Below are 121497 nucleotides of genomic sequence, written 5' to 3' on the forward strand. Positions count from 1 at the left end.
TGGTACAATCTCAGTTCACTGCAACCTCCACCTCCCGGGTTCAAGTGATTCTCCCACCTCAGCCTCCTCAGTAGCTGGGATTACAGGAAGCCACCATCATGTCTGGCTAAGTTTTGTATTTTTGTAGAGACAGGGTTTCACCATATTAGCCAGGCTGGTCTTGAACTCCTGACCTCAGATGACCCACCCACCTCAGCTTCCCAAAGTGCTGGGATTACAGGCGTGAGCCAACATGCCCAACCTATGCATGTTCATTTTATATTTATGTAAGAGTCATGATTTTAACATTTTATTTATTATTTAATTTTTTTGAGACAGGATCTTACTCTGTCACCCAGGCTGGAGTGCAGTGTATGATCTTGACTTACTGCAACCTCTGCATTCCAGGCTTAAGCTATGCTGTCAGGTCAGCCTCCCAAGTAGCTAGGCCAACAGGTGCACACCACCACACCCAGCTAACTTTTAAAATAGTTTGTGTAGAAGTGGGGTCTCTCTGTGTTACCTATGCTGGTCTTGAACTCCGGGGCTCAAACAATCCATCCACCTTGGCCTCCCAAAATGCTGGGATATCAAATGTAAGCCCCTGTGCCTGACAATTTCATCATTTTTAAAGCAATTATTCTTTAACAGCCAGGAAAGGAGAGAGGACATTAGACTAAGTGCATTGGGCATCTCTTGTACATCACTTCAACGGTTCCTTGGCCACCTACCTCTCACCCCAGTTACTGCTGCCATTTCCTACAGGTGCAGTGAGACAGGTCCTGGCCTCAGGCCCACACTGCAAAGCATTCCCTTCCTGGCCTTTGGTTTCTCTGGTATAGTGACCCTGAATTCATTCATACTCAACTTGCAATTGTGGGGAGTTAATACCAGTGGGGCCACACTTGGTCAACAAGGAATGAGAGACAATAGATACATTTTTTCCACTTTCCTCAGCTTACCACCCTCCACCCCTACCCCCGGCCACCATCCACCCAGCTCTGAGGTGCATTTCATAAAGGTCCATTTTCAGCTCTGGCAGGATGACCTCCTTCACTGTGATGACCTGTCCTTCACTGGGGTCAACTTCATAAAGCATACCTCCTGTGGCTCTGCGTCCTTTTGTTTTTTTCTAGCTCACCTGCTCTCTTCTTCCTAGGATCATAATCCTAAGCAAAATACCTGCATGCAAGCCTCTGTTCAGGCCCTACTTTTAGGGAACTCAGGCGAAGGGACCTGTACTTGAATTGTTTGTTGGAACAAAGATTCATAGTGTTTCCTGGAGGCAAACTGACCCTGAGCAGGACAGCCAAGAGTGAACTCTGTTGGAAAACACTGTCCAGGAAGAATGTTTGCTGGGACGATGGGGTCCCCACAGAAAGAGATTGCATATGGTGTACAAATAGAGGGTAGGGATTGAGGTGGAGTAAAAAAGATGAGCTTGAAATTGCACCCCTCACCCTGGGGAAATGGTGTTGTGGGGAGATCGCTGAAGAGGAGTTGGAAACATTTACAATGAACCCCACAGAAGAGCCAGAGTTTGAATGACTGCTTTGCAAGAGCTATTAGTCACATAAAAAAGAACTATAAAAAGCATCAGCCAAGAAAAAAAAGTGTTTGCTCCTTTGCTACTCATTCCACTTACTGCTCTTGACCACGGAGGAGCTACAGCCAACACAATGAGTAGCTGAGGACAGGCAGAGAAGAGACCCTGCCTCCTCTACTGTTCACTCACGGCCTGAGAAACTGTGGCTTCAGATTAGGGGTGGAGGATGGGAGAAGTTCTTAATTGCTAAAGAGATTGAAGTTTTGATTTGGACTGGACTGGACTTTTCAATACCTGGAAATGAAATTTTTTCAATTCCTAAAAATGACCAAAAACCCGTAGAATCTTCCTCAGGTATTGTCAAGGAACAGGGAATGAGAAGCTGATGGTATTTAAGGTGGTCTTTCTTGAGCTTGTCCCATCTGAGAAACGAGTTACAGCTGTTCTTTAACTTCTCTGGTTTTATTTTTCTTGTCTTTCAGTTGGGGATACCAAACCTATCTTACAGTTTATTTGTCAGAATTTAGATGCTTGGTGTGGTGTATGTTGCCTGACTGATTTACTAAAAGAGAGAATGAAGGCACGTACTTGCCCAGGCTGTGGCTGTTTTTAACTTCATGTTTAGACTCCATTGGGCAGATAGTTTTACTCTTCGAGTGATCTCAGCTCAAATGATCATCATCAAATGTTGCCACCTTCCAACTCCTAGAGACTCTCTTGCTTTAAATACTGTCTTATTCATGAGTGTCCCTTTCTCAGGTAACTCAATGGATAGGAGATTTTGATTGTGGCTTGGATGACATTGTTTCTGTTTCTGTATTATTCCATCAGGGTAGCCCAACACTTTCCCCATCATTTTCTCCTGATGCTTCTCTGTGTAATTTCCCCATTGTTACTTAAGAACATTAAGGCATATTTCTTTCTGCCAAGCTTAGCAACAGTATTAGTGAGGAGCAAGGGGCTGCAATGCACATTTTTTATTCTCAAATGCTTTACCCTGAAGAATTGACTGCTGGGAGCATATACATAAATTTCTGCTTAAAATCATAACATGTTAATTGTCACTCAATCAAAATGAAGATGTCATTTTTAGGATGAATTTAAGGAATTGCCAGAACTTAATTTTTCTGAGTGAAACAGGAGATGTGTCCCTCTTTGCTCCACTGTGCTTCTGACTTAGGCTTTGTTCTCATGATTTTACCTTGCTGAGAGATGGGTACAACAAAGGATTTTGTCTGGGGACTGTGGCCAAGTATGATTTGAGAACATTTCCCAAAAACTCAACCATCAACAGGGGAGTCTCTCCTCACCATCACCTCTGCCATTGTCTCTTCCACCTGAATTTACTTTGTAAATTTTTTTTTCCAGAAGAGAGAATAGTCGCATTTGGGGAAAAATAAGAAAAAAAATTCCTTCTGTGATATTGGTGATTATACCGATTGCCCATGAAGCACTTACAGAGGAACTATGCACATCCTGTCTTAATTCCTGGAATGTGCAGAGTCTCACTGACACCAGCAATAGCACATCTCCCACCAGGCTTGATCCAAATATGTGCCTGTCTCCTCTGAGGCAGAGAGGAAGTCTAGGAAACGACATGTCTATTTGGGTGACTGGCGACTGTGAGGAAGCATATATAGCAGCAAGTCTCCAACAGGGTTGGCCTTTAGCAAAATATCCAAGTCGCAAACATTTGGCACAGGTACATTGTGGTTATTATTTTAGCTTGCTTTTTTCTAAACCCAATCTCAACCTCAGTTCCAAGTGTTTCAAACTGCTCATGGTGCCTTGCTGTCTTCTCGGTCCTACTACCTTAAAGAGGATGGTGGCTGGCCAAGCAATTGTATATACTTGGTTGGAAGTTACTGATAATGTATTCTAATGTTGTTGTTTATATAAGCAATTAACTTAAACAGGTAATTATTTTTCATATACCCCCTTCTTTTTCTTTACATTATTTTAAATTATAGAAAATACATGCTTATTGTAAAATGGTACATTGTTGTAGAAGGGGATACAATAGAAATTAAACATCCTCTTTTATCTTCCCTTTTACTCATCAATCACACACTCTTTCCCGGAAGTAACTGATTTTAAGAATTGGTGTCAGTGGTCCGGTCCATACTTCCTTTTCAGCTATTGTTTTTGACCTTTTTTTTTTTTTTTTTAAACTTAATTGAATGTTTATTAGCATGCCCACTGGAAAATAGGTGAACACATCTGGAATGATATCTCTTGAATGCAGATATTTATGTGAATATTAGTGCAAATTTGGTGGACGATAAAGAGCTATGCTAGGCCGGGCATGGTGCCTCATGCCTGTAATCCCAGCACTTTGAGAGGCCAAGGCAGGCGGATCACAAGGTCAGGAGTTCAAGACCAGCCTGGACAACATGGTGAAACCCTGTCTCTCCTAAAAATACAAAAAATTAGCTGGATGTGGTAGCAGATGCCTGTAATGCCAGCTACTTGGGAGCCTGAGGCTGGAGAATTGCTTGAACCCAAGAGGCAGAGGTTGCAGTGAGCTGAGATCGCACCATTGCAGTCCAGCCTGAGTGACAGTGCGAGACGCCATCTTAAAAAAAAAAAAAAAAGGAACTATGCTGTACCTGAATTTCAGCTTCTTTTGAGAGCTTTCCCTTAATTAGGACAGACCAATGTTTCCCAGTTACCATGGCTAACTCAAAGGTAGCTATCACAGATTGGTTTCACCAATTATATCATTGAGTATCAGATTTTAAGAAAGATTATTTTAAAGAGTTTCCTCGTATTCTACAGTAAGAGAAAGATCCAGTTGGGAAAATAAGAATGAGATAAAAATCTGCACTGATACCAAAATGAAAGTCTGTGTGCTGTAGGAAGCATTCAAATAATTTTTAAATGAACTGGTTCCTTTGACTTATTTTAAGATCTATATGTAGGGGGAAATAAATGCATGACAGGAATAGAATAGATGGAAAAAAATTAAACAAGATTCTGCCCCATTAGTTATGACTGACAAGGAAAAGATAATAGCCAAAACGCAAATGGAGTTTGTTAGCAGAGAGAGATAATAATAACAGGACTTTTGTAAATATATCAGGGAAGAAATAGATAAAAGGTTTTAAAAAGTTCTATAATTAGGAGACATGGGCATAACATGAACGACTCGAAAATGCTGGAGCTTCTAGGGTTTAAATTCTGTAACTATGAAAAGAAATAATGAAGGAGAGTTTAGAGCACTAATGAATAATGAAGAAAATTGCAAACTTGGCTACTAAAAATGCAGGTAAGTGACAGTCTGCACTTGGAACTTAGATATATCAGCACATCTGGTTGATATGCCACCCCTTGGGTAATATAAGAATTAGCTAATGTGTTTACCAAACTACTTGTGATGCATAATTTTTATAAGATAATTGTGCTGATTTAACATGAACTAAATATCTAAATGCATTGAACTCTGGAGCTGCCAATTTTCAAAGAAAGAAAGGAGGGAAATTCGAGTAACACATATTTCAGGGCACCAGCTCTATGGTTTTATTCTTTAAATCGACCCCTCCCCACTTTAGCTCAGAAGGTCAATAGTTGAAAAGGGTTATGCATAATTCCTATCTGATGTGAATTTAAGCAAAGAAAATGTAGGCACATTCTTCACCTCATTTCCTTCTCACTCTTTTTTGTTTCTTTTTGAGAAGGAGTCTTGCTCTGTGGCCTGGCTGGAGTGCAGTGTGTGATCTTGGCTCACTGCAACATTTGCCTCCCAGGTTCAAGTGATTCTCCTGCCTCAACCTCCTGAGTAGCTAGGATTACATGTGCTTGCCATCACACCCAGCTAATTTTTTGTATTTTAGTAGAGATGGGGTTTCACCATGCTGGCCAGGATGGTCTTGATCTCCTGACCTTGTTATCGGCCTACCTTGGCCTCCCAAAGTGCTGGGATTACAGGCGTGAACCACCATGCCCGGCCCCTTCTCACTCTTATTTGCAAAAAAAGGAAAAAAATAAAACTGTGTTAGTTTATCAACAGGGAAATAATATGGAAGATTGCCTAGTCTCCAAAGCATGTCTCCACAGAGGGATCTATTGAGATATGGGAGAAAAACAATAGTACTTCTCTTTAGCTCTTACTCTTCTATTAATATATTATCCAAAATGAGAAATAAACTAAATTTATTGAAATTGAATTTATTGGTTGGCTTGGATATGTTTATTTCAGTGTTCCACAAAAGAGGGAATGTTGATGGACAGTTGATAATTTGCTTGCTTTCAGCACCTTGCAACCTTTTATAGCCAATCTGTGAAGTGGTTCTATTTTTTAAAAGTAAGTAATTAATTTTTAGAAATGGGGGGTCTCACTCAGTTGCCCAGGCTAGGCAGCAGTGGTGCAATCATAGCTCCCTGCAGTCTCAAACTCCTGCGCTCAAGTGATCCTCTTGCTTCAGCGTGTGCCACCATGGTTGGCTAATTTTTTTCTTTTTTTAATTTTGTAGAGATGGGGTCTTGCCATCTTGTCCAGGCTGGTCTTGAACTCCTAGGCTCAAGCCATCCTTCCACTTTGGACTTCCAAAATGCTGGGATTGTAGGTATGAGCCACTTCTCTTGGACTTATGTGGTTTTATAGAAAATGTTATCTTGTGTCCACCTCAACCTTTAGATGGCAAGTGGACTAAAAGATTCTTGCAAAGATACCAAAGATAAAATATATTGATATGATGTAAGCAACAAGCAAGCTTCAGGAAAAAAAAAAAAAAAAAGACAGAGCTGACATTTATACCACTCCCTACAATATGAGTTCATAATTAGTCACCTCAGAAGTAAAAGCAATGACAATCTAATTATCTAATTCTTGGACATAAAGCTCGAAAATTATCAAGAAGACCTTCTGACGTGAATTTATACCCATAACAAAATTATTAGCTACTGATAGTATGAAGTAATTGTGATTTGCAGAATGTTTATAAGTAGTTTCATTTAACTTTGCTATAGTTTGCTGTGTTTCAGTCCTCCAAATCTCATGTTGAAATTTGATCCCCAGTGTTGTAGGTGGGGCCTAATGTGATGTGTTTGGGTCAAAAGGGTGGATCTTTCACTAATGGCTTGGTGCTGTCCTTGAGGTTGATGAGTAAGTTCTTGCTCTATTAATTCCCCAGAGAGCTGGTTGTTAAAAAGAGCCCCACACCTCCCCCTTCTCTCGCTTCCTCTTTCTTGCTGTGTGATCTCTGCACAGGCCTGCTCCTGTTTGCTTTCTGTCATGAAGGGAAGCAGCCTGAAACCCTCATGAGAAGCAGATGCAGGTGCCATGCTTCTTGTACCGCCTGCAGAATGGTGAGCCAAATAAATCTCTCTTCTTTATGAATTACACAGCTTCAGGTATTTATAGCAACACACAAGTGAACTAACGCACGCTTTATTTCATCTTTTAAATTTTCTAAATTTGCTACATATATAAGATGTATAAATAAGTATATTTCTGGAATGCTTGCTAAACATTTATTGATGGCATACTGGATTAAAAATGCTTGAAGATCACTGTATGTGAGAATGCATTTTAAAAAGAGATGCTGTAGTGATTCCTCAAGGAGTGCTTTATAAAGTGTACCTGTGTTTATTACTTTATATGTCATATGTAGGTGTAAATTTCATGTACACCGTTTGCAATCACTAAATTCCTGTGCCTTTCAATGAATTCTTCTACAAGTTGGTCATGGGATTTTCTCTCTTCTTCCATGGTGTGGAAATATATGAAGACAAACCAAAAGCAGAGACTGTTTATTCAGAGGTTGTTATAGCAAGGGAGTCAGCTACCATTGCTTGCATTTTAGCAAAGACTCAAAGGCAATCAGAAGGGTAGGAAAGCTCCATAGAGGAAAAAAGGGAAGGTTTCAGGTATGTTCTGACTGAAGGTTGTTGGCATGGGGAAGCTGTAGGCAGGCTACTAGAAGTGGGACATCCTATGTGATTGGTTAGGGGTGTATATTTGGCTTTGTCTAGTTGGTCTTAAGTTAGAAATGGGTGCAAAAATAAGGGAAGCTGTCACGTTAACCAAGTCCTCGCCATTTTGTACTGATTGTTATAGAAGTTATTATTAAGCTTCTTGGATTGTTACTAGAGATAGGAGTCTGACTTTCTACAAGTGTGATTTATATTAGGCTGGCTTCTTGGGCTGCTTATCATAGATAAAGAGTTGATTTCCTGGGCAGGTTGCTTCAGGCTGTTAGTCAGCATTCTACTTTTACATGTGGTCTAGCCATTGTCCATTTGTATATTTATCTCTCAGTGATTGTTTAGTTTTAGGATGCTCCCTCTACGACTCTGCTTAAAAATGCCTTCCTAGATTTTGCATTAATACTTTCTGTTTTGACAGTTTTCTAAAAATTATACAAAATGATTTAAAATAATTTCCACCTCCTGAATGTTGCACAATGAAGACATAGTGCTGAAATCACTGCTCTGGATACTGCTGGGTGCATGTTAATTCTTTCTGTTCTCTGGGGAAGTAGATCTACAGCATCTAAAAAGCTCCGTTCCAGAGGGTCTCTGGGGTCTTTCTAATGTTGGGCCTAAGTAGAACAAGTATGCTAAAAGAAATGCAGTATATTACACTCATAGGTGCCCACCTTCAACTATAAAGGCGTTTATTCCAAGAGGCAAAATTCTTCTCATTTTCTTAGGAAAAGTGTGTAAAATTGAGATAAAAATTATATTACTTTTTAAGAAAAGAGAACATTTTAAAAATACTGATTTTAAAATCTATTGAAATCACCATGAGCATTGGTTCTTAAACAAGTATTTTTAAAATGTTATCAAATATATTAAAAGTTTTACCAATACTTGTCATGAAAGGGAATTTAGAGCAAACAGAACAGTGAAAAGAAAATAAAAAGAGTTATGAAACCCAAAGGAATTCTGTGTTATTTGAAAGTATTTCCTTCTAGTCTTTTTTGTCCTAGGTAAAGAATTAAAAAATAATATGTAAATAGAGCCTTTTTTTTTTTTTCAAAAATTTTTTTTGTCTTCTTGCTCACTTCAACATATAGAGCATTCCATTCTTACAAAAAAGTTCTACAAAGCATTCCCCGTAATTCTGCCCCATTCATCTTATCCTCCTTATCTGGCATGAAAAAATAAGAGGAGAAGGTAGCAGTTCACTTGCTGGCTTAAGTGAGAAATTAAGAGGAGAAGGTAGCAGTTCACTAGCTAGAAAGCCACATTGAATTGTGTCATTGTGTTTCTATTCTCCAAACTGTAGACTCAGGAGGAATTAAGGGGGCATGACATGATTAACCACTTTTCTATATAAGCCAACAAAGATACATGCATATTCTATTAAGACTTCCCTGTTCTAGCCCCTCTCTTACTGTTTCCATAGCGGCATGGACCCTGAGACTGACATGTCTGACACTACACAAAAGGAAAGAGGGAATTGTACATTGATTCAAAAAGGGTGTGAAAATATCTGAATTATATGGGAAGACATAATATGCTTATAAGTAAGCTGAGTGCAGTGGCTCATGCCTGTCATCCCAGCACTTTGGGAGGCCAAGGCAGGCGGATCACTTGATGTCAGAAGTTTGAGACTAGACTGGCTAACACGGTGAAATCATGTCTCTACTGAAAATATAAAAATTAGCCGGGCATGTTGGTGCTCGCCTGTAGTTCCAGCTACTCAGGAGGCTGAGGCAGGAAAATTGCTTTAACCTGGGAGGTGGATGTTGCAGTGAGCCAAGATCACGCCGCTGCACTCCAGCATGGGCAACAGAATGAAACCCTGTCTCATAAAAAACAAACTAACAAACAACAATATGCTTATAAGTAAACATTTTGCTATTTAATTATAACATGATGTTGTTCAACATAGCATGAATTTTGTTTTTGTTGGTATTTTCAGTGCATGTGTTCCCTCACCTCTTTTGTCCCTGAGGGTTATTTTTCGCTATTCTGGGATATGGAGGAGTGGTAAAAAGACATTTAGAAATGTTGAGTTTACTGTAGTTGCTGTGAGTTTGTCCTGACTTCTCAACACTTGGGGGTCCACAGCTTTTCACAGATGGTTATCCTTAACCATCTCTAAGGAGATGGTCAATATCTATCAACAACCGTGGAGAAAGGGAACGATTCTTCTCCACAGACCAGATAATTCCTCACCAGCATCTGTCTGAAAGAAGGGGTTTAAGTAGTGATTGTTAACGCCCCTTGGAGATAGGGTGGGGCAGCATGAGGGTGGGTTGGTGGATCAAGTATTATACTCTAATCTGGTTACCTGGTATAACACAGGAGACCTCACTACCAAAGCATTAAGTGAGGAGACAGGATTCTAAACATTGTAGAAGTAAATTTCATGGAAATTTTGATTTTTTTCAAAAGAAACTTCCAAGTTATTTGTGTCACCCAGAGTCAATAAACATCTGGCCTCTGGTCTTGGCCATCAGTCTTAACACCAAAAAGCAAAAGTGTCAAGGCAGCAAGTGAAAAAGCATTCCACTGTTCTCTGTACTACTTTTATTCTCTGACATTTGTCCTTTCTCTCCTTCATTTTCCAAAACCCATAGCTATCTCCTTTATAGGAACCCTCTCCCAACCTCAATTCTCTTTCCTCCCTATCTCTTGCATTTCACAGAATAGGCTACTCCTCAATACAGAAGTAACGATATTTAGAGAACTCTTTTGCATTTTGCCAATTTTACACTCTGTCTGCTCAATGAATGCCAAAGCTTCTCCACCTCCTGATTTCTGCTGCCTCGCAGAGGTCTTGGGGGGTGAGAGAATGAAAAGAGGGTCAAACTTTTGACTCTGAACTGTAGTTAGAATTTATCTAATTTTTGTTACTTTCCTTATGGTCTGTTTGATAATTTTTCTCTTTCTCAATATTTTTACCTTATGCAATGGGAACTAATAATCTTGACTTTGATCATATAATGAGAGAGCATTCTGCATTCTTCTTGCTTACTCTAGGAATGTATAGAACAAAGCTTTCCTACAATGACAGCATAGGAAGGGCACCTGCACAAATCATTTCTCAGTTTATTAATCCATAGGAGTTTCTGGAATGCTGCTCTAGTCTGGTAATTCTGAAAAGAGTTCCCATGAATATTCAGGAAGATTATCCTACTAGTATAATGCTAATCATAAGTATTTTCAATGTTAGAATATTATTAACATCTTTTGTTTCAGATTATATACCATTCCATCCATGTTAAATAATTTTCTAAACATTTCATATCATAGCTAACATTTAGGCTTTGGTCAATTAAATTATTATATGTAAGACTGCTCTGAACATCTTGGCATGTAGTTTTTCTGAATTTTAGATTAAAATACCATCACAGAACAAAAAAAGTTTTCTAATAAACAGAGGCTCTGCAAACACATGGTTCTTTTATCTTTTTCTTATTATCGATATTTAAAAATCTATATAATGCATTTTCAGTATTGTGTTATTAAAAATAATCCAATTAATATATGTTTCATTATAATACCAAAGGTCAATGAATACGTATCCCCTCCATCTTGTCTTTCTATTTGTGTATTGTGTTAGTATTAAATAGAACATGTTAGTGAAACTTACTTTCTTATTTATCAAATTAAAAATATGCTCTTCTAATTGAAAATTAGTCAGTTAATGTGGCAGTTTAGTAGTGAAATGTTAATTTGAAGAAATAAACTGAATTATCTGATTATTTTCTTGAATATATTTTCTGAACTGCTTACAAACTGGAAGATATTATATTAAATTCTTCTCCAAAGGATTACGCCAATGGGTAATTTCAAAATCGGAACCAATTTATGTAAAAATTGAAATAAATTAAGATTCTCTTTTGAATCATCTATAAAATAACAGGGAATTATTACTTCAAAATTTTTATATCCATTAACGCTTCTAGTAAAAGTGCTTAATCTCTGCATATTTCTTTATAAAACTTAGTTTAATTTTTGAGAAACCTGGCCAATAAATATAGAGGGTAGAAAAATAAATCACATTTAGGTTTTAATGTGAGATCTAATCAAACACGTAATGATCATCTGTGTTGAGCAGAATAAAAAGAAATATGAGGTAAACTCACTGCATTCAAAGGATAATCAAAATGAAAGAGGCAAAACATGGACTTATAAGATGTTAATTAATTAATTTAAAACACAATTTAATTGAGTGTCACAAGTAATACTATATAAACACCAAAATTGTAATCAAACTTTTGTGATAAAGTATAATTTGATAAACAGCCTGTTTTGTAAGGGAGCTAGGGAGTGTGTCAGGGAGAACTCCTGAGAGACAAGGGATTTTTATTCTATCAAAACCTCCCTCATCAGTGGCTATGTGGAGAATCTATGGAAAGTATGTTAGAACAAAGCTTTGCTACATGGACAAACTATGAAGCATGTCCCACCCAATCACCGTTGGTTTATCAAGCCATAGGATGGCAATTGTGTAAGGGGGTTTCAAAACTATTTAGGAAGGTTATCCTGCAAATATAACACTGACCATAGTATTTCATGATCTGCAGTTTCTCCAAATCAGTTTGGAGCACATGAGTTCTGGTGAGTGAGTAATAACAATGTAACAATAACAAAGACTATCTTTGGGGAAATATAGAAATCTAAGAGAGGTTATTGCAATTTAAGCAGAAGTACCATGAAATTTATATGACAAAGATGAACAAGCATACGGGGCAAACTTCATTTTCACTGAGTGTAATGGGTTGAATGGGTCAGATGCCAAGACAGATATACTAAGAAACATTGGGGAAAGTGTCTGGAATGATAATAAGGATAGGGAACAGATATATGTGGAGAAAGCCTTCAGACCATAATAAGGGTTTGACACCTATGAAAGGAGAAAGGGAGGAAAAGAACATCACTTTGAAAGAGCCTCAGGCTGCAGGACACATGGCGTTGGAGAAAATCTCAACCAGGCATAAAGCCAAATCGAGGCAGAGGCTGACTGCCAACTCCAACCATAAAGAATGAAGACATTTTAAACAAGATAAAAAATAAATTACACATGAAAGTGTGATTGAATTTGCAGTAGCAAAGATTACAAAGGGAAAGAAAATATTACATTTTAAAGACAGGTGATTGGGATTTCCATTTCTGGCAATATATGGCAGACTAGGTGGCATAAAAATAACAAAGACAAGAAACTCTTGGGCTATAAAACAGCTGAAATTGTTTGATAAAATATAACAAAGGCATTTCTAAATGAAGATCTGACCATTGAAGAAAGTCAAAGGAGTCCTAGGGACCAAAGATTAAGAGAAGCCTGAGGAACTGAGTTGAATGTGGGAGTTAATTTTGTCTGCCTTGGGATGGAGGTAGAGTGTTCATTCTGAAAGCTGTGGGCATACATTTTAATGACCACCAGAATGACACGAGGAGCTGAATCTCTGGTCTATGATAGGAGTGGAATTAGAAGAGAAATGAACTTTATCTTAACTCTCCACATATAGGAGCCTAACAAGAATTACCCAAATGACAATGGTGTAGGGGAAGCCACCTAAGCAAATATAAAGAAATGAATACCAAACTATAAAGCTACCTACCAGACCAAAGGAGGGGAGAGTAAAATCTTGTCTTTTTGACTTGTGTTCTTGGTGCGGGAAGAAGTGTGATTTCATAATTATGGCTCTACATGCACATGGGTTTGTTACACTACTTTGATAATTTTGTAATCTGCAAGTCAAGAATTTATGGTCAACATCAGTCTGTGTCTGATACTATCTCTTAGTGGTGTGATAGAGGCAAACACAAAAGATTTGTAGGGGAGTGTAGGATTGAGGAAGCCTGAATGGAAAGGAAGAGGATAAGATATACAACAGAAACATTAACCCCGAGTAAGCCGGTATAGCTATATTTAATTCAGGCCAAGAACGTCTTTAGGGATAAAAGGATTGCTAGGCCTGGTGCAATGGCTCATGTCTATAATTCCAACACTTTGGGAAGCTGAGGCAAGAGGATTGCTTGAAGCCAGGAGTTGGAGATCAGCCTGGGCAACACAAAGAGACACCATCTCTAATAATAATAATAATAATAAATTAGCTGGGTGCTGTGGCATGTACCTGAGGTCCTAGCTGCTTAGGAGGCAGAGGTGGGAAGACCACTTGAGCTCAGGAATTCAAGGTTACAGTGAGCTATGATCTCTTTGCTGTCCTCTAGCTTGGTTAACACGTCAAGATCCCATCTCAAAGAAAACAATTTCAGGAGGTAATATGTGCTATGAAAAATAATGAAATAGTGTGAGGAGAGAAAGAAAAACAATACAGGGGTACTACTTTTCGTAGAGTGGTGAAAGAAAGCTTTTAAAATTACGATTACATTTGTGCTAAGGCCCAAAAGAAGGGGAGGAATAAGCAATGTAAACTTATGAGGGAAGATCTTCACAGCATAGGGATTAGGAAGTGCAAGGCTTTGAGGGAAGAGTGTGCCTAATGTGTTCGTGGGACAGTGAGGAAGCCTGTGTGATAGGAGTGGAGTGTATCATGCAGAAAGTGGCAAGAAATAACATCCCAAAGGTCATAGGTGGTTGGATTACGGAGATCTTGATGGCCATTGCAGCAATTTTGGATTTTGTTTCAGAGTGAGATGGAAAGTTTTTGAGCAAAGGTATGTTTTGTTTTAAAAGACTAAACTTGGGTTGTATTATAGAGTTTGGCTTGTTAGGAGGGCAAGAAAATAAGCAGAAAGACCAGTCTGAGCGCTAATGCAGGAGTCCAGATGAGAGACGATTGTGGCTTGGACCACTGGAGGTGAGGAGAAGGAATCAGTCAAGTTCTGGGTAAATTTCAAAACAGAGTCCATGGGAGTTGGCGTGAGAGAAAAAGAGGAATGCAGATAATAACCTCTTGCATTCTAGCTTGAGAACCAGAAAAACAAGAGTTGTCAGTTACTGAGAAGGGGAACAGCAGAGAAATAGCAGGTGGGTGAGAAACTTAAAAGTTTGACATGAATACCTAATAAAGAAAATAGTATAATTTCAAGGAGCAGGGGATAATTTAACAGTCATAGTGTGGATTGTAATATATTTCCCTTTAATGGATTGATCAAGTCGACAAAATTTCAAGTACAAAAGATTTAAACAGGCTAGTCTTGGTGGCTCACACCTATAATCCCAGCTCTTTGGGAAGCTGAGGCAGGCAGATCATGAAGTCAGGAGTTCGAGACCAGCCTGGCCAACATAGTAAAACCCCATCTCTACTAATAATACCAAGAAAATTAGCTGGGTGGGGTGGCCTGTGCCTGTAGTCCCAGCTACTTGGGAGACTAAGGCATAGGAATCGCTTGAACCTGGGAGGCAGAGGTTGCAGTGAGTCAAGATTGCACACACTGCACTCCAGCCAGGGCAACAGAGTGAGACTTTGTTTCAAAAAAAAAAAAAAAAAAAAAAAAAAAAAGAAAGGAAAAAAAAGATTTAAACAGTGCCATTAAGAAGTTTTATTTAATGGATATATAGACTCCTGCAAGCCAAGGTACCTTTTTAAACATGCATACAAGATTTACAAAAACTGTCCAGGTACTGGACCAGAAAACAAAACTCAACAAATTTCAAAGAGCTGGTATTCTACAGACCACATACTTTAACCACAACAAAATCAAGGAATAAATCAACAACAAAAGAGAACCAAGGGATAATTAAAAGGAAGATAGCAGGCTAGAAAGAAAAGGACTTTAGTGAAATGAAATATCACTGACTGTAGCTATATTTGAACAAGCTCGCTGTCTTTGGTTATATCTGGGGGTAGGAGAGGCTTTCCATCTCGCCTGGTTCGTGATTAGGAGTTTCCTTGAACAAGGCTAATTTTGGCTCTCTTCAGGAATGTCTCAGAGATCCCTGTAACTTGGGCAATTCACTTCAGGGTGATTCATTTCTTGGAATCTGTAAATCTCTTAAGATTTTTTTTTTTTTTTCTTTTTAAACTTGTCCTAAAATCCACATCATTTTACCTTTTTGAAAGTAGCTATGGTTGTTGGACCTGCCAACCTTGTTCGGTTTAGGCTTGAGTGTCTGGATGGTTCTTGGAATGCTAGAACTGTTCTGAATTCAAAGATATGGCAGAAAATAGAGGCCTCTTTGGGTGATTCTGCTCTAGGTGTCAAGAACTTATCCTTCCCTGGTGTGTAACTGGCACACGTAGTTGTGTTAGAAAACTAGCCATGAGCTGGTCCTTACTTACATAGCTCCCTTAAGCTACTGTGATCATTTTAGAAATGTGCACCAACAATGCACAAAGTGAAGCCCTGTAGCTTTCTGTGATGCCTTGTCCTCTTTCTGAACTTACCCAGCTTGGCTCCAGCTCTCCTCTTCTGCTTCTGATCTTCCTGGCTTTGGACTTGCCTCTTCATACCCCATAGGATAGATACTATTGTGTTTCCACATATGACCTCGAAACATCCATTGATTGGCTTCATGTGTTTGATCCCTCTCTAGGTAGTTTCAGTCCAGTTTAGGAATCTGTCTCCAGTATTCCCAGGGCCTGGGCTGAGAAGGTGCAACGTTCAAGCAGACAGCCTGGAATCAGGGCCTATGCAAATTGAAATACTTATTCTACAGTTTTCTGATTAGGGTTATTTTTTTTCGGACTATAAAACTAATAAGTAATTGTAAGAAATTGAAAAATAAAAAGAATATAAAGAAGAAAATAAGCACTCTTCTAAGTCGGTGGGTATCCTTTGTTCAGTGGGTATTCCACTTCTAACACTTAGGGGTATCCTTTGGTGCGTGGTGTTAACAGTTCCCACAGAAGCTTTCTATGCATAAAAATTACTAAATGAATGGATTCTTAAAAGAATTTAATTATATGCTGTGTACAGAGCTTTAGGCTACTTTTTTCTTTAACATAAATGCATATTACCCTAAGTTTATAAAGATCTTCATAAACACAATTTTAAATGCTTGTTTGATAGTTAAGCATATGTATAGCCTTTACACTTAATATTTTATTGATAATTTTAAAATTTGTGTTATTTTTTTTCTAAGAGGCTTATATTTTTCCTGATGAAATAATGACATTTGCTAGTATTACTTATTTTTTATTGTATTTTCTAAAGTATATGTCTTACATATCTAATTATTTTTCTTTCAAAAAAGGAATGATAAACACTTCTTAAAGGAAATATAATTTTACCTTTGTGAAAGGATTCAATTTTTTGAGTTTCCTATAATGAGTAAATTAGCTTTGGATATTTTTAAAGATTCAGGGTCTTATTAACTTAGCAGAGTAACAACTAAATCTCCAAATCCTTTAGGAATAAGACATAATATCTGAGGAAGGCCAGAAAAGCAAAATTTCAGTTTCACTTTCCATTTCTAGGGATAGTGAAAATCACACTTCTAAAAATGTTCCCAATGCTTCTAGACCAACAAATATCTCCTTTTATAAACGATTACAAACTCAAACAGAATAATTTTTTTGTTTCATCTCTTTATCTCCACAATATTCAGCCGAAGCTCCACCATTTGCTGGTTGTGAATTTTTGGACAAATTATTGAATCTCTCCCTAATCCTCACGTATAAAATGGAATAATAATTATACCTTCCTCATTGGATTGTGGTAAGGATAAAATATACTATGCATGGTGGCTAGCCTGGATCATTTAATTTTAGATATTATTAATATTATTGTTATGCTATTGGTGTACATAGCGAAACACGATAGTTAATATTGTGGACTCTGGTGTAAGGGCTGTTGGTTCAAACTTGGCCTGCCACTTACTCATCCTGTGGCCTTGGAAAGGCATAACCTCTTGTGCCTCAGTGTTCTCATTTGCAAAAAGGATACAATAATAATGTTATCTCATGACATTTTTATGAGAATTAATACATATATATGCATATATATATGTATAAATAGATAGTACTGAGAACAATGTCTACTAATTGCTATCTGGGTGATTGTTTGAATGAAATGAAATGCTTGATACATTTTTAAAACAAACAGTGAATGGTGTGATTACAAAACAAACTACATCATGTCACTCCATCTTTTTACATGTGCCGATATTTCTTTTTCTCTGAAGTGTTCGGTAACCAGCAGAACTGCAAAATCTGAGATTGTTAGCCTGAAGGGTCCTCAACTTGACCAATATCCAAGGAATCACTTGTAGTACTGGCAGGGTTTGAGGTTACTGCTTCAGAATCATCAACATCTGAGATGAGTCAGCTGATGCCTCCTCTTAGATTCTTCAGTAGAGCCCAAGAATAGGAGAGAAGTATGAATAGGTGGCCTTCTCTCTGTATGTTTATGGGAGTATTGCCAACCTTTGAAGTACAGAAAGGAAGTTGTGGATTAGAGATATGAATTTGCTTTTAGAGAGTCCATGTCTTGGACTGTCCCTGGGGAAAAAGGAGTTCACATAGAAATCAGAATATAAACAATGCGATTCCATTCTTCCTACCCTAAGACTCTTCATAAAGTATGACACAATAGAAGACTTTCAAGCAAAGAAAAATTATTTTTCACAAGTCAAAGGAGCCTTTGGATTATTTCCCTATGTTTTAGATATCTTAAGAGTTCTTCAGATGAGGTCCAAAGTGCAGCAGAACATAATCATCCTACTTGGAAGGTAGCCATGGAATCAGATGACTGAATAAATACTACCATTTAGCACGATTTATTTCAGGCTTTAGTGGGATGTGGGCAAGGTTGTGAAGAGATTTCTTGCCATATTCTAAGGTTAAACCCAAAGAGAAGGCAGTCCAGTCCAGGGGTCACTGTTCCTCCATTATGAACCTTCATGGATTATTATTTATTTATTTTAATGATAGATTTAGGGAGTAAAAGTGCAGTTTTGTCACATGGATCTATTGCATAGTGGTGAAGTCTGGGCTTTTAGCCAGAATAGTGTACATTGTACCCAATGCTAATATTTCATCCCTTACCCCCACCGTCTCACCATCTCACTCTTCCAAGCCTCCAATGCCTATTATTCCACCCTCTAGGTCCATGTAACCTTCATCGATTACTTTAAAATTGTATTTTGATTGGCAGGAGGCAGAGCCAGTTTTGAGCATCTAAAATTTGAAAATTTGACTGGAAATGTGATAGTCAGTTTGCATGTATATGAATATACTTTTGCTGCTGGGCTTTTCTTCAATGTGTTATTCTGCTGACAAATTAGGGCCATTAAAAATTCCTTGCTGCAGAGGCAGTTGATTATTTAAGGTAAGACTGTGGATACCTCTGTCAGCCTTTGACAGAAGACACAAACCATAATTCAGAACCTGTAATGTAAACCTTGAAACAACTGAGTAACTTAACAGACTTGAATCAAGCATAAACAATGAAGTAGTTTGAAAGGGTTGGTCTCCCCAAAATGTCACGTTCCACGGAAGAATGCTTTCTCTATTTGACCTGTCACTAGAGCTCTCAAAACATGACACTCCTTGAACACAATATACTTTGATGATAAACTAGATTAACTTTCCCAGTACAAGTGAAAGGCCACCTGTTGCCAGAATGGCCATATTCCTCGTTGGCTGTCTTGTAGCTGTCATCACTTCAATGCAATCTGCAGCCGACATGCTGGAATATAATGAATATGTCAGAAGTTGGAGGTCAGCCATCCAAGTACATGAAAACTTGGCTCGCCTACAGTGTCAGCATGGAGGCCTCCCTATCATCTTGTGCAAAGGATTTCTGCACCACTTGATTTGTTTGCACAGGGTTTGTTGCTGTTGGATGGGGCGTATTTCTGAGAGGCTTTTTGACAGCCCATTCAAATATTTTCAGTGTGGAAAAACAGGGCTTCTGGTTTCAAGCTCTTCAAATAATAGGTGTTGTGCAATGCTGTGGAAGCTGATGGTGGTGGGGATCTGTTGTTGGTTTTAGTGTAAAAACACCCATAAAGACTGTTAGAAGTGTTTTGGTTGGAGTGGAGAGGAAGATGGGCTGGAAGATCAGAGCTACTGAAGAGATCTCAGTGGCGCTCAATTCCCACCTTCTCCTGCCCACCCTTCGTTTTCAGTGGTGTTGGGTCATGTGGACCACAAGCTCTAGGCACTGGAAGGTATAAAATAGCACATCATTTGTAGTTAAATGCTACACGTTTATTATAGAGAGGGTGCAATATGCATCTGTTTTCCCAGGCCACAATGCTGAGGAATAATGAGAGGCTTTTCTTCACTCATGGCATGTCTATTCTTTCCCTGTTTCTTCTCACAGTAAAGTCTGCTTTGGCTAACAGCACCAGAAAGAGGCCCTCTGAAGTCTTGGTCAGTGTAATTAAAAGATCATGAGTAATTCCACTGGCTGAAAGTAAGAGAGTTTAAAAGCAGTCTTAGCTGTTGTTAAATGCTTGCCCAGAACATTTAAAAACTAACTAAAATAATTCTGTCCTTGGCCGTAGCAACTAGGGCAGGATTTCTTAGCCTTGGCACTCTTGACATTTGGGATCAGTTAACTCTTTGTTATTGGGGGCAGTCCTATGCATTTTAGGATCTTTGGCACCTCCCCAGTCATGACCATTAAAATATCTCCACATGTCCCAAATTTAATATCCCAAATGTCCCCTGGGGCCCAGTGTGAGGCAAAATTGCCCTCAGTGGAGAACCACTGAGTTATAGGCATACTAAGATCCTGGAAAGATATTACATTAAAATATCATAAAGAAGCAAATTATATGCACAAACTCATCCTCCCAACTTTACCTCCTGTTTTAACATCAAAATATCAACTGAAAAGGAGGAAGATGTTTATTGCACTCTACACCACAATTCACATTCATACATCCTATGCTTATGAGTTTGGGGGCCCAAGGACGCAAGATCGTCTGTTTTGGTAATAGCTACAATATTAGTTCTCATTTATTGAGCAACTGAGCCGTGTGCTAAGTCATCTATGGGTGTTATTTCACTTGCTCCTTACTACAGATGTAGAGGTTAACTATATTATGGCCATACTTGCTTATCAGATGAGTACACTGAAGTCTGGAGCATTTAAACTGCTTTCCCAAGCTAGACCCTTTGTAGGTGGCAGTGGTTTTACCCAGAGCCTGGATGCTGAAGTCCAGCACTGAATCACAGTGGAAGGACGCCTGCTCCTGGGGTCTGAACGGTTACTGGTCCTCAACAGCCGACGTTCAGCAGATTTCTTTCTAGCACCTTCACATAATTTAGGCCTCAATGAGTCACATCCTATAATCGTTTTATGAGAACAAAGTGGCAAATAGCTAATTTAAAATTATCCCTGTCAAAAGAAGATAAGAAAATTACGTGTGGGTTTGATAAAAAACATTTTATATCTCTTCTAAAACACTTGTTAAATTTTAACGAGCCGTGACCTTATAAACTTAGACCTATAATGTATCGGCAAGCTACATGCTCACTAGGAATCCAAATCCCCACTCAATATTCACTTTGCATTAATTAACTCAGTGTTTAATTTTGCTATTTGTTTCCATCATCTTTGACATTTTCTACATGTGGTGACAAGGAGAAATATTTGACTACTGCATTACATTTTTTTTCTCTCTTGTTCTGCTGGTGGAGGTTTAAAAACTAGTGACATGGTCAAGAGTCAAAAAGATTAAGCAAAACAAAACTAAATGAAAACAGAGCTGCCGATTAATACACAGCCTGGAAAATGAACTAACAAATTTGCCTTCATCTGTCCATAGTCCAATGCCAGACTTCCTTTCCTCCGTTAATTATATATTTTTAAAATCCTCCCTTCTGTTTATTTCCATTTATCCTGCTACAGTTCCCCAAATTGAATATAAAAGTAGAAGAGCCTTTTCTCTTAGTTTTTATTTTAATCTGTGCATTAACCCATTTCTTTCTTAGTAGTTAGTAGACACTCAGCGAACGTATACTGTCATTTGTTGAGTGTCTACTCAACAGAGCTCAGTTGGTCAAATCAGAGTAGAAAACACATCAAAACAGAAGAGACAGACAAAACTTAGCTATATGGAAAAAAACTATACTGCCATTAAATGGAAGATAGAATGGTGAATTGTTAATGCCACATTTCACGATTCCTTTTCAACAACTCTTTATCATGGAGAATTTCAAACATATGCAAAAGTAGAATAGTAAATGAACATATGCTTGTCACTCAGCCCCAATAGCCATCAAACCCTGGCCTCGTCTCAGACTGTATTATTTAGCTGAAATGAGTCATCCCATTTTGTAGCAACTTAAAACAAAATGCATCTATTATTTCACAGTTTCTGTGGATTCGCTCTCTGCCTTGGGCTTATTCAGGTCTTCTGGCTGTGGGTCTCTCACAGGCTGCAATATCTCAAGACTCACCTGGAGCCAGGTGCTGTGGCTCACGCCTGTAATCCCAGCTCTTAGGGAGGCCGAGCAGGAGGATAGCTTGAGCCCAGGAGTTCGAGACCTGCCCGGGAAATATAACGAGACCCTGTTTCTAAAAAAAAAAAAAAAAAAAAAAAAAAGACTCCACTGGAAAGGATCCATTTCCCAGGCCTGATTTAGTTCCTCATGAGTTGTTGGCTCTAGGCCTCCCTCTATTCCTTTTCACGTGGGCAGCTCTGTAGAAAGCATCTCACAATATGGAGTTTACTTCATCAGAGAGCCAGCAAGAAAGGGGCAACGGGCAGTGAGCAAGAAGGGAAGATTCAGTCTAATGAAAGAGGTACCCCAATCATCCTTGCCATATCTATTCCTTAGAGAAAAGTCACTAGGTCCAGCCCACACCCACGGGGAGGGGATAACATGCCAGGAGGCAGAAATCCTTGGAGGCCACGTCCGAAGTCTGCCTGCCATGCCTCTCTTCATCTCTACCCTCCAACATTATTTTTTTAAAAATCCCAGATTTCATGTCATTTCTTCTGTAAATATTTCAACATACAGCCCAAAAGATAAGGGCTCCTTCAAAAAATACATAACCAAATATATATAAAATATTCTCAAATATCCAATGTTCAAGTTTTCAGTTGTCTGATGAATATAATAATGCATTGAAATTGATTATGTTCTAAAAATATATGGTAAGTCTCTTTTAATCTATTGTTTCTCTCTTCTCTCTTGCAATTTACTTGTTGAAGAAGCCAGCTTGTTTGACCTGCAATTTCCTGTAGTCTGGGTTTTGCCAATTGGATCCCTGTGGTGTTCATTCATCAAGTCCTTTATATTTCCTTATAAATTGATGATCATTTATTTTTAAGACAGCATTTTTCACAAACTGAAATTAGGACATATCTTATCATTAAAGGCATTGTATTACAATTTCTCAGGTGATAGCTATGATATCGTTGTCATTCCCCAGGCTGTGCATACTTGTCTTGGCTATTTACATTGTTATCGTGCCCATTGAGTTGTGTGCTATTACGAGTGCTGAGTTTAATTCCCACACTTTTTTTTTTTTTTCAAAAAGACTGCACCAAGATTATGTATTGAAAGGAAAAATTGCTGTGTGTGCAGCAACACAGAAACAGAATGGGGGTATAAATTTGATATATTCATGACTGGACATCAATAACTCCTTGATATTGGAGATAGCAAACCAAGTTAGAACATTTGAGAAAGGAATGTGTGTCCTGATATTGTCTGAAAATATCAAGGAAGTACCAATATCAACACTTAGCAACTGGTGTCAGTCCTTTGGAAGAAAATTCCATAGTCAGTAACGGAGTATTCTATCGCAGTATATGCAAGGTATGTATTACCTTTCAATAAAATAGTACGGAAAAACATAGACTATTTAGAAAAACATAGAAAGACTAATTTCAAGGCATATCATTAATGACTTTGTGTATAAAAGTGATTCCTGCTGGATTTTTTTCTTAGAATTTTTTTCAGAATATATATTGGCTTTGGGAAATATTAAGTGAAAATGATAACAAACAGCATTGCATAATCAATATTATCCTAATTAACACTCAGGGAGAAGACTGGAAAGATATATATCAAATTGCTATCAATGATGAAATTCTGGGACACTTATTTTTTAATTTACATTTTGTTTTTGTTTTTCTGGATTCTTTACAATAAACAAGAATACCTTTCAAAACCAGAAGAAAACACCACAAAACTCAATAAATATTATTTTTGTAAAATCACTGTCATAGGTCTGATATTCCGGGTTGTGGGATGGCTTTTGTGAGAGAAGGTCTGAATGTCCTTAAGCTCGCAGACTGGTGGGGGGATGAATGATATTTCCTGACTGTGGAGGCCCTGGACAGTTTTTGTGTCAATGAACCCTGCCTCTTCCTGCTTGTGAAGCAAGCACCCCATCCGCCCCTCACTCTTGCAGCCTTTGATGCTGACTCATGAGGGATTTTCTCCAATCCTTATTGGTTGTTTTCCACATTACCCAGGTATGATGTTCTCATGACGAGCTTGAAAGTCCTTTTGGGTTCTTTCTATGAAGATTTTTTTTTTTTTTTGTAGTATCTTAACTGCATATTAAGCATGTGAAGCAATGCTTAAAATGCTAGCATTTTAGCTAACATTTTCATTGTTTTGGATACATAGGAGTCTGGAAAAATAAGTTTTAAAAATAATTTCAATAAGTATAAAACAAAAAAATCTGATAGGAAGGCGTTTTTATCAGTTTAATTGGTAAGTTTTCTTCCTTAGTGACTATTAAAACCGTTGTGTGTTTTTCAGCAAAGTTATCAGATTTGATGAAATATATTAATAATAACAAAACTAAAAAAAAGCAAATAAATAAATAAATAAATAAACTGAAGAAATTGTCTCCTCTAGAGCTAAGATTAGGAGATATGGGGATTTATCTCTTTCTTCTCTCATCATATGTCTTTTCTTGTTGATAATGCTGCATTTCCTTGACAGCAGACAACGTAAGTTGCTAAATACACCATAAACTGAATAACAGCTTTTCAGAAAAAATAGGTACCTATAATATCGCACAACTTTCTTTTTCCTGACAGATATATATTCTTCAGTTCATAAGTTTGACTTAAGCATAAGGTTTCCTGCGTTTAAAGTCCAAATATTCTCCCGAGTCTATTTGGACACCATCTGTGGGATCTTGGTGACTTCTCCACTTCTCCTCAGAACCTGAGTTTTATAATCTGTTCTTCTTTAGCGTGTTCAGGAACAAAAGACTAATTTCGAGGAATATAACAGTATTTCAGTTTTCATGAACAGTTCCCATGTGGTTAAAATCATCATTACATTTTTTTCCCGTTTAATTGAATCACATATTGATGGACATTAAACAGTTCTTAAAAGTCAGCTGGGAATTTCTGATGGATGGGTGATGGAATCAGAGTGATAGTCATTTAGAATTCAAGAACAGACATCATCAAGCCTTCATAATTTTGAGAAATACATGCCCATCCTAAGAGATTTGGCACTTGTGATTGCATTTAATTATACTACATAGAGCCTGACAATTCTGCAACAATAATCATTTGTTTCTCTGTTAAATTTTAAATATGTTCCTTTCAAAGACATTTTAAATGACAATTGAAATCCAAATTTAAAATAAGGTTCAACAACATGCCATACTAACAAGGCTTATATCTCAGCTTAGGTGAGACTCAGATGAATCTCTAACCTTCTACACACATGCTAAATTTGCACATGTGCAGGCACTGACATCTATGTCACAACTCCGTTCTCTGCCAAGTTTCTTTTGGCACTGGTGATAAATTACATGCGAATTTGAGATATGTTAAAATGTGAAAAGTTCTGCATCTTAGACTTGATGAAATTCAGTAATAAATAACATTTATTGAGTACGTATAATATGCTTGATGCTTTACTTATTTCACTTAGTCTTCATAATTACTATAAGTACTTTATGAAATTTTACTGTTATTGTCCCCATTATGCTGATGAAGAAAACTGAGACTTAGGGAATTTAAACCATTCACTCAAATGAAAGGCAGAATTGAGTCAGTTTGAATTTGAAAGCAATACTATATTTCCTTCCCCAGTTTCATTCCAGGAAAGCCTTACTTTTTAAACCCTTACATTTGCTGTCCAATAGAACTTTCTCTGATGAAAATGTTCTGCATCTGAGCTGTCTGCTATGATATGGCCAGTAACTTACTGCCTGGGACTATTGAGTACTTAAAATGAGGTTAGTGTGATCGAGCAACTAACATTTTAGTTTTTTAATTAATTTTAATTAATTTAATTTTAAATAGGCATATGCGGCTGGTGGCTCCCACACTGAATAAGGCAGCACTAGAATGAAGGTCACTGTATTTTCAGGAAAATACCAAAGAATTAAGGGACACAGAATTCACTTTTTGCTCTTGCAAAATGTCATGCAAAAGCTCTTGCAAAAAGTCATGTCTACACAAGTGGAAATATTCTGAAGCAAGTATTTCTCTGGGACAGTTTTGACTATTTTCAAGGCCTTTTGGAAGCTGGTCAGATCTCTGCTTAAACAAAAAGGAGAAGCTAGAAAAATTATCTTATTGTTGCAATGGGTATTTCCTCATGCTGTAGAGATGTCCCTTATGGGACTCTTTCTAGGTTTACCGTGACAATATTTTTGTTGATATTCTTATTAATATTTTATATTCGTAAAATAATTTATATTTTACCTATCAGTTTCCAATTATCTTATAAAACTTTTCTAGACATCCTGTAAAGTAAGCAGAATTGGTATTAGTGTTCCCATTTTACAGATGAAGAAACTGAGACTCAGGGTGTTCGTATAACTTGCTTGGGGCCACACAGGATAAGGAGTGACTTACCTGGAACTGGTACCTAGATTTTCAGACTTCCAGTCTTCTGTATTTTCCATGACATGGGGTTATTTCTGTACTCTTGGATTCAAGCATATTTTACCAAACAAACTCTGCTGATAGAAACTCAGACCTTGAGTGGAGATGATTTCACGCAAGGCAGTGAGAGAAGGTATCATCCAATGGAGCATTTGTTCCTCCCAAAGGGAGGCTTTACCAACGGTTTGGGTGCCCTTCAATGGGCTTACGTTGAGTGGTGTCAGGTCTTCAGGTTAACTAACTTCAGTCCCAGTGGCTGTGGTGGAAGAGCAGTTGCAGATATGCTAATTCTGCTCCCCTTCACTGTGGCCGTATAAGCAAGTGTTAGGTTTGCACTTTGCAGAGAAAATGAATATGTCATAATCCCAATTCCTCCCTGGGTATTTTGGTGGGCTTCAAGTACCATTCCTTTTGTAATTAAGTGGGAAAGAGAAAACAGATGGTCACCTTGTCAAATCTTGTTTTCAAGTTAAATACACACAGCCTTGTTTCCTAAGTAGGATAATTCCTTTTTAATGGTAATGCTTTAAGACAGGGAAACACCAGTGGCTGTGTGTAGAGTGCAGTAAATCTGCATGTATTGTTTACCTGCTTGAACAGTGCTCTTGGAAAAAAAAAGTCCTTGATTTTTATGAATATGCCAACTGGAATCTTCTGTGTTGCCTGTAACAGTAATTATTTAGCTTCTCTCTTCTTCAGTCTTCTCAGGGTTACACTTTCTCTACACATGCGTAGAGCAATGATACTTACCCGGAGACTAGATAGTGCCATCCAACTGGATGTTAAAGGGACAGTGGGAGAGTTCCTCTGGTGGTCCCACTGTCTTTGCATTTTATTTACTTTTGGATATTGAGACGGATCTGGAGAGGTGAAAGAATTGAATGACTCAATAATTCTTCCAAACCGGAAGCAATCTCTTATCCATTAACTTCCTGGAACAATGAGGACCAACTGATTAGAAAGCTCTTAGCTCCTTCTTAGATCTTTCTTTATGCTATGAGGAAGATAGAGAGAATATCATCATTTTTTTTTTCAAAAAATTATAAAACAATATAGTGAGAATTGATTGAATAATGTCTACTGGGAACTTTATGGCCCTCTATAGAGTACATGTAGATCAACTCCTTTATTAGAATGATGAGATAACAAGTCCCCCTACCCAGCCACTTTTTTTGAAGGGATATGGAAATGAGAAACTGATCTTGTCTTTGTTAATTCCAAAGTCTCTCTTTCATTCCTTTAAGTGCTTCTTTCTTACTTGCTTGTCCTTTTACTGTTATACTCTCTGGAACATCCATACTATCCAGACAGAGAGAAAACTTTGATTCAGCCTCTATACTAGAAAAACACAAGATTTTTGTCACGGCTTTGCTAGCAATCAACAATGATTCCTCGAGTGCCTACTGTGTGTTTAGAAATGTACTGGAGTCCTCCTCCCTCTTTCCCTTAAGCAGAGTACATTGATTTTTAGAACCACTTTTAGTTAAGACTTTAATTTAAAATCCAATGTTATTTTAAAAATGTTTGTCATTCCTCTTGGATTATTGAAGTCTTTTCCTGTCTATGTGTTGGCTTGGGGGAAATTTCCTTTTTCTCTGTTTATTTCATTTTGCTACAAGTAAAGGAGACAATTTAAGCTTGGTATTTTTGTGAAGTCTTTTTAAAAGCGTTTTAACTTTGTGGCTGGTGGTCTGATTCGTTTATAAAGAATTTGTATTTAGTATAAATGCTTTTTATCTAAAAATATATAGCTTGAGAGGCCAGCTAATACCGTATACACACCTTAAAATATGCCTATGTACATGTTTAAGCTCAGTTTGGCTAAAAAAATCCTTTGAACTAGAACATCACATACCGCTCCCCAACTCCTATGCTCAAGTGTTGGTTAATAGCGAGGACAATACAAGATAAAGATCCTCTGAACATATAGGACCTATATAAGTCTAAATTTAAACAAATAACAACTGGACTTCAACCACTGCTGGATAAATATTAGCAGCTCAGAAATGGAGACCTAAACACTGATTCATTGATGTTTAATTAAATTTATTATTAATAAATTTATTGGCCCCAAAACAAAGAGTCTGGGCAGTATGAATTCCATTATGAACGAGGTTACACTGCCAAAACAAATGACTTTTGCACAGAATCTTGTTTTCCTCTATGGTTCTTAAGGAAGGTCTTCTTTGCATTATTCAATGTTTTTGGCTTATTTATTATTCCTGGAGGAAATGCTGCACAAAACCACAAATATTTCAGATGTCATTGTTATCATTGAAATTACTCATTCAGACTGCAAATGAAGCCAGGAATGTTTTTGCCATTTAAAACTGCCAGGAGAGGAGTGAACAAAATGCAGAGTCTTCAAGGTTAAGCAGATGTGGCAAAAGCACATCCATTCAATGTCTGTTTTGCTAATGAAAGTGAAAGTTTAATGCCTGTTACAGATTTCTCCTCTGCCTTTTGTTAAACTGTTAGTTGACTATGAAGCTAAAAAAGGAAATTGTAAGAATATAATTTTCTTTAAGATCTGAACACTCAAGAATCCTTGATTGAGTGAAATATATCTTTTATTTTTAATTAATGCGTTGATCTGTGTGATATAATTTAGAAGTTATATTTTACTGAAAAGTGTTTTTAATAGTGTTAACTTGTTTGTTCATCTGGGACAGTTTAATGTTGCAACTTTTTGTTTTCATATATATGCATATATTTTTTGAGACGGGGTCTCACTCTGTTGCCCAGGCTGCAGTCTAGTGATATGATTACAGGTCACTGCAACCTGGAACTCCTGGGCCCAAGAGATCCTCTCACCTCGTCCTTCCTGGTAGGTGGGACTATAGGCAAGCGCCACCAAACCTAGCTAGGTGTTTTGGTTTTTCCAAAAAATTTTTTTTTTTTTTCTGAGATGGAATTTCACTCTTGTTACCCAGGCTGGAGTGCAATGGTGTGATCTCGGCTCACCACAACCTCTGCCTCCTGGGTTCCAGCAATTCTCCTGCCTCAGCCTCCTGAGTAGCTGGGACTACAGGTGCATGCCACCATGCCCAGCTAATTTTTGTATTTTTAGTAGAGATGGGGTTTCACCATGTTGACCGGGATGGTCTCAATGTCTTGACCTCGTGATCCACCCACCTCGGCCTCCCAAAGTGCTGGGATTATAGGTGTGAGCCACTGCCCCTGGCCTCAAAATATCTTTTGTAGAGATAGGGTCTTCCTATGTTGCTCAGGTGGATCTGCAGCTCCTAGGCTCTAGTGATCCTCCCGCCTCAGCCTCCCAAAGTGCTGGAATTACAGACGTAATACACCACAGCTGGCCAAGTTGAACTTTTATGTAAAAACCCCATGTTCAAGTTCCTCAGAACTTGTTTCTAAGGTCTCTTTAAGGATCCCTTTTTCACCCTTGGTCTAGGTACTTGATCTTGAAGTTCTAAAATGAGATTTTTCTCTTGGCTTGTATCCCAGCTTCCTACTTTTTTTGTGAGGGGCGATTCGAAGATGATTACAGGAATTCATTTTTTTTTTCCTCTTTGCATTTTGAAGTTGAAGAAAACATTATCTATGCATAGTTTAAACTCCTAGATGATTACTCAGGGTAATAATAATAGTACGTGGTATTTACGTAAAAAGATCCTATGAGTTAAGAAAATATTAATTCTTATTTCTTTTTTAATGGTGTTAGATTTAGGCACAGTTAAAAATATCACTGAGGTACCTGTAGATAATGGATGATGGTTGCCAACTGATTTCTGGCGCTGACAACTCAATGTCCCTTTTGTTCTCCCTTCATCTTCAAGCAGTCATCCTGTAGTTACCACTTGCTGTCCCTCCCTGACATGAGCGCTTGTTATTTCACACTCAGTAATGAATACTACAGTTTGTTATTACGTTCAATACCTAACTAAATATGACCGATTAATGCTTATGATCCACCTGAAAGTTAAAACTGGCCATGAAGCCCCAACCGTCATCCCAGGGGTTCCAACTTGAAATCAACATTTGCATACCTTTAGAAAAATGATTATGGAAATTTCTGGAATGTCATCATACTCCCTATTTGAATTCAAATGACAATGTAGTCAATTTGGGAAAGAAAATCATCCTAATGTAATTTCAGTGTAATTTGCTGAAAGAGATTTGACAAGTCACTACTCTCTAAGCGAAGATTCTGAGCACTGGGTCTTTGGAGACAGTGGCTGCATTCGGCACTCTCCTTGCCCCATTGTAAGCACTCTCTAAATATTTGCTGCATTAAAATTTAAAAGGTCACTCACTCTAAAGTCCATGGAAAACTTTGCTAATTTTTCTTGTGTTGTTTTAAAACAGCATGCTGATTAATTTCCACTATGAAAATAAAAAGTTTTCATTCTAAATCTAGCTAAGAATTTAATAATAGTGGGGGAGTAGGAGGATGGACTGAGAAAGAAAGAGAAAAGAAAAAAGGAAGAGAGCCAGAGGAAAAAAAGAGAAGGGAGGAAGGAAAGAAATGAAGACAGTCTGCATCCACATTTGGTTGCTGTCCTGAGATTAAGCCCGACCACAGGAAAACCTAGAGGAAGCAAGCATCATTTAACATTCAACTTGCAACTCATTTTGTGACTCTACCATTATGCCAGCTCATTTGTCTGCAGTTTAAAATGTGTTATAAAGTCAAAACTTAGAAGTAAAATTCTTTCACTTCCTGATACTAGAGTGAGCGTAGTACATCTGCCTGTTTTGGATCATTTCTAAGCATTTCTCAAAGGTTAGTTCCACTTTGCCTGAAAGATCGTGTTTTGAACCATTAAAAACTGTTGCCTCAAAACGTCATCAGATCACAATTTCTTTTTAAAAATTCTCTCTTGGCAGATATTACCATTTAAAAGGTTTAACATTAGTTACCTTGCCCTGTTAATTTTATTTCTAAAATGTCTCTTTAATATATCTGTTTTTATCCATCCCTCTAGGCACTTTAAGTCCTTAACACCTCTCACCAGGCCTGTCACTAGGTCCTAGGTGGCCTTCTGTTCCAATCTTTACTAATGTAATTATTTCTTTAGGCTGTTGCCAGGATTATTTTCCCAGGAAATACGATGCATCCTGATTTTTTTTTTCTTTCAAAGCCGAAGCTTTCAGTGGTTTGCATTTGCTTACATAATAAAGTTTGGACTACCTGGCCAATATTCAAGATCTTTTATCATCAACTTCTCAAATATCTTCTCAGTCTTAGCTTCTCCATTGCTCATTATATTTCTTTACCAATGAGTTACAGACATGCACTGGATACGTTCATATTTCTTTGTCTCTGTTCATGTTAATTCCTCATCCCAAATGTCCTTATTGCGCTTTTACAGTTTTGGAAATCGTAGCTCAACTCAAATATCACTTCCTCCACGAAACCCTGAGTGTATTACTTAGCTGAAGGTAATTGCCCTTTCCGCTGTCCCTCACGTGAAGTAAATTAATACGATGTTAGAGATGGATAAAGTTTTACACTTCAATCAATCTCCATTCAGGGATCATCTTGGTATTGGAGAGGCAATTTAGTTTTCAATGAAAGAAACAAAGGAGGGTAAATAAAAGAATTATTTATTGTCTCATGTAACTGAAAATCCAGTAGTTGAGCCGGCTGAATTCAGTGCCTGGCTAAATGTTCTCAGGAATCTGTCCCTTATCATATTTCCTGGCTCTGATTTTCTCCATTTTGGGTTCAGTCTTAAGCAGACCCTACACTCATACATGATGGGAAGGCGATTCTCAGAAGCTCCAGATTTACACAGTATTTTTAGCTCTTTGAAGGAGAGAAATCCTCGTTCGCAGCATTTATATCAACTCGCCCTAGGACTTGGGTTGTTTGGAGGTGGGGCATGTGTCTGCCTAGGGGGTATCATTGTTTCTGGGAAGCCTGGGTTCTCTGATTGGCCCGTCCAGGTCATAACTTTGTTCCTATGATGAGGGAGGTAGGGTCATGCGATGAACAAGCAGAATCATGCAGAGTGAAAAACAGTTTCCCAAAAGAGTAATTTTTATTCATTGCATTCTTTACTGGGTACTTTCGCTTGCTCTCTGTTACGGCTAACTGTTCATTTTTATCTCATCTTTGAATTCTAAGATTATTGAGAGCAAGAATCGAAACACATTTAATAAATATTTGTTAGTTGAATGAAGGACCTAACAGGCAGGTAACAAATGAAATCATATCCAAAGTCACTATTTTATTTGACTTATGTTCTTCAGAACGTTTAAAAGCCTCATTGACAACACTTGATACTTTCCAGTGATTAAGGGAAATTGGCGTTCACATAAAATGGTGGACAGGATTAATTTTGAGATACAATCAAGTTACCTAAAATATCGGACCCCAAATACTTCTTGCCATGATTTGACTAGCAAACGTCATTATAAGTTAAAGTTTTCCCCTTTAGAAAAATCATTGCTTTTACTAGGAAAAATGTTGACGTAGTTTATTACCATTGCTAAAACAACAACATTCGAAGCTCGCATTAAAAAATTTCTCATAATTTTGCAGTCAGTTTCGTTTACAGTTTTAGAAAATATAGGGTCTCTCCAAGTAGGGTATTAAAATCTTCAAAATGGAAAATTAAAGAGTAGTTCCTTTTTTCTCTTCTTAATAACTTTAGCTCATCTAAGGAAATAACCCTGCTTTGCATTCTTTGCTCAAAATAGTCTACCTGCTTTATTTAAACTAGTTATTTCATTGACATGATGCTACACAAGACCATTGATCACCATGGCCATGACATGGACAGTACCGTATTGTGAACACCTAATTTGTATTGTTTTCTTCAATGAGCTTTTAGTAAAGTAATTTCTAAACTTGTTTTCATCAATTCTGTGTTCTAGCGGTTGTATAGTATAAAGGCAAGCATTCTGGATTTGGAACCAGACTTAACCTAATATGAAATCTGACTCTGCCACTGCTTAGCTCTTGGTGTCACAAGTCACATAACCTCCCTGTACCTCAGTTTACTGTTCTGTGAAATGGTGCTAATAATATCTGGTTCAGAGAACTGTAAATAATAAAGGGGTAATGTGATATTGTGGACAATATAATATAAAGACTATTATCATTATGGCTCCTACTATACTGCTACTAGTACTAATTGCTTTCTAGAAAAAGCAAAGTGGGAAATCACTGGGGAAGGAATAGTTGATCGGTCTTACTAAAGCACTCCTGCTTAAAGTGAAAAATGTTTGTGGTGTAAATGTTGGCATTTGAACAGTGTTCTTATTTCACCACTGATAAATGCCCTGCTTTCAACCTTTTGATGGACAGATGGCTTCGCTGCTTTACTATCCCACCCGACCATGCTCTTCCTCCATAACTGAACTACCCGTATTTTGTGACAAAAGACAAAAGATTCTTCCTCCGTAGTTAGACCATGGGGATCACTAGGCCAGTCCATGCGACTTCTTACCTACTATAAGATAGAAATGACTTACTCCATTTGAGATTAAATTTGATCTTTCTGGGAACTGTAAAGCTACTCTACTCCAGTTTCTTAAATATAAAGGTTGTGAGGTGAAGCAAGGCATAGCATACATGGAGATCTAAATAGCCATTCCAGGGTTCTAATGAGGCCACAAATCACGGAGCTCCATTATGATCAGAGCTGTGGTAGTATTAGACTGGCCAGAGCTTGCTTAACCTTATTGGTGCCACAGTTTTGGAGTAAGCACATTATCTCCCTATAAAGCACATTTCTGTTTAATATGTGCACATGCAGCAGGTATTTATTCTTACACCAGTTCCCCACCCATCGTTATTTGCTGTTTATAGCAATTTTAGAAAATATTTATTTTGCAGTGATTTTGGACTGATGGAAATGTCACAAGATTGGTTTAGAGAACTAAGGACTTTATTTGGATTCACCAATTTTATTTTGAAGGAGCACGTGCTAGAGGTTTTAGTTCATCATTAGTGAGGGAAACAGGCGAATGAACAAAGGTTCATTTATAGATTGGGAATATCAAAATACATTTGCATATGGATGCCAAACTGGCCTCTTTTACAGAAATGGAGGGAAGACAACTGAACCTCAACTCAACAGAATTTATTTACTGTTTTTTGACAAGAATTATTTTGCATTGCTCTACTGATTCAATAATGTTTAACATTTTGCCACATATCCTTTATCATTCCCTCTTGCTCTAATTAAATTTTTCGGAACCCTTTGAAAGTAATTTGTATGCACCATGCCCCCATACCCTTTAGTATCTTTAATTCACTCTGAATTGTCTAAGAAAACACATTCTCTTACATAACAACAATAGGCGATTAAATTCAGGAAACTTAACACTCATACAATACTTTTCTCCAACCTATGGCCCATGTTTTGTCAGTTGTCCTAATGTCCTTGATAGCATGTTTTCCATTTGGTAGAACTGAATTCAGTCCACGGTCACCCATTTCATCTAATTATCTTTAGTCTCCTTTGTATGTTTAGAAAATTTGAATTTTGTCTATACTGGAAATTTAGAGTCAAAGATTGTAGCATTTCTATATTTGTGTGTGCACGTGTGTATGTTGCTTCATTTATGATAATATCCTTAGCTATCATGTCAAAAGCTGACTTTTTTTTAAAGTGCATTTCAACTCCAAAGTAATACTGAGGGGAAAATAGCAAGCATAAATCAGAACATCAAAGTAAGTCCCATCATGCCTACAGTGTACAAATAGCTGTTGATGAGTTTGCCATGCTTACTGAACTGAATAAGTATAAAAGCTTTCCATGTGCATTCCTGTTTTCAGGCCCAATACAGTACGTTAACCTCAGAATATCAAATTGAATCAGAGGTTCTGAGAAGAGCAGCCTGCAAAGCCGTTAGAATGACACTCTTCATTACACTATCTAGATTCAGGTTTCAGACAACCATAACTGGGGCTTTCCCAACCTCTCACCTAAAGTCAAATGTACACAGCCACGCAGATCACTGCCTGCCTTCCTGCAAGGGCTCCCAGACCTCTTAAAGCGGGAAGTCCTCTCAGTCCCGGAAAGCTGAGCCCGGAATTATAAAGAACCTTTTTGTGATGACATTTTTCCTGGCGAGGCTCAAATAAACAGCCCCTGCAAAGGCAGCTTGCCACACAGTGTGTCAGCACATATTATGCAGTCTGGTGCTGAGTGGAGGTGTCAGCTGCCCATTAGACCACACTAAAATAGAATTGCTGGGAGCCTGAAGCATGAAGCATGATATTAGATAAAGTGATGAAATTTCACTCGATTAAAGAGCCGGGTCAAGGACAGTTACCTCGGGAAATTCCTTTTTTCCTCGAATATTCTCGCAACTTTGATGAATTTATCATTTTCTTGCTTATTTTTCATTATCGTCTGGGGCTTTATGAACAATAAAATGTGCCCTCAGCAGGCACTGACATATTGGAGTGATCAGAATCATAGGTTATGTTGATTCAAAGAAAGAAAGGGAAAAAAAGACGAGATTGACATTGCTGCAGGTCAAAAGCCCTTGGAAATGTTGGAGTGATTTGTTTAGACAGTTGTTTGATTTCTCTCTCTCTTTTTCTTTCACTAGCTCTTTTTTTTTCCCTCTCAAGTAGAGGGATAGGAAAAAGAACAGAGAAGGGTAATCTATTTTATTTTAGGCCAGTTGAAGGAGAGGAACAGAAGCATATGGCTTGGCAGAAATTTTTATTTTTATTTATTTGATTTATAAGGACAGGAGAGAAATGCTTCTTGCAAAGGGCTTCTTTTATCAAAAGGACTTGCAGACTGAAAGTAAATGACAACATACCTGCATTGCTTTTTAAACCAGGGTTGGAAAACCACATCTAGCTAGTGTAAAGCCGTCTGGCTGCTCCCCATGGTAGGAAAAAAAAAACACAAACAAATCCACTTTGGTTTATTAGCATTTTGCTCTGACATAATTTCATTTGCAATAACATTTGAGAGGCGAAGAAAGGAAATGTGAATATTCAGAACAGTTTTTGTTTTACCTGTAGAGCTTAATTCTACAATCCTTCCATCCCCCATGTTGCCAGTAAGGGTAGAATTCTTGCCAGCTGGACATGCCAGGAAAACCAAGCAGCACCAAGCCTAGCTAATTGGACCATATTGAATTCTAATTCAGTTGGTTCAGTTGGTCCTTCTTTGGGGCAGAAAATTGCTTTAGGCAAATGTGCTGGTCTGAAAGACTGGGAACACTTTGGAGGTTTAAGTTTTTAGCACCATCAGGGGTTGTTACAAACTCTGAACTCAATGAACGACTGAGTAGCCTTACTTCTATGAATTTCCCATGCAGCATTTTAACTCTGCTGCTTCAATTCCATTCTAGTACGCAGGCTGCTTGAGTTTGTAAGACTCCCATTTCTTCCTTCATAATACAGGGATACTAGCAAAGAATACCTCCTCTAACATACAAGTCTGTAATAAATACGAAATAAGGTCATCTGTTTCCAGATATGCTGCTCCTAAAAGGAAAAGTGTTATCTAAATTCTAAATAGTGCCATGATATTTTTATAACAATCTTATATTTTAATAAGACAAAGAATTTACGTGACCCAGTGAGCTGTAGTTTCTTGGACTGTGAACCAGAGAAGCACTTAAAATTTATATCTTGGCCAGGTGCGGTGCCTCACATCTGTAATCCCAGCATTTTGGGAGGCCAAGAGGGGTAGATCACCTGAGGTCAGAAGTTCGAGACCAGCCTGGCCAACATGGTGAAACCCCATCTCTACTAAAAATCTAAAAATTAGCTGGGTGTGGTGGTGGGTTTCTGTAGTTCCAGCTACTTGGGAGGCTGAGACAAGAGAATTGCTCAAACCTGGGAGGTAGAAGTTGAAGTGAGCTGAGATTGTGCCACTGCACTCCAGCCTGGGTGATGCAGAAAGACTCTGTTCCCTCACCCAAAAAAAAATTATATCTTATTTTTTCAGCAAGTTCCTTAGGTATTACATTAATGTTTATATAAATTAAACTTGTTTTTCACAACAGCACCTGTTCATTAGGTGAGAGTTGATATCTAAGAAGAAATAAGTAACAGCCTGGTGGGACCAGCAAGAAACACAGGAGGAGGAGTGTGATGTTGGTGGTTCAGTTTTCTCATAATTGATAGGACAAAAGTGGGACATCAAATATTTTTTTCTTTTAATTACAGGAAGAAAAAAAGCTGCACAGAGACGTTAGACAACTGTTTTTAGAGCTGATCAACTGTAATCTAAGTTTTCTTTTCTTTCTTCCTCTTGAGTCAAGGGGGTTTTGTTTTTTGTTTTTAAAATATTGAAGTGGTTTGAAAGATGGGAAGGCAGTTGTGCTAAATTTTCTATTATCAGCATGGAAGTGATAACAGCTTTCTTACCCCTTGGGAGAAGAGGTGGCAGTTGGAAGCCCATGAACATGCAGTGCTGTGTCGGCACACTTTTCACCAAAGCAAAAAACAGAGTAAGAGTATCTGCTTGTAATAACATAATGAGTCTATTATGTTTTCTCAGTATGAAGTGAGGGTTAAAGATGCACATGTTATTAGGCAAAAGAGAGGACCAGGAAATTGGCGGAGTTTTTAACCCTCCCTTTCCTGTTTGGTGGACACCAGGACTGCCTTGGCCGCAACCCTTGGCCTTTTCAAGGCTCCAAGGGCCAGCAGCACTGAGTGTGTTTTTCCCTAGTTGCCTGCTTTGGGATCTTGCTTTCTGTGCTAGTGTCATTTTATTTGAGCCTGACGAAATCCTTCACTAAGCTGCAGAAAGGAGAAAGTGCATACCAGGGGTGAGTTGCCAACGTAAGGCTTAGTCAGTAAGGTACAGGAGGAAGCATTTGATACCCATTTCCCTCCTCTTCACCAAACACTTGGGCAGTACTCGGCAAGAACTGTATTCTATTTACGGTCATCTTGCTTATGGTGAAAATTATATGTTTTATCCCAAGCAACAATAAAAAAAATTATTTTGAAACCTCTCACTGGCACTTCAAATGAACATGATAAATAGAAGAATATGCTCATCAAAAAATATTCCCCTTTTTTCTATGATAAACCCAATAAATATTTCATTAGAAGAAGAGTTTGGCTTCTCATGTGAATTGTGAAATCTCTTGGGTTATATTAAGACTGTAAATGTAGTTCAAAGCAGCTCAGAGCCTCGCTTTAGGGGAAGGGTGCTTTTTATTTTTTATCCTTTCCCTAGAGGGTCTGATTAGCCCAGAGCTCATTTGGTGCAATAATGGAACAGGAAATTTTCTACGAGTGACTGCAACAGAGCTTCAGTGGAGAGTATGCTACCTTGGGAGAATCAGGTCATTCTCATATCTGCTGGGGAAATGCTTGCTCCCCAAGAGAAAGGAATTGGAAAAATAAATTCTTCTGACAAGTGGAGAACTTCTGTGCAGAATGTTCCCGAACCTTGCCAGGGGGAGAGATTTTGTCTTCCTGATCTGATTGCCCTAGCATTTTTTCTTCTTCTTTTTTAAAATTTTGTGGTTTTATTTTATTTTAACATAAGAGAACTGAAAGGTCAGAATGCTCTAATGTGCATTCTTCTAATCTGAAGGGTTCGTCATTTCAGTTCTGAACACCGATTTCTGCCACTTTGGTCAGCACGAAGGAAGAGACACGTTTCTTTTTCTCCCTGACACCTTCGATGACATGATACACAAATGATGGAGTATGCAACGATTTAACCAAGCCTGATCTTTCTGCCTGGGGCACTTGTAGCACTTAAAGCCTCCGTGGGTCTTTATTTATTTATTTTTTAGATCACTCAAAGAGAGAAACCATGCTATGTAAAATTTGCCTACAGTTAAATCTTTTACATGGAGATTTTATTTTTTTTCTTATTTCTGACCAACTATCCCCATAAGCTAAAGTGGAAGAGTCCTAGAGGGAAGTTCCACAAATATTTTAATTATCATTTTTTCCATCTTTAATGTCTGGGGTTTTCGTATGACCTCTCCTTTATCTGGACACTGTGCAGAGGAGAAATTTCATGTCCTTCAATTTCCAGGGTGATCCCTTGGTTTTGTCACTTTGACTGATTATTTTCTTTCCTGAGTACTACACAGCATATGCTGTCTGCTGGATTCAGCTACATTCATTCCCCTCTGGTTCACTGTGTTGTAGGTGATGTTATGTACCAGGGATCTTGCTCGAAGCCACTGCTGAATTTCTCAAGAGCACTTGAGCATCTCTTGAATGACATAGGAATTCCTCTGATACCACTGACATGGTGATTCTTTTAGGATAGGGACATGCCATTTTTTTTTCTTCTTTTTCTTTCCTGGTTTATCTAGGCAGGATTTAATATAGAGATGGATGAGTAGACAGAAAGGAAGATGAGGTAGGTTTTATATGTCTGTCTTTTAAATTAATAAAAGCCACAAAAATATTAAGAATTAAGCTACATTTGGAGAGACCTCAAGAGAAATCTGTCCGTCTCCAAGACCCAGTGGCATTTAAATGTCACTGAAGACAAAGCCATCAATTGGTCATGAACTTCATTACAAAGTGTGGAAACAAAGAGGGTGAAAAAATATCTAAAATGTGTTTTTTTTTAGGAAGGCCTTAACCAATTTAGATGTGGTCAAAGAGCATTCTTAGAAGCCCTGTCTGAAAGATGTTAGTTTTGTCTAATGCCAATTATTACCAGAATTCAACTGAGACTGAATTTCAGACTGTGAGTAGTAAAGGTGAGAAGAGGAGTGGAAGCTGGTGGTCGGTGGGGCTGAGAGGTGGGAGCTGCTGGCCACTGGGAAACAGGTGTGGCAATTTTTAATGGGCTGGTCAATGTCATTGACAAGATGGCATTTCATTAAGGCCATGAAAAAGAAGACTGAGCCAGCCTCGTAGGATCTTCAGAATGGAGAAAAATCAGGTCAAAGGCCATGAGGTAAGGGTGTGCCTGGTTGAGTTTGAAGAAAACTGAGGAGATCAAATTTCATGGAATGTTGCTGTAAAGGGGAAAGAGGATAACACGAGGGTAATGAGGGGGTTCTCTTTAAGACACTTGACACTGATGGGCATGACCCAATAGAGGGGAAGAAATTCTTGATGTAGGGAGAGCAATGGGAGGGGAAAAGTTTCAGGAGTCAGGTTTGTGTGAGAGAGGGGAGACGGAATCTAGAATGCAAGTGAAGGGTTGGCTTTAGGGAGGAGCTTAGACAGTTTTTTGAAGGTAGGGGTCATCCACTTAAAATGAGATCAGTCAGCAAGCTGCGTGGCTTTCTTCAGCCATGGCCATCTCTGTTGGTGTACAGAGTAAACCGAGTTGATTTATCCTAGCCTGGGACTTTGTTAATCTTCTTAACAAGACTGTTAAGAATATATGCAAGAGTGTGAGATGATAAACCATCAAATCTAATCTACATAGGGGAGGAAATTAAGGGACCAAAAAAAGCTTAAGTAGTCAATGATTAATACTGCCTAGGGGGGTCAAAGGTTTTGGAGTTGGGGCATTAGTGAGTGAGCTGGAAAGACAGAATGGTTGAAACTGTAATTATGGATGACTTTGCTGGTAATGACAAGGCTAGAGTATGGCCTTGGGAGGGAGTGGCTGAGGCAGGATGGGAAGTGTGAGAGTTGGAAAAGGGCCTCAAAAAACCAAGAGTCTAGGATATTGGAAAGATCATATATATGGATATTGACATTACCAAATACATTGGAGAAGTGGCAGTGAGTTAGGTGCTAAAATCTTCATGGAATTAGGTGAGTGACCTGTGGGTCTGTAGGTAACAGCAATAAGCTAGAACAGTGATTGATAAGGACTAAACATGTGGCATTAAAAGATGAGAACTTTGTGGTGTTGTTTGTTCTTGTGGCAGGAAAAAGGATGTTCAAGCAGCATATGAAAGCAGAACACCTGCCCCTACCTCCAGATCCGGCATTACAAGGACCTTGCAAGATACCACAGCCACCATTTTCAGACTGCTGGGTAAAAGCAAGTGGTTTCCTGAGAGCCTGTCCATTTACAGCAAGAAGTTAAAGAAGGTTCTGAGAAGAAGCTAACAGCTGAGCGTGACTTCCAGAAGACAGTGTAGACTGGTTTCAGGTGAGTGGATGGGAAAAGGGAGACTGTAGGGATAATTGAGAATAAGAATCCAGGAAGATCAGAGTTGATTGGGAGCTCCAGGCTCCTTGTGAGGTTTGATGTACATGAGAGAATGGCAAAATGAGATTTGCCTGGAAGTTCTCAATGTAAGCATTGAGGAGAAGGCTGGGAGTGTTGCAGGGCACTGAGTGTGAAGTCTTGCTGGGAGTGCTCTGAGGCTTCCTCTTTATTCCTGACAGTGGTGAAGTGGGGCCATAGATGGCAGGCTTTATCCTGACTACTTGGAAACCTGGGAGAGGTGTGGAGACCAGGGGAGGTTCATCTTTTTCAGCTGATGTGTGGGTGGCTCTTCAGAGCAGATTTGAAAGTGTGCAATGGAAAATGGTGTTGGAAATGAGTTGAGTAGATGACTCAATGCTACTCTTAATTTTAGTGCCCCAAGCCATGCCCAGCTCAAAAGTCACAGGGTGGTCATAACAGTTCCACTTTTCTACTCCTGTCATCATTAAGACTTAGAAATAAATAAAAGAAGGGGCCTGTCTTCAATATATCAAAAGCAGCTAAATTTGTGTCCATTTATCCTTTCACTGTTGTGAGATCAAGCAGTTGCACCTCAAGTGCATTCACTGGTATAATTTCTAGCAGGAGAGGCCACTTCGTTCCACGTTGGTGCCCCACTCATCCTCCCAGCATGTTCCATACAAAGAGACATCTGGTTTGCAGAGGTGCTCTTAGGAACCAGCATGATTTGGTGGCTTGAACACAGGTCCTGGGTGTGAGGAGTGTGCCAAGGATGCAATCACGCATACTTTTCTGGGGATGCACACCTGGACTGCCAAGAGGGGGCTACCTAAAAACAATTGTCTTGGATGCCAAGTACTTTCAGAACAGCTAGCTCCAGTGGAAACCTCTTCAACTCTGGCAAGAATTCCAAGTTTTGAGGGCTGTGCACACTCAATTTTCACACCGTATGTGAGCCATTGCTTTGTGCGGAAATGCTTGAATGCAGGTAGAATTCTTGTAATGTGCCTTTAGTGGCATGATACTGCATGCAGAGTGACAAGCCTTAATAAACATCCTCTCACAGCTATGCTTGGAACAGCCTGATGCAAAAATTAATACTTCTTAATGAGTCACGACTGATTCTAGAATTTAAAGAAGTATTCAATGTTTTCAAAGAAACAGGTAATGGAGAAAACTCTGGACAGCTACTGGCAATTTTGAATATCTGCAGAGAGCTGGAGGGATGACAGAAAGAGATTTGCTTCTTTAAGGTTTGTGTTAAAAAATGAAACAATACTATATAATTCCAACTATAGGACTTTCTGGAAAAGTCAAAACTATGGAGACAGTAGAAAGATCCATGGTTGCCAGGGGGCTCAGGATTGGGGGTTAGGCTTGCATAGGTCAAGCATAGAGAACTTGTAAAGTAGTGAAAATACTCTGCAGGATAATGTAATTACACAAATGTATAATGAATATGTGTCATTATACATTTGTCTAAGCCCATGAAATATAGAACAGCAAGAGTGAACCCTGTAATATACTATAAACTTTTGAGTGATGTGATGTGTCAATGTAGGTTCATCAGTTACAGCAAATGTACTCCCCTGGTGGAGGATGTTGGTGATGGGGGAGGTTGTATTCACATTATTCGGGCAAGGGATATAGTTGATATCTCTGTTATCTTCCTCTCAATTTTGCTATGAACCTAGAATTGCTCTTTAAAAAAATTCATAGGCTGGGTGCGGTGGCTTACGCCTGTAATCCCAGCACTTTAGGAGGTTGAGGCAGGCGGATCACCTGAGGTCAGGAGTTTGAGACCAGCCTGGCTAACATGGCAAAACCCTGTTTCTACTAAAAAATACAAAAATTAGCTGGAAGTGGTGGCGGGCACCTATAGCCCCAGTTACACGGGAGGCTGAGGCAAGAGAATTGCTTGAACCTGGGAGGTGGAGGTTTCAGTGAACCGAGATTGTGCCACTGCACTCCAGCCTGGGTGACAAAAGTGAGACTCTGTCTCAAAAAAAAAAAAAAAAAAAGTCATAAAAAACATAAAACAACAACCAAAAACCCTTTGAATCTTTAAGATCTCTTTCTCCCCTGCTCTCTCTTCTCTTGCTGTTACTATTAACCACTGTGAACAGTTTCATTAATAGGAACAGCTTTTGGCAACCTGTCCCTAGTAATGAACATTTGGGTGGATTTTATTTTGCGGCCATTACACCAAAACTGTGGTGGACTTCCTTGTGCAGATGTATTTTCGTGCACTAAGGCATGTCTATCTCTGGGTTAACCGCCTAAAAGCATAATTCCTGGTTTAAAGAATGTACGCATGTATTTTTAGTTTGACAAATAAGGCATTTTATTTTAGGTTCACAGTGTTCCAGCAAACCAATAAGTAAACGATGAATTAAGAAATGTAAAACTAGGTAAAGGAAAAGATAAGTGGCAGGGAAAAAATACAGTGGGTTAATAAGCAAATGAAAAGATACACAATCTTACTTGTCACTAAAGAAATGAAAATTAAAACAAGATACCATTTTACTCAAAAAATTGATAAATATTTATGAGTTTGATCCCACATGGCATTGGTGAGAGGGTGGGAGCCCAGCATATGCATGCCTTCCTGATGGTGGTGTGAACCATCTCACTTGTTTTGGAAGGCACTTCCGCAAGAATTTTGCCAGTGTTTTAACTTTCTAATGCCCTGCAACTTGGCCTCGAGCTACACTCTGCTCGCTTGATCAGAGGAAGATTTTCTCTGGGCACCAGTGATAGTTTATTTTTCAGTTTGGAAAGCTGTCTGACTTACCTCATTATGAATCAATGTATCAGTTTAACTCAGAAGGCAAAGGCAATTTTGTTTCATTCATTTAATAGAAGTTTGTTAGGCATCTGCTGTGTGCCTCTGGGAACACAGTAGTAACCAGTGGGCATGGCAGGCAGGGCCTTTGCTCTCAAATAACTTTTATTTTGATGGAGGAGGGCAGGCAGCAAGCAAACACAGAGATACATGATCAATAGCAGGAGAGAGCAAGTACTGTGGTCGAATCAAAATGGGTGAAGTGATGGCAAGTGACTGCCAGATATTTAGATCAGTGGCCAGAGGGTCACTCTATAGATATGACATTCAGGCTGAATGCTGAATGACAAGAGAGATCTGGCCATGCCAAGACCTGGAGAGGTCCTATGAGCAGAGGACACAGCATGGGCAGGGGTCCTGGGGGCAGGAAGCCAGTGTTAGGGACTGAATTTTGTTCTCCCAAAATTCATATATTCAAGCCCTGATCTTCAATGTTACTGTATTTGGAGACAGAGCCTTTAAAGTGGTAATTAAGGCTACTTGAGGTCATAAAGGTGGGACCCTAATCCAATAGAACTGGTGTCCCTAAAGGAAGAGACACAGGGATGTGTGTGCACAGAGGAAAGACCCTGTGAGGAGACTGTGTGAGGAGACTAAACTTGCAGCCACCTTGGCTTAGACATCTGGGGTCCAGAAGTGTGAGGAAATAATTGCCTATTTTTTGAACCACCCAGTCTGTGGAATTTTGTTAATCAGCCTGAGCTGATTAAGGCAACCAGTGTGGCTATAGCCTCATGACCACGAGGTAACAGAGGGCTGGAATGAGCCGGGCTTTGAGGACCGGCATAAAAATGCTGGATGTGGTTTGCAGTGTGATGGGACACTATGGGGGGCAGGGGTTAAGTTTGGAATTCTCACTCTACTTGCTGTGAGGAGAATGGAATGAAATGGGCAAATAGGAAGCAGGAAGGACAATGAGAGGTCTTATCTTATAGAAGTCCAAAAGAGGTCAGTGTGGTGGCTCACATCTGTAATCCCAGCACTTTGGGAGGCCAAGGCGGGCAGATCACCTGAGGTCAGGAGTTTGAGACCAGCCTGGGCAACATGGTAAAACCCCATCTCTATTAAAAATAAAAAAAAATTAGCCAGGAGTTATGGCACATAGCTGTGCCTGTGATTCCAGCTACTCAGGAGGCTGAGGTAGGAGAATCACTTGAACCTGGGAGGTTCAAGTGAGCTGAGAAGGTGCCATTGCACTTCAGCCTGGGAGATGGAGTGAGACTCATCTCAGATTTTAAAAAAAGTCCAAAAGAGAGGGCAGGCGATGGTGGTAGCTAGAGTGGCAAGAAAGAGATAGAGAGGGCGGAGTGATCTGGAATATAATGTGGTGAAAGAGAGGGGAGCCTTGGGAGCCTCTACCCAGTGGTGCACCAGGGGAGGGCAGTGGGTGTGGTCTGTCCTGGTACCCACAATAGGGGGTGCATTGTCTGGAGAGAATTTAAAGACAATGGTAGTACTGACCCAGAGTCCTCTGCTTCATATTATCATCATGCCCTGATACTTCTAGACAACGTTTGGGATAGAACACTCCTCAACATGAGCATGGATACCTCCTGTCATCTCCCAGTACCCACCATCTCACTCCCTTGGCCCAGATGCTGGGGCGGGAGTGTGAGCCCAGTAACTGCACCCACTAGTGCTGTGAGGCAAACTGAGGGTCTCAAATTCTCACCTAGTAGGCTAGCACCTTCCTCTCCATTCCAGAAGGGTGAGTGGATAAAGATGTGAGTGGAAAAAAAAACAGAATCTCTCCTGCCAACATGTCCCTGCACTACCACATGGCATGAGCACCAACAGGTCGCCAGGTGGCCAGGCATCCCCAAATTCTCCTCAGCTTTCAGTTCTCTCTCAAACCTTTGGACTGCTGGACAAGCCTATGGTCAGCCGAGGACACAGCTGTCCCCAGAGAGAAGGGGTCAGCAGTACCAGGGCCACGCTGCTCCTTCTGCTGGGCCACTGTGCCATACTCAACAAGACTCTGAGGATCATCTCCTGGCCCTACAGAGCCGTGCAGTTCAGCTCTTACTTCAGTAGGATACAGAGGGGCTACAAAAGGACATTTCAAAGGCCAAGCCGAATTTTAGGCTGAGTTCATGCCTCAGCCAATATCCAGGCACACTAGCCAAAATAGCATACCCAAGATTAGGAACTGGATCAAAATAATGCAATGTTGATTCCCCAATATCAAGAATAGATAACTTATCTCCCTACTAAAGTCCTAGAAGAAATTAGAGCTAAAAGTGAAATAAAAATCGAACTCCCCTTTCCCTTGTCAACCAAAGAAGCCTAATTCTAAAATACCTTCCTCCTCCATCTCCCATTCTGCTCAGAGTCAGTCTTGCCTGGCTGTTGCAGGCTGCTCTGATTTCTAGGGAAGTGCTACAGCTGCTGAATCCTTCTAAGAGTAGATTCGGCCAACCCCAGAGATCTAATGTGTCCCAGGTCCCCAAAGGGCCAAATAGTCAACCTGACTCATAAGATGATTGATCAGAGCATCAGACCCATATAAGCACCATTTATACATGATCCCCACAGCAAAAGCATTTCACAAATAGAAGCGATGTTCCCCTCTTACTTTAGCCAGCAATAGATCAAAGCAGAGAGTTGGTGTTGTTATGTGGAGGAAGTAGCACAGAAGAAAAAAAAAGTATGAAGGGGAAAAAAATCATCTTGTCTTTGGATTTGCCTGTGTGCCAGTTACTCTATGCCAGCTGTCTGGAGTATACAACATGTTCACTTAAACTCAATTGGAAAAATTTTCCATCATGAGGTTCAACATACTGCCATATGCTCCTACCCAAGCCTTACATAAGGCCAAAGCTTCCTCGCCTGCGCCGCTGCCGAGAACTTTCTCTTTCCGAATCCTGAGAAGTGAAGACCTCTGCCTGCCATGTGCTTCTTTTCCCAAACTTGCAGTAACTGCAGATTTCTTTAGCTCATTCTGGCTGCCATAACCCCCAAAACATGTGATTCAGTGGTCCCTGAGAAATAATGACCCTCAAAGCTTTTCCTTTCCCAATATTTTCCTTAACTCCCCAGGCTTTGAATAAATTCAGCTGCCCAAGAGGCAGCACAAAATCCCTTGTCAACCACCCATGTCCTGATACATTAAATCCAAAGCAGTGGACAAAGGCAAGAAGCTAAGCAAGTAACCTTGTCTCTCACATGCTCAACTCTCCAAATATCTCATCCATTTGAATTCTCTGACATTTGAATATTTCTAGGTTCAATTGAGATGAGTCTTCTTTAACGCTATTAAAGTCCTTGTTCTTTTCAGGGCTGCAGTCCGTGAAAGGCTCCGTGAGATCCTGAACCCCTGGAGAAATTAGACGGTCCAAGAAAACCTAACTGATGCCAGATGAGAAGTCTCTATCTCTGCTCCAGACCAGATCCCTGCTTATTCATTTTGAGATTCCAAATAAACCGTGAGTTTCTTTTAGTGGTAATTCTACCTGTGACCAACTGCATTAGGATCCCTGGCACAGATGCAGATGATTGTCATTTGCTGGGGGCCTATGATTGATAGGTCCAGATTCCTTGGCCTTGTCATTCCAGAGGTGCCGTAATGATCTGCACTGTAAGCAGCAAAAGAATTGGAACAGAGAGAGGAGTGTGGCCTCCATCTCACTCACTGTAACCAATGAAGCTAGAAGAAAGCTCACACTTCTCCTGAGCATGTGAGAGTGAAAAAGTAAGCTGATCATCTAGTTTGGAGGCATGGAGATCCTGCCTTCTGCTAAAACTGGTCAAATGAATGGCTGATCCTTTGACCCAAATAGCTCCATAAACAAGGACCAAAAGCTTGCCTGTAAAAGACAGGTTGTTGGTCCCAGGTACGTGTCAGTGCCAGCCTGTTTGTATTGCTATAAAGGAATACCTGAGGCTGAATAATTTGTAAAGAAAAGAGGTTTATTTGGCTCCTTGTTCTGCAGACTGCACAGAAAGCATGGCACCTGCATCTGTCCCTCGTGAGGGCTTCAGGAAGCTTTTACTCATGGTGGAAGGCAAAGGGGAACGGGTGTGTGCAGAGATTATATGGCAAGAGAGGAAACAAGAGAGGGGAGGAAGGTGCCAGGCTGTTTTAAACAACCAGCTGTCATAAGTACTAATAGAGCGAGAACTCATTCATTACATGAGAACTGCACCAAGCCTTTCATGAGGGATCTGCCCCCACAAGCCAAACACCTCCCATCAGGCCCCCCTCCAATACTGGGACCAAATTTCAATATGAGACTTGGTGGGGCCAAACAAATCATACCCAAACCACAGGATTTTGCCCCTGGTCTTCCAAATCTCATGTTTTCTCACATGGAAAATACAATCGTGCATTCTACTAGTCCTTAAAAATCTTAACTTCTTCTAGCATCAACTCAAAAGTCCAAAGTGTAAGGTTTCATCTGAAACTCAAGGCAAGCTTCTTAAGCTGTGAGCCTGTAAAATAAAAGACAAGTTATTTACTTCCAAGATGTAATGGTGATACAGACATTGGGTAAACATTTCCATTTCAAAAGGGAGAAATCAGTCAAAAGAAAGGGTCAATAGGCCCCACACTAGTCAGCTGGGCAGGCATTAAATCTTCTTCTTCTTTTATTTTTTTGAAGCATAATCTTGCTCTGTTACCAAGACTGGAATGCAGCGGTATGATCATGGCTCACTGCAGCCTCAACCCCCCAAGTTCAAGCAGTCCTCCCACCTCCATCTCCTGAGTATCTGGGACTGCAGGTGTGCATTACTGCACCTGACTAATTGAAAAAGAAAAAGAAATTTGTACAGATGGGGTCTCACTGTCTTGCTCAGGCAGATTTCGAACTCCTAGCCTCAAGCAGTTCTCTGATCTCAGTTTCCCAAAGTGTTGGGATTACAGGTGTGAGCCATTGTGCCCAACCAAGAAATTAATTCTTAAAGCCCCAAAATAATCTTCTTTGACCTCATGTCCCACATCCTGGGCTCACCGGTGTGAGACGTGGGCTCCCAGTGTCTTGGGCATCCACCTCCCCATGGCATTGCTGGGTGAGCCCATGTGGGTGCTCTCATGGGTAGGAGTCTGGTACCTGTGGCATCCAGGCTGAGGGTGCATGCTGCCAGTGGCTCTATCTTTCTGGGGTCTCAAGCATGGCAGCCTTCTCCACAGCTCCACTAGGCAGGATTCTGGAAAGCATTCTCTGTGGGAGCTCCAACTCTATATTTCTGCTTAGCATTGCCTTTGTAGAGGTTATCTGCATGGGCTCCTGTGTCAGGCTTCTACCTGGGCACCCAGGCTTTTCTATGTATCCTCTGAAATCTAGCTAGAAGCTGCCAAGTCTCCATCACTCCTGAATTCTGGGAGCCTACAGATTTAACACCATATGAAAGCTGCCAGAGCTTATGGCTTGTGCCTTCTGGAGCAGCAGCCTGCACAGCACCTGGGGTCCTTTTGAGCTATGGCTGGAGCTGGAGTGAGAGATAGGGAGCAGCATCCTGAAATGGCACAGGGCAGTGACACTCTGGACAAGTTCCCCAGAACTGTCCTGTCCTCCTAGGCCTCTGGGGTTATATTTTATTATTATTATTATTTTTGAGACAGAGTCTCGCTCTGTCACCAGGCTGGAGTGCAGTGGCATGATCTTGGCTCACTGTAACCTCTGCCTCCCGGTTCAAGCGATTCTCCTGCCTCAGTTTACCGAGTAGCTGCGACTACAGGTGTGCGTCATCACGCCCGGCTGATTTTTGTATTTTTAATAGAGATAGGGTTTCACTATGTTGGGCAGGCTGGTCTCAATATCTAGACCTTGTTTGTGATCTGCCTCCCAAATTGCTGGGATTAGTGGCATGAGCCACCACGCCCAGCCTGGTCTCTGGGATTATCATGGAAAGGGTAGCCTCAAAGATTTCTGAAGTGCGTTCAGAACCTTTTCCTTATTGTCTTGACTGTTAGCACCTGATTCCATTTTATTCTTGCTAATCTCTGCAGCAAGTTGTTCCAAATTTTCACACTCTGCATTTTAATTACAAATTCCAACTTTAGGTCATTTATTTGCTCCTATATCTGATCATAAGCTGCTAAAACTAGCTATGGCACTTCTTGAATGATTAGCTGCTTAGACACCAGAATATTGACAAAAGGAAAAGCTTCTGGGTTCATTATTTCTCAGGGACCACTAAGTAACAAGTTTGGGGAGGTTATGTCAGCCAGAATGAGCTAAAGAAATCCACAGACACTGCAAGTTTGGGAGGAGAAGCACATGGCAGGCAGAGGTCTTCACTTCTCAGGATTCAGAAAGAGAAAGGTCTCAGCAATGGCTCAGGTGAGCAAGCTTTGGCCTTATGTAAGGCTCGGGTAGGAGCATATGGCAGTATGTTGAACCTCATGATGGAAAATTTTTCCAACTGAGTTTAAGTGAACCTTGTGGAAGGCTGATTTTAAGATTTCTAAACTTGCCTTCCACAAAGCTCTAGGACATGGTCACAATGTGGCCAAGTTCTTTGCTACAGTGTAACAAGAGTGGCCTTGGCTCCAGTTCCCAGTAAGTTCCTCTTTTCCATCTGAGACCTTGTCAGCTTGGCCTTCACTGTCCATATTTCTACCAACATTTTGGTTACAACCACTTAACCAAATTCTCTAATAAATTTCACTTTCCCTTGTCTTTCTTTTTCCAATCCCTCCAAACTCTTCCAAGTTCTGAAGCTGCTCCACATTTTCAGATATCTTTACAGCAACACCCCCTCCTTGGTACCAATCTTATGTTTTAGTCCATTTGTGTTGCCATAAAGGAATCCTTAGGCTGGGGAACTTATAAAGAAAATAGGTGTATTTAACTTACAGTTCTGCAGACTGTACAAGAAATATATTGCCAGCATCTGCTTCTGGTGAGAGCTTTAGGCTGCTTCCATTCGTGGTGGAAGGTGAAGGAGAGCTGGCATGTGCAGAGCACATGCAGAGGAAAGAGGAAGTGAGAGAAGGGAGGGAGGTACCAAGCTCTTTTTAACAATCAGTTCTCATAAGAACTAATCAAGCAATAACTCGTTCATTTCCATGAGAATGGCACCAAGCTATTCATGATGGATTCTACCCACGTGACCAAAACACCTCCCATCAGCCCCACCTCCAACATTGAGCATCACATTTCAGCAGGGGACTTGGCAGGGATCAAATAAATCATATCTAAGCCACAAGCACAGCAGCATCCCACCCAGGTGTACATGCTTCAGCAGGATGCCAGTTTTGTTTCAGGTTACAAGACAGAGTAGCTCCACTCATTAATAAAACAGCATGAGCCACAGAATACCAGCTCTGGTTCTTTTAATTGGTCACTATAGTCACTACTTCTTCCTTAGAAAAGAGTGGATTGGGGGTACAGTTGGAAGGGGAGAGAGAGAGAGAGAAAGAGAGAGAGAAAGCCTAAGTGTTTATTATAATACTGTCTTCTGCATGCAGAATGTCAGATTGAGAGGCATGAGTAGTGTATCAGCCAGGGTTTCAACAGAGAAACAGAATAAGTAGAATGTGGGGTGTGTGTGTGTGTGTGTGTGTGTGTGTGTGTGTGTGTGTATGTGTGTATGTGTGTAAAATGAGACTTATGTGATTGTGGGGACTGACTGTGCGAATCTAGAATCTGTAGGGTGGATCATTAGGAAGGGCAAACTGAACAACCCAACCAGGGGTGATGCAGCTCACAGGGGGGGGGTTTGCTTTCTCAGGAAAACTTCAGTTTTGCTCTTAAAGCCTTCCAACTACTTGGATGAAGCTCACCCAGATTATCCAGGTTAATCACCCTCATGTAAAGTCAACTAATTATAGACGTTAATCAAATCTACAAAATACTTTACAGCAACACCTAGATTAGTGTTTGATTGAATAACTAGGCTCTATAGTCTAGCCAAGTTGACACATGAAATGGACCATCACGAATAGTGAGAAAAACATACAGCTTTCTCCACTAACTAGGTGAATGTGAGGGGGAGGGTGTATCAGACCTGGAAACAGCATGTGAATAGAAAACTCAGTGTTGCAGGTGGGATGGAAGGTGGCAAAAACAAACAAAACAAAAAGAGAAAAAGAAACTCAGAATGAAGAAGGAAAAGATTTATAATGGTGAGCTGCAAGTTAGGCAGAGGCAAAATCATAAGTTGTCTTGCATTTTAGAGCTAGGAAGTTTAGATTTATCCATATGCTTAAATCTTAGAATTTTAAGATAGAGAGGGATATGAGAAGATATATATTTGTAGAAAGATGAAGGATGTGACTCTAAGAAGGGACTGGAAGAGGCAAAAATAGAGACACGAAGGCAAGCTAAGAGTTGGTGGACAGGATACAGGGAAGAAATGTGTTTCTAGGGGTAAAGCTGACGAGAAGGTATAAATTCATCATCAATTTAGGCTATTTAAGAAGTAGAATTTACAACACATGGTAAGGATTGAAAATGGGGTTGAGAAGTCAGAGAGGAGTCCATGTGTCAGGCAACACACATGGTTTTTGGTCATTCATCTGCTGAAACAGGGAATTGGGAGGGAGATCTGATTTATATGCTCTGTGCTCATCATGTGTGGTATGTATAAGGGTTCTGTGGAGAAAGGAGACTGTGAGCGTTCACATGTGAATAGGCAATAGTAGAGCCCTAGAGAGATGTCTGAGCTGAAAATAGAACTTTGTGGACTTTTAATATAGATTTCATAGTGAGTTATACAATTGGAAGAGATTATTTCAGAAGTCTATGAGCATGAGGGGACTCCAAAAAGAATAGGAAAAGAGGAAGTAAGAGGACAAGAAAAGAAAAGGGCCAATGGGAAAATTCTCAGGGTCACTAACATTTAAAGGATTGGAATAGAAAGAGCATGCTGTGAATGACATAAAAATCAAATAAGATGAAATTGCATGTTCTTTTCAATAACTCCCTACATGATAATATTCTGTGGAGTACTTGCTGTCTCTGGTCATCTTAAATGATTTATCTAATTCCCTCTATGGCCAGACACCATTCTAGAGATACAATGATTAGCAAGTCATGAGTTAGGTGTTCAAGTATCCTAGAGCAGGGTTTCTTAATTTCAGCACTATTTTTTGTTTCATAATTTCAACTTTTATTTTAGATTAAGGGGTACATATGCAGGTTTGTTACATGGATATTTTGCATGATGCTAAAGTTTTGGGTATGAATTGCCTTGTCACTCAGTTGGTGAGCATAATACCCAATAGGTAATTTTTCGTTACTTTTCCCCCCTCCCTTACTTGCCTCTCTAGCAGTCCTCAATGTCTATTTTTTTTTTATAAAATTCTCTTTTTTTCCCAACTTTTATTTTAGACTCAAGGGGTACATGTTCAGGTTTCTTACATGCATAAATTGCACATTGCAGACATTTAGGGTACAGATTATTTTGTCAGCTAGGTCATCAGCATAGTATCTGATAGGTAGTCATTTGATCCTCACCCTTCTCCCACTCTCCACCCTCAGTTAGGCCTCAGCGCCTATTGTTACCTTCTTTGTGTCCATGTGTAATCAATGTTTAGCTCTCACTTATACGTGAGAACATGTAGTATTTGGTTTTCTGTTCCTGCATTAATTTGTTTGGGATTACGGCCTCCAGCTACATTTATGTTGCTGCAAAGCACATGATCTCATTAATTTTTATGGCTGTGTAGTGTTCCATGGTATAAATGTATGGCATTTTCTTTATCCAGTTCACTGTTAATGGGCATCTAGGTTGATTCCATGTTTTACCATTGTGAATAGCCCTGCAATGAACATATGTGTGGATGTGTTCTTTGGAAGAATGACTTATATTCCTTTGGGTATATACCCAGTAAAGGGATTGCCGAATTAGATGGTAGTTCTAAGTTCTTTCAGAAGACTTCAAACTGCTTTCCATAGTGGCTGCACTAATTTACAGCGATGTATACGTGTTCCCTTTTCTCTGCAACCTCAGCAGCATCTGTTATTTTCTGTATTATTTTTTTTTCGTAATAGCCATTCTGACTGGTGTGAGATGGTATCTCATTGTGGTTTGGATTTACATTTCTCCAAAGATTAGTGATGGTGAACATTTTTTTTTCATATGCTTGTGGCTCACATGCATACCTTTTTAAAGAAGTGTTCATGTCCTTTGCCCATTTTCTAATGGAGTTGTTGTTGTTTCTTTTTTTTGCCTGTTGATTTGCTTAAGTTCCTTATAGTTTCCAGATATGAGACGTTTGTCAGATGCATAGTTAGCAAATACTTTCTCCCATTTTGTAGCTGTCTGTTTACTTTACTTTATTTTTGGCTTCTTTTGCTGTGCAAAAGAAGCTCTTTAATTAAGTTCCATTTGTCAATTTTTGTTTTTTGCAATTGCTTTTGGCATCTCCATCATGAAATCTTTGCCAAGGCCCATCTCCAGAATGATATTTCCTAGGTTTTCTTCTAGGATTTTTAAGTGGTAGGTCTTACATTTAAGTCTTTATTCCATCTTAAGTTGATTTTTGTATATGGTAAAAGGAAGGGGTCCAATATGAATCTTCTGCATACAACTAGCCAGTTATCCTAACAGCATTTATTAAATAGGGAGTCATTTCCTCATTGCTTGTTTTTGATTACTTTGTCAAAGATCAGATGGTTGTCGATGTGCATCTTTATTTCTGGGTTCTGTATGCTGTCCGCTGGTCTATGTGTCCGATTTTTTGTACCAGTACTGTGCTATTTTGGTTACTACGGCCTTGTAGTATATTTTGGGTTGGGTTATGTGATGCCTCTTCTTTTTGCTTAGGATTGCTTTGGATATTAAGTCTCTTACCTGGTAGCATATAGAGTTTAGAATAGCTTTTCTAGTTCTGTCAAAAATGACATTGGTAGTTTGATAGAAATAGCATTTAATCTGTAAATTGCTTTAGGCAATAAGGCCATTTTAGCAATATTGATTCTTCCTATCCATGATGATGGCATGTTTTTTCATTTGTTTGTGTCATCTCTGATTTCTTTCAGCAGTGTTTTGTGATTCTCGTTGTAGAGATCTTTCATCTCCTTAGTTGGCTGTATTCCTCGGCATTTTACTATTTTTGTGTCTATTGTGAATGTGGTTGCATTTTTCGTTTGGCTATCAACTTGGATGTAATTAGTGTATAGAATTGATTTTGTATTCTGAAACTTTGCTGAAGTTATTTATTTTGGGAACTTTTGAGCAGAACTATGAGGTTTTCTAGGTATAGAATCATATCATCTGTGAAGAGAGATAGTTTGACTTCCTCTATTTCTATTTGGATGCCTTACATTTCTTTCTCTTGCCTGATTGCTCTGGCTCTGACTTTTAGTACTATGTTGAATAGGAATGGTGAGAGTGAGCATACTTCTCTTGTTCTGGTTCTCAAGGGGAATGCTTCCAGTTTTTGTCTTCTCTCCATGATGTTGCCTGTGAGTTTGTGAGAGATGGCTTTTATTATTTTGAGGTATATTCTTTCAATGCCTAGTTTGATGGGTTGTTTTAACATGTAGGATGTTGAATTTTATAGAAAGCCTTTTCTACACCTACTGAGATGATCATATGTTTTTTTTGTTTTTCTTTCTGTTTATGTGATGAATCACATTTGTTGGTTTGCATATGTTGAACAAAATTTGTATCTTAGAAAATAAATCCTATTTTTTTGTAGTAAATTAGTGTTTTGATATATTGGTGGATTTGGTGTACTAATATTTTGTTGAGGATTTTTGCATCTGTGTTCATCAGGGATATTGGCTAGATGTTTTCTTTTCTTCATTGTGACTCTGTAAGGTTTCGTTATCAGAATAATGCTATCCTTATAGAATAAGATAGGAAGAAGTCCCTTGTTTTCAGTTTTTTGGAATAGTTTCAGTAGGGTTGGTACCTGCTCTTTAAACATGCAATAGAATTTAGTTGTGAATCTGTCTGGTCCAGGGTTTTCTGTGGTTGGCAGGCTTTTTATTACTGATTCGATTTTGGAACTTGTTATTGCTCTGTTCAGGGTTTCAATTTCTTCCTGGTTCAACCTTGGGATCTTGTATGTTTTCAGGAATTTCTTCATTTCTTGTAGGCTTTCTATTTAGTATGCATAGATGTATCCATAAGAATCTCTGATATATATATATATATATATATATATATATATATATATATATATGTATTTTTGTGGGGTCAGTGGCAGTGTCATCTTTGTCATTTCTGATTGTGTTTATTTAGATCTTTTTTCCCTTAGTCTAGCTATGGTATACCAATCTTATTTTTTTCAATAAATCAACTTTTGGTTTTGCTAGCTTTGGAGTTAGTTTGCTCTTGTTTTTCAGTTCTTTTAAAGTGTGAATCTTGTTAATTTGAAATCTTTCTAATTTCTCGATGTAGGCATTTAGTGCTATAAACTTTCCTTTTAACACTGCTTTAGCTGTGTCCCAGAGATTCTTGTATGTTGTATCTTTATTAGTTGCAAGAAAAATTTTAATTTTTGCCTTCATCTTATTCTTTACCCAAAAGTCATTCAGAAGCAAGCTGTTTAATTTCTATTTAATCGTATGGTTTGAGTGATCTTCTTAGTATTAATTTAAGTTTTTATTGTGCTATGGTCCAAGAGTGTGGTTGGTGTGATTTTGCTTTTTTCTTAATTTGTTGAGAAATTTTTATGGCTGATGTGGGATTGATCTTAGAGCATGTACTATGGGCAGATGAGGAGAATGCATTTTCTCTTGTTGTTGAGTAGCATGTTCTGTAGATGTCTGTTAGGTGTATTTGGTCAAGTGTTGAGTTTGGATTCTAAATATTTTTACTAGTTTTCTATCTCAATGATCACTCTAACATTATCAGTGTGGTGTTTAAGTCTCCCACTATTATTGTACCATTATTGAAGTCCCTTCTTAGGTCTCTAAGAACTTTTTTTTTGAATCTGTGTGCTCTAGTGTGAGTGCGTATATATATTTAAGATAGTTGAGTCTTCTTATTGAATTGAACCTTTTATCATTATGTAATGCCCTTCTTAGTCTTTTTTCATTGTTATGTTATCTGTTTTATCTTTTTTAATATAGCAACTTCTACTCTTTGTGTTTTTCATTTGCTTGATAGATCTGTCTCCATTCCTTGTCTTTGAGCCCATGGATGTCATTGCATGTGAGATGGGTCTCTTGAAGACAGCATACAGGATTGTCTTACTTCTTTATACAACTTGCCACTTTGTGCCTTTTAAGTGGGGCATTTAACCTGTTTATATTCAAGGTTAGTATTTATATGTGAGGATTTGATACTGTTGTTGTGTTGTTAGCTGGTTGTTATGTAAACTTGATTATGTAGTTGCTTTATAGTGTCAGTTGGCAATGTACTTAAGTGTGTTTTTGTGGTAGCAGGTAACTGTTTTTCATTTCCATGTTTAGCACTCCCTTAAGGACTTCTTTTAGGGCAGGGCTGGTGATAATGAAGTACCTTAGCACTTCCTTCTCTGAAAAGGATTTTATTTCCACTTCACTTCTGAAGGTTAGTTTTGCTGAATATGAAATGCATGGTTGATATGTCTTTTCTTTAAGGATGCTGAATACATGCCCCAGTCTTTTCTAGCTTGTAAGTTTTCTGCTGAATGTGGTCTACTGTTAGCCTGATGGTGTTCTCTTTGCATGTGACCTGCCCATGCTCTCTACCTGCCTGTATTATTTTTTCTTTTGTGTAGACTTTATAGAATCTGAGGATTACTTGTCTCAGGGATGGCCATCTTGTACAGTATTTTGCAGGTTTTCTCTCAATTTCCTGAATTTGCATGCTAGCAAGGTGGTGAAATTTTCACGGTCAGTATCCTCAAATGTTTGCCAAGCTGCTCTGCCATCTACATCTATTTTAGGAATGCAAAAGAGTCATAGGTTTGGTCTCTACATAATTCCATATTTTTTGGAGGTTTTGTTCATTTGAAAAAAATCATTAAAATTTTTTTGACTGCCTTTGTTGTTTCAAGGGAATTTCAAGCTCTGAGATTCTTTCCTCAGCTTGGTCTATCCTGTTATCAATGCTTCAAGTTGAATTCTGTAATTCCCATAGTCAATTTTTTATTTTCAGAAGTTCAGTTTGGTGCTTTCTTAAAATGTCTGTGTCATCTTTAAACTATTGGGCCATTTTATTGTTTTCCTTGGATTGAATTTCAACCTTCTTTTATCTCAGTGAGTTTCCTTGCCATCGAGATTCTGAATTCTATGTCTGCCATTTCAGTCTGGTTAAGAACCACTGCTGGGGAGCTAGTGCAGTCATTTGGAGATAAGAAGGTGCTCTGGCTTTTAGAGTTGCCAGAGTGCTCGTTCAGTTTGATTTGTGTGGCCTAATGTTCCTTTATTCTTTGAAGTTGTTGTCTTTTGGATGAGACTTTTTACTTTTGTATTTTTTGATGCCTTTGAGCATTTGACTGTGGTATCGGTTGAGTTTAGTCAACTGGCATCATTTCTGCATGCTTTCAGGGGGCCAGTGTTTGTCTCAGCATTCCTGGGCTGCATGCTTTTACTCTTGGGGACTGGGAGCAGGCCACCTGCAGCTTTGTTCTCTGGCTCCTCAAGGTTAAGCACCTGTTGCAGCAGAGGGTTTAAGGGGTTCCCAGTCTGCTGGCATCAATACTCCAATGGAGACTGCTGGCAAAGCACCCCAGGGGGCAATAGTGACCTCTCTCATGTGTGCATGCCAGCAAAACGTCACGGGTCCTTGCGTGCATGTGCACAGGTTGTAGATTTGCATGTGCATGTGCATCTGCAAGTCTGTGCATGCAGGCATGCTGATGGGGCAGTGGCTGGCTCCATGCACATATACACCAGCAGGGTGGTTGGGGGAAGGCTAAGGGTGAGTGGGCACAGGACAGGGAATGCTGTGGGTGAGTCCATACTGGTGGGAATTCATCTTCAAAAGTATTATTATGGGCAGGTAATGTCTGTCAATTAAAGAGCTGTGGCGTGGCCGCTAGCAAACTGAGGCTGTGCTGCTAATGGGTGCAGCCAGGCAGGGATCCTGGGAGAGGCTGGCAGATATAGGGGTGTTCAGATCACACAGGCCCCACCCCACTGGCAAGACAGCCCTGCTTTGTCCAGGTGCAGCAGCTAACAAAAGCTAAAGCACCTGGGGGAGTATGTTGAGCTTTGGGGGATGGGCACCAATGGCCATTCTCCACTGCAGCCATTCCTATGCTAAACCTTCTGGGCTCTGTGCAGGCTAGAGTTCTGCCTGTGCAAAGTCTCTGGGAAGTTCTCCCTACTGGCTCAGATGTCTGTGGGGATTATGGGGTCTCCTGCAGCTAGGATCCCAGAGGACCATGGCTACAGTTGGCTAGTCCACACCTGTTTCACTTGCTCCTTTCTAGGAGCTACTCAGGGTGAGGAATGAGTGCTGGTTCTTAGCAACCCCATGCCGGTTTCCCAGCTACCTCTCCTTTTAGCCTGCATCCTGCATCCTCCCTCTGTCAACCCTCAATGCCCAAAAATCATTCAGAAATGACTTTCAGATCTGCTCAGAGTGTGCCAGTCTACCTGATGGCCTGGTCTCTCTCAGTGGGAGAAGCTCTTCCTGGCTGTTTGTAGTCAGCCTTCTGACCACATCTTTTAAAAAGATCACTTTCGAAAAAGCTTTCCACCAGTAAAAAGTTGTGGCAAAATTCTCAATATGTAATGCATTTTTAATAGAAATGCTGGTTATCATAATGCAAGATATATATAAAAAGCTTTGAATGTTTATGAATTGTTCAAGTATAATAAATTTGTATTTCTCCATTTTCTCCAGTTTTACTTTTTTTTTTTTTTTGAGACAGAGTTTCACTCTTATTATCCAGGCTGGAGTGCAATGGCGCGATCTCGGCTCACCGCAACCTCTGCCTCCTGGGTTCAGGCAATTCTCCTGCCTCAGCCTCCTGAGTAGCTGGGATTACAGGCACACGCCACCATGCCCAGCTGAATTTTTGTATTTTTAGTAGAGACAGGGTTTCACCATGTCGACCAGGATGGTCTTGATCTCTTGACCTCGTGATCCACCCACCTCGGCCTCCCAAAGTGCTGGGATTACAGGCGTGAGCCACCACGCCCCACCACCAGTTTTACTTTTAAAGAGCAAAGAGGAGCATTGGTGTGTTATATATTGTTTTTTGCTATAAAAATAAACCAGAATAAGCCAGGTGTGGTGGTTCATGCCTGTTATCCCAGCACTTTGGGAGGCCAAGGCAAGAGGATTACTTGAGGCCAGGAGTTCAAGATCAACCTGGGCTGAATAGCAAGATCCAGTCTCTCCAAAAAATGAAAAAATTAAACTACCTCTAAGCATCTCTATTCTCTTCTTTAGTCTACCTAAACAAGAGTTTCTTAATGGAATCCTCTTACTCTACTAACCTCTCTAATTCTTGCATAAAAAGTACTCTTGACTCTGCTGTGATTATTTAGATCTGTGATGCTGCAATCTTAAGCTCCGTCAAATAGAGACTGGTCCCAGATGCCACCTCCCTCCTACCTAGTTGAAGTGACAGTCTTTCTCTGTCATCCAGGCTGGAGTGCAATATTGTGGTCTCAGCTCACTGCAACTTCTGCCTCCTGGGTTCAAGTAATCCACCCTCCTCAGCCTCCCAAGTAGCTAAGATTACAGGCATGTTGCACCATTTCTGGTTAATTTTTTTTGTTTTTAGTAGAGATGTGGTTTCACCATATTGGCCAGTCTGGTCTCCAACTCCTGACCTTAAGTGATCCACTTGCCTCAGCCTCCCAAAGTGCTGGGATTATAGGTGTGAGCCACCTTGTGCAGCAGAGTTGTAATCTTTTTGCTAGTGGAGAGTCTTGCCTTGATGTTGATGGCTGCTGACAGATCACAGTGGTGGTTATTGAAGACTGGGGTGGCTGTGGCAATGTCTTAAAATAAGAACATCCATACTATTCTTGTTGATTTTTCACCTCCTTCCATAAATCACAAATGTTCTTAATGCCATCTATAATGGGGACTCCTTTCCAGGAGGTTTTCAATGTACTTTGCCCAAATCCATCAGAAGAATCACTATCTATGACAGCTATAGCCTTACAAAATGTATTTCTTAAATAATAAGATTTGAAAGTTGAAATTACTCCTTGATCCATGGGCTGCAGAATGGATGTTGTGTTAACAGGCATGAAAACAATATTAATCTCCTTGTACACCCCCATTCAAGAACTCTTGAATGACTAGGTGCATTATCAATGAACAGTAATATTTTGAAAGAAATATATATATTTTTTCTCATCATCAGGCTTAAAATATTCAGTGAACCGTTCTGTAAACAGAAGTGCTGTCATCCTGACTTTGTTGCTCTATCTATAGAACAAAGACAGAGTCAATTTAACATAATTCGTAAGGGCCCTAGGATTTTTGGATAGTAAATGAGCATTGGCTTCAACTTAAAGTCATCAATTGCATTAGTCCCCTAAAAAGAGAATCACTGTGCCCTTTGAAGATTTGAAGCCAGGGATTGACTTCTCTCTGGCTATGAAAGTCCTAGATGACATCTTCCAACAGAAGGCTGTTTCATCTACATTGAAAGTCTGTTGTTTAGTGTAGCCACCTTCATCAATTAGCTCAGCTAGATCTTTTTAATAACTTGCTGCAGTTTCTGCATCAGCACTTGCTGCTTCACTTTGTACTTTTAAGTTACGAAAATGATTTCTTTCCTTAAGCCTAAGAACAAACCTGCATTATATTCAAACTTTTCTTCTGCAGTTTCTCCACCTCTCTCAGCCTTCAAAGAATTGAAGAGATTTAGGGACTTGCACTGGATTAGGCTTTGGCTTAAGGGAATGTTGTGACTGGTTTGAATCTTCTATAAAACTACTAAAACTTTCTCCATATCAGCAATAAGGCTATTTTACTTTCTTATCACTGCAGTGGCACTTTTAAATTTTTTCAAGAATTTTTCTTTTGCATTCACAACTTGGCTGTTTAGTACAAGAAGCCTAGCTTGTGGCCTATTTCAGCTTTCACATGCATTCATCACTAAGCATAATCCTTTTGATTTAAATGACAGACTGGTAACTTTTTCTTTCACTTGAACACTTATAGCCACTGTATGGTTATTAATTGGCCTCATTTCAATATTACTGTGTTTCAAGCAATAGGAAAACCCAAGGAGAGGGAAAAGACAGGGGAACTGCTGGTTATGGAATAGTCAGAGCACATACAACATTTATGGCTTAAGTTGGCTATCTTAAATGAGTGAGGTTTGTGACACTCCAAAATAATTATTAGGTTGGTGTGAACATAATTGTGGCTTTTGCATTGTTAGGTTGTATGCAAATAGACACTCTGCCACTTTACATAAGAGACTTGAGCATCCCTGGATTTTGGTATTCGTGGGGGTACTGGAACAAATTTCCCACAAATATGGAGAGGCAACTGAATTTTGTTATGGCAGACCTAGAAAGGTATTAATATAATAGTAACATCAAAGATTACTGATATTAATCACCATAACAGATAAAATGGTAAGGAAAAAGTTTGAAATATTGTGGCAATTATCAAAATGTGACATAGAGACACAAAGTGAGCACATGCTATTGGAAAAAATGGTACCAATAGACTTGATGCAGGATTGTCACAAATCATCCATTAGTAAAAAATGCAATATCGGGGAGCACAATAATGCAAAGTATAATAAAATAAGGTGTGCATGTATATTTCACATTTTATTCACCCATTATTCCATATTTGGATAGTTGGACAGTTTCCAGCCTTTAGCTATTGTGAATAATGCTTCTATAAATATATAAAAATATATGTTCAAGTCCCTGATATGAATTCTTTTGCATATATACTTGGAAGTGGAATTGCTAAATCATATGATGTATTCAATGAATTTTCATATGTTGAACTATCCTTGCATTTTAGAAACAAATCCCACTTGATCATGGTGTGTAATCCTTCTATATGCTGCTGAATTCAATTTGTTCATATTTTGTTGAAGTTTTTAAATTTTTTACATCAATTTTCATAAGAGTCATTCACTGTATTTTTTTTTCTTTTAGTATTTTTGTCTGGCTTCAGCATCAGGATAATGCTGGCCCCACAGGAAAAGCTGAAAAGTGATTTCTTGCTCTTTGAGTTTTTAGAAGCATTTGATAAAGGCCAGCTTTGAGTTACTGTGTAGCATCCTTCCATTTCAATCCAAAAGTCTCCCTTTATCATTTCTTGGAAAGCAGATCTAGTGGTAATAAACCCCTCAGTTTTTGCTCATATGAAAATGTCTAAATTTCTCCCACATTCTTGTGGACAGTTTTGCTGGACATAGAATTCTCAGTTCACAGTTTTGTTTTTCTTTTAGCATTTTAAATATATCAGCCCACCAACTCTGGATTCCAAAGTTTCTTCCCTATAAATTGGTGGATAATCTTACTGCTGATGATTGGCAATGATAAATCACTCCTTTATTGCTGCTTTCAAGTGCCTCTCTTTTGGTTTTCGTTTTTCAACACTTTGTTAACAGTGTAGTTTCAGTGTAGTTTCTTTGACTTTAGCTTACATAGAGTTTATTGGGCTTCTTGGATTTGTAGATTCCTATCTTCAATCAAATTTGGAGATTTTTAGACATTTCTTCAAATTATCCTTTTGCCCTTTGTTTTCTCTTTTTGCCTTCTTGAACTCTCATAATGCATATATTGGTCCTCATAAAGGTGTGCCACAGGTATAACAAGCTTTTTTTTTGACTTTTTGTCATTCTTTTTTGTAGACTTTCTCATCAACAGTTTCTGTCAATTTATTTTGTTCCCTTAAATAGGTCATATTTTCTTGTTTCTTTGCATGCCTTGTAATTTGTTGTAATAGTTGAAATCTGGGCATCTGAAAAACAGACACACCTTCCAGTTTTTGAAGATAGACTCTGTTGAGGACAGTGCTTCACTGATTAGCTGGATTTTCTCTGAGCACAGGGATCAGCTAAAGTTGGAAGTTTAGGGTGTTTTCTGAGTCGGCATCTTTCCAGGGTCTGAAATTGGCCTTCTCAACTCTATAATATACATGACTTCTCTCAGATGTCCTAATTTTCCAAAGAGTCTTACACTAGACTCTCCTCAGGGCCTTAGATGTTCTATTCTATGTCTCCACCTATCATCTTTTGTCATAGATATCATCAGGTCTGAAGTCTCCCTGCAGCTTTCAAAAGCAGAGGATGATACTTTTGCCACCTGAGATGTGAGTTATGAGAAATAGAAACCGGGCCTTTGAGCAGCCCCTGGACAGTTTAGAACATTGCAGATAGAATCATGTCCACTATCTCCAGTTTGAGAGAGAGAACTGGTAACTGGGATGCTACCTCTTCCAGTTCAAGACCATGAAACACAGATGGGAGATGGGAATTTGAGCAAAGGCAGGTGAAAACATCATAAGATTTCCTACCATAGGAAGGTGTCTTTTTCCTGATTGAGGATACATTCATTTTCTATAAGTCTATGACTATTTTTCAGAGCTTTTATAAGGTTAGTTCAGATAGTTTCTTGTTCTTCCTTGGTGTGTTTGCTGTTTTCAGAGCTTAGATATTCTTCCTCTGCCACTTTGCTAATGTTACTCTTGTCAGTCTTTTCATTGAAACTTTTAATGAGTTATCCTCATTCACTGGCAACAGGACAGAGGCCATTCATTCTAAAGTACCATCTCTATATATTTCACCAGTCTTCAATGCTATTATTTTCCATCCACATCTTATAGCCAGTTTCTACCATTCCACCAAAAATTACTGTCAAAGGCAACTTAAGGACAGAGAAAGGACTTTGGGTTTTGAGATCATCAGGACTTGGTTAAAATTCTGGTCCACAATTACTTGTTTCTGTATCTTGGACAACCATTGTAAGCTGTGCAGGTCTCAGTATAGTGAGTTATGTCATTACTTTACTTGTAATATGGTTGCTTGGCAAATTTGATTTAAAATCAAGACTGGGCCTGTGACTCCTCCCCCACAAATAAAAATCCAACTCTCCTTTTTTTTTTTTTCTAGTGGTTTATCCTATGGAAATCCAATAAGAACTTTTATGCCGCTTTCAAATCGCTATAGCACTTGTTGTCTCTATCATATGTCGGTTGCCACTCTATGACTGGAAATAAAATCTTTCTTTTTGCTTATGTCTCAGATCTTTCTTAATAGTGTGTTTATCTGGAAATAAATCATGTCTCCACCTATTAATTTATTTGTTGCATATTTATTGACTGTTTCATAGACTTGTGTTAAGTTCTCATTACAGATGCTAGTGAAATAAAGTTCTACCTCAGAAGCTTACAGTATTTGCAGAAAAATAGAAAAAAACAACAGCCTATGCCTCAAACACCTTTGCATTTCCAAATGAGAACACAATTAGTAGGTACAATAAATTATTACAGGTAAACATATACTTATTTGACATCAAAACCCTTATAATCACTTTTCTATTTTGAAATAGAAAACTTATCTTTTCTCCTTGGTTTTCTCCTTGCTATCTGGGATAAACTTAAGTTAGCAAGGAGGAGACCTCAAGAGTTTCAGAATTTTAGCTGAGAGACTCATTGAGAAGTTAATCTGGTGCTTATACAACATGCTCGACATGAAAATGAGCTGGAAATCTCAGAAAGTTAGTGATCTTTCAGGAATTTCAATACTTCCTGCTTTTGGTTGGAAGACCTATAAGAACAGCCTCCTTTAAAATGCGGGTTAAATATTCAACAACCTATGTGTTGGCTAAGTGAGCTCAAGAAGTGAAAGAAACTTGTGTTTTAGTTCCACTTACTATGGAGTCTCTGATCAAATTATTCACTTCTGCTATATCTCTGTCAGCTTATCATCTGTAAAATGGAGGCGGCTCTAAAAACATAGTGAGAGATGATGCACAGCTTTATGTGTAATTGTGTTTATTTTAGAATAGCAATGATGTCTAAACTATTACTATTTGGTGTCATCTAGTAGACTCTGTGGAAAAGTAAAGAGGCCCCAGAATAACTGACTTTTCCAAGGGGCCACAATTGTTTTCTGGTAGGCTTGAGGCAAAAACCTAGACGTCCTCAATTCCACTCTATTGTTCTTTCATTGGGTTCTAAACACAGGAAATAAAATCCTTCTGTTCCATGTAACTGGTGCAGGGCTTGGCAATATTGATATTGCAGCACTGAGTATTAGGAGGTATTTGGAAAATTCCAAAAATGAAGATACAGACCTCTGATACTACAGATGAGCAGAACTGGTAAATAAAGGTGTATGAGGACTGTAGTTCCTAATAAAACAGTTGAATTTTTGTTTTCTGGTACCTTGAAGGTTCCACCCCAGCATATAATTCTAAAATTTTTGGACTAGATTACATTGAATTCTACATGCATTCATGTATACATGCATACATCTATATACGTTGATATAAATCAGTAAAATATCCCATGTATCATTTATCATTTATTTTTCTTGATTTTTTATTTCTACTTGATTCTTTCCAAACATAGAACAGAGACTGGATATAGGCATATGGGAGGCTGCAGAGATAAAGTAAGCTTACTTCATTCACCATGAAAATTAAGAACCTAACAACCTCTTTCTAGCTGAAAGTATCCAGACCAATTATCTTTGCTTTATAGGGAAGACTTCTGGAAAAATCAAGCTGATAAACTCTTAATTACCCAATTTCCCTTAACTATTTCAATAAGTACAATTATATGAGAATTCGTCTAGTGACAGAGAAGGGCAGCCTAGCTGAATATCACCATGACCGTAATGTGGATATGATGGGCTCAAGCTATATTACAAGGGATAGAGCCTATTTCTCATTACTAATATTAATAGAATACAGCATTTAATACTCTGTTTTGTGCTAAATAATTTTTTTCCCTTCATTAAAATGGATGGGCTATATCTGAGTCTGTAGTGTATGTATTGTTGAAATCTGAATAAATCTTTGTGGGTTACCAGGATCACTTTTATAAGTCACAGGTTTCTAGGAAAGATCTGCTGAAAAACTCAGTCTAGCATTACATTTATAACAAAATCGTAGTGTAGCCTTGAGCAAGTTAAGCTCATTTGTAAAAGAAAGATACTTACACTTGCTGTCCCTACCTCAATGTTCTCTTACAATAAATACATACATAAATACATATACAATTAATAGAGGTGTATACGCATGAATATATTGCTAATATTTACAGACATTTCAAATGAATTCTCTAGAATGCACTATAGAAAAAATAGGTGATGCGTCTCCATCAAACAATTCCAAGCTCCCCCATTAAAATTACCTAAATGAACAAAACCCTATATGTTTACATACATAGAAAAGAACTCCAAATACTGCTTCTTGCAGTAGCCTGTTCCAACCATGCTACCTTCTTCTTCAAACCAGTCCTCAATTCAGACACTGTGGGGATTCATTCACTAATCCATGCACACATTTATTCATGCAAGATAATTTATTCATCCCCTACCAAATGCTAGGTACTGTCCTTTGGTATGTTTCACATGTATGTTAAGGAAATATAGCCATAAGCCAAAAAAGATAAATATCCTCACCTTCTAGTTGGAGGAGGACAAAAAAATAACCTTATAAAAAGATGCATAAATATATAAATAAAAATAGGAAAAATAAATAGTATATCAGGTAGTTGCTAGGAAGAAGTAGAAAAGAATGTTAGATGGTGGAGGGAGGTTGTAATTTGAAATTCTGGGGGAGGTAAAATTTAAGAAGAAATCTAAGGGTGTTCTAGGAAACAATAGTGTGCATATCTTGGAAATGAGCATTACAGGCATAACAAACAGCCTAATGGGAAGGTCATGAGGCAAGAGTGCCTATGAGTATTCAGGGAACAGAAAGGGGATAAGCGTGTGAGGGAGAGAGGGATCAGAGTGGAGAGGACAAGGAAATGATGTCAGAAAGGAAATGGAGAGCATGGATTGCTAGGGGTTTGGAGGCATTCAGAGGACTTTGGCTTTTGCTTTGAGCAGGCCTTTATAGAGGTTTGACTGATAAAATCTGACTTAGGTTTTAACAGGAGCTCTCTAGATGCAACGTTGATTAAAAATTGCAGGAAAGTAAGAAAAAGATTAGGGAGACCAATTTCTTTACAGAAGTGATTTACTCCAAGATTTGCTTTCTACTCAGTAAAGAAATAGATCAGTGATGGGCAAAAAATGGCCCACAGATCTTTTTGTATGACCAGTGAGCTATGAATGATTCTTACGTTTTGAAAGGATTCTTCAAGAAGAAGAAAAAGGAGGAGGAAAAGGAGGAGGAAGGGGAGCTACAAAAGCAGCATATGGCCCACAAAGCCTAAAATATTTAAAGTTTGGAAAATATTTGCTAAATCCTCAGGTAGAGGATGTAACTGGAAGTAGGTCCTCAATACAACTGAAAAGTGGAATACATGAGAAAATAGTTGCGAAAAACATTGTTAAGTGATAGGTGTCAAGAAATATCTATGGTTTCATTCTCAACCTTCACAATGTCATACATTTCCATTGCGATATTGAAAAATATGGTCGGTTTATGAAAGAATAAACAAGAAGACCCTGTGTCATCTAAACAATGTCATACATGAAATTGAGGTAGTAATAACAAAAACAATAACACAAAGCATTTTTATAGAACTCAAAATTCTAGAAAGCATTTTCATGTTAACTACCTAATTTCACCTTCAAAATTCCATAAGATAGGTATTCCTTATTAGAAACTACTGTATTCTAAATCCTTAATGATTGATTGCTGAGCCTTGGGTATAGTCAAAGGCAGAAGAGTGTGAACAAATGTGAACCTGAAACAACCAATACTTCTGATCCTACAAAATGGACCCTGAGTGGCTAACTCGGTCTAAACTTAAAATATAGCCAAGCAGTCATTTGCTTACTAGTGGTAACACAGGTACTTTGAATTCCCTCAAAATCCACACCTTTTTAACTCTGGAACTTTCAGAGCTCACCTGAACCAACCAATTAGCCTGCCTAAGTCAATCAGGGCTCAGCTGTATGAACCAGGCAGGGCTTGTCTGCATCAGCTAATTAGAGCTCAGTTGCATCAAATTATTGGAACTCAGCTGCCTTGACCAATCAGAATTAAGCAAGTTTCAAACCTTCATTTGTGTAAATGGACCTGAATGGGAACCTAGGCAGAAAATTTCTGCTTTATAACTCAAGGCTTCCCTATAGGTTGAACTGTACAGCCTAACATAAAACCTACCAAGAGGATTGCATGGGGCTATAGAAGCAAAGTCAAGGCTGGGTGCAGTGGCTCATGCCTATAATCCCAGCACTTTGGGAGGCTGAGGTGGGTGGGTCACGAGGTCAAGAGTTCAAGACCAGCCTGGCCAATATGGTGAAACCCTATCTCTACTAAAAATACAAAAAATTAGCTGGGTGTGATGGCAGGTGCCTGTAATCTCAGCTACCTGGGAGGCTAAGGCATGAGAATCACTTGAATCTTAGAGGCAGAGGTTGCAGTGAGCCAAGACTGTGCCACTGCACTCCAGCCTGGGCAACAGAGCAAGACTGGGTCTCAAAAAAAAAAAAAAAAAATAGCAAAGCCAAAAGATTCTACCCAACATTCTCTACAGTCACACTCCCTTAGGAAGGGGATGTGAGGGTAGAAAGGGAAAAGGAAAGAAAAAAAAGAAAACAATAATACTATTATTACAGGGAAAGAAAGAAGAAAAAGAAGAAATCCTACCTGTATGGAAAATAATTACAAAAGTTAGAAGTGCCAGTGTCTTCAGAAGAGAAGAAACCAGTCAAATAATTCTGGAACCATAAAATATCTGAATATAGTGACACTACCAAAGGATTGCACTAACTCTCCATTAATGGATGGAGATTTAGTTAGGTTTGATTCCTCACCAAAATGGAAACTTGATATTGACAGATAAAGAATTCAAAGCATGGATTGCAAGGAAGCTCAATGATATCCAAGATAAAGTTGAAAACCAGCACAAAGAAACTGCTAAAGCAATCCAGGAAATGAAGGAAGAGATACACATTTTTAAAAGAAAAAGTTGGCCAGGTGCAGTGGTTTATGCCTGTAATCCCAACACTTTGGGAGGCAGAGGCGGGCGGATTGCCTGAGCTCAGGAGTTTACCATGAACCTAGGCAACATGGTGAAACCACGTCTCTACTAAAATACAAAAAATTAGCCAGGTGTAGCAGCGTGCACCTGTAGTCCCAGCTACTTGGGAGGATGAGGCAGGAGAGCTACTTGAACCCAGGAGGTGGAGGTTGCAATGAGCTGAGATTGAGACACTGCACTCCAGCCTGGGTGATAGAGCGAGATTCTATCTCAAAACAAAAACAAAAACAAAAACAAAAAATCAGAGCTTCTGAATTTCAAAATACAATAGAAAGCTTTATCAATAGACTGGACCAATTTTAGAGCTTGATGACCAGTTTTTGAACTAACCTAGTCTGACAAAAAGAAAAAAATAATTTAAAAAGTCTTCAAATATGGGATAATTACAGGAACCAGACCTATGAATTACAGGTATTCCTGAGAGAAGAGAAAAAGCAAATAACTTGGAAAATATATTTGAGAGAATAATTCAAGAAAACTTACCTAATCTTTCTAGGGAGGTAGACATGCAGATACAAGAAGTCCAGAGAACACCTCTAAGTCATTATACAAAATGAAGAGCACCAAGGCATATGGTTACCAAACTATCCAATGTCAATGTTAAAGGAAAATCTTTAAAACAGGTAGAGAAAAAGAGCAGATGATGAAGAAAGGCAACTCCATGATTTTAACAGCAGACTTCTCACCAGAAATCTTACAAGCGAGGAGAGATTAGGGGCCTATTTTCACTATTTGTAAAGAGAAGAAATTCCAACCAAGAATTTCGTATCCTGCTAAACTTACCTTTATGAGTAAAAGAGAAACTGTCTTCCATAAATGCAAGTGCTCAGGGAATTTGTTATCATTAGACAAACCTTGCAAGAGATCTTTAAGGGAGTTCTAAACATGGTAATGAAAACATGATACCTGCTACCACAAAAACACAAGTAAGTACATAACCTGTAGACTGTATAAAGCAAAAACCCAATAGAAACTGTAAAGCAAACAGCTAACAACTTCACAATGAGATCAAAACCTCACATATTAATATTAACTTTGAATATAAATGGGCTTTTTACTATGCCCAGTAAAAAGGCATAGAGTGGCAAGTTGGATTAAAAAAACAAGACCTATACATCTGCTACCTTTAAGAGACCCATCTCAAACATAATGACACCCATAGGTTTAAAGCAAAGAGTTGAAGAAAGATTTAACACACAAATGGAAAACAGAAATTAGCAGGGGTTGTTATTCTCATATCAGATAAAAGAGACTTTAACAATAGTTAAAAAAAAAAAAGACTAGCATTACATAATGATAAAAGGTTGAATTCAACAAAAAAGCTTAACTATCTTAAAAATGTACATAGCCAATATTAAAGCACCCAGATTGACAAAACAAGCACTTCTAGATCTACTAAAAACCTTAGATAGTCACACAACAATAGTAGGGGACATCAACGCCATGGAGGACTCACGTCTCTTCAACCCGTGGCCCCAAAAGGAGGGTGTCGACACCCTTTATACCCATAAAAATCACCTTGGGAGTGAGGGTGAGGGGCGGGGGTGGGGGTGAGGGGCTTTGGACATTCCAAGGGCTAGTGGATTCTGTAAATCACATTCAGGGCGGAGATGAGGGTGAGGGGGTTCCAGACATTCCAGTGGATTCCTGGGCGAAGATAGGGTGAGGGGCTCCGGACATTCCGAGGGCCAGGGGACTTTTTGACATTCTGGTTGTTACTTAAGTGGTTCACAAAAGTAAAGATTAGCATTTGTTTACACATTGTCTGGGTAGGGTGGCGATTATTATTTAATTACTTATTCACATTTGGGTTATAGAGAGCATTTTCAACAGAAAGCTGAGGTAGGTTGAGGTATGCAGTTTTATGGGGCTTTTTACCATGTCACAGCTAGAGGCCTTTATCCTAAGCCAATTAATGCAAGAACAGAAAACTAAATATTGCATGCTCTCACTTATAAGTGGGAGCTAAACGTCAGGGTCTCATGGATATAAAGAAGGCAACAAATAGACACTGGGGATTACTAGAGGGGTGACGGATGGTGGGTGTAAGGCCAGTTGCCTCGTCGGGAGGCTGGACACATCCACCTCTGCACCCGGCACCAGGCTCTGCACTCAGCACCTAGCTCTGCTGCATGGCTCCCCTAGAAGGCTCCGGCTAATGCAACCATGGCCGGCTCTCGCATCGGAAAACCCACCCAACAACCCGCCAACCAATAGCGGCTCGTCCCATCCCAATCCTGCTCCCCTGGAGCCAATCAGAGCACCCAGCTGTTACTCGTTCCTCATAGCCATAAAAACCCCACGCCCCAGGAAGTCAGTGCAACTTCTCTGGCCCCTCTTCCCCAGGACCATAGAAACTTGCCCAGGAGCTGAATAGATTGGCATTTAATTTTCTTATACTGGCCTCAGTTTCCTCATTTTAAACTCGTCAATAACCCTTACAAGTGGTGCCGAAAACTCGGGAGGAGTTCAAGACCCCTCCTGGGGGAAACTGACTCCTCTACCATAAGCCGAACCAGGGAACCATCGCCTCTCTGATCATCTGCAGCCATCACTCGGTAAGACTCCTATTGCCCATAACCCCATCCTCTGTTTGCTCTGATCCGAGGAGACCCTGTCTGTAATCGTGGCCGCGACAGGGACTCCTTCCTGTCTTGAGCTGTGGGCCTTGCAGAGATGTCCCAGTGCCCCTGCTCGCCCGTTCTGGAAGACAGGAATATTGTGGAGACGTCCCTATACTTCTGCCCTTCCCCGTAACCTCTGGTAGTTGGGTATTGAGGTCCAGGACGCCATTCCTCACTCCTGACTATCCCGCAACAGAGAGGGAACTATGGGTAATCAGGAGTCCTGCCTAGACCCCAAGTCGCCATTGGGATGTCTAGTCCAAAACTTACCCAAGCTGGGCCTCTCCATAAAAAAGAAAAGGCTGCTTTTCCTCTCCACTGTGGCCTGGCCCCAGTATCCTCTGGACAACCAGTCCAAGCAGCCACTGGAAGGAACTTTCAATCTTGGCATTCTAACCGATTTGGACAATTTCTGTAAAAAAAAATGGTAAATGGTTGGAGGGCCCCTACGTTCAGGCTTTCTGATAGCTTCACTCCCGCCCCACGCTCTGTTCCTTTTGCCCTCGGCCCCCCCACCATCCTCCTCCTTTTCTGACCCCGACCCGCCCAAAGAACTCTCCTTTCCACCCGCCAGATCCACTAATCCTCCACCCTATGCGGAACCTCAGCCCCCTCCGGCTCCTCCTCTTCCTGGTCCCAACCTAGCCTCTCCTGTTAGTGCTCACACTCACTTGTGCTGTGCTCCTAACAATCAAACCTCCCTCCTTTGTCTTTTCCACGAGGTGGCCAGAGCGGAGGTTCGAGTGCATGTTCCCTTCTCCCTCTCTGATCTATCAGCCATTGAGAAACGCCTAGGGTCATTCTCCACCAATCCTACTGCTTACACCAAAGAATTTCGCTACTTCACCGAGGCCTACGACCTCACCTGGCATGATACCTATGTAATCCTGTCCTCCACCCTTACTCCAGATGAGAGTGACCACATTCTTACGGCGGCCCAGGTGCACGCTGATCAGGTACATCTCACAAACAATCAAATGTCAGTAGGTGCAGCGGTGGTCCCCAAGGCCGACCCTAATTGGGACTATCAAACTGGTCAAGATGGCCACTGCCGCCAAGACCAAATGCTACAGTGCCTCCTAGCAGGCATGCAAAGCGCAGCCCAAAAGGTAGTTAATTATGATAAGTTAAGGGAAGTAACTCAGGGTCCTACTGAAAACCCAGCCGCCTTCCTTGATGGATTAACTAATGCTATGATCCTTCATACCTGGCTGGACCTGGCCTCTTTAGCAGGGGCTACAGTTCTAGCCACCCATTTCATCTCTCAGTCAGCGGCTGACATTAGAAAGAAACTTAAGAAAGCTGAGGAGGGCCCCCAAACTCCCATACAAAACCTGGTAAACATGGCATTTAAAGTTTTTAATGGCAGAGAGGAAAAGGCTGAGGCCACCCACCAGGCCCGTCTACAGCAAAAGGTAAGCCTCCAAACCCAAGCTCTTGTGGCAGCTCTGAGGCCGGCAGCCCACTAGGCGCCTGGTGGAGGGGGTCCATCGAAACCCACCAAGAACTCCAGAGGCGTTCCGCCTGGGTCCTGTTTCAAGTACAGTCAGGAGGACACTGGGCAAGTCAGTGTCCATGTCCCTGACCACCTACCATGCCCTGCCCGGACTGCAAGCAGCTTGGACATTGGCGCAGTGATTGCCCATCCCGGACTACAGGCCCACCCCCTGCACCTCTATGTGGAGGGAAGGCTGGTAAGCAGGAAGCAATCCCATCGCTTGAACTTCTCTGCCTTCTGGATGACTGACGCAGCCCGGACTCGAAGGCCCCCATCACCCTTGCCGAGCCCAGGGTAATGCTGCAGGTAGCGGGTAAGTCCATTTCCTTCTTAAGTGGACACGAGGGCTACCTATACTGTATTGCCTTCCTACTCAGGACCTAGCATACCTTTCCAGATTTCAGTCATGGGAATTGATGGTAAGCATTCCTGTCCTAATCAAAACCACCCTTTAGCCTGTGTCCTCGAGGGACACCCCTTTTCCCACTCCTTTTTAATCATACCCTCATGCCCAGTCCCCCTTTTAGGATGAGACATTCTTTGTACAGCCCTCTCGTCTACAGGAGTTACACCTGCTCTTCATTGAGAATCCTCAGTCAGCCTTCACCCTAGTTCCCCACTCAACCCGGCTACCCTGCTTCCTCTTCCATCCCCTCTCCCTTCCCCAGCCCACTCCTGTCCTGAACTAATGGATGCACTTGCCAAACCTCAGTAGGGCCTATCCGACCTTCCCCTACCTAACCCAGACCTTACTTTCTATGTGGATGGAATTTCAGTAATAACAGCCCATGGGAGGCAAAAGGCAGCTTATGCGGTAGTCGCAGATTCAGCCACCCTCGAGGCACGTCGCCTCCCTGACGGAACCACATCACAAAAGGCAGAGCTCATTGCCCTACCTCGAGCTCTCACACTAGCACAGGGAAAGCGAGCAAATATTGATACCGACTCAAAATATGCTTTTCTTATTACCCATTGCCACTCTGCCCTCTGGAGAGAGCGGGGATTCCTTACCACAAAAGGGTCCCCCATAATCAATGCTACACAGATCTCCAACCTTTTCCAGGCCTTATCATTGCCCAGGAAAGTTGCAGTCATACACTGCCAAGGACACCTGGCCCAGCATGATGCTGTCTCCTGGGGCAAATCGCGGGCAGATACAGCAGCAAGATCTTTAACTAACACCAAGTTGACCCCCTGTTCTCTTCCTTACCACGGCCACACAGCCTGTATATGCGCCATCAGAAAAACAGGCCCTTATACTAAAGGGGGGAACAGAATCTAATCAGGGCTGGATCTTCCTAAGTAACAGAATCGCCCTTCCCCGGGAACAGGCCCCTAAAATTATTGCTAAAATCCACCAATCCTTACATATAGGGCCTAAGGGGCAACACCACTTTGTACAGCCCCTCTTTTTCTCACCAGGTCTGCAACAAACAATTGAGCAGGTACACAAGGCATGCGTTGCTTGCTCTAAGGTCTTGCCTTGGGGAGGGTTAAGGCCACAGTTTCCTACTCACCAAATGCGTGGCAACCTACCGGCCCAAGACTGGCAAATTGACTTCACTCATATGCCCACTCACAAAAAGCTCTGCTACCTCCTAACTTTTGTAGATACCTTTTCAGGTTGGATTGAAGCCTTCCCCACCTCCTGGGAGACAGCAGACACGGTGGCCTCCCTCCTTACTCAAGAAATCAACCCTCGCTTCGGCCCACCTGCCACCATCCAGTTGGACAACGGTCCAGCATTTACGGCCCAAGTAGTCCAGCTAGTTGCCAAGTCCCTCAACATCTCCTGGAAACTGCACATCCCTTACCATCCTCAGTCGTCGGGTAAAGTTGAATGGGCCCATGGCAGCCTCAAAGACCATTTGGCCAAACTTGCTATTGAGGTAAAACTCTCTTGGCCCACACTCCTACCTCTTGCCCTGGCCCGGGTCCGGGCCACCCGATGGGGGCCAATGGGCCTTGGCCCCTTCAAATTGCTGTACTGCCGGCCTTTCCTGGTTTCTCACAATCTCCCTGTAAAACCTGTTGTTCCAGGACCGGAAGACCCCCACCCAGTGAGGCCTCTCCGACCAGGCGACAGCGTTTTCCTCCAAGAGCTCGAACCAGGATCTTTGCAGCCCAGGAATCCTGGACTGAGGGCCCCACCACCAGGACCCATTATCTTGCACAGGCAAACTGCCAAACAGGTGGCTGTCAGTCTACTGCCTCCATCCTCATCCCACACGGTAAAAGTGCCGGACTTGGTCGCGATCATGGGTTTCACTTTCGGCACAGGCTGTGTTTTCTATATGACCAAACCAAGGACTACTGTCATTGGTGGAACACCACCTACAGGGGTGCCCATACAGCTCTTGTGTTATTCACAAGCCACAGCCTCCAAGCCATCCCAGTCGCATGCTCACTCGCTTCAGCAATGGTTCCTTAGCCCTCAACATCCGTGACCCCTGGCACAGCTGTTGGGATGCAGGAGTGTCCGGTAAAGGCTATGAAGATTATACCTGGAGCCACCCTCAGGGAACATGGCTAATATTCCGGTCCTATACCTGTATCGTCCCTGAAGCAATAGAACAGCTCAGTTCTGTAAGCCATACAATCCTGCAAAATGAAGCCACCCTAACTAACCAACTCAAACTCTCAGATAGCACCTCTCAACCTTTCTCTTGGCTGACTCTAGTACAGCAGGGAGCCAACATGTTAAATTTAACTAAAGCCATGAATATCACCAACTGCTTTTTATGTGCCTCTCTCAGCAACCCCTACTTAGCTACAGTTTGCCTTAGGTCCAGGTTCAATCTGTCACAATCACCTATAGGACCCGGCACCATCTTAACGGATATCTCCTTGTTCCAGGTATACCCTCAAAATTTCTCTCTCTGCTATGAGACAGCCAGCAGCTCCAGTCCCAGCTGTAACACCACAGTAAAGGTAAAATCTTCCCTCTACGCGCCACCAGGAGGATACTTCTGGCGTAATGGAACCTTAACTAAAGTTATTAATGCTTCCTTCCCTTTCCCTTGTGTGCCTGTCACCTTGGTCCCGAAGTTAGAGGTATATGGACAGGCCGAACTTCTATCCCTCCTTCCACCTTCCCCTAATCACTGGGACAGACGAGCAGTCTTTCTCCCAATGGTCTTTGGTCTCTCTCTAGCATCCTCTCTGATGGCGGCTGGGCTGGGTAGCGGCGCCCTGGGCTACAGCGTCACCTCAGCTGCTCAACTAGAAGACAAGCTTTGCGTGGCTATTGAAGTGTTGGCCGCCTCCCTGGCCTCCCTCTAGCGACAAATCACGTCACTGGCCCAGGTAACTCTCCAAAACCGCCGGGCCCTTGACCTGCTGACAGCGGAAAAGGGAGGTACCTGTCTGTTTCTTCAGGAGCAGTGCTGCTATTACATCAATGAAACAGGCCTTGTAGAAGGAAATATCAATACTCTCTATCACCTCCAAGAAGACTTCTGCAAGAAGCAAAATGCATCAGCTTCGTCTCTCAACTGGTGGCAATCCCCGATGCTTACCTGGCTAACCCCTATCATCACTCCCATTATTGTAGTTTGTCTTCTGCTAATGCTAGCCCCCTTTTTCCTCACGTTTTTACAGGCCCACATGAAAGAAATTTCCAGGGTGGCCGTAAAGCAGATGCTACTTCACCTCTATGTCCGACTCCCAAGCGAGGCACCAGACAACTGACCCATCTCCCTCACTCCGCCCCTATTCAGCAGGAAGTAGCCAGAAAGAAGCAGCGTCCTATATCATCAAAAGGGTTAGAATGTAAGGCCGGTTGCCTCACCGGGAGGCCGGACACACCCACCTCTGCACCTGGCACCAGGCTCTGCACTCAGCACCTAGCTCTGCCGCATGGCTCCCCTGGAAGGCTCCAGCTAATGCAACCATGGCCGGCTCTTGCACCGGAAAACCTGCCCAACAACCCGCCAAACAATAGCGGCCCGCCCCGTCCCAATCCTGCTCCCCTGGAGCCAATTAGAGCACCCAGCTGTTGCTCGTTCCTCATAGCCATAGAAACCCCACGCCCCAGGAAGTCAGTGTGATTTCCCTGGGACCATAGAACCTCGCCCGGGAGCTGAATAAATTGGCATTTAATTTTCTTATAGTGGCCTCAGTTTCCTCATTTTAAACTCGGCAATAACCCTTACAGTGGGCAAGAGTTTAAAAAATAACGATTGGATACTATGCATGGTACCTGGGTGTTGAGATTATTTGTACCCCAAACCTCAGCATCACGCGTGCTGCACATGTGCCTCCCAAATCTAACATAAAAAGATAAAAACAACACCAAACCATAAAAACCATCCCAGTCCTTCCCTTTGTTTTCTGGAACACTCCTTCATTTTGTATTGGAGGCTATAGTTTTCAAACTATTCACTGGAATAACGTCTCTTTCCACCAAATTCCTTGTTCAGAAAACTTTGGTTCATAGGAGAGGAATGTGTAGTGACTGACAGCAAGGAGACAAAAGGTATTTTAGAGGAAAAAAAGTTTATTTAATGAACTCCATAGGTCAGCTAAGTCCAGAAGACTCAACTGTTATTTAAAATGTTATTTTAAATAGATGTTTTAAAATGTAAACATATATTAAAATCGTATAAAGAGCTCGGTTCTTGGTTCTGAAACTTCTAAATGTCTCATATGTCTGGTACACAACATCAGCCCCAAGAGAGAAAAGCACATCAATGAAATAAGCCCAAGAAACAAGATTCGAACTAGATAAATTCCTGTAGGAGTTTCAAATCTTTCTTGTCATGCTGAAGCTTCTAGCTCCTAGGAAGTAACACACATTTCTCTCCTCCTGACGCTGAAGATCATGTCTCCTCTTGGGCATAAGAAGGTTTAGAGTGATATTTCGGTGACAATAATGTGTGGTGAAGAGTAGGTCCAGCTGGAATGCTCACAATGACCAAATTGTGTTGATCATATTTTTAACTAATACATTACTCCAATATAAACTGGCAAATAAGTGATATATTTGCCTTCTAGACATATTTCAGGAAAACCAGAGAACATGGATTCTTATCCATATGAAATAATCCACTAGTGAATTTCTTTCAGGATACACCATAACGGATCTAGATCATAATCTTTACATACTTAGATTCTTCACACGGGACCAGAAAGAACATCTGGGCTGCAAGGCTCCATTAGAAGAAAAATGTAGCATGAGTTGTGTGACAATTGCTGGTCCCTGTCCTACATCTATCTTCTTAGAAGAGTGCAGCTCAGTGTGGGCCATGGTCAACTTATGAGTTGAGGTAAGGGCCTCCTCCTAGGAGTGCGTGTGCTTATTACACATATCCCACTGTGCTAAGTACCTTAAGGAATATAGGAAAGAATGAGAAAACACCACGTCTCCACGATAAGGAGGCACACAGGACACGTGAGCTGTGGAATTACACAGCCCAGGTTCACAGCCTCGCTGGGCCACTGCCGCCTGAGTGATCTGGGGAACAGTCTCAGGCTCAAATGTTGTTTTAGCAATCTGTAAAAAGAAGTGAGAAGGTCTGGCCTGCCAGGCAGGGATATGACAGGGGCGGCATCCAGTCAGTTCAGCACACTGCGTCCTCTCGGCGCTGGCGGCCCTCACGGCCAGGGCGGCCATGGAGGAGGAGGGCCTGGCTCCAGGGGGTGCGGAAGCACTGGAGAGGCCTCAGGGGAGTCAGGCAGAATCTGGGTGTCCTCGTGCTCGGCTTCCAGCAGGCTCTGCCCTTGTGACCCGGGGGACAGGGCCAGCCAAGACAGGGCCACTGGATGCCAAGCCAGCGCCTGGGCCAGATGCCAGCTGAGAAGGACTCTGGTGGATCAGGCCCCTTATCCCCCTCGAGCCCCACGGAGAGTCCCATCCGGGCCAGCCACCACCCCAGCCGCAGGATATCCCCAGGTCCCCGGGGCTAGAGAGTCCCGCTGGGCCCGGCAGTGGGCCTCGCCCTTCGTCAGCGGACCCTGTTTTAGGCGCCCTCACTGGGCCCGCGCTCCCTGGCGCGCTCCTCTCTTAAGAGCCGCATGAAGACGTCTGGAGTCTCAGCTGCCAGGGGGCGCCTGGCCACGGAGGGGCGGCTGACGGAAGAGCGTCACATCCGCTTCCGTATCACAGGCGTTCAACTCGTAATTTACTTCACAGATTTCTTCCCTGGTCTCGCTACAGGCCCCCGGGTCAGTGCCCCCCTCGCCCTCAAGGCCTCCGCACCTGTCCAGGACATCCAGGCCCTTTCTGATTCCTGTTCAACCCGCGGCCGCCTCCTGGGCCCTCCTCTCCAGGCAGCTTGTGTGGCGCCCATGTCCTGTCCCATACGACAAGGGCGACCCTCTGAGGTTCCTGCAGGCTGTGGCCTCCGAGCCGTCTGTTGGGAATTCCCGGAGGCTGCTGCATCCAGACTCCCTAAGACCCTTCTCCCAGCTGCAAGGTCGCCCTCCCACTGCCTTTGCCACCTGAGCAGGTCCCAGCCAGGCTCCCAAAGGGGACCGAAGGGAGGGCCGAAGAGGAGCCCAAAACTGTGATGCAGGAGCATCACTTACAGACCCAGGGACAGGATGACAAGAAAAGGGCCCTGGTAGCCACAGGGAAGCAACATCCACATTCAGGGCCTTGGAGATCCAGGGAGACCTCACCTCCTTCAGGTGCAGGCCCAGGCCTCTGCAGGGAGATGCCCACTCCTAGTTGTCAGAAAACCCAGATACCTGGGTGGGAAGGCACAGGTATCTTCAGCAAGTGGCTCCTTCTGGGAGGACCATGACATCCCCAGCTCACACAGCTCTAGTGGAGGTGGCCTTCCCCTTGGGAAGCCTGACCTGGCTCCCTGACCTGACTCTGGGATGCTCCTTGCTGCCAGAGGAGGAGGCCCGGAAGGAGCTTGATGAAGACCACTTGCCCAGGATCTCCAGGCTTGTTGGGGAAGGAGACGTAGGGCAAGAAGCCTTCAGCTCTTGCGTTATGCAGCTCTTCTCAACCTAGAGTTGCTAGCAACAGGCCACACAAAAGGAAAATGTGGATTCCACCGCTGCTACCACTGGTCCTATCCTGCAGTTGATGTGGGATAGAGGTGAGCTGCCCAAACCTGCTAAACTTCCTTGCCTATCTGTTGAGGGATACCTGGGCAACCTGTAGAGCAACATGGGGTATAAGTAGAACAGCAATCTTGGAGGCTAGAACACAAACTTTGGAGGATAAAACAGAGGCCAAGGCAAAGTACAGTGCCACCCAGACTGCTCCTGCTGTCTCCCCAGCCGTGGAAACTTCAGACTCCCTGCCACCTACACTTTGCAGTTCCCAGCTCCTCCTTCCACCCTTGACTTGGCTGAGCTGGCTGCCAGACCGCCACATTCTGCCTGTCCATTACACTAAGAATATCCAAAATCCCTGACTCTCCACTGTCTCTTCCACTGACCTTGTTCCCATTTTTTTGGTTCCACCTAATGAGGAACGAGGCTCTTCTCATTCTGGAGTAGCTTCAGCACCTCCCACTTCTGACCCCCCAACACCTTCTAGTCCCATACCTTTCTCCTTCCAGCATCCCTTCAGAAGGGAGACCCCTACAGCTGTGTGTGTGCATCCCCCCCTCCACCTTTCCTCTCCCACTGTTTTTCCAGGACCTTCCACCAGGGTCTCTGTTGTCATCAGCAAGCAGATGAATTCCACAGCAGTCATTTCCACCATCACAGCAAACACATCTGCCCACTAGACCTTGCAGCTTCTTTCAGACCCTCAGGTCCTCAATAGGGATACCACTTTCCCACCTAAGACTGTTACGTTCAGAACTTTTTCAAACTCCAGGAGCTCTCTACTAGTTTTCCAAGTTGGTGGCAGTGCACAGCAGGTGCCCCCTGGTAAGACTCAACCTACATCCACCCAGCTACATTTGTATTCCCCAGCCCCACTCCTCAGCCCAAATTTGGGGCCCCTGATTTGGCCAAGGCAAACTACAGCACCCCCCAGCCTTCCCCTGCTGCCTCCTCACCTGCAGTGTCTTCATATTCCCTCTGCATGGCCACCTACACTTCCCAGGTCCCAGGTCCCCTTTCCACCCCTGACTTAGGAATTGCCTCAACCCAAGTCTCCATCAGTTTGCCTACACAGCTAATCATGGGATCAATGGCAACTTCTAACCACACTGTAAATCTGGGAGCCACCACTCCACTCACACTGGGGGCCCTTCATGGACAGCAGTGGAAAGCCTGTCTCCCTGGTACCCCTGTTCTTCTGAGCCTTGCCATTATGGCTCCCTCAGACACCTGTAGTTTAGGAAACATTAGCTCTGCAACATCATCATCCATTCCTACCATTGACAGCAGTGCTGTGGTTACCACCCCTTATTCAAAAGCTGTCATCTTCCAGTCTGCCACTGTCTCATGGAAGATGTGCATCCTTGTCTCTTCCTTGCATGCATCTGGGGCTCCCTGGTTCCGGGAACACACAACCCAGAGGCAATGTTGCCTCAGTTCATGTCTTTACCAGTTTGCCTGCACAGTCAGTTGTAGGACCAACTGTAACTTCTAACCATACCGTAAATCAGGGAGCCACTGATCAGCTCACACTGTGGGCCCCTGTTGGGCAGCAGTGGAAAGCCTCTCTCATCAGTGGTTTTCTGAGACTTCCCAGAAACTCCCAGACACCTCCAGTTTAGGAATCGGCACCTCTGCAACATCATCATTCCTTCCTACCATTGACAGCAAGGCTACGGCTACCACCTATTTTTCAAAAGCTGCCATCTTCCATTCTGCAGCTGTCTCAAGGAAGAAGTGCACCCCATCTTATTTGGGGCTCCCTGCTTCTACAAACAAACAACTCAATAGAAACATTGCCACCGTTCACATCTCCACCAGTTTGCCTGCACAGTCAGCCATAGGAGCAACCATAACTTCTAACCACATAAATGCAGGAGCCACTGCTCAGCTCACACTGGGGGCCCCTGATGGGCAACACTGGAAAGCCTGTCTTCCCAGTACCCCTGTTTTTCTAAGCCTTCCTTTGATGGCTCCTCCAGACACCTCCAGTTTAGGGAGTAGAGCCTCTGCATCATTATCATCCACACCCACCATTGGCAGCAGCACTGTGGATGTGACTCCTTATTCAAAAACTGTCATCTTTCAGTCTGCTGCTATCTCAAGGAAGAAGCGCACCCTATCTTATCTGGTGTTTCATGGTCCTGGTAACACAGAACCCAGTGGCAACATTGTCTCAGCCCACATCGTCACCAGTTTGTCTGCACAGTCAGTCATGGGACCAATCCCAACTTCCCACCATGTAGTAAATCCGTGATCCATATCTGGGGCTTCTGATGGGCAGGAGAAGTCAGAAACTTCTTTTATTCTGGGAAACCTAGCAACCCTAGCACCAGTTATAGGCCTAAGGTCTCCTTGCATCCCAGCCACCCAGTGGCAGCATCATGGCAGCAGACCTTACCAGTGTGACACCAAATTTTGGATTTGGCCTGCCTATCAGTGTGCAGTCTGATATGATTAAAAACCCAAGTGCTTTCATTGGCACAGCCAAGTCATCTACATTTAGATTTACCCCTGGGATGCCTGGCCCTGGGGACAGTACTACATTGGTTGGCAATTCTACTCTAGGCCCACGGGGGATAATGAGATCTGGGGCCCTTACAGATGGTGAGAACACTGGGGTTAGCACGTCTGTCTGAGGCCCCAGTTCCACATCAGGAACACCAAAAGCTGTACCAGAAAAGAGGAGAACAGGCAGCATCACTTCTGTTCTCCCATCTGGTCAGGTAGCCTGGGGCTCACCTGTCCACATCACATTGGTTGTGGCCCAAAACACCAGCACCATCCCTACTTGTTCCATCTTCATGCCAAGTACCCGACATGCACTGCTCCAGAACCCAAGTGTTGCACCAAGAGGAGGCAACCACATTCCCATTGTGAGAGGCCCTTGTGCTTCCTTTCTCCATCAGTCCATGGTTGACCTCCCTGGACAAAACACAAATGGTGCATCTACAGTGAATGCCACCATAGCTATAATGAGAGGCCAAGATATGCTGGCACAGCAACGAAGCACAGCAGCCGGGGCCACCTGGACAAAGAACAGATGGTGTGATGGGGGACAGCACCACAAATGCTGTGACTGGACACACTTATGGGGTCCCCATGCACAAAGAGCACCTGAGGCCCAGCTGGTACACACAGATGGTGTGATGCAGGACAAATAAGAGCAAGTCTCCTTCCACATGTAATCTCCATGAACAAATGTTTCCCCTGGAGGAAGGGGCTCGGTTCCTTTAAATTAAACTTAAGCTGCTCTCTCCCTTTAGGAACCAGATGACCCAAATTGATACACTCCCTTGTGGTGGAAGATAGAAGAAACCAGCATGTGTCAGCTGTGGTCTCCCTGGCTTGACTGTTCACCTGGCTGCCCCAAGTTCTCAGCCAGTTCTCTAATCTTTGAACTGACAGGATGGATACCCACTGCTATTTGCAGGTGGTACTTCTCCCCTTGCCTGTTTTCCTTAGTGGGCCCTTATCTTTCCAGATTGTGTGTATTAAAACCTTATTCTTGCTAATGTGCCTCTGCTCATGTGTCTTTGCTGTTGGACTCAACTGTGGAGGAAGAATTGACACGTATGAGGAATGATGTGTTGAGGTAGATTTTTACCCAAAACTTTCTGTGTCCCAGGGAATAGGATGTGGAAGCAGCAACCCTTTCTGACTTCACAGGCTGAGTCCTGAAGCCTCTGTGTGAGGTTGGAGCATCAGGGATGACAACCTAGTGAGACATGAGGTTCAGACTGTGGAGAGACCAGGTGGCCTGCCCTTGCTTCTTCCCTCTGTTCTTCTCTCCAACCACTCCTACCTCTTGGAGGCAATATAATTCCTGAGGTGTGTGAGGAAACTTCACTTGCTCATTTTCACTTAAAAAATGTTTAAATGTCTTTTGTGTGTGTCTTTTTGTTTAATTTAGACTTAGGCAGGTCATCCTTATAGATTCCTGCTTCATGCAGAGAAGTTGGGCTTGGCATCCAGCTTCTTGCATGTAGAGGAACCAAGAAAGGAAGCACTCATGCCTACTCTGTAATTAATAAAAATTTATGTTTACTTAGAATTTATCATGCTGCTTAAAACGATCAGAAAAGCTTATCTTGAATAACTGCTCTGGCTCTAGTCTAAATCACCAAGACGTCAAATCACAAAAGTTACAATTACACCGAGATCTGGCTGACTCCAGCATTCTGCTAGGTCTCCACTAGACTTCTGTGAAAATAATACCTTTTCTAAGGTATTTCACAACCCAGGAGAACCATCTCAAGATGGGGAAAGGAGAAAAGTACAAGCATTTCCCTCAGCTTCTAGCATATTAAACATTTGCCAGTGATGACTTTACAATCAACTCTGTGCTAGGCCCTGGAGATACAGAGTTGAAAGACATCTCTTGCCACAGAAAATTTACAATGTATTCTGGAGACAGATGACCAGACAAAACATTTAACTGGATAGGTAGATGCTGAGTCAATGGAAGCAGGTAAGAAGAACATTAACTACTTCTGGGGGAAATGAAACATGAACTGCACCTTCAAGGAGGAGAAGGGGACAGTTAAGTGGAGAAGGACTACTTCCAGGTCAAAGCAATAGCATTGAAAAATTGGGAAAGTGTAGGGAACCAGCCCTACATCACCCATGGGTACCCTGAGTTAGGTGAGACAAAGGAATGAGAAAAAAGACAGATTAAGAGGGATAGTGGGACCAGGGGGCCATCACTTATTACTCTGGAGGAGGCAGTGAAGACCCCAAGCTCTGGTCATCCACGCTATTTATTGGTTACAGTCCCTTTGATCTACAGGGTAGGGGTGGAGTGATGGTGGGATGAATCAGTGAGCCGGAACTGAATCAGTGAGCTGGAACTGGTGTATCATTCTAAGGATTGATAACGGTGGCAGTTTAGAAGTTTCATAAAATAAGGACGTGTGGTTATCTTTAGCCTATTACCTATGTGCAGCTGATGGAAAGTGGGCCTTACAAGGAACCTGCAAGTCTGGCTGCATCATAGCGCTACGAAGGGGTTTTATATCCTTGAGCACAACGTTTATGGTAACAGCGTCTAGGTCACTCTGCACTGGAATGTGAGATATGGAGAGGCCTTCCTCGTCAGAGGCCTCCTGTGGCCTTCCACAGTTTGTTGGTCCTTGTTTATATGTTATTCATAACCAGTGTATGTAGGTACTCTGTAAGTCCTTTCTCCTTTGCTGCTTTTCCCAACAGGAAAGAATGGAGATGACCGGCCAGTGGGACACCAGATGGGTGGTCAGGAATGTCTGAAGAGTGAAACCAAAGCTGGGAGGTGCACCTGCAGGGTTCAACAAGGGCAGTATGAACACAAACTTAAACACCACAATGGGGCATCTGTTCATTTTTCTGCTAGTATGAAAAGTCATGAAGGGATTGTAAGCAAAGATATGACAAGGTTATATGTAGATTTTAGAAACCTCCCTGTGACTGGGTGAGAAAGAAGAAGTGAATGGCGTCAGGGCAGAGGACAGGAAGCTTAATGATACTTCAGTTACCCAAGCAAAGATGAAGCAATGAGCTCCTGGTGTAAAGGAGCTGACAGCAGAGACGGTCAGGAGGTCGGAGAAGAGGGAAGTGAAATGGGTGACAGCAATGAGCCCAGGCCTATCCTCATCAGCTGGCTTGAGTAAATAAACATAAGTGTTTCTGGCAAAAATGTAAGTTCTACTTTTCATAGTGTGAGATGATGATGGAAGATTCAGATTCTATTTGGAAAGCAGTGTATTCACTCTATGAATTTAACATCTATTGGGCATCTGGGATGTGCTGTGGACTATTGTAGGTAGTAGTGTCAATTATAAGAAAGGAAAAATTCCTAACTTTGCAGACTCTGCATGCTAATTGCAGATGACAAAAGAAATGGCAAACATGCAAATTATCTGGCAGGTTAGCCAGTAACAAATGCTATGGAGAATAAAGAAGTATGCGGGGGATTAAGATTGTGGCGTGAAGCAGGGGTTTCCATTTAAACTGTGGACAAGAAAACCGCACTGGGAAAGTGAAATGTGAACATCAGAGGCAACTGAGCCAGATATCTGAGCAAAGAGCATCCGAGATAATAGGAATAGTCACTGCAGAGGCTCAGAGGAAGGATGCCTGGGGTGTCAGGGAGCAGCTAGTGAGGTAATGTGGCTGGAATGGAGTTAGTTTGTGGGAGGGAGGGAGGGGAGGAGGACAGACAAGATATGGGATGAATTCCTCGCACCATTTATTAGTTGGATCATGACAAACAGTGGAGTCAACCTTCAAGCATCTCAATGAAATCAGTCCTTATACTATGGACTATTTACCTGAGAAAATTTTGATAAGGATAAAATAAAATAAGGAAGTAACTTAGACACCATTGCTGTTATTGTTCTCTGGATAAATGGATGGATAGATGGATAAATAGATGATAGAGGTACAGACTGAAATTTTGCATTCCCTCAAAAATTCTTATTTTGGAACCCTAACCTTCCATGTGCTGTTATTAGCAGGTTGGGCCACTGGGAAGTGTCGAGGTTTAGATGAAGTCATGAGGATGGAACCCCCGTGATGGGATTCATGCCTGTATAAGAAAAACAAGAAACACCAGAGTTTCTTCTCACTGCCATGTGAGGACATAGCAAGAAGTTGACCGTCTTTAAGACAGGAAAAGCGTCACCACAGGAAATGGTATCTGCTTTCATCTTGGACTTCCCAGGCTCCAGAACTTTAGGAAATAAATGTCTGTTGTTGAAGCCACCCGTTTATGTAATTTTGTTATAGCAGCTTGTGATGGTTAATACTGAGTGTCAACTTGATTGGATTGAAGGGTACAAAGTATTGATCCTGGGTGCGTCTGTGAAGGTATTGTCAAAGGAGATTAATAGTAGAGTCAGTGGGCTGGGAAAGGCAGACCCACCCTCAATCTGGGTGGGCACCATCTAATCAGCTGCCAGTGCCACCACAGTATAAAGCAGGCAGAAAAACGTGAAAAGACTAGACTGGCTTAGCCTCCCATCCTACATCTTTCTCCCATGCTGCATGCTTCCTGTCCTTGAACATCAGACTACAAGTTCTTCAGCTTTGGGACTTGGACTGGCTCTCCTTGAACCTCAGCTTGTACATGGCCTATTGTGGGACCTTGTGATTGTGTCAGTTAATACTCCTGAATAAACTCCATTATATGTACGTATGTAAGTATGTGTGCATACATGTATCCTAGTAGTTCTGTCCCTCTAGAGAACTCTAATACACAGCCCAAGCTGACTAATATAGATAGGTAGGTAAGTAGGAAGATAGATAGGGATCTTGATAGGTAGATAGACAGACAGACAGATGCATAATGATAGAGAGCATATACTTATATATGTGTCCTCCATGAGTGAGTTCCTTAGGCAGTGGTCCTCTGATTGCCTTTACTAGACAATGCAAATAGAAGAACCCTGTTTTAAAGGGAGCATAAAAATGCTTAGTTTTATGAAGTTAACACCTGTAAAAATATGATAACTGGGACTAAAAATGCACAGCATTGTGCCTAGTGCAATATCTATGAGATTAGCCCTGTAAAAACAAAACCATCACAGAGAGACTGGTGGACTCCTCCTGGCACCCTGGTGCCTGATTCCTTTACTGTCAGTGGCTTAGCACAGTTCCAGAGGGTCAGAGTTCCTGCACACTGGCTGCAGAGAATCACCCACCCTTTGTGGTCAGACCTGCCTCTCAGAAGCAGGGCCAAAATCTGTTTGCTTTAAATAGTCCTGCCCCCTGTCTCTACCATGCATGGGAACAATATTACCTGGGACAAATTTTAAAAACTCACATTTCTTGTCATTTGAGAAAAGACCTTCAATTATGATTCTGATAAGACAAACTTAAAAAAAAGTGTGTTGAGAGATATAAAGATGAATTTGATTTTTATGTTTTGATGAGCTTACACAGCTTTAACTGTTTCTAAACAAATAGATTCTTCTGTTTTTATTAAAGTAAGCATAATATGCATTTGAATAATGCTGAAATTCAACCCTTCCTACACCAGTTCCCTTCTCCAAAGAGTCTTTAGCCACTTTGTTGTTACCCCCATAGTTCTAAACTTTATGCTTTTTCTGCTCTGTCGTGACATATTCATTTTAGAAAATATTTCTAACACCCTAGCATGAGAGAGGACGATAAACTCCCACTCCCGCTCATATTTCCTGTCTCTTCTTTCCCACGTGTCATATTCATTTTATTAATTTTGCTGCTTTTGTTCAATAACTCACATATGTTTGTAAGCTTTTTTGATGAGGGAAAATGGTAGCATAGTGGCTAACAGCATTGGTTCTGGAAATAGATCACTTGGTTTGGAATCCTTGCTCTTTAACTTACTGGCTATGCAGCCGCTTACAGATCCTTCCTATGCTCCTGTTTCCTTATCTGTAAATCAGGGAAAAGGCTAATATCCATCACATGGGCAGCTCTTGATGCGTAGGCGGAAAAATGGATTTGTAGATGTTAGTGTCCATTATACAATCTCAAGTATTTTCTATTAGTATTATGTTATTGTTTTATCAATGTTTATTCTTAGGACTTTATGCTGAAAGCTATATTCTCACGACTCCTCTGCTTTTCCTTTTCCCTTGCACAACTCACCTCTGTCGGTGACCTTTGCTTTTCTTTGTGCTGTGAACATTTACATTTTGTCATGCACTGGCATCAAAGTACCCCATTTTTTATTCATAGGTTGACTCTTAGGGGTGAAGACTAACAAGCTGTATTGACTAAGTATTGCTGAGTCCTGGGGAAAATAGCGGGGTAGGATTATATTTTCTTCTTTGTAGATAGAGTGCCCCAACTTAGGTCTTTTCCATCAATTGTTGCTATATTTCTGTTTGCGTTTTACTTCAATTATTATTTTTCCGTATAGATTTCGTTGCTTTTCCTACAATTTGACTTGTCTTTTCTTTTTAAATCCTTGCATTCTTTGCCACAAGAAAGTATTTTGTATTTTCAAGGTCAATATTGTTTATGTGACTGGATTACTTTCTTTTCCAGAAACCCCGTGCCTCCCCAAATCCATTTGGAAGCTCTAAGGCCAAAGGACATAGTCTCAGGAGAAAGAGGGCCAAAGGGGCCACTGAAACTGCTATTAGGTTAGGCCAGAAGTGCTCACTAGTCACTCATTACAAAAAATGTCTAATTCTGGCCTAGTTGTCCTAATTTTTTAGATCTGTGGTGGAGCCAAGAATCTAGACTTCAATCAGCACCCCAGGTACATATGATGCAGACAGTCTACATTGCATATCCCCCAAATTCTGCTTCAGGCCTTAGGCAAAGGCTCACTGAGAGCCTGTTCATCTCATCAGATAAATAATTTTATATAGGAATTGGGGCTAAAACCCTAGTTACTAATAAGCAGAGTATTCATCTGCTTATTAGTATACATCTACTTCTCAGGGACTAGAAAACGGCTTGTGGGAAATTTTAGAACTTCAGAGATGTGGATGCATGTCTTTCTGGCTCTAAATATTTTTGTTTGGAGCTCTAGAAACTGCCCCTGGCTATAAGGAGCCTGCCCAGGCCCTCCCTGAACCAGTCACTGCTGTGACTCCAGGGCGATGTGACGCAGTGAGGGCCTCCTGAACGACAGCTCATTCCTTTCCTGAGATAGAGCTGGGAATGACTCTCTCAGAAGTTCCAGGACAGGAGTGTCATCTTCAGGTGTGCCTTCTGGATGAGAAAACTGAGGATCCTGGCATCAAACAGCTGCTAAATGTTAGAGCCATGATCTAGTTCCTGGATTTACTGAAAGCAGGGAGAGGGGGGCGTGTGAGGGACCAGAAAAACCAAACCAAACAGAACCTCTGCTAAAAACAGTTTGTCTTAGGTACATAGCACCTTTTCTTTAAACTCTTATTCTTTTGTTAATGACTAGTATCAGAGGCATGCCTGGAAGTAGGTCTCACAGGATGGAGGGAAAAATGAACATTTATGAGCAAAAAGATAGGGGTTTGTGGGGAGAATGCATTGAAGTTAAGGGTTCAAAACACATACTAGGTCAATTTCTAATTTGACATTGGACTAGCCTAAGCTGTTGTATTGAAATTTAGAAGAACTAACTAGTGAAATGCCTAAGTTAACAACATGGACAATCACTAAAAAGCATTTGTCTGTTTCCCTTAAAGTTTTATGATTTTATCAAATATATATTTTATTTACGCACAGAAAATATGGGCCTTTAAAATGCTGTAATATTTGTGAGCCTAACCTTGATGAATATCAAAACTTATGACAGAAACTAGAGTAAGTGATAAGCTTGGGATTTGCATTTATTATTAACAAATAGTGTTTACTCTATGCCAAGCACTATTGTAAGTCATTAGCAAATTCCGATTCTTTTAATCTTAATAATAACTCTAGCAATAGGTATCATTTATAATCCCACTTTTTTATTTTTTAAGGACACTGGGGCCCAGAGAGGTTAAATACCGTGTTCAGTGTCACACAGTTAGTAGATTGCAAAAACCCAGGATTTATAACCAGACCATCTGAACTTTTGTCACTTGACTGTACTACCTTATTATCAACCATGTGTAAGGCAAGGACTAAATTGACAAGAATCTGAATGAAAGGCAGAAAAGGGAAATGAGAAAGTCAGTGATGCTGGAATCTGGGGAGAATTTAAGTTCAGAAGTTCTCAGGAATGAAACCTGGGAGGGGGCATGAGACATGGTTGGAATATTAACTTGGGGTGGCACCTAAGTCCCCTGAGACAAGACTCTGTTCTCCTTAAAGTTCAGAAAGACAAGTTGGATGAAATGTATCGGAAACAGGGCATAAAGGAAGAGAATAATGTGACTTCAGTGATGAGCAGTAACATTTTCTCTTAAAGTAATAGAAGAGAGGGTCTCTGGGGAAGGAAAGACCTCTTGCTGCCAGGTGTCTAGGTGTTTATTCCCTGGATGAACATAAGGAAAAGTGGCAGTCATTGTATTGGTTTCAGAAATCCCTTAAAACCAAAGCTTCACTTCCCCAGAACAGCATTTACACAGCTTTGCGGCAGGCTCACCACTGTGTCTGCAGTCATGTTTTCACTGGAGCAACAGTTCCTGATAGGTATGCATTAGTCTTCTATGGCTGCTATAACAAATTACCACAAACTTAGTGAAACAAAATACATGTAAAGTCTGAAAGCACTTGCCTGGGCTGAAATCCAGAGGTGGCAGGGCTGTGCTCACTCTGGAGACTCAAGAACAGAATCAGTTTTAGATAGTACCTACAGTAGAAGCAGAAAACGGTTGGGTGCAAGGCAGTAATACTGAATATGAAGGCAGTATGAGTTTAGAGAAAGAAATCAGATAATAAAGGTTTACTTTCTAATATTTGGAAAGGTTTTTACTTTTTTTTTAAAGAGGTTTTTAAAACATTTTTATTATAAAAAGTTTCAAATACCCACAAGAGCAAGCAAAATAGTATAATGGAGGGATTTTTTTTTTTTTGTACTTTAGGTTCTGGGGTGCATGTGCAGATCATGTAGGGGTGTTGCATAGGTACTTACATGGCAAGGTGGCTTGCTGCCTTTATCCTCCCGTCACCTCTATCTGGCATTTCTCCCCCTGTTATCCCTCCCTAGCCTCCCCACCCCCTGCTGTCCCTTCCCTAGCTCCCTCCCCAAAGGTTTTAATTTTATACAACAAACATTTATGGAGAAAAGGAGACTGGAGAACAGGAATGTGCACTGGATTTGGTAATTGGTAGTGGGGCTATCTGCTGCTACACTCATGAATTCATGTGCTGTTTCCTCAAATGGCAAGTGGAAGTCTGTCTTCCACTATCGATGTCAGCTAGAACTGGATTTTGGCATTTCATTGGCTCAAGTCACACTTTCTTTTGTTGTTAGAATCTCCTTATAGTTTATAATCTTCTGTTCTACTTAAGTTGCTTTTTAAATGTTAAATTCCAGCATAGGCTGGGGTTTGGCCTACACAGACTCTGTCACAGGCGACACCATGAACTTCCAAGGGCGTCTAGTTCAATCAAGTTGTCAGAAGCGAGCAGGAAGCTGTAAGAAGGGTTGTTAAGATACAAAGGGCAAGTTAAACTTTAAAATGCGCTATAAGAGAGGCTGCCTCGTGACATAGTATATTCCAGGCCCCATTGAATTTACTAGGTTGCCATAGCCGAGCAAGCTGGAACCCGTAGGGCTTCCTAGATGAGAGGTCCACTGTGTTGCTTAACCTCTGCCAGGTACCAGGGCAACTGCTACTTTTCAATGCAGAGGAAAACCAGTAGAAACAAAATTCTTATTGTGGAATCTTGTATGAATACTCTAAAAAATAAGAACGAAGGTTTTCTTACATCTATTGAAGGAAATCATGATGGTCTCTTTTTTTAAATGAAAAAAATTTAAATTTTATTATTTAATTATGGGTGAAATTGAGCATATGTTCAAGCATGTTTCCAAGTTATTTGTGTTTTCTTCTAAAATGTGTTTGTTCTTAAGTGAAAGGCAACTAAAAAAACTTTGGCCTATGTCTATAATTGAAGGAAATAATATAGTCATTTATTTCTCTAAAATATTATTGTGTCTTTTGATAAAAAGCAATTAAACACTGATCTAAGAGGAAAGGTAACAAATCTCAATACCTTAACAGTTTTTAGGGCCAACTATCCTTATGTAAAAAAAAAAAAAAAAGAAAGAAAAGAAAAAGTATTGGCAGTACACATGATTGTGTTTAGAATTAAACTATCATTTAAAGTGCTATTATAAATCATTAAGAGTTAATAAATCCATAGAGAAAAGGGAAAGAACATAAATAGTTTGACAAAAAAGGAAATATAAATAGCTTAGACCATATGAATACATGCTCAGTAGCATTCATATTTTATATCAAAATTAAAATAACTGTGAAATATCATTTTAATTTTATATTCATCAAAAAAATCATTGCTGAAGATGTGGAGAAATGAAAAATTTCAGGCAATTTTAACAGGAAAGTACGTTGGAATAGCCACTTTGAAGCACAATTTAGAAATATCTTACACATTTTTCAATGTATTTGCTATTTGACTCCGCAATTTCATCTCAAGGACTCTCTCTCCTATGGATATGTCTAATGTATAAGCAAATATGTGTCCATTGTTATTAGTAATGGTCTAGAAACATTTACACAGACCCGTTAATAGGAAACTGATTAAAATAATTATAGTACATTCATATAATGGATTACCCTGCAGTCATTTTTAAAATGAGGTACCTCCCTATGTTCTGACATGCTGACATAAAATTTTCTAAGATATATTGTTAGAACAAAAGTTGTTGAAGAAGATAACACAGGGAACAATAATTTACATAGAAAATTCCAGAAAATATTCACAAAAACTTTTAAGCAGTAGTTCCCTTTGGGTTGGTATAGGATGAGAAGGAAAATTACTTCCACTGTTTACCTGTTTTGCTATTTTTCATATACGTTTTCTACTTTAATTATACAATCTAGCGAAGGAAAAGTAAAGTGTATCATGTGAAAGTAGTCTGAATTCTATAAGCTTTTTAATATATCTTTAAGGAAGAAAAACATTCAGCTGAAATATGTCAAAAAGAAACTACACAAAGAATGAATAGATAGATGAGTTTTCCTGATGCATGCCACTTTTAAATCTAGATGCCTAGAGTGTTTCACAAATATACCTGGGCAGGCAGTGTGCACACTAGTCTCACTGGCTAGTTTACGTCATGTAATTCATGCCAATTCCTCATACTGGGTTCAAAGAACACAATTGTAGCTAAAGGCCTAGTAAAAATACTCCTAAAACTTTTTTGACTATAAAATGAAGCCTATGAAATATGATAAGACCTCATCTCTACAAAAATGTTTATATTAAAACTGGCCATGCATGGTAGTGCATGCTTGTAGTCTCAGCTACTTGGGAATCTGAGGTGGGAGGATCTCTAAAGCCTAGGAGTTTAAGGTTGCAGTGAACCATGATCGTGCCATTGCCCTCCAGCCTGAGTAACCCAGTGATACATGGTCTTAAACAACAAAACAAATGTCAAAAGAATTGCTAAATAAAATTTCAAAGATTATTCGTTTTAGAAAATTTATACACAATTTCTCTGATTCTGAAGAATTTGATATTTTAATCTAAACCTTAGTTAACTATGATATCTAAAAATATCTTAAAAGAGAAAAATAAATACATTAAATCTCATTAATACTCTTAGGTGGATACATTTCCCAATAATCAACTTAGCTTAAAAGTACCCAACTAATATGGCAATATGTTGCCCAGATTCAATGCCACTTTCAGGAGTGAAGATAATAGCTAAACATAGATTCACCTATTTATGGAATAATCGTTGCCCTCCTTAAGATCCTTTGCGTGATTGGACAAGTAAGCAATATCATTAACTGTTAATTAAAAAGCCACACTGACTGATTTTATCAGGAGTAAATACGCTCAAGAAAAAGACCTTGGATACCACCATAACTGAGATTTATACAAATTAGTGGATTAGAAGAGTCATGATGGAAGTCAGATTTCAGAAAGTGACTGGCAGAAAATCTGTGAAAGTGCAGAAGGGATTGAGTCTACCAGGGCTGACTCAGAAATGAGTCCTACTTTTCAAAATAGAATAATGATTTTGGGTATAGAGTCAGACTGTGACTATATTTAGTTTGCCTGTGTAGTAGGACAATAAAAAAATGTATTTATTTGGGTATAGAGTCAGACTGTGACTGTATTTAGTCTACCTGTCTAGTAAGAAATTAATTAATTAATTAATTAATTAAGCTAAGAAGAGAGTTTTGTAGGTAGAAATTAAAGAATTGAGGCACTGGAAGCCCAAGTCATTCAGTAGGAATTGGTTTTGTTTACAAAGGGTGCTGGATGGTACAGACTGGGCTCTTTCAATAGGAGCCTTAATCATGCATGTGTCATAAGAATAGAAAATAAAAGACAACTAAAGACATGTTGTGGAACTTTGGGCTTCAGAACATTAAAATAAGGTGCTTAGCCGGGCACGGTGGCTCACGCCTGTAATCCCAGCACTTTGGGAGGCTGAGGCGGGTGGATCACGAGGTCAAGAGATCGAGACCATCCTGGTCAACATGGTGAAACCCCGTCTCTACTAAAAATACAAAAAATTAGCTGGGCATGGTGGTGCGTGCCTGTAATCCCAGCTACTAAGGAGGCTGAGGCAGGAGAATTGCCTGAACCCAGGAGACGGAGGTTGCGGTGAGCCGAGATCGCGCCATTGCACTCCAGCCTGGGTAACAAGAGGGAAACTCCGTCTCAAAAAAAAAAAAAAAAAAAAATAAGGTGCTTCTGGAGCTTGAAATTGGAGCTTTTACAGGTGTGGCCCAAGCAGCACACTGGCAATGATATCGATGGGCCTAAGAGGTAGAGGCTTTCTAGGCTTCAAAGCAAGGGTGATGAAGCAAGTACCTTCATGAGCCTTTCTGCTAGAAGTCAGCTGGATTCTGCATTCAAAATACTTTTGGATTTAGTGTTGGGCTTCCAGGACATAAAAGAAGTCTCTAAACATCTATGATAAAGAGCGGCAAAAATCTGTGTGCTGAAACTAAAGCAGTGAAGGTCGAGCAAATCAAAGTTGGATTTTCCCAAAGGCAAAACCAATATTAGTATCATATCATATGAATTAAGCCTCAGGCGAATAGTGAAGAAGTTAATCTGACCCATAGTTGCTTGTATAAAACCAGAAACCCTGAATAGGGAAGTAGTTCAAGATAGGAAGTCCCTCTGGTTCCCAGAAGATACAAAGGCAAAACCACAGAATAATGTCAACCAAGCACATGTAAATTCACAACCAAAGGTCATCAAATATACACCAAAATAAGCCACCAATGGTAAACATTTGGAGAAAAACCAAATACTTCTGATATTAAATATTTCAATATGGAGTATTAAAAACAACTCTCATTAGATGCTAATAAAGAGAAGGTAATAAGAAATTTAAACAAGTGAAAGAACATAGTCAATCAGATATTAAAAGGAACCAGGTACTATGTTTTGAAATGAAAATGTATTATTTGTCAAAGTAAAAAGAATTCCTCAAGGACATATGTAAACAACAGATTAGCACAGCACGCTGAATAAAGTTAGTGAACTGGGAGCTAGATCAGAAAAAATCACACAGTATAGTCCAAGGGGACAATAAAATGGAGAACATGAAAACAGGCCAATAAGAATGGAGGACAGAACCGCAAGTTTCACGATATATCTAATCAGAGTTGTATGAAGAGAGAAAGGAGAGGCAATATTTGAGGAGTATTTTTTCCAGAAATAATAAAAGACATGAATTCACAGATATAAGTGAAAAGAAATCTAGACCTAGATCCATTGTAAAGAAACTGTAAGATATCAAAGACAAAGAAACGAGGTTAAAAGCAGCCAGAGAGAAAATATAGATAATCCAGCAAATTGCCAAAGCTACATGACAGTTAACATCTCATAGCAACAATGGAAATTCGAAGACAAAACATAACTGTCAGCACCAAACTGGGTACACAGGTAAGATATCTTTTAGAATAAATGTAAAATCCAGACTTCATTTTAGACACTCAAAAACTAGAAGTTTTTTATGTAAAGCACTTTCTAAAAGTCACACTTAAGAAAAAACATCAGAAGGAAATTCTCACATGTAAGATCAAGAAGGCATAGAAACAGGTAAACATGTAGCTAAATAAAATTAAGCCATCTCATGAGACGTAATCATAGCATTGTCTAATTAGTAGTTGAAAACGGCAGAAATACGATACAAATAATGGCATGCACAGCAGGAGGGAGGACTTGAAGGCATTATGTTTCTCATACTGTTTTTGAGGGAAGGTTAAGATACTAACTTTTTAACTAAAATGAAAATAGCATATATAACTTTTCAGCCTGTGGGTACGGAGGAATTAAACAACAACAACAAACACAACAGTTGAATTAAAAAGAGAGGCAAGACCTAGTGTTTGATAGACCAGTAGGGTGACTATGATTTACAATAATCTATTATAAATTTCAAAAGAGCTGGAAAAAATAATTTGAATGTTTCTAGCCATAAAGACAAGAAAAATGTTTAAGGTGATGAATATTTCAAGTACACAAATTTTATCTTTACAAATTATATGAATGTATTAAATTATCACATGTAATTTCAAACTACATCTATTATGAATTAATAAAATAGGATAAAGTATTTTTAAAGTTAAAAAAGAAAGGCAAGAAAGCAAGAAAAAAGGAACATTTCTTGAAGGAAAGGGACACATAGCAAGGATAAAAGGGTAGACAAGTCTAAATATATTACTAACCACAATAAATTTTGATATATTAAAGTAGCTGGTTAGAAAACAAATTGTCAGATGATTAAAAAAAATCTTGACACATGCTATTTATATTAGACAAATGTAACACTTAAGGGCACAGAAAGTTTTATATAAAAGGATGGACAAATTATTCTAAGTTAATTAACCAAAAGAAATTAGCAATACCAATTTTTTTAAATGGGTATATTAGAATCAAATTTGTATAATCTCTATAGAAAAAATTTAAAAATATGTCTTGAAAGGCAGAATATCTACAGAGTGAGACATTTCATATTCATTAGACTCAATATGTTAAAGATAATAATTTTCTCTAAGCAATCCATAGATTAAAGAACTTCCACTCAAAATCCGAATAGAATATTTTTGAGGAACTTGACAAGATGATTATAAAATTCACAGAGCAGAAATAAATACCAAGAATGGTCAAAATTATCCTTAAACAAAAATAAAGTGGGGGAGGAATTGCCTTACTAGGTAATAGGAGTTGTTATAAAGCTATGATACTCAAGATTTTGTGGTACTGTGAGAGAGATGGAGACATTGACCAGTGGAGCAGAATACATCTCTAATAGGAACAGAGCAATGTAACATGGAAATCTGATAAATGAGCATGGTGGATTTGTAGGGGTAATTATAAACTTATGGGTACAAAGTTGGCGTTTCTTAAACAAATGTAAAACATGCAAACAGAAATTGGTAAGTTCTAATTTATAGAAATTAAGAATTTCTCTTCATGTAAAGACACAGAAGAGACAATGAAAGCAAGTCACAACTGAAGTAGATATTTGCTGTATGTCCAGCTTATATGAAGAACTACAAATCAACAAGTTAAAGATAGCTCCAGAAATTCTGGTTATGTGTGTGGCACTTCTTGATCCTCAAGATCCCCAATTCAGAGACTATTCAAGAGACACAGACATAGTGGCTGAATTCTTTGGGACTGAGTAATTTTCTGGACTTTGGGGATTGCCATTGAAATGACTTATTTGGGACCACAAGCAGGTGATCTTAGGGAATTTCAATTTACATATAGTCTATGAAATATGTCATTTTGCAGTACTTTGTAATGCTTGCTTCTGATTGTGTATTCTTATCAAGTAGTACAGTCAGATAAATACAGAATGATGTTAATGGTAGGTCAATTGCACCAGCACAAATTATTAAGAAAAACAACATATTCTTCACTAGTGTTGAGGGTAAATACATACATGTTTTTTACCGCCTGAAATAATGTGAGCAAGGCATGAAATATTGCATCAAAGTCTAGTTGTCTGAAAACATGGAATAGTATTCTTTATATCTGTGTCTGCCTTTCTGCCTTGATTTCACCTTCTCAAAATGTGTTTGTGTAGAGTCATGTGACTTAGCCTTGAATTGTTCCATAATTGCATTAGGCATTATTTTAGTCTCCTGGTCTAGACTAGAAGCTCTGAGAAAGCAGAAACCAAGACTTTGGTTTCCCTCATCTCTCTTTCCATAAGCCTCAAAACCTAGAATATTCTCTCCATCCTTTTGTTTCCCATACAAACTGTCGCTATCTGTCTAGCCTCCCCTCCTCTCCTCTCCCTGCCCTCCCCCTCCTGTCCTCTTTTTCTCTCCCCTTTTCTCCCAATCTCTTCTCTCCCTTCTCCTTTCCCTCCCTTCTTCCCTCTCCCCTGCCCCTCCTCCTTTTCTCCCAACTCTCCCCTTCTTTCCCCTCCTCTTCCCTCACTCTCCTCCCTTTCCCCTCTCTTCTTGTTTTGTCATCTTCCGTCCTCTCTTTTTAAATGTCGACCCTGACTTTTCTTATCATCTTAAAAAGAATAACACTGTTTCCTGTATCTATCAAGGACAGAGCAGGAATAAAACAGTCACAAATTCCTTTGATTGGAATTTCTGTTTCAGATAAGAAAGGCTATCTTAACAATTTCAGTGGTCTTTTGCCATAATAATAGGTTAAACACTATACATTCATATTTGCTATACTATTTTCTCTTCACTTAAATGTTTATTTGTTAAGCACTTTCCTTGAAATCCTACATTCGTATAAGATGACTTTTCTCAATCTGGGTTCTACAGATCCTTGGGGGATTCAACCACAGACATGTTCTCAAAGCTCCAACAGTTCTCTGTGAGAAAGTTAAAATACTAAGTTTTTCTTCAAATGAGGATTTAAAAATTTAGTATATTCATCTTTCAATTCTCTGAATAACCCTTTTATAATGGGATACTCCTTTCCTAACCTCATGAATTTGTGCTTGTGACTACACTGCTGCTCACTAAGCTCTCAAAGTGAGCACATTTTTTAACTCTTAAAAGCGTTGTTCAACGGTGAAACCCCGTCTCTACTAAAACTACAAAAAATTAGCTGGGCATGGTGGTGTGTGCCTGTAATCCCAGCTACTCAGGAGGTTGAGGCAGGAGAATTGCCTGAACCCGGGATGCGGAGGTTGCGGTGAGCCGAGATTGCGCCATTGCACTCCAGCCTGGGTAACAAGAGTGAAACTCCGCCTCAAAAAAAAAAAAAAGTGTTGTTCAACATGTCTAGTAGCCATTAGGTGAGTAACAATCATAATATCAGGGTGACAATAATTGACTGATTTCTGCCTCATACCTATTTTCAGTACTTTTACTATCAGTAAATACAAAAATTCGCTTTTACAATGATAATTCTCAATTGAAGACACTTTTCATAGAATAAGACTTTAATGTCTTATTGGAATTACAGAACAATCTAACATAATATTACATAAAATTAGCAAAGCAAATCTTACAATAGTATACTAAAAGTTCAACACTTTATAAACAAATTGGTTTTAGCGCAAGAATACAAGGTTGATTTGACATATGAAAATCAATTAATGTAATTCACCACACTAACAGGTTAAAAGAGGAGAATTATATAATCATTACATGTAGAAAAAGCATTTGACAAAACATATAACCCATTTCTCATAAAAACAGTCAGCAAACTAGGAATAGAAGGAAACAAGTCAATCTGATAAATGGTACCCATAGAAGTCCTATGGTAAATATCACAATGATGAAAGCTTGAATGCTTCCAAGACTGAAGAAAAGGATGTTTTATTTTTCTCACCATTTCTATTCAACATTGTGTTAGAAGGCCTACTAAGTGCAAAAACTAAAAAGGCATGCAGATTTGAAAGGAAAAGGAAAACTATCTGCAGATGACAATTTTGTAGCTAGAAATTCTTATGGAATCTACAAGAAAATTATTAGAACTAACACTTGAATTTAGCAATATTATAGAACGCAAATTGAATAAAACTGCTTTATTTCTATATATTAGCAACAAGTAAGTAGAAAATAAAATTTAAAAACATTGTCAAAAACATCAAATACCTAGTAATAAACATAAAATATGTGTAGGACCTCTGCATTGAAAACTAGCGCAGGCTCTAATCTGTAATGCACAAGGTAGGATGAGGGTTGAAGTGGGGCCTGAGGCTGTACCAGGGCCGGATGTGGGGTGGTAACTGGCAGGGCTTCACCCCAGAGCTGTGGCACAGCTGTGGGGTAGGGAAGGCTCTGGGGAGAGGAAGGAGTGGGTGGGGACCACTTAGCCTGCTTTAGGACTGAGGGGGCATGAGCTGTCCCATCTAAGACAGAGGGGACCCTGATGGGAAAGAGCTACCAGAGATGAGGCTAATCAGCCCTGAGTCTCACTGTGCAGTCAGAGGACACCCTAAAGACCTATGCCCCATGACTGTGGGATGCAGAGGCCACTATGACCTGTGCTGCTGCTCTCATTGTCTTCATTGCTCCTGAAAGTTTAGACACCTGCAGTGTCCTGCTTGTCAACAACTGACTCTCAGGTGTTTCCAGTCTTCACTTGGTAGCATGACCTCAGGAGTTTTGGAAATGATTCCCACTTTATGTGTCCTCCCAAATCCAGACATCCTCTGTCTGGATTACTTCTCTGCAGGTGCTCCTGGACATCACAGAGCGGGTGTCTAGCAGCTTCCACATGCCTGCTTGCAGGGTCTCCCAGAGAGAAGTCTCTGGTGAGTGGCTAGAAATGGGCTCTTGCAGGAGAATTGAGAAGGAGAAGGGGGGCGGAACACATCTGTGTCAGGGGAGGGGATGGGCTGGGTGCTCTTTGCCTTAGACTTCAGGGAGGGAGGGACCACCCAGCTGGGGCTCACTGGAGAGCAGCACTCAGGACAGGGCACAGTAAGACTGCAATTGAGTCCCACAAGTCAGAGTTAAAGCAGAGTTTGCCCAAGGATGAGCAAAGAGGGTGGGAAGTGCAGATCACAGTCCAGTGAATCAGTGTGATTTCTGGGATGAGTTAAAGTAGGTGAGAGATTGATATTCTGACAGAGTGGGCCGCATGGGGAGCCTGGGTCAGGGGCCAAAAGAGGTTTGGATGAGTAATAGAATCCAGTGTCTGAGTGTGTTTTCAAGTTAAAAAGAAAACATCATTACATTGAGGTGAGATCCAGACCATTAAGAGATTGAGGGCCAGTGGCACAAAGACACCCTGTGGTGAAGGGAAGGAAAGGACAGTGATGGGGTGGCTGGATCATGTGGGACAGTGGACACCAAGAGATGAAAAGGACAAGATTAGCAAAGACTCAAGCAGCGAAGCTGGGGCATCCCAGGGGAACACAAGGGAGTATCTTCCTCTACCGACTCTCACGACAGGATGTCCTGCTCCCCCAGCTGTTCGGTGACACCCCTGTCTGCAGAGATCTGGATGGAGAGTTTGCACAAGGCTGCTGTGAATGGGAGCTTCTCCAGGTGGCTGCAGGAGATAGGAGGTACTGACCGCAGCCAGAAATACCGCCCAGGACAGGATGCTGGCAAAGTTCACATCCTCTCACATCCTGACTACACCATGGCTGCAGATTTTCTGCCCTGAATGACTTCTGACTTAGGTAAAACAAAGGCAATGGCCTTGTGTCAGTCCTTCAGGTAACCCCCAGACAGGTAAGAACAAACATACACAATTCTTTAAGAATCTGTTTTTCTCTGCTCTCTTGGGAACCATGGACCAGGGTCCCAACCTGGGAATCTGTCCACCTTCTTCAAGACCATCACCAAGTGGGGAGGGACTGGGGTGAGGGCAAGGAAACACAGCAAAGCTTCCTTGTTGTTTTTAAGCTGCTTTTGTGTTGATTCAGCTTTCACTCTGTTGAAGCTCCTTGGGCTATTCCCCAGAGTTCTGACAAAGCTGGACTCAGCCACCCAGTTTACTTCCCCAATTTTCCCCCAAATCTGCATCTACAGAGAAACCATCAGTGAGCAAAGTGACATAGAAGGAGAGAGTGGTGGGCACACCCCAAGGCCGCAAATTTAAAACTGCCTCTTAGTGATGATTTCCTTCTAAAGCCCCCTTTGCACTGCTTGGCTCTTGAGGGCTGTCAGCCCTCCTCCTTATATCCATGCAGTCCCAACCTGCCAGCATCCTCCTCCCCTCCCCAGGGCTTCTCCCTCTCTCCCAACAGTCTAAAATATTTTCCCATTTTTATGCAGAGCAAGCCAGCTCCCAGGAGTCCCTATTCCTACCTGCACATTCTAAAGCCATCTAGATTTGAAGTACAGATACAAGGCCTTCTGTTTGGTATAGTGTAACTTAAGAAAGAAGTTACAGTGATATGAAGCACTACCTTCTTGTTTTTTTTTTTTTGAATCACCCCAGTGGTTGTTTCTCCATGAAGGGTGGTTTTATGATGTATATGTATGTGAGTGTACATAGTTACACACGTACATATGCATACACACATACATATGCCATACACACACACACTCTCCCATATTTTATTTATTTATTTATTTATTTATGAGATGGAGTCTTGCCCTGTTGCCCAGGCTGGAGTGCAGTGGCATCATCTCGGCTCACTGCAACCTTCACGTCCCAGGTTCAAGTGATGCTCCCTGCTTCAGCTTCCTAAGTAGCTGGGATTATAGGCACCCACAATCACACCCAGCTAATTTTTGTCTTTTCAATAGAGATGGGGTTTCGCCACGTTGGCCAGGCTGGTCTCCATCTCCTTACTTCAGGTGATCCACCTGCCTCAGCCTCCCAAAGTGCTGGGATTACAGGCGTGAGCCACTGCGCCCGGCCACTCCCATGTTTTATATCCTCGTGTTAATAGATTCGATTAGCTCAGCACAAAAAGCATTGTGATTCATTGGTGTACTGGCTCCTGAAAGCCATTGTGCATATCTCCCCAGTGCTCTGTAGCAGTGCTGGTATCTTGAAATGGTAGAGTAGTGGAGTATTTACACCATGGAATACCAGCAAATGGTACAAGGACTACTTTTTAAAAAAGAGCGAGCCTCCCACTGTTACAGAGTTGTGTTGCTCACTGCTACATTATTAAGATCATACCCCAGTGGAAGCAAGCATCGTATCATTTCCTCTTTAATTTCCTCAAGTCCCATGATAATTCTAATAAATCAACCACAGCCAAAACTTTTTCATTCCATGTGATGAAACCTCACAAGAGTTGATAGCTCCCTTTTTGTTTGTTTTCTCTGGCAAGACAGCTTGTTCATAATCCCTCCCCATCAAAGGACTTACACTTCAAAATCCTTCTCTGCTCACCTTTCACTGCCAGATGATACTCTGATTGGCAAAGACCCACAACACAATCCTGACATCTCCCACTTTGGCATTTGCAGCCTGATTCTGGCCCAGACTGACTTGAAAGACCCAGGTCTCTTAGATCTAAAAATACCCTTCAAAGTTTGAATATAGGTAAGATCTAGAGGGAGAAGTTTCAGGTGAGAAAATAAGGCTCTACAAATGGCCTGAAGGATATTTCTAAAAAACAAATCAGTATTCTAAAAGACAAAAAGTTGCTGGAAAATTTCAAATATTAAAGGAGACTACAGAGTCATACTATCTGACTACGATATGCAGTATCGTATAGTATATGGTAGACCAGTAGTCCAAACAAGACAGTGCTATAAATAACGTTACTGGATAAACTGACAGAATTGACATGCAGAAAGAAGATTCGATAACATTTCCTATGTTAAATTTGCTGAAGCTGATAACCTCTGTACATACAGAAGTATCCACTGTGTGAATGAATATACTCTGGAATACTTAGAGAAGTAAAGAACCATGCTGTATCCAAGTTATTCTCAAAGCTTAAGAACAAATATTGATAATTATATGTGTATATAGAAAACAAATCTGACAAAATGTTAAAAATTTGAGAACCTGGGTAAAAAGGTATAGGACTCTTCTTTTTTTTTTTCTTATAATTTAGCTGTAACTTTCCAATTATTTCCCCCCAAAAATGTTTAAAACTTTTTTCTACAGAACCCAGTAGATTCAGGAATTGGAGATGCAAAACAAGAAAGAAAGAAGAAAGAAGAAAAGTGAAAGAGATTTAAGACTGAAAATTGGTTTAGGGGTTACTGATGCCTATTGTGGCGATTGTTAGACCTAGGCGATTATTAGACTTCTAGTCACCACATCAGCAGCTTTTTTTCTTAATCAAGCCAGTTCTAAGGATGTATAATAAATCAGCCAGTAACAAAAATCTTCATGGGTAAAGCCATCCTGTTACGGTGTCAGCTCTCTGCCTGTAGCTCTAACCACCCTACAATCCAGCATTCCCATTGGATTCTGGGAGCTTCAGTGCTGTTGCAACTGTTGTAACTGTCATTACTGGCGTTATAGAGAAGAACCACTGAGGATCCTTTTCTGGGTGCTGTGGCTCCTTTTACAATTTTTTTTCCTCACTGCCTTGGTAATGGGTCTTTTGGACTCTATTTGGATATAGTTTAGTGGGTGGGTGAGTGGTTCTTAGATGAGAACCATTAGCATTTCAATTTTCCTGGGCCCTGTAGACCTTCTACAACATACCAACGGAATTCTGGCATTTCACCCTGATTTAGTCTAGGCCACCAGATTTTAGTCAATTAACCAAGCAGACACTTAGAGTCATTCAAACTGGCACACTGAATCCAGAATCTTGGCTTACAGTTTCTATATCAATGATTTCATCCTTGTCCCACATTATATTCTTTTCCTCCTGATCAGACCCTCAGGATCCATTTCCATGCATGTTCCTTGAGTTTCTGTCTGTATAAGTTGACAAACTCTTGGAAATATTTTGGTGTAACTTGCATCCTTTCATGGTTCACACTTTGTAACTCACACTCTGGGGCCTGGTGAGACTTGAATCTGGTTATTAATGTAGAAACAAGAGGCACTGAGGAGTTTCAGGAAGGTTAGCAATCTTTTGCAAGGCAATTACCTTGGAAGAAGTTATTACAATCTTTAGGCAAAGGGATGCTAACCTTAGTCTGGGAGGAAGAGTTTCCAACTGCAAAAGGGGCTCTGAAGAATTTAGAGATTCATCATGGTCTCCAGCTTCACTGGAATTTGTCCATGTGTCTTAACTGTTAAAGAGTCCCATTCTTAGTCAGTGTACCAACTTCAACTTGAATTCAATTTGCTTTGTAATTCAGCCACCAGAAAGATTGGATTTTGAATTTGTTTTTCAGAAACCTTGGCCCTATGTCTACAGGAGAAAAAGGTATTCATTGAAGCATTCTGCTCCCTTATGCAAACCTTGAGCTGGGAAGTCAAAGCTTAGACTTCATCATTTTCTTTCCTTAAGTTCTCTAGTTTACTTAGAAGCAACTAACCAATCCCATTATGCTCCTCATTTCTACCAAAATGTTCTATGGTATCACTACTTGATACCCCAAACCCCTGTCTTTTATAGGCTGGTGATTACAGATGCCTGCAGGTAATCATCTTAGTAACCCTTTTGCCACCAAATACCACACACATTTCAGTTGCTTTTTAAAAGAAATTATGAAGCAACTACTCCATACCAGAGACTCTTCTAGTCCTGAAGATATAGGAATAAGATAAAGACAGTTCCTGCTGCCATTCAGCTTGATTCTAGTGAGAAAGATGGATAAATTAAAAAATAACTTGACATTACATTTTCAAGAATTTAAGTACTTTATTGGAAACTAAAACTGTAAGAAGACAGATATTGACAAGAAGGACACTTTTAGTTCTTGTGGCAGGGAAGAATGGACTTAACTCTTATTAGTAAAAGAGTGTTTAAGGATAAAAATATATCAATATCCCTAACTTTGGAGACAAACCGAAGTACTGAATGTACTTCTATTTTTTGATTTTTCCCTTAGCATGGTGAGTTGTTTGGGAAATGATTCAATAGTTATTTGTAGTTTCTAAATTCTCAGCAGCAGTTGCCTCCTGATATGTGTCACTATATATTCTGAGTTGACATCTGTTATCTGAATCACCAAAATAGTGCCTTGTTTTAAAATTTATCCACTATTGGCTTATGTTTTATCTTACTCTAGGCCATGTTATCACTACATGTGACATCTCTGTATATGTGTTTGTGAAACTGGGATAAAGTTGGCAAAACTTGAGATAGAGGAAACTATCTATGAAACATGTTTTACATTAGTAGAACAGGAGGCATAAGCACATTTGGAATAGAAAGAACAGAGAAGGCGATATTGGAGAAATAGGATCTCACAAAGGAAAGTAGAATGCAAGTAGAGAACTTAAATGCAATTTAGGCAACAACCTTTGCAATTTGGACAACCATAGACCTACTATGGCTTATGGTTTCTACCAACTAGATTTAAGCTCCTTTTGGAATAAAGCCTTTGCCTCATGGAAGAAGTCAGTTTATGTTTGCTGACTGTGATTTTGATGATGACATTCATGATGATATTATATTTAGGGATGTTTTTCAAAGTGGGGCATTGACCTGACAAACTGTTATGCTGATAGAAAAATCAGCACTCTCTCACTGACACCTTAAGTATTGACAGATATCCAAAAGAAAAATAATTGATACGACCAAGCAATAGTGAAGTGTAGGATATTGATCTCCAGAGATTTGTGAGACTAAGCATTGTGCAAATGAATAAAAAAATTCATAGTCTAGATTATCCCAATGTTAAACCATATAGCTATGTATACACATAATGCTGGAAAAGGCATCAGTGCAACATCTACAATGCACTGATGATAATGATAATGAAATTTCAGTGATAATGTGATAATGAAATTTTAGGGGAAATTGTAATTAGTTTTTCATCTCTCTTAAATGGATGTGTTGTTTTTCCGTCCTCTTCCTTCTCCATTTATGCCTGTTCTGGTTCCTTGACTTGGGGGAATATACATGTGGGTAATAACGGTGAACATTTCTGTGGAAACAAAGCAGGTCTCCTATGCTTCAGCAGGCTTAACTCTCATTTATGTTTAATGAGGGTTTGGAAAGGTTGGGGGTTTTCCTATATACAGTCAATGCATACTTAAGAACACCTACTATGTGCTAGCTTCATTTTAGTCTCTGGGAACTGGGAGACATATTGAACCATCTGTATCTACATATATTAAAATTATTGTACCTAAGAATAATTCAAGGTCTTCTACATAACTGATTTCTTTTGGATGGAAGCATTCAGTGCAAACCACCATTATGAATGAGCTTGATCACTTTTTGGGTTTTTGCTACAAATTTTAAGAATGAGGAGCTGTTTTCAGAATTAAAAGTTTACCAGCCCACTAATAAGATGTAAAATGAAGAAAAATAAAAGATAGCTCTATCGTTTCAAAGAATTTGGAGTTACTTTGGCTTCGTCGGCAGAGTAAGTCCATTAATAACCCTGAAGCACTCCCCTTGTTGAAATAACACAAATTAGCATTTAACCCGGGAGGAAGAACACGTGAAGTTATTTAACATTTACATAAAATTATGGAGTAAACTCCAAACAGGTCGCCTCCAAAATGTATAATTACACTCAGCAGTCCTGTCAGCATACATAGAAACAATTTTATTTCCAATCATCTTCTGCTTTTATTCACTCAGGAATGTATCATTAAAATTTCCACAGAACAATGAACCTTAATAGGTGCTAATGCAATTGTGAATTATGGTAATTGTTACCTAAATTAATCTCGGTACTTTCCATTCCTTATTGCCCTGTGCATAAGGAGTGGGAAAAAGATAATGTTGAAAGTGACATTTGTATAAATGGTATAAAAATTTATCTTATTTAATAAAAATTTAATATGAGAGTTTGCTACTTTGTAACTTAGTTATCTTAGGAAAAAATGGTAGCTTTGTTGCAGGTTGGGTTCATATAATCTTTAATTTGTGAAATTTGTGAGGGAAAAAGGCAGTTGACCCATATTGGTTATCTTTGGTGTACGTGTATGCGCTGAAGTATCTATACGGCACGTGTATGTTCCTCGTGCACATATTGGCAGGGCAGTGTATGCATTCATACCCTTATCTGTATGCATCTCCTCCTTCTGTGTGTTTATGTTCACCCATTTACTTAAACTACCCTCTTGGTGTAATAAAATCTACCACTATGTGTTGAATTGTGTTCCTCTCAAATTCATATGCTGAAGCTCTAACTCCTAGTTCTTCAGAATGTGATCACATTTGAAGATACGGCCCTTAAAAACGTAATTAAGTTAAAATTGGGCCATGGGGCTGGGCTCTAACCCAATGCGACTGGTGTCCATCGAAGAAGAAATTAGGACTGAGACACAGACGGAAGACCATGCAAAGACACAGGGAGAAGATGGCCAACTACAAGCCAAGGAGAGAGGCTCTTGAAGAAACCAGCCAGGCAAACACCGTCATGTAAGATTTGTGGCCTCCAGAACTGTGGGAAAATACATTTCTGTTGTTTAAGCCTCACAATCTGTAGTACTTTGTTATGGCAATCCTAACAAACTCATATACTTACCTGGATTGGAAATAAAGAAATACAAGGTTTTGTCTTGTTTCTATTACTCCCGAAATATATTTGACCTTGAGCATATCACTTAGCCTTCCCATTGCAATGGGGTTCAGTTCTTGTATATATGTTTATTTAAACCACTCCGTTTCATAGTCTTTGCTAACTGCAACTGGACTTTACTCTGAGAAAACACTCACTCTTCACATTCACTTCTCACAGTTCAGACAGAAGGGATCTTTGGCTGCAGCTCCAGTGGTCATGTTACTCATGTCTGGTCAATCAGTATGTTCCATGCTCACAATGACTGACTCAAGAATGCACATATGACAGAGCCCTGAACAATAAGATTCCATTTCAGGACTTAAATCTGGAGCTATTACACAGTTAGTATCTCTGTTTGCCTCACACTGCAGTGACAAGTCACAGCACATGGTTTAGAAATGTTTGCAATGGATCATTTTATAATTTAGTATACATAAAGTGCATATTGTTATAAATATTTGAGATTGTGTGTGTGTGTGTGTGTGTGTGTGTGTAACAATTTGACTTCAAATTAAAGAATTTACAGTAAATGTTTAAGGGTCAGCAGGTTGAGACATAGAGAGAATGTACATGCATCATTTTTTGACTCAATACCTCTTAGTTTAGTTGGAAAATCCTGCTGCACAGTTCTACATCTGGTTCTGAGGTTTAGTTATTGTCTACACCTGTCCTGAGTGGTCATAAAGAGCTGGTGGAGGTCGGGTGCAGCGGCTCATACCTGTAATCCCAGCACTTTGGGAGGCTGAGGTGGCGGTGCCACTTGAACTCAGGAGTTGGAGACCAGCCTGGTCAACATGGCGAAACCCTGTCTCTACCAAAGATACAAAAATGCACTGGGCCTGGTGGCCCATGCCTGTAGTTCCAGCTACTCAGGAGGCTTAGGTGGGAGGATCACCTGAGGCTGGGAGGTTGAGGCTGCAATGAACCATAATTGTGCCACTGCATTCTAGCCTGGGTGACAGAGTGAGACCCTGTCTCAAACAAACAAACAAACAAATAAAATAAAATAAAATGAAAAAGAAAAAGATCCAGTGAAGACTGCTGACTGTGTGTCCTGTAGCTACATGTCTTGCCCTGAGGCCACTGTTATTTTCCCACTTCGTGATCGCTTAGCTGCTCACCACCTCTGGCTTTATGTTGCCCTAATCTCTTCTTACTGTCCCAAGTTCCATATCTTTGTCTTTTGTTCCTAATTTTCTTCTTGTTCCCCAATCTCAGCACCAGACTTTGCTTTGTATTTCATCCCTGACTCCTCTATTGCTGGCTTATATCTGTATCCCACACTATTTCTCCGCCATCTGGAACAAGTTCTAGAAGCCTAATTAACTTGTAAAGTGCGTTCGGTTTGGATGGCAAAACCCATCTTTCTTCCTTGTGACTTGAACTTCCTGACCTTTTCTCATAAAACACTCATGTCCTATTTGCTACCCTGTGCTCAGTTGTCATTAGTTTGTGTTGACAGTTTTATTGTTTCCTGGTGACCCCTGTCCATCCACAATTACTATGGTATGTAGCAACCTATTTATTTCAAAGTTAAATGTGTGATATAAAATAAAACCAAAAATTCCACATTCTTGGGGACAAAAATCTCAATTTTTAAAATATAATCCACATTCATTCATGTATGTATAAATCCCATTCTAATTAATTTCACTAAATTAGTGAGTAGTCTCTTAACCGTGTCCAGAGCACAGTTAGTCACTCTTGGCTTTTTAGCACTCCTGGGCTCTTAAAATTGTGTATATGAATAAACAAACATTGAATGAAAATTTTTTCATGGAATCCAAAATCAGCCAAAAATACATTTCAGCAATTACTGAATAAATGGCTTTAAAATATTGGCCTATTGATGAAGATGATTCATTCTTTCAAAACATCCTGGATTTTGACATAAAATAACTTTATGAGAACTGTGTGACCTCATCATAAGGTTGGAATTAAAATAATGGAGAAAAAATAGTTTGGTATATAGCAGTGTGAAGTGAGGGTGAGGAGGCCAAGGTCTTTCTATCAGTTGCTGACACTGATTCTGGAACATGTTTGGGTAAGATGTGTACCGCATGGATGCCTCATGCTGGTAAAAGGAGGATGGGGACTAAAAAAAGTGGCTTCCGCCCAGAAACCACAAAAGATGATATAAATCAGCATCACATGTCTACAGACCTATAGTTAAGAAAACTTTTTATCTCTAGTTGCATTCCTATGATCAGTTTACATAGTAACAAATCGTTATTTGATTTTAAAAGTTGAAAGGCCAGCACAAAAATGCAGAAAGAAAAAATGTCCTATGTCTTCCTTAGGAGGCCAAGAAGTTTGGTGTTTTTTCAGATATATGTAACTATTCTATGTATATATGTATTATTTAGACTGAGGATGCAATTTTTATTGATTTCTGTATTCCTTTTAGGACTCTGTGGGATTCATATCTTTTGGGAGAATGGACTCTGGAAACAACCACATCTATTTGTAAAAGCATGCCCTTGGCGGTTTATCTTTGGATGAATTGATAAGTTTTATGAATCAGATTGTCCCAGACTTTTTCTTGAGTTTCTTCAGAGAAGCTATGGGAGGCAAAACTAACATTTTGCTGGTGCTTTGGGATCCTTGGTAAGAAGCTATGTGAGAAGCACAAAGTATCGCTCTCATTTGGCAATCGTGATTCGAAGGCATATTGAAGCAGACACTTGAGTGCTCCAAATGACAAGATAATCCAGATAAACTTTACGCATCTCGCAGCACTTGAAGTTTCTAAAGCCAAATGAAGTGGAAGGATAAAAGACAAACCAAGTTCCTAAGTTAGTTCATATCCTATATGTACTTAGTGTCTCTCCTTCACGTGAATCCCAGCTGCCAGCAACAAATATTACAGCCAAGCACCTAGAGTTGGCTTATCTCCACGTGGACAATTCTATCACATATATGGGCTATGGATTCCAAAAATGAGACTATCTTCTTATGTAGCTTGCTTTATTTTAATTAATATACTACTGAGTAATTAAATATGCTTTTCTATAATATCAACTGTAATAGCAAAATAGTTCTCCATTATATAGATGAAATGAAAATATACTTAATCCCCTATATTTATATTTTAGGAATCTCCACTGTTGGTGACTTACAATGTAGAAAAAGCTTCAGTCTGACCTTTGAAGGTTCTCAAAGCTTTTAGTAAAAATAAAACCGATGGGAGACCCAAGAGAGTAGGGCTCGGAGGCATTACACAGTGGGCAGCAAGGCTTGTACCCTACAAAACATGGGAGAGAACTGGATAATTGAGTAATAATTTATATAAGATCATCGTATAAGCTGGCAAATGCACTAAATATGACATATTAAAGCTCAGAAATGACTATCTTTCAACATAATCTTTCCATGATCATTTCCTGCTGAAGACATTGACCTATATTTAATTATCAGCCAAAGTTTATACAGTTTAATGTGGGGTGCACCTTTCTTAGAAGAGTCTTAATATGGAGTTACATATAGCGCAGTTTAAAAAGTGGACAATAGTTTTATAAGTGAATTAATATTTTTAGATGTATTAAGCGTGGTGACATGTATTGTGGGAGAGTAGCTACCTGGAACTACATGTCCCAGAATATTCTTTCTTATTTGGTATCCAGTTAAAGTTGGCCACTAGAAACATGCACACATTTTGGAAGGCCAAAGCCAAGCCACAGCCATCTTGCTTATTTTTGGAAGGTTGGCATAAGGTGCCAGGCACAGAGGCAGCTCATGCACACTGTGACTCTTCTGCAAGCTGACCTCGTTGTGGGGCAGCATCCACCTCCACCTCCCACCAGACCTGTTCCCTCAGGTTCTGTGAACTCTGGGTCCCAGGTGCATGTTGCTCATAATGAAGGGTGCAGCTCTTCCTGCAGATCATCCATGGCAACGTGGTTGGAAGTGGTGCAAAGCACACGCAAGTTCCAGTATGTTCTCCCAGGTTCCAGTTTGTCCTTGCTCTTCTTTTCATCCAGCTTCCTTCCCTACTGCAATCTGGCTGACCTTTGGAAATCATACAGACTGCTTCTTCAGCTCCCACAATTACCTACAATGTAACCACTACAGTAAATTCCTTATCTGAGACCACTCATACCAGTTCTACTTCTTTGATCAAATTCTGTTACAATAAGCAAAAAAAGAAGAAGTATTCATACCCATACAAGCACACACATTGAACCTGAAAGGTAGATGCGCATAGCAGCTAGGCCTCCTCAGGCACTGAGGGGTAGGATTGGGGTAGAGATTGAAAGACTCTTTAGCATAGGGAGCTTGTGTGTGAGAGACATCTGTGAGTGAAAGAAGTGACAGAGGTGATGGGAGTAGCCTAAGGCTTGATGGGGAATGACCCCATGGGCCTGGAACATGGGACACAGCTCTAGACACAAGGGCTCTGGAGAGTTTAATATAGATAGAGCCTTACACATGTGCAATTAGAGAACCAAAGTTTATGGACCTGGGGTCCATGCAAAACATAGAAAATGCATATAAGAAAATGTAGAAAGGAGTATGGGACTGCGATAGAAGCATTCTGGAAAGGAGTAGTGGACCTCTGGTAGTTTTGCCTGCCTAGCAAACATCCCCCACCTCCTGACAAGAATACCAGGGCTGTTAATGCATACAGTCATTCTCTGTGAATTTACAAAGGATGACCCCTCCAGGAAGATGCTCTAGATTGGGGCACCTGGCCTGGAGCCTAGCTCCACCTGCAGCAGAGCCTAGCTCCATTCTCCCATCTGAACATTCTGCTGGTACCTTTGTGCCATGAACATGCTTGACTGTGTGCCATACCTCCCCACATAGTTCATGTGTTTCAGGTGGAAGGGCTCCAGCCAACCCTAGGCATGGGAATGGGCATTTGACCGACTCCTGGCTACATTCCCACAGCTGATAATCCCCATGGATAAAGAGAACCTCATTTTCCACAGAGAAACAGAATCTTGGTGGTTACTTTGAGGAATGTGTGTTCACTCCTGAACTTATCTCTATGTTCAGCCATATGATCTCCTATTTAGGCATTTGTTATGGGCTGAACTGTGTTCCCTAAAATTGATACGCTGATGTCCTAATCTCCAGAACCTCAGAATGTGACTGTATTTGGAGACAGGACAATTAAAGAGATAATTAAGGTAAAATGAGATCTTATGACTGGGCCCTGATGCAGTATGACTGCTTTCTCGATAGGCGATTAGGACAAGGGGAAGGCCAAGTAGAAAGAGAGGAAGGAGAGGGCCATCTGCAAGCCAAGAAAAGGGGTTCCAGTGAAATGAACCCTGCTGACACCTTGTTCTCAGACTTCCAGTCTCCAGAATTATGAGAAGATAAATTTCTGTTTCTTAAGTTACCCAGTCTATGGTACTTTGTACGTCAGCCCTACCAAACTAATACAGCACTGTTAGCTCTTATTAAATGACTCAGTTTTTATAAAAAGATATCAAACCAATCCCTGTTGTCTGCTTAGATACATGTCTGTCTATTTAAAAGGTGACATAAACTAGCCCCACAGTGAGTATCCTTTTAACTCAGGGCCAACCCACCATTTAGCAAAAATCAAGCTGAAACAACCTTTGTGAAGAGAAGCTTGCTTAAAGTCTATTTGTTTCAATTCCACTAGCTATTTGAAAGCTTACCTCTCTACCAAGCTCAATCAGTAAGCTGAATCCCTTTGTTGTTGAGTATTATTTCAGCATTAGCTTATCTATAACAAATTGCTTTTTGTGGAGGTGTCATCAGCATTGAGCAAAGAACATTTTAGAAGATCCTCAAGAAGCCCATTTTACTAAGAACTTTGCATGGGACTTTTGCCAGAAGGGCCCTAGGGAGAAAGTTCTAACTCAAGTACCAAGAATATCTGCTCTACTCATGATCAATTAATTGAGAGATTAACATTGTTTTTATTTTTGCAAGGATGGCTAGAAAGTTGGGTAATGGTTCTTAAACTTAATGTGCACAAGAATCACCGGAGGAGCTAATTCTCAAACTCTTCTGGAGAGTGGGGAAAATGTAATATAATACCCAATTTGGTCTGATCAAAATACTGAGGCTGTTTCTTTAGGTCATGTTCCACTCCTATTAGGTAGAATTGCTTAGGTTCTGTCTCTTCTTACTTTGCTTTCCAGGATGGCACCTGGGTATACAAGGTGTCTCCATGCTAGTGGGTTGGAGGGGTCTCTCTGTCCTTTTCCGGCTCTTGAGTGTTCTTTACCATACCTCCCACCCAGCCCTTGGACCGGTCCACTCAGTTCCACCTTCTCCTGTGGTGTCGTCTTGCCCAGCACAGCAGGCTCCACGTGAGGGTGGCTGACTCTCAGTTCAGGTACTCACATCCCATGCGCCTTGAGGGAGAAGGAGAAGTCCTAATCCAGATCACCCTCTGTTTAGCCACATGGGTTGGGCTTTCTTAGTTGGGCTGAGTGAGTGGCTTTATGCTGATGTGAGATCTTCCTCATAGTCATCTTCTCTTTCAATCCCAAATGAAGACTAAGGGGCAAGAGCCATCTTTCTTTGAGATTTCTTTGCTTATCAGCACAAATCACACTCACAGCAAAAGTCTGAGGGGAAATTCAGGAGACCCAAGACTGAACACTTGAATCTAATTTATTTCGTCCCTTTCCACTCTCTGTAATTCCCCTAGTCAGAATGGAAAGCTTTTATTTTTCTTTACCTGCATTTTGTTTTCCTACAATTGAGCAAGAGCTTTCCTGTCATTGCCTTCTAGGGGGGAAATAAAATTTTCTTAGCTCTAAGAAGAACTCAATGACCATGGGTCCTTCAGGATTGGCTGTTGGTGTCCTAAAAGAATAAATAAAAGCATTTGGGAAATCCTTTCTGAAAAATACATGGCCCTTAAGCTTATTGACTTTCTGTTATATCCTATTTCGTATGTCAGATGCTGAATATTACATCAGTCTTTATTTTTATTTTTCTTTCCTCAACGCATCTCCCCAAGCATATGGATGTTCTAGGATATGTACTTGGAAATGCAAAACAAATAAAGTACATTAATAATTTAAAACACTGTCTCTAATATATGCTTCTATATTATAAATGATCGTAAAAGATAGATATTGGGAAAAAGAAAAAATGGTTTTGAAGGAAAGGGGGAAGAATAAACTTCAAGAACTCTTTTTTCTCTTTTTTTCAATCCTGGTGAGAGAGGGCAGTTCTAAAAGCATAGATACTCAGAAAGAACAGTTGATTTCTGGGTCACATTTTAGGGCCGTCCCCTAATTTGGAGCATCTTTTGGAAGACATAAATTATTTTGAAAATTAGATGTAGGGCTAGTTGTCTTTGATCTGGTAAAGGATTAAAGGGTTATGCTGAAGTATTTCTAAGAGCATTGGGACAATGGCAAGTAATCCAAATTTTCTTTGCTTCAATTTTTTTTCTTTACTTTTATGAAGTTGATAAAACCGTTTTCTTATCTGTCTTGCTGACCTCAAAGGAATGTGATGGAGGAAAAAAACTGAAGAAGAATAGAGCTCCCTTTAGAATAAGGTAGAGATATTAGGTTTATTACATCTTTATTGTTACGCATCGAGAATGGGCAGTTTACTTATTCTGTATCTTTAATAATGGAATTGTTGCAAACTGGTGGGCAGCTAAAGACTTTCCAAAGCAGCATGTCTTCCCATTTCATCTCACATTGCCTTCTTGTTTTGATAGAGATCAAGATGAAAGGAAGACTTAGAAATATGCAGTCATTAGACATGGCAGTGGAATAGCCCTGGTGTGTGTCAAGTGACAGATGATTCCATAGCAAGAGACAGGGAAGAACTTCATGGTTAAAGAGTGGCAGTAACGACTGTGAAGCAGGAAGCTTTCTATTATGAGTTTTATTATTTAGGCTTATTTAGCAAGTATATGTAGATACAAAATCCTTGAAGATTTTGAAAACTTTGTAATTGGTTTAATTAGGAGCCTCCTTATTTCCCTGTTTTTTCCAAAGAATCTCTGTTTAGACAAAAGGTGGTTACCAGCTTTATATGTCATCTGTATCACGATTGTAATAAAGATGACATATAAGCTGTTCCTTTTGCAACCCACACACACTGATGTAGCTCACTGCTTAGCTTTCCACTTTCCTTCTCTAAATCTTATCCCTTTTTTCCAGTGTTTTTGTAGCAATAGGGACATGCCATCACTTTTTTTTTCAGTTGAAAAATACTGTAATAAAGGTAGGCCGTGACTATATTCTGGTGGCATGATTTGTAAATGAGAAATGTTTTTAAAGATGCCTTTCTTGATGAATCCATTAGTGGTGTCTTGGTTTAAGAAAAAAAGTTGATGCCAGGGTGGCGTCTCCTTTTCTCCTAAGCACCTCTGATCCCAGTGTACAAATAATGTTTATATTCCAGTTCACAGAGAAAAAAGGAACGTGAAAATATTTCATTGAAAGCTGACAGCTTTAACGAACTTTAAAGGTTAACCCTGGTGCTAGTTAGCATATCTATTCATGTCTCCATCAGTCTATTGAATTACTCAGCTGAACATGCACACAAAAGCAAAACTGAAAAAAAAAATACCCAGAAAGCCAACATTAATAATTCATAAATACTGGAGGCTTGTGACTGACAATTTTCCCCCTACTGTGTTGAAGTCTGTTAAGAACTGAATCCTGATAGCTCCTAAGTTACTTTAGAAACTCAGTGAGCAACCCTGTCCAGGAATGTTAATGTTTCTGTAAGTGGTTAGCTACCGAAACACATTGTGGATTTTCATCCCCTCAAGCACTTGTTCATGTTCCTTTGGATTAGTATAAGGTACGGCTTTTCATGAGATGTTTAATTGACAGTTTTTATATTTGAATTTCACAAGCATCTGCAGACCATAAAGAACTCCAAATTCAGCCATAATCCTTTGTTACAAAGTAAATCGGCATTTTTGAACAGATTCCAGATACCAATTATAGCATTAATGAGGATATACAATCACGTTGTCTGCTTGGGCAGGATTAGAAGTGATGCTGCTCCTGACAGGGCTGGCCTGCCTTAGAATTCATAGTCCTTCCTCCATGTACACGAAATTATATTTATTAAATCTTTCCATCAAAAATAGAAGCTATCAACATTTTTATGTATCAACTATTTTCCTGGGGAAGTAAGGGACAAATACTACCACTGTTGCCTGACAATGAATTGATTTCAAGCTCTTATATAGGAAGAATAAAAAAGTCAGGCTTTATGTTATTAGAAAGATTTAACGAAGTGCTCCCATAGAGGACAGAGGAGATGGGAACTCCACAGGTTCTCCAGTTGGTATTGATCACTTTTCTCAACTGAAAGGGTTTCCCAGGTGGTGGGCCGATATTTCTACCATTTGTCACTGTTGAAGCTTCCTTTTACATTTCCCATTAGAGGGTTTTTAATTGTTACACCACCTTTGGGCGAAAGCAATGGAGGTGTGTGAATGCAGAGTTTTCTCAGACTTGGGAAATGATTATTTTGACAGGGGGTTACTGGTTAGCTTTTGCAAACCTGCTTCTAAAGGTGAAATGGTGACATTCCAATTTTTAAAATCCTTGCTTGGCTTCCCAAATTGCAATGCTAGAAGTTTGTTTATGTTAGGGATTATTAGAGAAATAACTCAATCTCTGACCATGTTAGCAACAAGTCTGTTTTCATTTCCTTTAAGTTGCTGTTAGAACAATCAGAAACTACTTATTAACTAAAGTCCTTCCTCATTAAAGTCTTTGCCTCAAAAACTATCGCTAAGGGATTTAAGTTTCAAGATTTGCAAGTTGTAAAGTAGATGGATTTATATTCCTGTTCACAGAGAAAGGTTCAAAAATAAATGATAGATTCCATATTATTGCTTAATACAGAAGGCATTGATTTCTTTATTAATAAATAAAGTCTGAAACATCTATTGAGTACCTTTCCCATATGAAATTTCATCTGACATTATGACTGCATCAGTCATTTATGACAGATGTGAGTTTGAAGTCCTGCACCGCTGATTAATAACTGTGTAAGTTTGAGCCTTTGTTAACTGGTCTGCAAATGGGAATAATAATATTCACATAAGAGGGTTGCACTGTGGGTTAAATAAGATAATGTAGATGGAATATCTAGCAAAATAACAGTAAATGCTGTTTTTCTTTCCTTCATATGAGAATTAGAACAATCTTTCCAAGAATCAAAACTGTGTGTGTGTGTGTGTGTGTGGTCCTTTACTATAATCCTGTGAGGTAGAAAAGGTAAATGTTAATGAAGAAACCGAGGCACAATCAAGTTACGTGGTTTGCTCGTTTAATTCAGAATTGGAATTTCAGTCTATTGATTTTTCTTTTTTTATACTGCTTCTATGAGTATATGCTGCCTTTCTGTACCATTCTATATCGAAGTCCAAATTAAATAATAATATGACCCACAGTTTGTGGGTCATAATCTTCATGATCTCTAGCATACAGTCTCATGTTTTCCATGTAAGTTGCAAGGTTTTCTGCTACCAAAGTAACTTGGGCATGATTGTGTTGAAGTTGATTGATTAAGCCATGGTGATAAAACACATGGGGACTTCGCTGAGTTTGACTCAAATTTTGAGGCGCTTCACCAAACAAACTACAAATTTCTCTAATCTGTTTCAGTGCGGGAATAACCCATTTGTCATTTGTGTGAAGTTCTTCTATAAAGCTATCTATCCATTGGATCTTTTGTGTATCACGGTCCTGGGAGCAACTGTAATCTAGTATTTTTATGTGGGCACTGAAAGCCAGGTCCATGATATCTACAGGCACATCATCACTGTGGGCCAGATTCCACAAAAGGTTCAACACTTTGTGTGCCATCACACCATCTTTATCATCTTCTGCAAGACGACGTATTATCTCAAGTAGCTTTTCACATTGTCCAACTGGCCTTATAACAATCAGAAAGATGCTCAAGTTGTTCAGGAGAAAAATCCCATGCCAATTTTGCCAGGAGATCATGTACACTCTTCACAATGGCTCCATATTTCCCTGCCTGTGCTGCCCAGATATTATCAAGATCCTGCAAGGTCAGAGCTTTTTCTTTGATGACAAAACGAAGAATCTTCTCTAGCTTTTCTACATTCTGTGGCTGATGAAGACTACCGCGCAACACTATGGGTAAGGCATTGTTCTGCTGTATCCATTCTGCCATTCGTTCAGCTGTGAACTTGTTAGAACTTGTTCTAACCCAATGCAAAGAAACTACGAACTTTGAAAAAAGGTTTGACGAAATGTTAACAAGAATACACAATTTAGAGAGGAATATAAGTGAATTAATGGAGCTGAAAAACACAACACGAGAACTTCACGAAGTATGCACAAGTTTTAACAGCCGAATCGATCAAGCAGAAGAAAGGA

General features: G+C 40.3%; 1 long non-coding RNA gene across 2 annotated transcripts; it reads left to right on the forward strand.

Annotated features, from left to right (window-relative positions):
• Positions 1 to 6720: 6720 nt before the first annotated feature.
• Positions 6721 to 64957, forward strand: LOC108314360. Of its 2 annotated transcripts, XR_005202555.1 has the most exons (6): positions 6721 to 6832; positions 19661 to 19753; positions 40938 to 41164; positions 47308 to 47455; positions 47586 to 47863; positions 64921 to 64957. It is a non-coding gene; the product is annotated as an uncharacterized LOC108314360 (long non-coding RNA). The 2 variants fall into 2 exon arrangements; XR_001829432.2 differs by lacking the exons at positions 6721 to 6832; positions 19661 to 19753 and adding an exon at positions 32046 to 32166.
• The last annotated feature ends 56540 nt before the right edge of the window (positions 64958 to 121497 follow it).

Source organism: Cebus imitator, unplaced genomic scaffold (genome assembly GCF_001604975.1).
Source record: "Cebus imitator isolate Cc_AM_T3 unplaced genomic scaffold, Cebus_imitator-1.0 Scaffold150, whole genome shotgun sequence".
Lineage (NCBI taxonomy): Eukaryota > Metazoa > Chordata > Mammalia > Primates > Cebidae > Cebus > Cebus imitator.